The sequence below is a fragment of the Phlebotomus papatasi genome, chromosome 3 (assembly GCF_024763615.1).
Source record: "Phlebotomus papatasi isolate M1 chromosome 3, Ppap_2.1, whole genome shotgun sequence".
NCBI classification, from domain to species: Eukaryota; Metazoa; Arthropoda; class Insecta; order Diptera; family Psychodidae; genus Phlebotomus; species Phlebotomus papatasi.
In genome coordinates, this window is record NC_077224.1 from 59,250,798 (window position 1) to 59,383,005 (window position 132,208).

At 32.7% G+C, this 132,208-nt stretch overlaps 2 protein-coding genes and 1 long non-coding RNA gene across 5 annotated transcripts; 1 reads left to right on the forward strand and 2 right to left on the reverse strand.

Moving 5' to 3' along the window:
• Positions 1 to 949: 949 nt before the first annotated feature.
• Positions 950 to 118,955, reverse strand: LOC129807036 (dorsal-ventral patterning protein Sog). 2 transcript variants are annotated; one of them, XM_055855998.1, is made up of 9 exons: positions 118,724 to 118,955; positions 109,155 to 109,877; positions 45,425 to 45,528; positions 42,436 to 42,568; positions 20,751 to 20,810; positions 16,271 to 18,094; positions 14,215 to 14,468; positions 5,436 to 5,639; positions 950 to 5,368 (listed from the first exon to the last, which is right to left on the reverse strand). In XM_055855998.1, the coding sequence occupies exons 2-9, from the start codon at positions 109,297 to 109,299 to the stop codon at positions 5,162 to 5,164; spliced, it is 2,931 nt and encodes a 976-aa protein (XP_055711973.1). In that variant the 5' UTR covers positions 109,300 to 109,877; positions 118,724 to 118,955; the 3' UTR covers positions 950 to 5,161. The 2 variants fall into 2 exon arrangements, with proteins under 2 accessions (XP_055711973.1, XP_055711974.1); XM_055855999.1 differs by lacking the exon at positions 118,724 to 118,955 and adding an exon at positions 118,205 to 118,221.
• On the forward strand, positions 10,315 to 12,050 carry LOC129807067 (jerky protein homolog-like). The gene has a single exon (XM_055856074.1). It carries the CDS (start codon positions 10,669 to 10,671, stop codon positions 11,992 to 11,994), a length of 1,326 nt encoding a protein of 441 aa, XP_055712049.1. The 5' UTR covers positions 10,315 to 10,668; the 3' UTR covers positions 11,995 to 12,050.
• Positions 100,648 to 102,694, reverse strand: LOC129807109 (uncharacterized). 2 transcript variants are annotated; one of them, XR_008752237.1, is made up of 2 exons: positions 102,328 to 102,694; positions 100,648 to 101,212 (listed from the first exon to the last, which is right to left on the reverse strand). It is a non-coding gene; the product is annotated as an uncharacterized LOC129807109 (long non-coding RNA). The 2 variants fall into 2 exon arrangements; XR_008752238.1 differs by lacking the exon at positions 102,328 to 102,694 and adding an exon at positions 101,673 to 102,179.
• Positions 118,956 to 132,208: the final 13,253 nt, after the last annotated feature.

A 132,208-nucleotide genomic window follows, 5' to 3' on the forward strand; every position in this document is an offset into this window, starting at 1 on the left:
ATTAAGCTCCAAAGAGCGGCCGGCCGGCCGGCCGGGAACGTAAATTAGCCACATATATATTCGTGATCAGGAAGTGCTGAAACACATTTTGGCCAAATTTGAGGTCGATCGGACGACATGAAATTTTGTTAGGATTATAGTAGGTGAGATTTTGTTAAGAATCTCACCTAATACTACGTGACAGTTTTTTATAGATTAGGGTTTTTAAAAAATCCATCACTAAATGCTAGACCAACGCGTTTTCCACCACCTCCATCCACCTCCATGCATTAAAAGAGAAGTTTTAATACTGCATCATCGAAATTTAGGCACATTAGTCCAAAAATGTCAGTGAAACCTTCGACGGAAGGATTCATATGCCAGCAGAGCTATGGAGGTTAGTTACTGGATGCGGTATTTAATACATAAACCCTATCTTATGTACTTTATTTTTCAATTTATAAAAAAAATTTAATTGAGAAAAAAAGTGTTTTTATTTAATTTAAATCTTTCGTAATTTATGGGACAATCTATAAGAATATATTTAGTAGACAATTCACTATTCTGAATTCGCTTCAGGAAGTGTACTTTTAATAACTTTTTGATGGAGTCGATTTTTTGCAAAATAGCAATAATTGCATTTTATCGATTATTACTGAGACTACAAGTATCCGTTTGCAATTCCTTGTATCCTATTTGGTACATTACATATTCCTATGTAGCATGGTAGATTAGATTGGCGAAGACCATTAATAAGTCACAGAATTAAAGGAAATCTTATGGATAGCAGGGGTGGGGGGGAGTAGGCAAAGTCACCCGCATTTATGGCATCGTCGTGAAAAAAAGATTTAAAGAACAATTATAGAGAAAATAAAAATGAGAAATCACCGTAAAAAGAGTTCATTTGGCGAAAGCTGTGACTGGTGCGCCTGGTACCCGGCGTCTCCATCGAAGATTGAAACAATGCAAAAGTGGTTGGTAAAATAAGTATTTTATTTTAGATTGCTCTTTCACTTGTAAGTTTTCTGTTTTCTCTTCACTTGTTCTCTCCACATTCTGTATAATGTATTATTTATATAACAAGCTCGGTTAATCCATTATTATTATTATTATTTTTATAATACAAGATGTTATTTTGTAAAATATACATAAGTAAGTAGATGTCGTATAATTTGTATTTCTCTCTTTTTTCTCTTGTTTTTTTTTTGTGTTCTTAGATTAGAAAAGAAAAATCTTTGTATACATTATTTGCATTTTAGAATTACAATTACTTCCTTTATACACGTTTTTGTTGTTTTTTTATTCAACTCACCTCACGTTTTTTTCTCTCTCTCGCTCATATTTATTGAATATCAAAATAATTAGTATTAGATATTTGCGTGTTTAGATTTTTTTCTTTGCTCTTATCTCTCGGAAAATTTGCTGAATTTGAGACAGCTTTGGGAGAGAAGGTGAAAACTTTAATGCTATGCTTCATAGAGACTAAAAAAAATTTATTAAGCGATTTGTTCCTATAATAGAGAATATTTCTTGTAAAATCATTTAAATTACTTTTATTAATTTAACGAAAGCATAATTGCTGTTTCTCACTTTCAAATCATTCTCAGGTTTCTTGCATTTTGTTTATTTTTTTTCTTTAAATTAATTACAAAATATTTTAAGATAAATAAAAAGTTTATAGCTCAAAGATTAGTTTGTGTTTCTTGTTCTTTCTTTGTTTTAGAAGAGTCAAACATTACGACCTTTTTTCGCAGAGAAGTATCCTTATCTTGTCGAAAAAAGGGAAGATTAAGTGTTTTACATTTTGCGTAGAAAATATTTATTACTTTTACAACAGAGTAAAGAATATTAAGTGTATGTATAATAATAATTATAATAATAATGCAGGAGGTCATTCGGAACTTTTTCACTTTACTGTCGCTGCCTTAATGGCCTCTACACACTGGAGAAATTTATGTCCATATTGAAGCAAATTACCTACGTCTGTGTAGGAAAAACTGCGAAATATGGACATAAATTTCTCTAGTGCGTAGAGGCCATAAGACTTATTTTTCTCAATGGCGATAGTATTTATGCCCGTGAATATGCTCCGCCCATTAATACTTTTAAGTCAGGCCCTTTTCCGTATCAATGGCCAGAAGAAAGTTTAATATACGGGAATTCTAGGACATTCTCATAACAAAAAATAATGCTAGCTTTTGCAGTCTATGAAGTAGGCTAAGAGATTCGCCCGGAAAAAGTAAGCCACGCCTTCAATTAAAATAAAAAATGTGAACAAAAAAAATCATGCGCGTTTAAATGTTGAAATACAAACCCGAATTTGTATTCAGCATCCTAGAACAGCTGAAACTGATGAATAAAAATAATTTAGTAATACCACGCCCACTAGGGGGCCGATTCTGTTCGAGGGGAAATTTTAAGTAAAGAGAAGTTTTTAAAGAACATTTTTATTAGAGAAAAGTACTGTATATTTTCATGGGAAAATCCCATATTTTCCAGAAAATTAGAAAGGAGTATCCGGAATAAGATATTTATTCAATCATTGCTCAATTTAAGCCACGCCTCTTTTATAAATTATGAGCAATCAAGTTTGAAATCTTTATTTTCATTGCTAGTTTCTCTTAGAGAAATATTGTGATAGGTTGTTAAATATGGCCACCACAATTTCAAAGACAAGAAATTTTTAAAGACTTCAGTTAGGCATTGAAATATACCACGCCCTCATTATATAATGTGTATTAAGGAAGAATAAATCATGGCAATCACACAACACATTTTTCAGAGCGTATAATTTTATCTAGCACACTGAGAGAAATCAGAAAAAGTTAAAATAACATTCCGGAAATGTTTATTTTACCCTGCAGCTCCTGCAGTATTGATCCAAAATCGGTGTAAATATTATACTTTTTAGGTGTATTAGGGGTTAAAATTACCCCTTTTCATTGTTAATTTTACCCTTAAAAAGGTGTAAAATTAAAATTAAAAAATGTTGATATATTTTTACACCTAAAAAGTGTTAAAATTATGAGGAAAAAAAGTTAATCGCACCCCCATTTTTTCTCAGTGCACTTCAAACAATTGGACGGGAAAAGTAACTAATTGTGGCTTTTGAAAGAATGAAATGCACATAAGTAGGCGTGGTGTCCTAGGGGGCGTTATTTTACTAAAATTTATTGGTCAGCATTTTCACAAACTTATTGTTTCCATTAATTTTTGAAGCATCTTTGCCACTAATACTTGACATGGAACAGTACACTGAGAGAAATTTGAAAAAGTTAAAATAACATTCCGGAAATGTTAATTTCACCCTGCATTATTGATCCGAAATCGGTGTAAATATTATGCTTTTTATGGGTTAAAGTTACCCTTTTTCATGTTAATTTTACACTTTAAAGAGTGTAAAATTAACATTAAAAAAAGTTAATCGCACCCCTTTTTTCTCAGTGTAGTTATTAAAAATTCAAAAGTTTCTTCATTTTTGTTTTAAAGGGGAGGGGCCTAAAAATTTCTTGGACGGAACTTTTTAAGAAAGATTAAGATTTATCGAACATAGTACCACAATATTATGGTCCTGAATTTTGAGACATGTTACTGTCTTATTTGCAGAACTCGTAACGCAGGGCCTCTCAACATTTCATTTGTCGATACGTTTTTGCATAGAGGTACTGAAGACTCTTGGCAAGTTTTTTCCTAAAGAGAATTGGCTTATCTGTTCGATATATTTCGAAATCGTGCGTTAAAAGCTATCTAAAAATACATATTTCATTATGCTCGCCGAAATAATACAAGAACTACGAGCAAATTTGTTTAAGGCACGGTGCAATATCTGCAAAAGTTTTACAAGGAAAAGTGAAAAATAGCTTCACTTTTTATTACGCTGGATGGGCCCATGCGTAATGCTATATTCCCTCTTCCTTGATCTGGCTGAGACTGACTATTCCCCTCTCGTACAACTTTCAAAAAAGTAGGCATTAGTATTATTGTTGAAGAACTGACTCTTACAATATTACCCAAGTCACAAATTTTCTCTCAATAAAAGTTTTTAAGGGGGCGTGGCCTATTTTCTTCTTATATGAGTTTTTAAGATTCTATCTAACAATTCAATTGTAGGTATTATGTATTAGGGAAAAGTTACGGTCTCTACTTATTGAATGTTGCAAATCGAATAAAAGCTACTTAAGAGGGCGTGACCTAAATATTTTTATGGGCGGAGCTTACTCAAGTGGTCAAGGACTGCCTCCTTGTAGAAAAAAAATGCTGCAGTAAAGTAAAATCGTGCCGATCATTCTATTCCGCTGCTGACAAACTCTTTACTTTTCCATCATCTACCACTCTTTTCTTTGCATTCAGTTCGACAATGAAGTAGATTATCTTCATTTCTATGACTTGTATTTTTTTTTTTTTTGTAAATATTTGTTTTTCTCTATTTTTTAAAATTTTTATTCGCCTATAAAACAAAACAATCTAATGAGACAATTCAAACGTGTCCTTTTTTCTCTGCTTTTTTTTGCTTATTTTTTTCTGTTTTGCTATTCTCTCGATAAATTTGTAAAATGACAAGGGTTTCAGAAATTTTTTTCCTATGATTAAAAAATTACTCCATCACCCACTTCAGTCTTCTTTGGTACGTGGTAACAACAGAACTTAAAACACTAATTGCTTCACTTTCTAATCCTCAATCGAAGCCAATTTGTTGATTTTAACTCTCGCAATTGAATAAAAAAAACTATCCAATTAATTGTGTGTTTTTTTTAAGTGTTCCGCTTCTCAAATTCTCATTTCATTCCTAATAATAATTAATAGTTTAAAAGTTGTACAATTTTTCTCAGCGTTCTTTTTCCACTAAAAGGAAACGTTATGCTCTTTTTTTTTGTTTTCTCCCACTTCTCTCAAAAAATTTGCATGGAAAAATCTTTTGCGGTTTTTCTTGTACGGAAAAAAAAATAATAAAATGTGAATCTTACAAAATGTTCTCTTGGTTCATCTTTCTAAATAAATAATAAATCACCATTTATTTGGGACAAACAGTGTTTTGTGATTGTGATAATTATGACACGTATTGATGTGAAGGTTTTTCAACTTTTATTTTCTGTGAAAAGAAATTGAATTTTCCAATTTTCTTTCATGATGCTCTTACTGGACTGATGATTTTTTTTTTGTTTTTGGCTGAAGAACAATCCCTTCAACTTTTTGCATGTTGATTATGATGCTCCCGCATTCGTTCTCTCCTCATTCGCCTGGCATTGTGATTGTGACCTCTGATCCGATGACACTGTGTCGAACAGCATTCATCGACAATGTTCTTCTCCTTGTTTTTATTTCTGCCCAGTATCCTATTGTTGCACACCGATCGCGTGCATCTCTTCTTGCTGCATTGAATACTGCCATCCTGAAATTGAAATCCCCAAAATATTGACCATTTTCTGCCTCGGGATTTCCCTCCGGGAAACACTTACCTTGCACCGGCAATCTACACACTTGACTTCGCCATAAGAAGAGACTATAGGATGCCACTCCTGCCCATTTTCGTACACAGTTGTACTATGAATGCAACCTCCATTGCTCAGGATTTCCTGCGTTGAGGCTGTTTTGTTTGGTGTAAAGCCCTGATCCTTCAACAGGTCAGGATGGGTCTTATCCCTATACGTTTCCACTCGGATCTGTAGACGTACAATATGTTCAGATTATTTTGGATTAAAGATACTGTAGAGTTATTTTAGAATTTGAGGTTACGTTTGACCTAACCTCAAAAAAGAAGATCATCTAACCTAACAGAATAAAATTTCAAAGTTCAATTTACAAATTATTTTCTTCAAGATTGCAAATAATCCTATTTCCCAAATATTCTAGAAACACTTTAAAAATAGCCAGAATTAGAGTTTGTTATATCTTTATTACTCCGACGGTCACCAGAAGGACATTTTGCCATAAAGAAATAAGGTTATATTTTTTAGGTTAGAAATAGGTGTAAGATTTTTATAGTCCTTTTTAATACATTTGAAATATATAGAACTTATGAAATAAATTTTTGATTTTTTGAGATTAGGATTTACATAACCTAACACTTTTAAATGAAACCTGTTGATTAAATTGATCGTTCTATTCTATAATATTCTATGTCGACTTGGAACACGTTAGAGATAATCTGTAACTGTCTAAAAATAATTAAATACAGCCCATCTTTATCTGAATAAAAATGGACTAATTTAATAGGAATATGGATATATGATACGCCTCTTTTGTTCTGAGCATTTTAATTAAGGTTATGTAACACCTAACCTTAAAAAAGTCATTACTTATTAAAGTAACATAAAAAAAGCTCTTAATGCATTTTTTAAACTTTCAAATCTTTTTTTGAGGTTATTTGTAGGAGAATTCTGTTATGATATGACAATATGACATTGTTATAATGTTATCGATATTGTTGATAAATTCGGAAGCAGTATAGTATTAAATGCCAGCGAGCATCAGATCGTTATTGCAAAGAGTTCTGTAAAACCAAGTGTAAAGCTCACAGTAATTAAAATGAATCGTATTTGCGAAGAGTTTTCTCGAATTTATCTAATGAAAAATCTAAATTTGTCATATGACGCCATTCGATTACAAAATTCCTTTACTGGATGAACTTTAGTGTCTGAAATGAGCTTATTCTCTAAATCAGCCGATAAATTACTTAAAACAAACACGTTAATTGGTGACTAAAAATTGAAATGATATGTGTTGTATTTTAATAAAATTTGTATATTCATTTTTTGAAAAAAAAAAAATACTATCATTTATTTATTCATATAGTCAAGTGTTCTAAACGGGCGCTTCGGATTTAGAAGAAATTGAAAAGAATTTCAGCAGTGCGAAAACAGGCGTTTAAGTAGCACTCTTTGGAACACGATCCAGTTACCCCACCTTGCTATTAACTGAAATTTGATCAACGATTATTTAAAAAAAAATAATGAAATTAATTCTTTCTCCAAATTTAAAGATTGAATTAAATTCTTCTTTATATAATGAAAACATTTCCGAAACAATCGAGCTAACATTCGGATAAGAAAGGTTAGATTGGTTAGCCCAGTAACGAAAGAGTTTTGGGTTCGAAAAATTTTGACGGTGGCGACCCCCCAATTTCTTCAGAGCGTGGTGGTCACCATCAAAAACTAATTTAATTCTGTGCGGTGGCCACCAATGCGGCGGCGCTGCGGTATTTTCCCCACATTCACCACCAAAAGTTCGGTGTTTGTACAGTAGTACGACGTGTAGGACTCTGTATAGTACTTGTCTTATGGAAAATTTGTACAGCGTGACACAAGACGTTCCTGGAACTTTGTTCCGGATTCGCCTGTCAGATGGCTGATTCCTCAGAGTTTTGTGAATTTTCTTATTAGTGAAAAATGTTAAATTAGTGTTTTTTCAAGCAATTGACCAGCAGGATTCCAGAGAACAGTACAGGTACGTGATAATTTGATTGCAGTTCTGTAGAGTTTTTCATTTTTTAGGTCTTAAAAACACCGAAATATAAAAGTGACGCTTAGTGAGCGTCCTTTGGTTTTTGGGGCTCCCAAGGCAAATTTTTTTTATAAAATATTCTTGAAGAGTCCCAAATTCAAGTTAGTAGTGCTGTTTAATAAGAAAAAAAATATCTGGGCAGTAGATGAAAAAAAGGTTGCATTAGGAAGCTCTAACCTCATTCTAATTCATTTTCCATCCGGAAGCCTTTTTTGGGCCCCACATTCAATTTATAATAAGGTGTGAGAATTTCCTCAATCTCCATGGAGAAGTGTATTGGGTTTAAAAAAGGATTTCTTTGATAGGATTTTTTCTTTAATTTTTTTTAGGGTAATTTAGGGCAACATGTTTTCATTTCTCAAACACTTTCTGTCCGGAAGTATCTTTTCTAGGGTTTCAGATCGTAATTAAGGATGAAATAATCGTATTTCCTCAATCCTTGTGGATCTGCGTGTTAGGTTTAACCCTTTAAGGACGAAATACTTTTTATTGGCCGAAAATGAACAATGAAAATGAAACCGATAATCAAAATCAGTGACACGTTTTACATCTAACCTTGTAAATTCAACAGTCTGATTCGGTGCATTTTTTACCTCTACATGATAGGGACAAAAATAACCTAAAAAATCAAGAAATTTTTCTGACGATACCAATGAATGATAATTGTCACTCTAATGAAAAATATAATGTATATGAGCGTAGTAACTTTCTATTCACAAAAGGGTTTTGCTTAAAAAATTGGAATATAAAAAAAAGTAATTTAAAAATTGCTCAATTTTGAGCTTAAATATAGCAAATAGCTGGACATTTGTAAAAAATATCCTAAATTCCTACAACTTTAAAAAATATGATACTCTCATGAATACAGAACTACGGTGCACTTCCATTATTGAAACCATCACAAAAAGACAGCACTATTGTTAGAAGATGTGGTCTAACAAATAAAGAAAAAGAAAAGTAACGTTTTTGCTTATAACAGCAAATTATTTGAGGATCTGAAAAGCTGTTGTCGCAAAGATTAAAAAATAAAAAATATAAATATATGAATTTTTCGTTTATATCTTTTCAATTATGTAAAAGTAAATAAATATTTAAAATAAAAGTCTTCACCATTTTTAATTATTACTGACATATTTCATTTAGGTCTCAAATAATTAAGACTAAAAAATAAAGGCCGCCAAAATATGAATATTTCAAAATTTAAAACTGTGAGCCTAGGTAAATGCTTGACGTACTGAAACATAGATACGTTCTGAAAAGGTCTTGACATCAGCTACAACATAGTAAAATTTCAGCCCAATCGGATGAGTTACAGGTGATCTTATAGATCTCATGCATCTTACCCTTAGATTGAAGATCTTCAATGTCGTTTATTATTAAAAATTGTTGATTTTTTAATATTTATCAGAAAGTACAGTCACCTGGACCTTATCTCAAATTTAAGCTTTTTTCTTAATTTTTTACATAGTAAAATTTTATAAAATAAATTCTAATGAAACAAAATCCATTCACTAACAACTGAATACAAATAATTTTACCCGTGACATTAGCTCTGAAAAATACGACCGATTTTAGTGTAAATTTTTCCCTGATTTCGTACACATTTCACGAGATATCTCCAAAACTACGTAGGTTGCCAATTTGGGGTTTTCGGTTGCCTATTCAATATTAAGTTGGCTTTTATTTTGGATTTATATTTTTTGCTAATTCATTCTACATTGACAGAAAACAGCTAATAAACCCAAAATTTTTTTCGGCGCGCTAGAAACATATGGGAAACATAGGAAATGTCATGCCTCTGATTTTACCCATTCACTCCCCTCCTTTCATTTTAACTTTTGAAGAGTAAAGTTAAGAAATAGCGAAAAAAAGGGCACAAACATTAAAAAGAAATAACTTTAGGTAGTCAGAAAAAAATATTTTATCTACGGGTCACACGGGTGACCCAATCGTCTTTAAAATGTTAAAAATAATTTATTTGGTAGTTTTTTCGTTATTTACTTTTAATAAGAAAATATTTTTATATGGGATTTTTAAAACTATTTTGTATCATCGTTACAGAAAAACTGGAGTGCACCGAGTTAACACCTATTGAGAGCCAGCAAGACTATAAACTTACGTCAAATGACGAGAAGGACGGACATAAGCGGTTAGGAAAACATCGGCAGAAAACATAATTTCTAATTAATTTTAATAAATTTTTCAAATTTTCTCGATTTTGTATGGTATTCGCACTTTCACGATTTAAGTAGCACATTTTGCATTTGGGTATATTGAGATGGCAACCCTAAAACATTATACTTCTTTCGTATTTTAATAATCAATATTTCAAGTGGAACTTTTTACAAGTGATCTATGATGTTGGAGTTAGATTGGACTGCTCATATTTAACACATAAGGGAAGAGTACCCCGGATCGGAATGTTAAGAGACATGCTCCATATTTAGTTGAAAATATAATCCACAAAACATTATTTGATATTTTTATGTTTGCTAATTGATACATTAGTGATCCCTTTAACTATATCTGTGCTTTTGAATTTTTAATTTTTACATTAAATTAATAAAAAAATATGTGTAATTGCAAACTTGCGCTCTGTACCTCGGATCGTCAGAAATTTAATCAAGTGTCTCAGGGAAAATTGGTTTTATAAATTAAATTTAAGTTAATGCACTGTATTCTTGTGAGAGTTAAATGGTAAAAAGTAGCTACAGTTCTGTCTCTCTATATGCACACTCTCTATATGCACAGCTTTTGTGACGGTTGCATTCAAAATCAATTTGTTTACATTTTGAAGTGAAGTGTTAATGTCGTTGGAGGATGGTTTTAATGATTTTGGTTGTGATTTCATATTATTTAATCAAGAAAATATTTAAAAATGAGTGATTCAAAGAAAAGAATGAGAACCACCACCGATATAAAAGATAAAGTGAAGGCAGTTGAGCTCGTCCGCAGTGGAGAATCTATTGCTTCGGTAGCAGCAAACTATCGTGTGAACAGAACAACTGTTGTGAGGTGGACACAAAATTACGCTGACTTGAAAGCCAGTCTTCAAAATTTTTCCGGAAAGAAGAGCCGAAGACCTGAAGATCATCCCAAGACCTCTGAAGCTTTATCCCTGTGGTATTTTTACATGAGAGACAAGGGTAAGTCGGAAGCAATCATTTGCTGCCGGGCTTGTTTTCTGACATGCCTTTCCTCTCAGGAGTTCCTATGCAGGGATATCTTCTTCAGGAAAAAGCTAGACAGTATCATCAAATCTTCAAGGATGGCCGAGAGAATTTCTGTGCAAGTGCCGGATGGCTGGATCGGTGGAAAAAGAGACTTGGAATTCGCCAGCTTGCTGTGTGTGGAGAATCTCTCTCCTCAAGAGAAGATCAGCTTCCGGAATTCATGGAACGATTCCAAAATATAGTCCAGGAAGAAGGATTGTCGTATGAGCAGCTGTACAATGCTGATGAGACCGGGCTTTACTGGCGGAAGCTGCCGAACAAAACACTTGTAGAGAAAGACAGAAAGTCCGCACCAGGGTTTAAAGTCAGTAAGGAAAGGGTGACAGTACTGGCTTGTGCTAACGCATCAGGAAGTCACAAGCTTCCATTGTACGTGATCGGCAAATCAGCAAGACCCCGCTGTTTCAGAAACCTGCAAAATGTGGAAGAAGAACTTGGTGTGAAGTACGGGGGACAGAATGCCTGCTGGATGACGAAAGTTTCTTTCTGGGACTGGTTTTTCAACGATGCTGTTCCCCAAATAGAAGAACATCTTGATAAATGCGGACTTCCACGAAAGGCAATTTTGCTTTTAGATAATGCCCCAGTTCACCCAGCAGCAGAAGAGCTCGTTTCTGGAGGAATCAAAGTACTGTATCTGCCACCCAACTGCACTGCGACGGTTCAACCCATGGACCAAAACGTGTTGGAGGCTTTAAAAAAAAAATACAGACGTTCCTTCATCAGATTTCTTCTTCGAGAGCTGGAGGACGGAGATGATCTCATGTCAGCAATCAAGAAAGTTAATCTTCTTCGAGCGATCCATTGGCTCAGAGATGCATGGGATGAAGTCGAAAGAAAAACGATTGTGAGAAGCTGGAAGAATTTGCTGGCAGAAACGTTCGCACAAGTTGATCAGGAAAGTACACTTCAAGGAAATGAAGCCAGACTCTCCGATGAATTCATTGACTTCTGCCAATTGATGGAATCTTTTCCTGTCTCTAAACAGCTGTCACAAAAAGACATTCAGGAATGGTTTATTGATCATATGGTTTTGACTAATAAAGAAATCATCGAGATCGTTAGAGAGACATTCGGAGATCCTCCAGAAAGTCCATTCGAAGTTCAGAGAACTGAACAGGTCACAAATGAAAATGAGCAGAACATTTCTTTGGAGAAAGGAGTGAAAATCCTCGAGAAAGCTCTAATGTTTGCAAAGCAGGAAAGGCAGTGTGATCCCCGAATTTCCATGCTTCAGGAAATGAAAAATGAAACAGTTATTAAAATGATGAATGTCCAGTAAATAGTCATGCAGTCAAAGATTTTATTGTTAAATTAATTTTTTTTTGTTTTGAATAATATCTAGTCATTGAAGGCAATATTGAATTTATAATAATGAATTTAATGAGAGAATTAATAAAATTAAGACTGAAATATAATTGAAAAATTTATTTCCTAAGAAATTATTTTCTTTACCTATTTTTTTTCGTTTTTAATTTTATTAACTTTATTTTTCTGTCTGATATTATAGTTAAAATAACACGGGAAATTGTAAAAAATAAAAATAATTATAATTGATTAAAGAAAAAACCGTTGGGAATTTCAAAAAAAGTTGTGCATATTCAGAGAGAGAACTGTCAAAAAAAGTACCCAAACTGTGCATATAGCGAGACAGTACTGTAATAATTTTTAAAAAATCATTTAATTTGGAGCAAGAATGTGGTATTAACCTGACGATCCGAGGAACACTGCCGATCGCTGGTACACTTCCCTTAACTTTCGTTCTAAAATATTTATTTTTTTGTTTTTATTTCTATAAGTAACTTAATTGCCGTCACTTATTGAGATATAGAAATGTCATTTCCTGGACACATTTTCTGTCTTTCCCTACGTTGTTTTTGCGTTTAAATGTAAATAATTTTATATTATACAACTTTCTAAAACATAACAAAAAACAGTTTCTATATTTGAGAAAAAAATGAATCTTTGATGCAAAACATGTTATTTTAGCGCGATACGCCACTCTTATTCTTAGAAAATACCAGTATTACACATAATATTTCTGGAGATTTGACTCAGATTTTTCACAAATGTGACACTTTGCATGGATTAATACAAGAACACTTTTTTTTAAATAAAATATTAATCAATAGTTAATTATTATTGAAAGAAATAGTTTTTTGTGCCTAATTATCATTTAATTTTTATCACTAGAATCAATGAAACGCCATTCTTTAATAACCTTTTAAAGAAAATCAGCAAAAAATATTTATGAAAATTTAAAATTAAGGAAAATGTTCAGTATAAACCTTTTTAAGATAAAACCGGATTTAAAATGTACACAATTTTCTATCTAATTATGTAATGAAAAATTAAGAAATCCCAAAAATGCTTAAAAATGCCACTAAAATCGTGAAAGTACGATATAAATAACATAAAAATTGAACAAAGTTCCAGGAACGTCTTGTGTCACGCTGTACAAATTTTCCATAAGACAAGTACTATACAGAGTCCTACACGTCGTACTACTGTACAAACACCGAACTTTTGGTGGTGAATGTGGGGAAAATACCGTAGCGCCGCCGCATTGGTGGCCACCGCACAGAATTAAATTAGTTTTTGATGGTGACCACCACGCTCTGAAGAAATTGGGGGGTCGCCACCGTCAAAATTTTTCGAACCCAAAACTCTTTCGTTACTGGGTAAATTCGAACGTCGTTGGGTATTTTTGACATTTCTCACCTCCGAAATTCGGACGATTTTCTTTCAAAACTAACGAAATTTATGTGAAAATAAATTGTATTTTGAATCAAATTCCCGTAGTTTCTCACAAGTCTTAGTGGTAATATATACTTCCTTCTCATTTTATATGTTTATAATGTATGAAAACATTCCTGAAGAAGTACAGAAATATGATTTGCATTCATCCAAAATACGAACTTTTTAACATAACCTCATATAATTGACATTTTGAATCCAAACGACGCTCGAATTTGAGAGATTCAGATTTGAGAGACTCTACTGTAATACGAAAATGATAAGATCCTTTCAATGTTGCATCTATGACCTGGTAATTGATGCAATACAATTGGTTTTTCTTTTTGAGAAGTCTTTAGAAGACAGACCGTTAAAAGTATTTTGTGTGTTTTAAAGCCAAAATAAATATCAAAGTAAAATGTAGATTTTGGATCGATTCCATATCTATTATGATACCTACGTATGCAATTTTCCAAATAATAAATTGGCCAAGATTGCACTTTAAATTAAATTAGTATTCAAAATTTTCAATGCTCTTAATTCAGAATTTTAATTAGGCTTGAAATTGATAATTTAATTACATTAGATGTGTCTATTTAAATGAATAACTGTGCAACTAATTGACTTAACCACCGAGAAAATTGCTCAATAATTGACCCGAAGCCAAAAATATTTGCAACTCATCTAAATTTGGTGAAATTATTCACAGCTAAAATCATTTAACTAAGATTTTGAGGATTTTATTAATTAATTCAACGAATCTTACCTCTGGACATTTCTTGCAGCAGGATTTTTTATCTGGTCGATAGGCATCCTTTTCGCTGCACTGAAGCTGCGGACATTGAACTTTAGGGCATGTGATCTTGAGACTCACAGGATCACACGTGCATATGGCACAGGTATCGAAGCCACTCGGCGGCAAGTACGGATGCCACGAGTAGCCCGCTTGGTAGAATTGACTCCCCAGTTGACAACCCCTCTCGACCTTTGACAGACTGACCTCCTCGAACGTTTTGGCATCTGAAAGGCATTTCATTTGTTTTTAATTGATTGTGAAAAAAATCAGCTTACACAGGAAAAAAATATTTTGTAAAAATGTTCGTAAATGTTTGTGAATTCCTATGGGGGAGTCACGAAATGCTCGTAAATCGTATAACCCACAAACAAGTTCGTAAAAGTTTGTACTTTTTTCACAAACATTGTTCGTAACATGGCAACTTGTTGGGTGTTTTTGTTCTTTTACAAATTTTTATTTGTAAATGTTCGTAAACACAGTAAAAATGTTCGTAAAATTTTGTCATTTGTTTGTAAATTTTGTTTATCTGACGAATATTTTACGAACATTTACGAACAAGTGACAAAATTTTACGAACATTTTTTGTGTGTTTACGAACATTTACGAACAAATGTTTGTAAAACAAAAAATGCTCGTCAAGTGATCATGTTACAAACAATGTTTGTGAAAAAAGTACAATTTTTTACGAACTTGTTTGTGGGTTATACGATTCACGAGCATTTCGTAACTCCCCCATAGGAATTCACAAACATTTACGAACATTTTTACAAAATATTTTTTCTGTGTAGAATTCAACCCATCAGAATATGAAATCTTTATCTTAAAAACATTTGACAGCTTGAAATTTTGATTTTGATCTCAATTTAGACCACATTGCCTATTAAATTTTTACTGTCACCACTATCAAAACATCATATTTCTCTTTTTTTTATTCTTTTGTATATTCAATTGTATTTCTTTTGCAACAGATTCCAAAATATGTAATAAATAAAATTAATATTATAAAATTTTTCTGACAATTGATCGGTAAAAAGATGCATTCATTTAATTTATTGCCTTTTGGCTCTGGCACATCTTTTAGATCAGGAAAATTTCATAAAATCCAAATTCACATCCCTTTCTTTCTTAAAACTTTAGCATATATCTATGCTGCTCTTTTACACTCTTCTTCTTCTTTTGAACATCACATAAAATTAAATTTAGTTCAGTCCAATTAGGAGTCGAAAGAGTAGGACAGACTTATGCAAACCTTTTGATAAAGAAAGGGACGCAAATTTTGATTTCATGAAATTTTACCGATCTAAAAGGTATGTCGCAGGCATTAGGTTTCTTTTTTGTCTTTAATCTAAATTTTATAATTAGTTTTCTACTTATTTAATCCTGTTAGTACTGCTTTGAAGTGGTTATAACGATGGTTTAATTGCAAAATTCCCAAAACAATGTTGTTATTGAAACTGAACATTTTGCTATCAAAAATACATGATACCTTGCTTAAAAGTGATTTCGTGGGAAAAGTCAATGCGATAAAAAACATCAAAGGTTGAGAGATGATTTTATAATATTTATTGCAAATTGTGCTGTGATTTCTTAGAAGAGAATCACAAGTTTTCTTTTGGTAGAAATCGATTTTTATAGTCATGCTAATTAAAATTTTTTAAAATATATTAACAATTAAAAGTGGCAGCATTGTTTTTTCCTATTAAAACCTCTTAAAACTTTGACAGAACAACAACTATCAAAAGAAACCAATTTTATTTGAGATTGAAGACGCCAGTAGTTGTCTTTTATGTGTTTTCGTTTTCATGTGATAATTTACTCCTGTGATTTTGTATATATATTTTTTTCTTCTCCCAAACAACTCTACGTCAATAAAAGCTATTTTGACGTGGGTCGAGAATTTAGAAAAGTGTTCTAAGGTCGCACGCATTGAGAAGGCAAAGTGCGGAAATACGCAATGACGTGGATTTAGAAAGAGGAGACAGGTATTGAGAGAATTACGTAAGATGCGTGTGAAAAGATAACTCACCCAAGCAAATCGGGCAGCACTCGCCCTTGCGATGTCGTACGTCTTCTTGTTTGCACCTCAGCGGCGGACATTTGATACTCTCGCACTTGACACGGCGGTTGACGCAGGAACACATGGTGCACTCCAGCAGCTTGTCCGCCCACTGTTCGCCTTCTTCATAGAACTGCCCAGAGGAATAGCATTTGGTATCGAGGGCGTGATACGACGGATGTCCTACGTCGTTCATTGTCGAGGCAATGATGGGCAGTTCATTGTCACTGTCATTGGGGAAGCACCGACTGGGCACTTTGACATTTTTCAATTTGGCACGCAGAAGCGGTCGCAAGAATTCCTTCGAGTACACTTCCAAATAGCAGACACTTGTCTCCAACTTGGCCAGTTGCCATTCGGGAATCTCGAGACTAAATCCCTCCAGATAGTTCCCATTAAACTCTTCAAGGAAGGTTCGAGTTATCGTCGCTCCCGGTACTTCAAAGGCCTTTTCCTCGAGAATCAGTTCTAGATGCCGATACGAATGCAAACCAGTAAGCATTAAGTCGTAGTGAAGTTCGCATGCACTATCAACAGCTACCCATGCCATTCCGGCAACATTTGGCGGACTAAACTCATCGACCTTCTTAAACAAAATCGGAGCTGGAGAGTCCCTAGCATCGGCAACAGCTTTGACAACCAACCTCCCGCGAGCAATTGTTGTATCAGGCTTCGCCAGGATGTTTACCGACAAATCCCCATTATACAGAGGCTCTAGCACCTTCGGGCCCAACCTATCAATAGTTCCTGAAGCCTCATTGGTTACCCTATTGAGAGTTGGTGTTAGATCCTCCAATTCCAGACGACGCTTTCCGTTGTCATCAACCAACGCTACAAGAGGATTGACTTCGTAATTCAAATCATTGACTTCCAAATTGTAAACCAATCCACCATCTCGATTGAGGTAGATCCATGCCAGTCCATTCGTTCGCTGTTGAGAATCTGGGTTGTGAGACGAAATAACTGTCTGGAAAATTTCGCAAGATACCCTGGATACCACTTGTCCCTGCAGTCTTAGGCTTTCAGGGTTTCTCCTGGATTCAACAGTAACAAAAAGTTTCCCTCGAGCCAGAAGTCGAAGATCACTCGTAGACACTGGAGATGAGATCTCAATAACATTAACAGCATGAGCTGGTTTCTTCACCTTCTGGATGTCCTCCAGAATGATCTGTTTCTTATCGTGAGCTTCGAGCCGGATATTCAATGGCACATCCAAAATCTCATCTGGGTTGAATACTCCATTGACAACAAGAGTTATGTGAACAGATGATGCAGTACCTCCCACAGCTGAAACAATGGCCGTTCCTCCAGCTCCAGCCATTTGTTCAGGACTAGTTCCTGGAGCTGGTTCTAGTAGTGAACTAAGAATCTCAGACTGAAGTGCTGGGTACTTTTCAATCCTTCCAGCTAGTGCTAATTCGGCTTGATACTTGTCTCCCCAGAGAATAGCTACAATTATTTGATCTTCCTTTAGAAGCTTTCTGTAGTCTCTGGGAACACGACGCCATACTCCACAGAGTTTTCCGGTGGTGTTCTGATAGATACTGAAAGGTCCATTTGTGGGAATAGTCAGGTTGTGTTCTTCTAGGATGTTTCCAGTTGCATCCATGAATTGAATGGCACGTGGGCGTGTCGCCTTCTCCGACACGTAGAACGAATAATAGAGATTCTTCTTGTGCAACGAAAATCGACCTGTTGCCACGATATTTTGGGGATTGTTGATGGAGTACATGGACTTCATTTCTTCCCGCTTCAGGATTTGGGATGTTCGTGCCGTGAGAAGAGTACCAAATTCTGAAGAAGAAAATAAAAAATCAATGTAGCATTAAAAGTGGACAAAGTCAATTACAGATACTTTAGTAACGCGATCATCAAATAACTAAGAAGTGGTTTACGGTGGATCAAGAAATGAACTACTTAACCAACAGGAATTTCCCCAGGATACGAAGCGGTACTTATTAAATTTCTACATACTATCGCGATTCAACATGAACCAAAGTAACATACACTACTCTTTTCTATGATAACCCTATAAGGCCTTGTATAACAGGCTAAGGAACGGTCTTAAGATAAGATTTTGCCAGGGCTCAGTTCTCCATTTCGGATATTCCGATGCATCCAGGCCACCAATTGGGCCCCTTATGCTTCCCCACTCCTATTCTATCTTATCCCCCGATACGGGTAGCCGCTCTATATTACAGCTCTGTGGGCTATCAGTGCCGCTACTATATCACAGCATCCCTTCTCGGTGTGTGTTTAGGATCAGTGACAGCGAATATTTGTATTGACTGAAGTACCACTTTCACATCGAAACTCGTTCTCGTACCAGCCTCTATTGTTTTAGGCGGTTCACTTTTTTGCCAATATGCATCATTGACATTACTATTCATTCATTCACTGGACGAATTCAAAGTCGATATGGCATGAGAAATCTTTTTCTGTTGCTGCTCAGCTTTGAACCCCAGACCTCGCAGTCATAGAGCTACTACTCTATCCACTGACCCACTCGAGGTCCTAAGGAACGATCTTAGCAAGAAACTAATTGGGACGAAGCTAGTGCTAACAATAATGAAGACGACTGATTTCCGATATCCAACAAGATTCAGTAGGCTGCTCATTTCATTCGCACTGATGACCAGACTGATGAAGGGCCCAACTGAAATCCTAAGGTCCCGTAAATTAACAAGAAAGACTCTGTAACCATCCAAGTCGGAAGGTTTTCAGGTGGCTGTTGGACTGCGTCAGGGATGTGTTCTATCACCATTGTTGTTCATATTATATATGGACAAGATTATGGAACGCAGTCGGGGGCGGAATGCGATTCGTATTGAGGATTTCAGGGTGAGCCATCTCCTCTTCGCAGATGATTTGGTTCTTTTTGGATCTTCCGAAGAAGAGCTTCAGCGCACACTTGACCGATTTGTAAATGTTTGTGCCGAAACAGGTATGACGGTGAACGTGGGTAAGTCGAGAGATCATAACTTCGATGGTATGGACATGTTCAACGCATGAATGAAGAAAGATTCCCCAGAAAAGCTATGCAAGCCATTGTGAGGAGACCTCGACCTCAGGGCAGACCTAGGGCAGATCCTTCCTGAAGTGGCGGAGAATCGACAAGCGTGGGCTGCTAATTTGGATGTCATGGGCCCGTGACCCAAATAGGGATAAGCGGTTGAAAATGAATGAATGAATGAATGACTTTGTCGTACTACAAGTTACGAAAATTACGGAAATGTAATTGTCGTAAAGCAAACACACCTAAATAAGGTCAGGTGGGTTAGTCATTTGGTGAAAAGATGATCTAAAAGTAAGGTCAAAATGGCTTCTTAAATAACGTGTCCTAAAGATTGTTGAAGGATTCAATGGCAGATATAGTTGGTTAATGTTCGAGAAACGCTTCGTTGAGCAGTTCCCTAACTTTAGCTTTATGGATTTTAGGGAGTTGTGTACTCTCTGGCTTCTATGGAGTACGTCTAATCTCTTCCATCATCTAATGAAAACTGTCCCAAAGCTTATTCGATAATCGAAATAGAGCAAGAGCCGGTAAACATTCATGTAAGATCATGAAAGAAAATCCATAAATGGATTGGTTTTCCGTTTATGGTAGCGGAGAAACTACCGCAAATAAAAGATTTCTAACAACAAGGACAACGCAAGCTAATTGGTTTTTATAAGCAAACTTCATATCTGAAGAAGAGGAGTCTCTCGTAGTTTTCGTTGGATCGGTGGTTTAATTCTAGATTCGGAGTACGTGAAACTACGGTTCAATAAAGAGTACCAGAGAGTTCTAAAGAGTTCTTAGTATGAAGTCTCAGTTTTAGTTTTGATTTGAACTTAGACAACAAGCATAAAGACCATAAGCAATTGTATGCAAAATCCGGTCATAAAGTATGACGCAACCCTATTTAAACATGTCATTTAATTGTTTTCTATAAAATTTATGTCATTTTACTTGGAAAAACTAGTTAAAAGCTGCTGCGAAATGATGAATAATTCTTATCACTACTGAGTTGCTTCCTCAACAAATAAAGCAATTTAAAATGTCACTATATGCCGATCACATATTTGATCATAACGATCACGAATGATTTATCGTTTTCTGACGATTCCCAAGCCGATCCCCACAGTGACTACCTTTTAATTATCTCTCGGCAACTTGGAGGCATTTCATAACCGATTCTTATGCATTGATCGTGCCAATGAAAAACCCCCAAGATGGTGAAACATTGTAAAAGAGTGTTTGGGCCAAATCGAAGAAGGTGAGAAAACCAGGGTGAACTCCTGTTCTTATCCCATCTTTAACCATTTCTTCAGCCAATTCTCCATCTCATTCTCACACCCATCTGCATTTCACGAACTACTTATGGGTATTGTTCGCATTCCGAACACGTTTCATTGATTTTTATCGAAAATTCCAGCTAAAAAGGCAGTTGAAACATTGGATGCTTACCTTTTATGTTGCGCTCATCTTCGTTAGCAATTGTTGGCGGTGGAACATCTTGGATGATACCTGGAAATTAAGGAAGAAAAAGAAGAATAAAATAAAAATGCCGCATTACATTTTAAGAAAAAAAAGGCGCACTAATCTCAGACGAGTGACAACCACAAGGGAAGAAAAATTAATATTCGTAATTTTGGTCTCGTGGAAGATTGGTTTGTGTTTGAAGATGCTACGGAGCAGCGAAGAAAAAAAGAAGATTGGGATCGTCTAAATTAGTTTTTTTTTACTTCAGTCTTCTAAGATTGTATTGAGGAGAAACATTTTTCGAGATCAAGTATTGGAGTGTCTGTGTGCAGTTATGATATCACAATCGAAAATAATCATTCTCAAAAGAGTCCACTGTTTATTGAAGTCGCTCAATGTGACGAGAATATGAAATTTACATAATATCTCATTGACTTCGGCACGTTGTCTTGTTCTTCTCTTTTTCTTTAAACCTATATCGCGTTTTTATAATTTTTTTTCCTTCGTCTTCACTGTTTTTACATCATCAGTCTTATATATGGTTGAAATCAATAAAATGAATTAGCTACTATTTTTTTTACGCCAAACTCTTCTGCACAAGCTGAGCAAAAGCATCAATTTTTATTGCGAGCAATTTACAGGATGATTCTATCCACTTTAAAATATGTCTTTCATGTGGGACTCGTTGCTTTAACCATGTCATCGTCTTCTTTGAGTCCCAAGAGGTAAGTCATTCGGATGAACTAACGTCTTTCACTTTAAGGATATTTCTTACAAATACTTAGAAATGTAGGGGAAAGTGCTCTTCTTTCGAGCGTTCATGCCTTCGAATAATGTGAATTTCTTTTCTTTTGAATAATTTAAATTTCTTAGGAATACGAATTATTTAAAAAATAACAATTTTTCCAATTTTTGGTTTTCCAAAAATGTATATAGTATTTTCAAAATAATTTAATTCTGTATTAAATGTATTCTCTTAATTAACATCATAAAAATCGATTAAGGTTTATGCCCAATGCACAATAACTTTGATTTGTAAACATGTTTTTGACAGTTCAATGAGAGTGCGTGAGATCTAGATCTAGTCAACTCGCTCATTCTCATGGGAAATTTTGAAAACATGTTTACAAACAAAAGTTATTGTGCTTAGGGCATTATAGTCATAAAACTTTCTTGCTAAAAATTAAATCTGATGTGTACTAAATTTTAGTACAAGATATTCAGTTAATTAAACATTCTTTATTTTTAATTATTAAATATGTTTCAGCAACCAAATCTTTTAGAAGCTCTTAATTAATAAGATTGACAAGTATTTATCTCTTATTATCATTTTAGGTGTTGAATTCTGCGTGTACTAAAATAAAAAAAAGATAATGAACCCTTTTAAAAGCCGCATAATGAAAAAGTATTTTTAAAACAATGTAAGTTCAAAATTTTCTTTCGACGAAAGACACCGTACAAGGATTGCCAATCGCACGTAGTAGAAAAATGGAAAGGTGTGTGTATGTTACATGTACTAAATTTATTTTATGAAAAATACTAAACCAACCTTAGTACAACGTTAAAAAAGCGATCTTCGCGATCCTAAACAAGATCAGTCTGGAGATTTTGTGAAATAGAAATCTAAATTGTTTATTCGATTTACACTAGTTAAAATTTAATTTTTAAGTGTACTAAATTTAGCAAAATTATTCAAAGTTAAATCTTAACAACTATTCATAGAACACAAAGTACAGTTGTCTGAACAACATCAGTGATATTATTTATTAGTAACAATTTGCAATTTATAATGCCTGATAAAGTAAAAAAAGACGATGTCTAATGATTTTAGTACAAAATCAAAAATATAATTTTTTAAAAAATAAATAAGTGGACATATTTCCGAAAATAAATCAATTAAGTATACTTTTTGTGAAAAAACAATGCTTAAATTTTCGCAGTTTCGTTTTTGGTCAAGTCCGAAATTATACGTATAAGATTTTTAGAACAAAAATAAAAAAAATGGAAATTAATTTTTATAAAACAATAATGCTAACCTTTTATTACTTGATTAAAATTTAATTTTTTAATGTATAGAACGACTCTAATAGTGTGAATGTTTTCAGCTGTTGTATTGCCTAGATTTTACAAGTCTGTATTTGTTAGAACTTAGAAGTACTAATTTACTTTTTAAATTTTAACTTCAGTTTCCCTGTTAAAAAAAATAGAACAAAGTTTAGCATTTATACGCCTTAAATTGATTTCTTATTTGAAAGATTTAGAGTTGCATTATGTTTGTCAATCTTTAAAAAAGAATATAATATGTACTAAATTTAGTACAAAGAATAAAACTGCGAATCTTGAAAAAAAAGACTGCAAAGTAATGTTTTACTTAATAAGTCAGTGTTTAATTTTTTTTGATTAAACTTTAAAAAATGTTTCTTAGAACACATTCAAGTCATTCTGATCTTTCTTATGGTTCACCCCTTTGAGCGTTCCTCCAAAAACCCATTGAGAGAATCGTGTGGCGTGGTCTAAACCACCCAGAGATACTCCGTGGATTGTGCCGCGTGCTCCCAAGAATTCACAATTTGTCAAAACGACATAAAATTTATTATACGGAAATATTAATGCAAAAAATGTGTTGCTTGTGTAATTGGCTTTTAATATGCATACCGTGTAGACAGTCATTTTACATAAATAAAATGTGTATCTCCGTCTTGTCCTGTGGTTTTTTGAGCACAAAAGGCAAAAGTTTGAGACAAGCTTGAGAACACGAAGAGGGTTGATCATTTGCAAAAATTCTTCAGTTGAAACTCTTGGTGCGGAATTCTCTGCTCAAGAAGATTCTTAGTTTGTTCCCACGAAACCCACATATGGAGGATTTTGCATTTATTGGCATCTATTGAAGAGTCACAAATCAGTGAAGAGGAGCTAATTCACCACCATAAATTATAAATGGAATATTGCTATGTCATCGAGGAATAACTTAGTGATTATCTGGCTTGTCATTCCCATAACAGGAAAATTTCCTTATGGCATGTTTCACCCACAAAGTATTTTTGTCTCTCATTTTATTTCGCAAACGTGTGTCTTAAATCGTATTTTTTTCTATTTTTTTTTATGTACCAAAATCAGAAAAATTTCACAAAAGGAAGATCATGATTAATTGACCATGGAGCCTAAATCTGCTGGACTTTCCACGGATAGCGTCAAAACAAGAGACAGACAAGGGTCATTGATGCAAAATATCTGGTTGAGACTAATGTGGGCTTTCTTGGTGAGATACGTTTAGCGTATTTTCCGGTTGTATAACAAGACATTGAGATTATGATGTTGAGACAACTTTTCGATTTCGCGTGGTTAAGCTTTTTTAGGTGTTATTGTTTTGAGGCCAGTAACAGCAAGTTTTGCTTTTTCTTATTTACATCCCAAGAATATTTCTCGCAAAACAGTTGGACGATTTTATATAATAATCAAGTTTATGGAATTTGATTGCGAATAAGCTGATGTATACGTTAGGGGCTCGTCTGATTAACTTCCTGATGAAAGAGAAAGTGGAAAGAGTGTAAATTCTTTCATTCACTAGCAATCATTCGAAGTCAGAAATCCATTCAATCGAAACTTTATATGTAAGATCTATCGCAATGAAAAATGTAAAATATTTCTTAAATAAGTTTGAACCTTTTAAATCTAGATCTCTGGTTCGGTATATTCGTAACATATTTTTTCGGTTTGAGTTTTTGTTCTGGATATTTTAATTGGGTTTTCTGGTAAGAGTCTGACTCCTCATCTGATGACAACTAAATCTTTGAAAATCAGAAGTCTGATCAAAGTTTTTAATTAATTTAAATTTGGAAAGAATCTAAGCTAAATTGATTATTCTTCGCAAAATATTCTGTAATATCCTCGGAACAAATTTAATTATACATCGTTCGAAACTAGAAAGCAACTGATAAGACTAAAACAAATAAACTAGGAAATATTAAATATTTTTAATTTTTTAAATAATAATTAACAGAAATAAAGTTTTCTTCACTTAGTAGCTATGCATTATCAAATATCAGACGAGAATATTACAACTAGCCTCCAACGGTTATAATGCTTTAAGAATTTGATACCTCTATGACTCTTCGAAAAAAAAGATCGAATGAAATTCGAAAGAAACAGGGGAAAGTACTCTCTCTTCGAACGTTTATGCCGTTTATGCCTTCGAATAATGTGAATTTTCTTTTATTTTTCCTAAGAGATATTTACATTTTTATTAAATATTAGTTAGCTTATCATCAATTATTGATAATTATGTGATGTGTATAAGTCTTTAGAAAAAATAAAAGAAAATTCACATTATTCGAAGGCATGAACGTTCGAAGGGAGATTACTTTCCCCTATCACTTATCATTTTAAGGCAATGAGACTTTTTATAGAAGCCTAATCTTTAAATCCTTTAATGTTCGATAAAAACTACTTTAAAATTAAATGAAAGAAAAATAAAAACCAAAATAATAAAAACTTTCTTTTTCGAAAAAAAAACACTATAAAAACAAAAATTATGAGAGTTCATGAAAATTCATTACGATGCCGGAATATAGAATAATCTATCACCAGTAGGAGAATTCTGTAATTTTTCTGGAATTGTGACATGTGAGTTCGAAACTTCACATTACCAATCGAGCTTTTTCTCATATCACATGAGTTCGAAAATGTAATTTATTGATTTTTTTTTATGAAATCTTTTTACTTAATGATATTGTGCAAATACAGTCCGTGTTGGTTGATTTGTTTAGTAAAATTCATTGTCATTTGATGTCAGAAAATTCAAATAAGATCACTTCTGACATTGACACGTGAGTTCGAATGGCAATGTCATGGCTACAGAATCATATTTTCGAAAAAGATCTCTCCTAAGATTCAAACGCAATTTGTCATATATGGAATTGAAAGAGGGTTACAGAATTCTCCTACTACATTTTTTTACATATCGTCAAATATAACGAATTTTCAAAAAATGAGTAGGGAATTTGAACCAAATGATATATCTGTATCAAATAGTGAATAGATATCTTACAATTTAACAAAATTTACTAAACAAAAATGTTTAAATTTAAAAAAATGGTAAATATAGGGAAGTGGAGTACCTTCGAATTGTGATACTTTAAAAATGTATTTATTCCTATTTTTAAATAGCACTGGATCTTATCATGATATAATTTAGTTCCACAATCTGAAGCTAAATTACATTATTAAAAGGTTCTATTAGACTTAAAAGTAAGATAAAATGCCTTTTTTCAAAGGGTTCCTCATTTTAAAGATATCCCACTTCCCCCTGGATCTCTTGTAAGCCCGTGGCTGGATCTTAAGAATTTAGAATAAAAAAAATTAGGATCATTGCTGATAGGTTCTTCTACAATTTGTAGATTATTTTTTGGTGGTTGAAATATTCTAAATCACTTCAAATTAGAATTTATTTTCCCATAAATATTCCAACTAGTCCTATTATGATACCACTTCTGATCTCTACTAAAATGTTGGATCACTTTTGGTTAAATTTAAATATTTTTATTTTTTTACTACATTTAAATATTAAATATTATTATTTAAATATTTAATATATTAAATTTAATATTAAATACTATTATTTAAATATTTTTATTTTTTTATTGTTCATTCGTAATGCCCTTTGAAGACTGGCGGCAGATTCTGTAACTAATGAGAATTGTCATATGCGTGAATTTAGTTTTTAAAGATTTTGAAAGTTTTTAAATAGGAACCATTTAGTTATTGCTTTATATTTACTGATTTTTTCCATTTTTAACATATGTTATGACTATTCTCACTGTCCGCGTGACAATTCTCACTTGTGTATAGAATGCTCCCTTTTGTGTTATGTGCCATCCCATCAAGCACAGTTAGGGTAAAGTGGTACAAGTTGGACAGTGGTATAAGTTGGACAATGGTACAATTTGGACAGGGCTTTTCGTCTTGATAAATTTAGTACTTCATTTTTATTTGTATATTTTTAATGCTTTAGTTTTATAATTTGGTTTCTTGTGCTTAGAAACAAATTTTATACATATTTATCAAGAAAAAAGCCATGTCCAACTTGTACCGGCGAATTGTCCAACTTGTAACACTAATTCCAAATTATACACTTTACCCTAACTAAAAAAAGTCAGCGTTTTCAGCATATTTTTGCTGAAAATACTGCCAGTGTCCGCTGGGATATAAGTGGAAACGTTATTAAAGTTCAAATTTAAACATTATCCTTTTGTAATCGTTTTATCAACCACCTTCTGAAAAGTAAAATTCCCACTGTCTGTGAATAAATTAAGTTGAGGAGCAAGAATTGAATGCTTGTCTCTGTGATCTGAGAGACTCATCTCTTGCATCTCAAAGGAGGAAGAGAAGCACGTTGGGCTTTAACAGAAAATAGTGTGTGAGCGACTGTCAATCAATTTGATGGTTGTGTTGTGTTGGGTTTCGAGATCAATTGAGATTCCTTGGTGATTCCACTCAATTCCCATATATCGATGTGAAATGGTGGTCACATTGTGAGAAAACACAAATATTTCCTCCACTTGGGAATTGAGACACTGCGCCGTGATTTTCTCGGTCTCTTGTCCCATCGAATAGGAATTCACCATCAATAATCCCTCCGTGGTTAGTTGCCTTATCCAATCCACTGCAGAAGACCAACCCGCGCGAGACGAGAAGAGACACCGTGGTTAGACAGAATAGAGAGATATATCTAAGAGGCAACAAATCATGATATTAGTCGTTCTGTGTTCTCTGCCATTCTATTCTTAGGACTTTTGTGACGCGTTCTCGTGTCTATTCGCAGCGCCCTTGAATGCCACAGACACAGACGACGTGTTAAATTGTTACTGCTCCGATGCTCTTTCTCATACGCCGTTCAACACCCAATATGCAAGTGTACTCTTGCCACCCAGAGATAATCTCTTATGGGTAAGAAATCATATCAAATGCCATCCGCGAGGAGGTGGGATCGAATGGAAGCAGAAGCAGAGGAATAAGCTAAGAGAAATATCTTTAACAAGTTTATGATATCTACGGATTCTTTCCAGTCACCTTCAGGCATTGTTAAATCTATATTTCTCAGGAAAAGAGGATTTTCTCTGAATTTGTAAAAAGGTTTAATAATTCAGATTTAAGATGATCAATTCACAATCTCACCTTAAAAGTTGGTAAAGCATTATAATTTTTATGCTGTGTGAGATTCTAAGAAAATGTACCATTGCTAAATCCTAGGGGGAAGTAAGGTACCTTTTATTTGGGGTAGCTTTAAAAAGGGCTCCTTTCTCCCATTTTTAAATAGAACTGAAACTTATCGTGATATTATTTAGCTTTACAATCCCATTTTGAAACTACATTACATTATGATAGGCTTTAATTCCTTTTAAAAATAGGAGAAAAAGTCCATTTTCAAAGGTACCCCAATTCAAAGGTGCTGCACTTTTCCCTATATTAAACAATAAAAGTGATCGCTATACTCATTATTTTAGTACAAATTTTACTACTAATAAAATCGAATTACAAGTTCGTTCCTATGTTTTCGTGTTAGAAAAATTGCCTAACCTATACAGACGGCCTAGGAGCGTGAACGTTGTAAGGGTGCTTCTTCTATTACTACTCTCCTTTCTATATATTTCTTGTGGACAGTCACTTCTATGAAAGTACGAAAATCTATCGAATTAACAATATTTGGCATAATGATCGCTATTACGTGATCGAAGCTCAAAATAGACTCGGACTGATGCTCAAGGATATTTGCCTATAAAATTTGATGCTAAAAGATCAGTTTAAACTTTCATAAATTGCAAGTTTAGCCTTTAGCATTATTTTTGCATAAATTTCCTTCACTGACAAACTTTATAGGCTAAATATTCTCAGGATCAGCTTAAGTCCTTGAGTCAATTTAGAGCTTTAAACATCAACTGAATGCAGGTTTAATGCGAGAATCAAGTCCAGGATCGCTGCCGTCATAGAGCCGGAGCTTTTTTGAGTACTAAGAACCATTTTACTCTTTAGTCGATTTATAAAGGAAAAGACGAACTCGGAGCACAAAAATTAATTAAAATGGACTTGTGGGCCAAAACCGGTTTTTTCTGTTTTTAGTACATTGTGGTTAAATTTTTGAAAGTAAGGTAAAGGACCCTATGTCGACCACTTAAGGAGGTGTTTTGTGAAAAACTTATGAAAAAACAGTTATAATTTGTCTTTTTAGATAGGGTTTTTATCTAAAACTATAGAATAGATCCTTATCTATCTTATGGTGAACTTCATTTAGACATAATATAATTTTAAATTACAAAAAAATTAAACTGTTTTATAAATGCGATGTGTTCCTCTACTCGACCACTCTGATATCAGAGTGCCTTTACTCGACCGCCTGGGGTTCCTCTACTCGACCACCCATTTTTTCTAAGAAATTAAATAAAACACAAAACTATAAAGTCATGCATTTAACTTTGGCTTTCTAACACTTCATGAATAACGCTTAAAATTAAGTCAATAATTAATATAAAATAGGAAAACTCAGTTTTATGAATTTATTCAGAAGTAGTAAAACATTTAACTGAAAAAGCTCCACTTCCTATGATTCGTCGACAGGTCGAATTGAGGAACATTTGAAATGCACTTTCAATTTTAAGACCTTAAATTTAATGTTTAACTTAATCGTAGAACTAAAATTTTTGCATAGAATAAAGATAAAGTCCTCAACTTGCGATTATACTCAAAATTTGAATTCTCAAGTAATCTATAAGAATAATAATTGAAATAATTCCTTAAGAAAACAAATAAGAATATCAATAAGAATGCTATAAATTGATGAAAAATTGCAAATTTTTATTTAAGAAATACTTTTAACACTTCGTAAAAGTGTTTTTTCAGTGTTCTATGGTCAATTTCTGTGATATTTTCACTGATTTGTATTAATTATGAAATAACTGATCCTATGATGTTAAACTATTTGCCAAATATTATTGCAAATGTAAATAATTTGAACAAATATTTCGTCTGGTCGACCTGAGGAACCTAGAGTGGTCGAATAGAGGATACTTTACCTTATTTAGAGAAATTTTTAATTTTTGAAAATATATTACTATTACCCTGGCACAGTTTTTAGATCAGGAAAATTTTATAAAGTCAAAATTCACATCCCTTTCTTGCTTGAAAGTTTTGCATATGTCGATCCTACCTTTTAGCACTCTTCTTCTTCTTTTGAACATCACATCAAATTAAATTTAGCTCAGTCTAATTTTGGGCCCGAAAGAGTGGGATGGACTTATGAAAATCTTTTGAGAAAAAAAGGACACGGATTTTGATTTCATGAAGTTTTCTTGATCTAAAAAGATCGCCTCTCAAGGAGAGAGGCGGTAGGGTAAGACTTTCAGGCTTCGCAAACAGTCTGGCTTCAAACACTTCATATTTCCCCATCTTTTTTTAATTAATCTGATCAGTATAGGGGGAGGTGGGGCTACTTTGAGCTGTGGGGCTAGATTGTTATACGACATTTTAGATTATTTCTAAATGAAGCTGTTTCTTACAATTATTTTATTTAGATCCACAATTATTTTGTCTATCCAATCCAAATTACATCATGTTAAAACCTAATTTCCATTAGAAATATGTGAAAAATCATATAACAATGTCGCCCCAAAGCTCAAAGTAGCCCCACTTCTCCCTATGGCTCTATTATGGTTTGTTTGAAGGTTAAAGTTAAGCCACTAATTTAATCCCTTTTTAACTATTAACTTAATCTCTCTCAAATATTTTAGTTAACAAAACGAAGTAAATTTTTAGCAAACTTTCTATTTAACTATTTTTTAAAAGGTTGCAAGAACAACACAGTGCTGTTAACTTACAAAAGACTTCAATTTTCTTTCTAATCTCATGCTTAATTTCTATAGCAGTTTAAGATATTTTTAGAACATGCTCAGTAATTGACAGATGTCACAAATTTAGTACTAAATGACAGTTATTATCTGAAAAAATGTAATTTTGACATTGAAGCTTGCAAATATAGCATGAAGAATTTGTGGAATATATAAACAATTGCAAAGTATTCTGCTGGTTCACTCTTCTTTTCGTCACATTCCACAATCATCAAAATCAAATAGCGTCAATTTATTTAAGCCCCAGACTCTCTCCCAAAGTCTGCCTCGCGCTGATGCCAGAAAGTATTTTGCCGAGATGAGAATTTAATTTGCCATAATACATTTAATAGAGACAAATGAAATTTGCGAATAAATTACAGAGACTGAGTCAATTGATTTCTATGCAACATTTAGCTCTCATCGGTCGCGTGCATTAAAATGCTGATTATTGCAAATTACCAATCAATCAGTCCACTTTGCACTCACTCAGCGTTTGAGTTATTAAAGAGTGATGCTTTTGAGGAGGAGTTTTCGAGTGATGAAGAGTGGAGTTATGAGGAAAAAAAATTACCACGGCCATGGCTATTTCACGAGGAAGGCGTGAAAAAAATGTTGATGAAATGAAAATTTTCATATTTTGAGGGGCGTTTTCAATCTCATGGGCCAGTGCAGAGATCGTGCTGCGGTAAAAAAAATATATATAAGGCGTCCAAGAACAAATACTTGAGTGTGCGAAAAGAATTTATATTCAATTTCAAAAATTCAGCATGTTTGATAAATAAATATAAATTCTCTTCTCATTCAACCCCGTAGATTTTGCGTCTCATCGGCGCGAGAACAGATGGAACGCGACTGTCTATATGAAGAATATTTTTAAATGACACCGAAAAATTCAAAAGACTCACGCTATTCGCTGTGGTTTCGCATTATCTCTCCCTCCTTCTCTTTTGCCATAGAATAAGTGAGAAATAAATGGAGAATGAGCCACAAGGAAGAAATTCTAACATTGGAGAGGATCATTAATTAAAATGAATTTCTTTTCAAATTGCCACTTGACGCTTCTGATATTTTTACATTTTCTCATCTGCAATCCTCAAGAAATTTCTCTCAATAGCTCTGTGATTTTTTTTTAATACTAATGGGGATTTTCGTGGAATTAGAAGATATGGCACAGTGATTATAATGATTTAAAACCACAATAAATTTTCAATTAGAAAATACATACACTAGTCCGATGTTGGAGATGAAAAGGCGAAATTTCAGCAGAAAAAAAGCTGATAATTGGCATATGATTTATGATATGGGAAGTAAATTTTAGAACATGTGCTAAAATTTCACAATTTAATTTCTTTGACACTGAATTTTGACACTGACAGTTCGTCTCTGTCATGTCAAATTTCAATTGAAAATTTATTTAACGTGGTTTTGCCAAGACACCACAGTTGGTCGAGTTTAATATCAATACAGTAGACTCTCTCAAATTCGGGCATATGGGACCGAAATGTCAGCCGAATTAGACAGAAATTCGGGCGACAAACTTTTTGAAATGCAACGATTTTTTATTCATGTGCATGTAGATATTGAGTTTACATACTCATATATAACGTAAATTGCATGAAAATCCCTCAATAATGCAAAATCACATCAAAACTAAGACAAACCATGTCAAATCTGAGCACATTTGATTCATTTAATAATCATAATCAAACTTGAAAAATGACAACACACTTTTTTCAAATGTAACCGCTGCCCGAATTAAAAAGTAGGCCGATCTTAAAAGAGCCGAATTTGCGAGAGTCTACTGTAATAAAAATTCGATTATAACAGACAAAAGATGAACCTGGAATTCTCGATAGCGAGAATTTTAAACAATTTATATTAATAATTAAAATGAGATTGGATCATCAGACCCGAGCATTACCTTAGTGATAATTTACTGGATGCAATTAGAACATTTTTATTGACAGAAAAATGTCCGAGTTTACAGAGAACGCTCTACTATTTAGCACAGTGTGTTCGCTTTAGTACTCGTTAAATTTACTCTCATAAATGAAGTGTGAAAAGTTTAAGCTTCAAGAAGTTCTAAGAATATAATTCAAGTAAAAATAGTTAAACTGTCAGACCGCTACAGCTACTGTCAATGCTTTACCAAAACCGTTTTTTTTTTAAGTTTGAGACAAAAATAATAGTTTTTAGTAAAAGAATACAAATAAACAAATTTTATTCATAATAAATAGAATTAAATATTTGAATTGGTTCTTGAAATAGAACTAAAACAGAAATGTTTAAAATAAACCGGGATATATTATAGAATACGATTCGTAAATGAGCTTACTAGATGAAGGCTTTCAGGCTTCGCACATTCCTCTCGTTCAGTAATAACCTTCTCGATTTGAGAGCTTTTTCCGGTTGAGGTTTTTCCTTCACCGATTCGAAAGTATATCAGAGGGAACTTACCTAAAACCCAGTTGGAAGTTCGAACGTTTAAACCGACGAGTTACATAAAAGTGAGCAAGTTCATAAAAAGGACATTTATATTAATAAAATTGCAATTCAAACATTCTGCTATCCTGAAATTTTACAGAAATACACAAAAATTCACTTTTTGCAGCAAACGTTCGTACATTTTTGTTGACATTGTTGACGATTGAAGTGTCAAGAATACCGAAATTCGAAATATCAGAACAATCAGCGCTAAAGCGGGCGGTATATGAACTTACACTTTAGGCTTCTGGTTAGAGATGGTTAAATTTCAGAAATTTTACAGCAGTCGTCACCTACTTTAGGCGGAAATTCATGAAATTTCTTGAATTTTACCAACCCTACTTCAGGTAGATTTTCGAATAGGTTTGACTTGGCTTTGGAGTGACTTTGTCTCTACGAAAGGTTATATATTACTGAAAAATATTTTTATTATTATTAAAAACTATTATTAAAAATATTTTTTAATTGTATTTTTTGATAAATAGGGTAACTGTGCCAAACTTCGGACATCTTGCAATTTCGGCCACTTCTTTTAATTCTAAAATTTCCATGAATTTTTAATTTTTGCATAGTCCTAAGATTATACAATCGAAAAAAAAAACAAAAAAAGTCGCTTTGACGAATGAGAGAATGTGATAAAGACATTGCAAGAATACCAGAAAGGCAAGGAATTATGAGAATCAAGGTGGCCGAAATATTACCCAAAGCTATGTCTATATTTTTATTCTTTCCAAAATGTTTTAAGAATAATTTTAGAGAAAACAAACACGATAAGCTATCTAGAATGCTCCAATAAACACTTTTAAAAGAAGTAATGAAAAATTCAATTTGTATTAAAAATATTACATTTCAATCTTAAAACTTTGGCGCTTACATGCAACTGCGGCAAAATTTGGTACAATAACCCTAAATTTTTTTAATTTTATAATTTTGAATTTTATTTTTCTTCCTTTTTTGTATATTAGTACTTAAAAGCTTTTCCATATTGGGAGCAAGTTTCGCCAAAAATTGCTTTTTTAAGGAAATTTCTTGGACTGCTGCAGGAAAAAGCAGGAGGAAACGTCAAAATTCTATATCAAAATTTTTATTTTTCTCAAAAATACGTAAAATAAATATTGTAAAAAGCATAATTTAAATTGAAAAAAAAAAAACGAAATTTCTGTTACGTGTACGTAACATATTTTAGGACTATACTTCTTATGGTATAATGTATTTAATTGTTATGGTTTTCCTTTCAAAATTCAATTATTTCTTTTAGTTTGATTGGTTATGAGTGTGTATGGTTTGTTTGTAGCCTAAAGAAGTGCCCCCACTTTATTCTATATTTCGAATAAAAAAATGTATTCAGAAGAGTCAGTTAAAATGCAAGTATCAGCATAAAGTAGCGGAAAAGCCACTCTCAAGTAAGCATTCTAAATGTGTCGATAAGATTTTTCGCATGAAACAGCAATAAAAATCTCGAATGTTCAATGAAATGATACAAACGAAATGGAAATAAGGAATGACGCTCAAAAGTGCGAAGGAGTGGCACAAACTTTATATATACAGTAAATACCAAAACATTCTCAAACAAACAATTTAGGCTATCAGTCCATTGACTTGCCTATCCCCAATAACTGGGCTATCGCAATTACATCATTTCCTCCTTTATTCATCTATGATAATCAGAATAATTTCTGCGATATGTCTTTCATTGAAAATCTTTAGTGTTTTGCGACTTTGAGATGGGACACTTCACATTTTTATCTGAGCCAAGTATTTTCCGTGATGACTTAACTTTGGGACATTTTTTTTCTATTAGTTGATCTTTTTTTTCGTTTACTCTTTTTTTCAGAATTTTATGAAATAATTTTGTCATTTGGTGTTTCTATCTCGAAAGAATAATTTCCGCTCTGCCATTCATTTTCAGTCGTTCGTCTCTTTTTTTTCGCTTTCTTTCACCCAAAAGAGCAAGTGGTGATTAGTCAGTGAGCAAAAGCTTCTTTTCCTCACCCATTTGGATTGATATTTCCTCCTCAATACCGTCAACGTTTCTTACTAAAAATATTTCAGCATTGTCTTTCTCATCCAGGATGTAACACTTGAGAGCGAATTCACTCTAACAAAATGAACTTGCGGTTAATATAAAATTTAATTATTGATTTTTAAAATACACTCTTGAAATTTCAAAGTCAAGAGTCAGATCTATTTCATCATAAATTGCTGTATCTAACTCCGATAAAGCATATTGACCACTATAAAAAGAAAATTTTAACCCGAGACACATACCAGTCAATGCTTAAAAACCAGCGTTAATGAACAATGGGTGACTGCTTACCAATTCATATATCACATTTCTTGCATTAATTCAGTTACTTTTTAAGCTGCAATAACTTTAAAATAGATCTTAAAAATCCAGACATATCTGAATTTTAAAATGTGTCTTCGCTAATCAGAAAGTCTTCGAGAACTGTTTTCGATTGTTCTCTGATTTTGGGCTTTGCAATATTTCTTTTATAAGTTTTTCGTACAGTTCCTATCTGTTTTATTAGTGAAGCATTCAAAGTCTTTTAGAATACTCGAAGTCACGAGATTAAACTTTCCGTGAACTATAATCTTTCCGTACAGAAGTAGATCTTGAAAAATTCGAAAATATATTTGAAGATCCAAAAAAGAGACTTTCTTACTTCTTAATACTTTCGCAAGGTTGCGGAAGTTACATCCTATTCGAATTTCGAAGTGCTCAAGTGTCAAAATGTGACGGTCTTCACTATTGTGAAGAAAAAATCAGAACAACGACCTTTACAGTTCTTGACCCAGTATTTAATCACTCCACAATCACCGAGTAACTCTTTTGCGAGCTTTTTAGTGTGATATTTGATAAATTTTCCCCAACTTGTTCGAAAATTTAGTATGAAAATTCGAAATTGAATTTGAATTCTTCGAACTTCAACTACTTTTTGTGGAAATAGAGTTCCATTTACCTTTTATCCAAGATACTATTGGAGAATCAAAATTTACTTCTGTTTTGGATCAATATGGTTTTTGGGTATATATACCGGTTAACTATAAATTAAATTTATTTATAATGGCTCCAGCACATCTTTTAAGTCAGGGAAATTGCATGAAATCGAAATTCACATTTTTTTCATTAAGAGTGAATGAGAAATTAACATGCTTTATAAGTACTTCACTGTTCTCAAGTGCTTCTGTATTATCGACTTTTCTTTGTGTTAGTTCCTGTCTCGACTGTTTTCTTCAGTCTTCGCCGTATTCTAAAACCACCTAACAGTCGATAATGCAGAATCACTTGAAAACAGTAAAGTGCTAAAAACATGTTCGTGTTCATTTTTCATTGAAATAAGCACCACAACACTTCTTGACGTTTAAAACACTTTGAAACTTGAACCATAAATACTTCAGTTACCACGCAAATGATATGAGAAGTAAAAAACCCATTTCTCTGGTTTTCGAAACCGATCTTCGAATGTTTTTTTTCTCTTAGGAAAATCTGTCTGTGAACGCTCGACTTCATTTCCGTTTTTTTTTTATAATGTATATATTTTTTAAACCTAGTGAGATTTTATTTTTTGAATTCAAATTACTAAAAGTATATTGAAAACGTTGAAAACATTACCTTAATTTGATGTGCATTCTAACTAAAATTATAGCAGTGGAAAGTGCCTACCATAGGGGAAAGCGCGCTATCTTTGGACGACTCAAGCTTCGGACCATTGAATTTTTTCTCTATGTTCCTTAAGGATTTCACCTATAGCTTTTCTCTGAAAAATTGAGGTATTGGACCAGCTATTAAAATATAATATTATAATGGGCCTAATTCATTTTTAACACATTGAAAAAAAAAAGATTTGTGCGAAGCATAAATCGTCCGAAGGTAGCGCGCTTTCCCATAGATAAATCAAATTCATTAAAGGAATATGGGAAAAATTTGAAGTGTTCAAAGCCAAAGAGTGTGCGAAGCTTAGGGCCTTCCCCTATATCTATTTGGTAAGTATATAAGTTTTATGATCCTGGAAATCTGTCTAAATTGTAAACCTATTTGTGACTGTGCAATTTCATTTAAAATTGAAGTGAAAAGTAAAAGTTTCTTAAAAAGATTCCTCGCGTCTTAGGAACATCGCCAAAGGGTAAGAATGTGCACTAAATTAGTCATTTACTGTAAATAGAGTACAAAGTGCTAGAAATTGCCTTTAAATTAGTAATTGAATTTGTGAGTGAAATAGTATAAGCCTTCATGTTTGCCGTCGAACTTCCATCAAGAAATCACAAGTTTGGGGATGAGCCAAGAAGTCGGGCCTACAGTCACATGCCAGGTGGACGCGGGGTGAGGGTGATCTCCACCTGTAGACGTGTGACTTGTCATCTCTGGCGGATTTCTCTGTGCAATTAGCGAGCCAGCAATTTTGAGGATGTGATGATTGATAGGTATATAGTGTGATGGGAAAGCTCCCGGAATCTCTAGATGCGCTTCCGTAAATGGCAGAGAGTTGTCCCCTGCTGATCGCCAGCGGGCTTTTTTTTCTCATGGGTGGTTTATTGGTGTTTTTCACTCTAAATGATTTCATTGAACTTTGGTGAGTTTGGGTGCGTGGTGACTTCTAAAATCCACACACCCAAAACATCAAGAGAGTCTCTCACTCTCGGGTGTTGGGCTAAAATAAATAAGATGAAGATGAGTCAAAAAAAAAAAAACGAACGATTCGGCGGAGAGAAAGACGCCAAGAAAAAATCGGGTGGCGACTGTGAAAAGTGTTCCGCATATTGCCTGAAGATTTTGCCTCATGATGATGCCTTTTTTCTCCTTTTCACCAAACCCATTTCTATTTCATTACTATAATTTCCTGAGATTCGCGCGTCCACCAGAGTGGCGTGCGCAAGAGGAGCACACTATTTGGATCAGGAGTGGAGATCTCTATGGGAGAGCCGCCTTGAGTCTCAGCAACTTGGCCAGAAGCCAGAGATTGCGGACTCTTTTTTTTTCGCTGCTGCTGGGGTTTCGTCTCTCCCGCCTTTATTGCTATATGCTCATTTTGAGATAACCGCAAACTCTTGAGCTGCGACACGAGCGTCTGGCATTTCAAATAACATGTAATATATGTACTAGGGAGACAGTTCCTCACTAAATTTTATTCAGATTATTGGTCAATGTGCTCATCGGCAAATAAATTATTAATCACGGGACGGGCTTGTGCCTCCTTGTCTCGTGGTTAGTCGTACTGCGCCAAATAGGACAACATTGACTTATAAGTTATATGTGGTTATATGCTTAAGTAAAGAGTTAGGTTAGACTAAAGGGTTACAGACTATTTCCTTTAAAAACGAAATTTTTGACAAAAATTGTTTTTAAATTCATCATCATCATAATTTTCAACCGGTTATCTCTATTGGGGTCACGGGCCCGTGACATCCAAATTAGAAGCACCCGCTTATGGATCCTTCGCCACCTCAGGAAGATGTTCGGGTTCGATCTCAAGGCTCTCCAAGGCAACATTCTGAATTTGATTCAGCCACCTTGTTATAGGTCTTCCTCGAGGTCGACGCCTTCTCACAATGGCTTGCATAGCTTTTCTGGCGAATCATATGTTAAGTCCTTAATGGTAAATAAATGGGCAACCCAGACCACGGAGCAGACTAATATACCCATTTAGAACAATATTGAAATAGAGAAACTCTTTCAGGCTTTGCACATACTCTGGCTTTGACCACTTCAAATTTTTCCAATATTCCTTTAATTAATCTAACCTATTTTTTCTAGAAATGTGTGACTTAAGATTAGCTATTAAAATCTATAGCTTTAGGTAGGATCTATACCTCGACAACTGAAAATAATAGCCAAATTCGTAAAGAGAAACGGAATTAATGTCTAAATTTAAATTGATAGGTAATCAGATTTATTCACTCAAAGAAGTGTTTATGCGTACGAAGTATGTTTTATTCACTTATTTATTATAAAGCGATTGCTTATTTATTTATTTATTTAGTTATTCATTTTTATTGCGCAAGCGGTCAAAATAGGCTTGTTGCCTAAGACCTTAACCAGGATTAAAGGGGGGAAACAAAAAAAGGTAGGATCTATAGCTTTAGGAATTTGGGAAAAATATGAGGTTTCGAAGCCAGAGTACAGTAGAGTCTCGTTATAGTCCATATTTGGTTTCAGATTTGACACTTGGGTCGCACTATAGCCCATGTAATTTTTTAAAATTATCAACGACTTTTAGTATTGAAATTGCTCGACGGCTTCCACTTTCTTTGCAATTGTGGTACTTGTCCTCGCTCTCTTCATTATGGATCACAATTATCATAACTACTCAATAAAGTTTGCCAAAAATATTAAAATAATTATGCTTGTTGCGTACAAAAAACATAATCTAACTTAAAATCAATGTTTTGAAATCAACGGTCGATAAATTGTGGACTATAGAGCGATGGCCTATAGCGAGACTCTACTGTATATGCGAAGTCTCAAAGCCTTACCATACAATATCGGCCAAAAGTTTCTTGACAAAGCTATGTTCGAGATATCAGGTAGAAAAAATGATAGAGCGATTAGAGTTTACCTAGGCGGATTTTTCGTCCAAATACAAAAATACAGTTGAATCTTTCTTAACAACGTTTTTCAAAATTTAAAGGTTAGAAGGGCTCTAGAGAACGTATTTCTCAATCGAACGTTATCATTTTTGGGCTCGTTGGAAAGGTCTTGGAATTTCTGTCAATCCTGAATCGGTTTGAACTGGTTCAGAACCGATAAGAATTTTAATTTTCGAAAGTCAATTCTATTCCTTTTAAAATATTTTGGGTGATATTTTGAGTGATTTATGAATCGGTTCATATCGGTTGAGAACTGGTAAATAATGTGAAAATATTTTTGAGGTATAGCATCTAAGTTACGAGTTCGATTATTTCGTAAAGGCTGGGACGATTTGTTACCCCTTTTAATAAAACAATTATGGTCATCTTTGGTCATGAATAATGTTCAAGATTGTATCAAATTAAGCCGATGTCATACAGCTTCAGAATCTTTAGGGGGAAGTGGGTTACCTTTGTATTTGAAAACCTTTGAAATAGGGCTTTTTTCTTCTATTTTTAAAAGGAATTTAAACGGAGCCTTATCGTGATTTTAGTTTATCTCTACCAATCCATTATGAAACTAAATTGCATTATGATAAGGTTGAATATCATTTACAAATAGGAAAAGAAACCCTAATTCAAAAGTTCTCTAATTTAAAAGTACCACATTTCCCCCTATAAGCGAATTTCTCAGGCAGTTTTGCTATATCTGACTGTGATATTTTAGTCATTTACAAATACATTTAGATTTTGTATACCATTATTATTTTAAATTAAAATTACGAAAAATTATATAGGGGGAAGTTGGGCACCTTTGATAGTGGGGCACCTTCGAAATTGGGATTTTTCTAATATGTTTCTCATATGTTCTCAATCTGTTTGTGCAGCTAAATTACATTATGATAAGGCTCGATTTTATTTAAAAATAGATGAAAAATTCCAATTTCAAAGCTGTCCTGCATTCAAAGGTCTCCTACTGCCCCCTAATTATTTCTGATATTATGCAACGCATAAAAATATAATGATACTCAAATTTTTGCCCTATTTCTTACATTTTTTCAGAAGATTGATGGATTTCAGATATTGCAGATACTGTTAAGACAGCGATGGACACAAGAGTAAGGGGATACTTCACTGATGGTAATTAAATTTAAAGAGTTGCATAAAATTTATTGGGAATAGAACAAGACTTGCAAAACTTGCAATGCTATCGCGTAGGTGCGTCTGTCGTTAAAAACGGTTGCAATGAGTGGGAAAACTTCTAAAAAAATCTACACCAATGGCCTTACTTCGTGTAAAATCGATAATAAAACTGAATTAGAAACTTTTTTCAAGGGCGATGCAAAATATCTTTGTGAGATCATATAAAATAGATTTTTTTAAGCTTGTGGATATGAACAACAATAAAAAATTTCGTAAAAGTTCAGGAATTTTTATTCTGATCAATGTATTCCGGTTTATTTCCGGAAATGCCACTCTATGAAAACGTAGTCAGGATATCTAAATTAAGGATCATGATAAATCAAGAAAGTAAGAAGAATCTGGAAGGCTTCTAAATATCAAAACCAAAGCCTTTGAACAAAGAAATCGCGCTACTTGCAAAACTACTCAATGTTTCTTCAAAGGCAACATGTTGAATATCCCAATAATCTCCATTGACATAACTATTAAACAGACACGAAAATTTTTGCGGTGCCGGAAAGGCATTGATGAAGAATTTCCGCGAAAAGTTAGGGGCAATAGCGAAAAATGTTCTTTTCACTGGCTTTTATTGCCCAACATACTTCAGTGGATCTAACAAGATCTCATAAACACATTTTTCATAGCTTCTAGCGAAGATTTCCAACTGAATGAGCGTTTATTAAAAGAAAATAATTAAATGAGCGAAAAATCTCAATGCTTGGCGCATTGGATGTCGTGACCCCAGTAAGGTCATCGCATAGTGCAAAATATTGTATTTCTTGTCCTTGTCCACTTGAGCTCCCCGCACAATCATCGTGTATATAGCATTTTATCTCGCAAAAAAAAACCGCCACTTCCATAGAAGAATTAATTTAGTGATCCAACACATAAATTGTCTTCGTTCTATCTCTCCAAGTCAATTCATTTATATTTTTTTTTGAAAATTGGTTGGTGTTAAAATTATTTGTGTGAATTTTTCTATCCCCAGAGGAGCATTTTTGTGCGAAATCTTGGAAGATTGTTTTTTGGCAGCAGAAATCACCCAGAAAAACATACAAATGACGGGAAAAATTTATTAGGTAGAAAACTCGATTTTTGAAAAATTATTAATTAAATTAAATACAAAAAAAGCAGAAGCAGAAAGTGAGAGGGAGATAGATGAATCTATTATTGGCGCCAAAGCTTGTTAACCAGTTTGATAGGCAGGAAGTTAATCCAGCCAAGAGTGTTGAGAATTTTTGCAAAAATTCAGCCAGAGATAAGTTTTTCTCATAACATGAGCCATAGACTAAAAAAAAAACTGTCTAATCCATCTATCACTTCCGCTTCACTGTCTCGTCAACATAAATTGTCCGAGAATATGGAGACAGTGATAGTGCTTCCAAGAGAGTAATGTACACGTTTTATTTGCACAGAGCAACTTCAAATGAACGCAGACTCCCTTGTAAGTGACTCAAATTGCCAACAACTTAATTGCTATATAAAATAATTAGCTCAAGAACTGATTCAATAGACTATAAAAGTAACATTATTATATAGGAAAGAATTGTTCAACTCACTCGCATTGTCTCCGGGACATGTCTTGCAGCATTTTCCAGGGAGTATAACTGGGTCATCGCATGTGACTTTTGGACAGTCATACTTCATGCTGCGACATTCCACTTTGGCAACGATTCGGCGCTTCTTCTGAACCTAAAATGGTGGAAAAAATAAGAAAAAAAAGTATTAAAAATGAGATGCATAATTTGCTGAAGTCTGATGCAACATAATTATGTTCATTCTAGACCTAAAATTCAGGGATTCATCCCATTGAACCACAATGGACCTCTTAACTTTCGCTCAGGAAGTTACTATGGAAGGCAGAAACACTCTTACACTGAGAGAAATCCGAAAAGTTAAAATAACATTCCGGAAATGTTTATTTTACCCTGCAGTATTGATCCGAAATCAGTGTAAATATTATGCTTTTAAGGTGTATTAGGGGTTAAAGTTACCCTTTTCCATGTTAATTTTACCCTTAAAAAGGTGTAAAATTAACATTAAAAAATTGTGATATGTACACCTATGTGATATATATATATACACCTAAAAATGCTAAAGTTATGAGGGAAAAAATTTAATTGCACTCTCGTTTTTTTCTCAATGTGGAAATGCATAATTTACATAGTTTTTAGGATAATGACTAGCGCACAATAACTTTTGCTTGTAAACATGTTTTCAAAATTTTGTATAAGAGTGAGCGAGATGACTAGATCTAAATCTCGCTCATTCTCATTGAAATGTCAATAACATGTTTCCAAAACAAAAGTTATTGTGCGTTGCCCATAACGAAATTATTTCCTTGTTTATTTTTATTTATTTATTCATTTATGTATTTTCTTTATTTATTTTAACACTGACTTTTGAGATAAGTCTCTTGAAAGCAGAGTGCGATAGCATAATGCCCTAGACACACTTACGACTTAAGCCAAAAGACGACTTAGTGGAAAATGATGGAAATGTAGTTTGACCATTATTTCAAGTATAATTACGCTAAGCCGTCTCTCGGCTAATCCTCAGGTCTGGCAAGGCCCTAAGGATGTGAAGAGAAACTAACGGTGTCCACTGCTGTCTTAGCGTTAGTGACCAACCTCCAGAACCAAATCGGCGGAAAAATACTTTCGCAGACTGTATATTGTCGCTATGATCAACAAGTATCGTAACTTCCTCATTATTATTCAATCAGTGCAGTGATTCTTGTAAGACTATGTAAATATACATAGTCTTACTCTTACATATACATAAATATATATAGATTTTGGTGAATTTTAAACGGAAAGCTTCCTAAAATCTTCCTAAAAAGGAAAACTAAAGCTGGATAATAAAAGCTTTAGAAAAAATATTTGAAGACCGTTTATGAGCTATATCTAAACCACTTAGAATTTTTGGTTAAGAATATCGTTTTCAGACATTATTCTCAAAAACTTAAAATGCAATTTTCTCCAAAAGAAAGCTATTTAGATCCATGGGAACGTTTTTGTACACCTTTGTATTCCGGCTTATTTACGGAAATTTACTTTGTCTAAATCCGTCAAAATCGACGTAGAAATAGAATTAAAAAAAAAGAATATCTTCGAATAAAATAAAAATTAAATAAGGTCAAATTCGTAAAAAATTAGACTTATTTTTGCAAGTTTTCGAGAAAGCTCTCTATTATGTTCGAAAAAAGATTTCTTTTGAAGATAATCCTCTAATTAGGTAATTACTCTAATTACTAAAATCTTAGCTATACCTTCGACACTAAAATATAGTCTTTTATCAGTCTTGATTGAATGATGGGAACCCCAATTTATATAACATAATTTTGTTCTTAGTATCTCGCCCCCCCCCTCCCCCTTTAACCAATTGCTAAATATGCCTTTCACCCTACATACGCCACTGCAAGTGATAATATGCCAGGAGCAACAAATGATTAAGAACTCATTATTATATTAGAAATCTATTTCTTCACAAGAGGCCACTGTTTTCTCCTGCGAGTGGCGCTAGTAACGGCTATCAATAGTCGTAGTTTTAACTTATTTACTAACATTTTTCTTATAACTTTTATTTCTTTTTCTCAAAAATTTACAAAACAAAAATGTCTCTTATCTGGACGTTCCATCTTACTACTGTTAAAATGGTTAAAACTTTTTTAAGACAAAAATTTTATAATCGATGCTATATTTATTTTATTTTATAAAAAAAAATAAACATAAATTCTCCATAAATCTTGAATAGAATAACAGATTTCCATGATTAGAATTGGTAACATGCGTGTTTTAGAATATTAATAAATATGTTATCTTAAGCTACAATAAAATCTTAAAGAAGTCTTTAGGATCGTTAGTACATGTCTGTACTAAAATAAAATTAGAAAAAATATTTAAAATTGTTTTTAATGCATACTTATTAATTTTAAGTACGCAATAAAATATATTAACCTTAAACCTACCGACCGTTTTTGGTGGTTTTCCGGTCAAATGACAAACCGCTGTAGGGTAGGATACTCAACAAATTTGTCTTGGAAAAAGGCAAAAAATTAAAATTTAAACACTGAAATTATATTGCATGCATATTTTAAGAAATTCATGAAGTTTGATAGTGACATTGTACCGTTTAAATACGTGTTAATTTTAAATCGGTCAATTTAACCGGGTCTTGGTAGGGTTAGTGTTAAAGGCATTTAATTTTGAATATTTAAAAAAGAAAACCACGCAATTTTACCATATCTGTTGGATAAATTTTTCGCAAATGTTAAATTTTCCGTTTGGTTACTAGTGTTTAAACTTAAAGCTTGAGCCTCACTTTAGAGATATCTAAAATGGTCCAGATTCCAGATTGCTTCAATTATCTACAAATGACGAATGTTTTTCATCCTAAATCATCTTTTGCAATTATTCCAATGACTAATATTGCATTTCTCGATAATAAATCCAAATGTGAAATTTTCCAATGGCCTTTTGCAATATCATTTCCATGGTGAATTACTTCCCATCTAGGTTAAAAATTTTCCACTGAAAATTAACTTACCGCCACACATTCGCATCGGAAGCAGTACATGACCCCAAATGGTGGACCCAAATCCGGAAACCACGACGATCCTAGCTCTTTCAGTTGCTTCCCAAATTGGCATTCTGAAAAAAATAAACAGAGAAGAGAGAAAATTTGAGTCTTTTTATGGTAAGCAAAAAGAAATCAGCGAAAGAGACAAGTCGCGTGAAGTTCTCTCCTTTAAAAAACTCACAATCGTGAGATCATTGATGGGAAGGTCTCATTGTGAGTAAAAGGGTATTGTGAAAAAAAGTGCGTTATCAATTTCTCTTGTGCTTTTTTTCTGTTAAGCCATCACATCGAAACAAATTAATTATAAAATGAGATAAGGAAATCGTAACGAAATTGTACGCGCGTAGAGTGATATAACAGAATGAGAATGGAGGAAATTACAAATTAAAAAAACATTATACAACACACAAAATGAACTATACCGTGATACCTTATCAATTTTACACGTTTTTCCCTTAGATTTTTGCTTCTACCCCCGAAAAAATTTAACTTGGAAAGGAAAATTTACCCAAAGTATCAAATATGTCTCAGGGCGCAGTAGATTAGGCAATATTTTGGTAAAAGTGATCAGTAAAAAGTAAAGAAATATTCTTGTCAAAAGAAAACATCATGATGATATTCTTATCTTGATTAACAAAACATTGATCACCTTTTTGTTTTTACTGACCAAAATTATTTTTTTACTGGGCGTTATAAAGAATTTATTAAACAAATTAATTTTTTATTAACTACCCGAATAACACAAGGTGTGCTCTTACTATAGGAATTCTCTGATAAAGGATATTTTACATGGTCTTAAGTAAGGATGCTATTCAATCGCATTAAACAAGTCCTTTATAAGTACTTAATAAATACTTAATCAAGAATATTTTTGTACGACAAGGAGATCAGTCTATGAAAGTGTTGTTTCTTTAGTTTAACAACTTAAAAAGTAATTAATCAAAAGTCCTTAGTTAAGGACTTAGTAAAATTACTTTGATGTCTTTAATATAAACATCAAACGTTCAAACAAAGTCTTTATATAAATACGTAGTAGGGGAAAGTGACCATGCTTGATACGATCCAAGCTTGATAATAACTATTTTTTTCCTATGTTAATCAATAGTTATGACTCATCGCAATATATTTCAATAGCTGGTGCTGAGCCTCACATTTCCTAAAAAAATTAGGATCCTAGCTCTTTTTTCCTAGTTTCAGGAAGCAAAAATCAAAAATAGGCCCAAAACTGTAATTTCGATACATGATATTTCATAAATATTTCTTAATTAATGTCTCTGTTCACGAAAACTACTATCATAGGCACATAGAGGGGTCATCAGTACTAATGTTTATGTAAAAATATTTTTACTTGGTGGACACTGTTTTTGTGGGTGGTAACAAATTCATAAATTCTACTTGTGTCCATCCTATATTTTAAGAAGGGTCCATGAATGATAATTCTAATGTGGCAACTATATCATTAGATGTGATTATTGCATAATTACACATATTGCAATCCGCCAATTTTACCGACAATTGACCTAATCTTCAACCCTGTTGCCTGAATTTTAAGTTTGCAGAATGACATTTTCATGGACTCAAAGTGAAAAAATGGTTTTCGCTAGCGCCCTAATGTCATAAAAACATGGCTTAGAAAAATTACATAAAAGTGATTTTAAAACTAATAACCAGTCATATAAACGATTTAGGCAGATAGATTAGAGTTCCGTCTAAATATTGATGTGCAATTTTTTGTATCCAGTGAAATTTTTATAGTCAAAATGGGCCTCCGAATTGTCGAATCAATTTTTATACAGGAAGGCCCCGGACCCAACTTGTATAAATATCGCCACTGAATTTCCATTTTCTTCTTGAGGAAAATCTAAGGATTTCCAGGAACTATTTGAGGTTGGATTATGAACCTAATAAGTGAGACATTTTTTTGTCATAGTGCAAGAATCGCTTCGGTTTGTGTGTTAATCAGAAAATAATCACAAACCTTGGACATCATTTTACAGTATCAAGCATGGTCACTTTAACCTAGTAGCGCAGTTTTTAACTATTTATTAAGTAGTTGTATATTGTACAACTTCCTAAAATTAAGTAATTGAGTGAATAACCTATAAAATATTTAATAATTTAATAGGTTGTACTAATTAATAGCTGAGATATATTGACATTTCTCCTGAAATAATGAGGCCAAAATCATTAAAGGAATATGGGAAAAATATGAAGTGTTTGAAGCTGGAGTGTGTTCAAAGCCTAAAAGCCTTCCCCTATTTTTACCATAATCCTTGTTTAGGCAATTATTTTATTTTATGGCGAAAAGTTTTGAATTTTTGGAAAATAAAAGTTTCAGATCATTCGATTATTTTCTATGGTCCTTAATGAATCTTCCTCGTGGTAATTTATATTTTAAAATACCTAGTCTTATAGGGGAAAGTGTCCATGATTTGCACGGTCCCAAGCTTCATAATGACTAAATTCTTCCCATCTTTCTGAATGAATGTGACTCCGCAATATAGTTTAAAATCAGGACACTGTCCCCTAGTTTTTTAAAATATGGCTGCGATGAGTCACATTTATTGAAAAACATAGAAAAAATTAGTCATTATGAAGCTTGGGACCGTGCAAAGTATGGACACTTTACTTTCTCTTACCTTATATTTCCCAAAAAGAGCCTAAGATTAAATTTCTTCAGCAATAAAGGAAAAATTAAGTGACAGGAAACTATCGTCGTTCGAAGCTTCAATGTCTTCCCTTGTGCCTTGGGAATACGATGAATGATCTTTAAATATTGATAGGGGATGGTAGAGTATAGTTTCAGCAATGTACGACTTTTGAACGTATGAAAAATTAGTAGGTATAATAAATTAATATAATGGAAATGTGTTGCATTATTTCCAAATACCCAATATCTCAAATACCCAATAGGATTAGCCATATTTAGTTAGCTTCAAGATCATAAACGTTAAACAAACAAATCTTTACAAGATCTCTAAGTGTGTTTAACTACTTTAGTCCTTTCTATAAGAAATACTATTGCTTCTTAATTAGGATAAAGCAAAAATATTGTATCAGTCTCATAGTAAACTCATACTTCATAATTTAATTTTATAAAACCTTTAGTTTAGCTTGAGGATTGATAAGGCTAGCTTCAGACTGAAGGTTTAGCCCAGTTCCCGAAGGTATCAAAAATCTTAATAACAAGCAATTTTATTGATTTTTCAAAATCTAATGAATCATTTGCCCTTAATATTCAATCCTAAACAATAATTTCCTAAAAAATCATGCTTGATGAGGAATTAGAGGAGGTAAGCCAGATAGTTAAGCCTTAGGTCTGAAGCCCGTATAAGGATCCACTGTAATACAGCTTTGAGGAATTTTTATTTGAAACTGTTATTGTTTATTGCGTAAGATGCATGAATTTTAAGTCAATCAGTAATAAGATTAGAAGCTTGATTAGAATGCTAATTTTAAACTTCATGACGCTATCTGTGACTGTTTGATAAAAAAAACCAAGTGAAAAGTTCAACTGAGAACTTCACGCACAATATCGATGGTGAAAAATCCCGCGATAGAGTTGTTACACTAAAATTCAGTGGAAAAATAAATACAACTCATAATTTATGCAATAAAGTTTTCCATAGTATTCTCACCAGATAAATAACTTCTGAGAATATCTTAAAAATCTCATAAATCATGGAATGCACGGTATTTGTGATTTTTTTTTTGCAAATACGCAGCTCTCTTCCTCAACCCATCCACTTGGGCACTCGCCATCAGATCTCCCAATCCCAAAACATGAGAAAAAAAGCATTATAATTCTTAAGCAATGACTAAGGATGTTGGAACTGCGATCGCCCCCAAAAAAGAAAACCACCGCTTGGTGGGAAAATGTCTAATTTGAGCTTCGACCACAGATTTTTCTGGTGTCCTCTCCCAAATGGAAAGATCACGATCACTCATCGCTACAGATGAAAAATCTCATGATTATCGTGGAAATAGCAATTAATTGTGCCCCCGGGATTTTCATCCTCTCTAAACCAATTGCCAGATGAATCATTTGGCAGATCACAAAAATTCCTGATCGCTAAATTGATCTTGTTTTTACTCAGAAGATCAATCTTTTTTTTTTGCTCGTAAAATATTCCTTGTCGCTGTTCAAGGTAGCGCCAACAGACGACAAAACAAACAAGTTTAATGAACGTTTAAGGTAGTTGGCAACAAATAATTTTTCTATTCAATTTCACCCAAGCTATCGAAAAGTTCATTAAATCTTAAATGAACATGTATGGCATTTAAAAAAATACTGCAATAAATTATACGCATTAAATTAATTATTCCCGAGATAAATTGTTTCCCAAACAAATTTAACAAACTGGGTTCAATCCAGATTATTTTTGCTCAGATAAAAAAAACAACACTTCACCCGATTAAAAAACGCGATCTTATAGCACAATTTTCATTGAAAAAAAAAACTCATATGGGGAAAAAAATGTCCATGAAACAGTAAATAAATTTCACAGAGAAGCACAATCCCTAATTTGTCACTTTGTTGCTGTTTGTTGGCGACGAATTGATCAAGATTGGCGCCTTCTTTATCAATAACATTTTCATAATATGGTCATTTATTTAAAATAAAAAAAATTATATAGTCAACAATTTATTTTCACAATTTATAATTGATTTTGCTGCTGTTTTCATTCTACGGACGACATTTGCAAATTGTCACACTATGTTGATTAAATAAATTTAATTTTCTCAGCCAATGTTTATCTACGATTAACCCATTAGTGCCCTGGTGACGCAATTTGATGGTATTTAATTTTGCGTCATGAGAAAAATATATAGCTACATATATTCTTTTAGGAGACTGAATATATAGTAAATAAGAAGGAGAATTTAAGAACGTTACCCGTAAAACTTTTTTTTATATGCAAAGGAAAAGAATGATATATTGGGTTAAAGATACGATAACTTACGAGGAACTAATGATATTGGCGTTTGTTTGTCTTGTATTTCCTCAATTTAACTCAAGTACGTCATGTGAATGAGTTTTCCTTAAATAGTATATGATTTGGAATTTAAAAAGTATGATTTATGAAAAAATAAATAAAGCAAGCAATACAGCTAAATAATTAGTACTACAGCTTTATGCAATTTAGAAATTTAATAGAAAGTGTACTTAACTTTCAATTTAAGTCAGGACTCGTTTCAAGGAAATTATTGCAGATGGCAAGAAGATTTTATTTCAGGAACGTACCATTTCAAAATAATAATAATAGGTAATGAAACTGATGTGATGAGTTGATTATAAAAATTCCGGTGATCACCAGTGAGCTTTCTTCACCTCAAGACTAAAACAGCTTTTTAATCTTGCCCAGAGCTTTCGGTCCGGATATGGACCTTCTTCAGTGGCTATAAAGGCCACAATAATCATGGCTATAAAGACCACTGAAAAAGGTCCATATCCGGACAGAAAGCTCTGGGCAAGATTAAAAAGGTGTTTTAGTTTTGAGGTGAAGAAAACTCTCCACTAGTGATCACCGAAATTTTTATAATCATTTCGAAACAATCCTATTTTATCGAGCCCTAGGATCCAAAAAACTTCGAAGGACCTGTATGGTTCTTCCATTCTAATTCAGTTATTATGATCCTTGTCACGAGGTTTTTATATTTTAGCTTCAGTGCTTAAATAAATTTGACAATTCGGAATTAAAAATATTTAACTGAGAATAAGTCTGAGTTTTAAAAAGTTTATCAAGTTTGTGTTATAATTTGTTTTCAATTTATGCAAGGACAATGGGCAAAATGGTCCAATCTTTCGCCACGAATCAGACTTATATCAACGAAAAGTATTAACAAAGGTAACAACTTTTGTTCCAGGACAAACCCCAAAAGTATGTAGGAAAAGCATTAGAACATAGAACATATGTTTAAGAAATGTGGCGATTTTTTTACAAAACTACTTTTAAAGAAAGATCTTCCTAGAATAAACCATCTTTATCTCTTAATTTTTCCTGCCATTTTCTGGATCTTCCTAATAAATCTTTAACATTTTTCAAATTCATAAGAAAAGGATTGTATGCAAGGAAATGTCTACTGTGCAAAAATATTTTCCTTGAAAAAAAAAAGAATAAAGGCCCCTAAGGATCGCAGGGTCCTAAAAATACTGTTATTCAAATACTTTAAAAAGTAAGTAAAGAATAAAAATATTTTAATTAAGGCACTATACTTTGAACTTTTGGTTACAATTCTTTTGATAAAGGTACCTTTTCAACCCTATTATTTTCAGTAATCCTAACTCCTTTTTGAAAGAGAGTATTTCTGTAAAGGATGCAAAAGAACGCAGCACTTTCAATATAATTAAAGTATATTCGAGGATATTTGAGGAAAATTTGAATAATAAAAGGAAAATTCTTCTAGGAAAATTTTCCTTTAGAAATCGTTCTTTGGCACCAGCAACTTAAGATTACGATATACCGTTATTGAGAAAAAGCAAGTTTCACAAAATAATTCTCTCCATTACTAAAGAACTTTTACTTTAAGATATCTCAAAAACTCGACGTGGTTGACCGTAATTTTCTTCGGAAGATATATTAAAGACACACCAAGGACTCCGAAAATACTTATGGTTTCCCATTACACGAAAAAATCTTGTTGGCATGTAATGCTCGATGTCTTTAAGACATGATTAGTTTGTAAGGGAGCTACCAGATGGACGAGTCAGAGGGAAAATATAAAAATATTTCTTTAAAACTGAAGTCATGTTGACTTTGAGCCGATTTTCATTATGATCGATCAAGCCGTTTTCCTGTAATAAATTGTCAAAATTGTGAATTTTCAAGAACTGACAGTCTTTTTGACTTCAGTCTCGGTAAATTTTAAGTTAGACACCAAAACCTACTAAATGAGCCTAGTCCCATCTCTAGCGAAAGGTTGGACCAGCTCTCATACATTTTTGCCCATTGTCCTTCGAGCAGTTAAAGTATTTTTTCTGAAATTTTCATTTAAAAATTTCAAAACTGACCCATTGAGACAATTTTGGAGATTTTTTTTTAATATGCTTTTCGGTGGACTAGATTTCTCAAAGTAAGTTCATCTAAAATCCAAAAAACAAATATTTCTTGTTAAATGACGAATTAAACTGGTCCTTGAACAAAGGATATTTCAAAGCATTGAAATTTGAATTTTCAAGAGAATTTTATACAAAAAGAAAACATTTTTGGCGGAAAAAGGACTAGTTTAATTCATCAGCTAAGAGCTAGTTCAATGAACTAGATTCAACCAGAAGTATTTCCAGTCTGAATATCAAAACGCGAATGCAGTTAGTCAAATATTATTATATAATATCGATATAAACTCGGTCAGAGTTCTTACTTAATTCACTGATAGTCCTAGGTATAGAAGCTGAAGTATGAAATAATCATAGAGATAAAATTTCTACAATTGTGAAATTAAAGAGTATATAAACTATGTTTCTGGACGAGATGTGAAGATGCCATAAATCGGATACTTTAGTACATCGGCGGTTGGATCAGTAAGTGTACTATCTGCATTTTCTATTGGATCTGCATTTGTTGCAAACGACTATGCAGCAATAGATCGATTGGAAGAAATACAGACACAAAGCTAATGCAAATAGCACAGTTGCTGATCCAACCGATGCACGAATGCACATGCACCAATTAGTTCTATGGACCGCAACTTGAAAATTAAAGATAACTTGAGATGTAATTAGGATAACGCAATTTAAGTCATAAAGATTAAGTCTATACTTGATATTGAGAGTATTCCAGATTTAATATCGTGCAAGATCACATTGATCTCCTCCACCGCCGTTTATGGTTCTTCGGCACTCAACATTATAACATAAACTGTCTCGGTAATTCTGGGTGCGAGCACAGTGTTCAAATGGAAGCGTTTTATTGCACGAATTGAGGTCAACGATCTCCAATAAGGCGATCAAATATGAATGTTTTATCATTCGAATTTCAAAATATCGCAATAAAAATAATTATTATTGTTACTGTTTGTGCACTAAGAATATGGGAACTATATATAGTGCATATGACTGAAGTATAGGAGTGAAATTATCCGCGGGCATAAGAATGAGACAGATAGAGAGGTGACAAAATGAGGAAGAGGAAGAAAAAAGAAGTCACTGCGGTGAATCAATCTTCACGTATAGCGGTGACAAGAGTTGTGAGACCTCCCAGTTGATGACACCCTTAGGATATTAAATTAAATATTGATGATGAGATTTCATGTGTCAGGAGAAATAAATCATGCCTGGTTGTTTGTGAAAGGTAAGAGAGAAATCCCATGTGGACTTGTTAGTGCAACAATTGATTAAAGTCGGAATGGTCCTTTAAGATCAAACGATGGCGCTATGTCTTCAAAATATTAAGATTCCCCAAAAAATTAAAACTCTAGTATGACGCCAATCATATGTCACATCGGGATCACCATCACCAGTTGATGAATCTAATCACAAGTTACATATTTACCAATTGGTATTTTCACACCATCTTTTTTTACCGCAGCTCCAGTCCCGATTGTTATCAATCAAAATAGAAAACTTATGTGCAAACAATTATTCAAGACCCTCTTCATGTACATGCGCCAGACTTTATTTAACATTTCTTCCCAATGTTTTTCTGTATGCAACAGATAAGATACAACCATAAATTTTATTGCGTCCAACTAGGCAGGAAGGTATACATTTTTTGAATACAGGTTATACCATACTTGCATAACAAAAGCACACAACAGACCATCATTATTGTCACTCGATCAAACCCAAAGTCGCACCTCATCCATTCATGAGGCCCCAACCACCAAAAGAATGAAATCGATATCTTTATTTCCAGATCAATTATCACCAAAATATTCACGATACCTTATACCGTTTGAGCCCCGCCACCCACACAAACTACGTCACGTTAAAATTATCACGCTATGACGTTCTCAACGCTATTGACGCTATCAATAAAATATTTTTGACCTCTGGCTCTGTGCACCAAGAGCAACTATTAAAATTTGAACAATTACCTGGATATTCTTCAACATTTAAAGACTAGGCCATGCATGTCTTCCAGACTCAAGGCTTAGGACCCAAATAAGATTAGACAGAATTAAAGAAAATTTATGCGAAGAACCACTAATAGATAATCCTAAGCAGTCAGTGTATGACAGTTTGGCATAAATTTTTATTTTTAAGGCTGAATATATTCGAGGGTCAGCCTGAGTCTATTAGAACCCTTAAGGAAACTTCCTGAGGGTTTGAATTTCCAAACAATAAACGATTATAGTGATTTTTCAAAATTCGATGGATCATTGTACATTAATATAAAAAATTAAAGTAGGTAATCTATATACAGTGGTGGCCAAAATAGTAGAATCAGCTCCGCAAAGACCATTATTTTATCTTTAGCATTTTTGTTAATTCCAATTCCTTGAAATAATTTTGATACAAAAATGTTCAAATTATTACCTTACACCAAATAAGTATTGTTTTGGCCGCTAGAGTTCTCTATTTTTCACAGAATACATCAATGGTGAAAATTGGTTTGAACAACACGATAAGACCACTTTCGTTTAAATTAAAGAATGTGGTCTATAAATCGAATAAGTTTAAATAAAGCCATATTTAGAAACCATAATGACAGTTTTACAATTTTTTTGGCCGAACTGAATTTTACTATTGACGTATTCTGTGTAAAATAGAGACCTCTAGCGGCCAAAACAACCCTTATTCTACGATCCTAATAATTTGAAGATTTTTACTTCAGAATTATATCAATAAATTGGGAAAAAAAAACAGAATTAAAAAAAACATAAGCTTTGAAAAGTGATTCTATTATTTTGGCCGCCACTGTATATATATGTATATAAGTCTTAGGTCTGAAGACAGTATTATATTCTTTATTATTGTCTAACATCCGTAGTTAGACATCATCTAATATCATTTAAACAGGATTCAAAAGACTTGAAATAATCCTCTAGCACTGTGGAAGGGTGCGATAAAAAATTTAATTCAGTAAGGAAAACAATCAAAGATCAGTATTTAATTTAGAACTTCAAAAAAATGAAATATAAAAATATATATTATTAAAATGAATATAATGTGCTATCCCAATGGAAAATGGACATGTTTTTTAGCACTTTACTGTTCTCAAGTACTTCTGCATAATCGACTTTTCTTTGTGTTGGTTCCTGTCACGACTGTTTTGTGGTTTTAGAATACGACGAGGACAGGGAAAAACAGTCCGGACAGAAACCATTACAAAAGATCAGTAAATTATGTAGAAGGACTTGAGAACAGAAGAAAAACATGTTCATTTTTCATTGGAATAGTACCATTATTCATTTTATATGTAACCATCTTTAAGGATTTAGTTCAAATTTATTGTTTTCCTTCTCTAAAATAATTCCTTTTCTTGAAAGAAGAAACTGGGCACTACCTCTTAGTTTTTAAAATAAGGATGCGGTGAGTCATATTTATTGACAAACATAGAAAACTTTAGTCGTTACGAAGCTTAGAAACGTACGAAGCATGAGCACTTCCTCCTACTCAATTTTTTATTCTGAATACTTTTCATTATTACTAGTCGATGACTTTGTGCAAAATTCTGGAAACATTCTTGGTATTGTTTTCGGAAGAGAAAATCCGTAAAGATAAAAAATCAAATTTCTGAGATACATACATTTGACACTTGAAAACTTCTATTCTTATTCTGAAAATATGTCACAGAAATAATTATAGAATCATTTTAAATTAATATAAAATATAAGAGAATTAGTACTCTTATTAGAGATTCTGAAATTAATGAAAAACAAAATCTTGTTTCCGTAGAGGAAAGTTCCTATGCTTTGCACGGTCCCAAGCTTTATAATGATTAAATTTTTCCTATGTTCTTCAATAAATATGACTCATTGCACCTACAATTTTAATACTAGGGGAAAGTGTCCTATGTTTAAAATATATTTCGGAGTCATTTTTATTCAGTAACATAGTGAAAATTTAGTCAATTTGAAGCTTTGGACCATTCAAAACATGGACACTTTCCCGTACCTGAAGAAATTAGGTTAGATTTATTAAAAAGTATGGGGCAAATATGAAGTGTCATGGTGTTTACGAATCCTGAAAGCCTACCTCTAATTAATTTCAAAAAGAACTTTTTTTAATGTCATTTTTTATAGAAATTTTTGATAATGTGTAGGCAGCTTTAGGCACAGATCAATCTTCTCCTTTTCTAGCTGGACAAAAATCACCGTGCGGCTTTTAAGGATTTAAGAATAAAGAAGTATTCGCGTTGATTATAAAAACATCACAGCTAATAAGTCTAGGTATAAGGGGGAGTGGGACAGCTTTGAAATTAGGATTTTTCACATATTTTTAAATTAAATAGTGTCTAAATTAAGCTCGCATAACTTTGATTGATTTTTTTACTATCCGGCCATTAGAATTTTGTATGGAGGATGGAAAATTTTACCATCCTAGTTTTTCTCGGTGTATAGGAAAACTCATTCAAAGCCTTAGCCAATCAGAAAATTGGATTGGATAAAATATTTAATTAAGTGTGGATAATACATAGTTTGATGTCTAAATTGAATAAAGTGTTTCCCATATTGACGAGTTAGAATATAAAACGAATAATTCGAGAATGTCCAACTTTACAGAAGAACGATTTCAAGTTGAAATTTTGCATGTTGGGTAGGGTGAAAGGAAGACCTATTGGCACTTTAAGAATTTATCATGCCATACTTATTGACACTTTCATTACCGATTTAGGATATAAAATTTCAACATCACTTTTTGAAAGAAAAGGTAGATTACAGAAAAATATCACATTACTTGCATTTTACCAGATACATTAAATAAATTTCGTCATTTTGACAAAACTGTCAATAGGGGTTTCCTTTCGAAGAGGTGTTCCTTCAACCCTATAGGATTTTCCAGATTTGAAAATCTGGAAAATCGGTATAGTATTCACAGGGGAGGTAGAGGGTATCAAGGAATGTTCGAAAAGCGAGAAAAAAACGAATTTTCCATAAAATCGATTTATTCGACTTATTCTAACAAGTCGATATAGTCGAAGCTTTTTTATATAATAAATAATTAAATTTTCTTTCCTTGTTTCAAAGTCTTTTTAAGACTTTCTTATTCAAACTTCTCGGCGAATGTAACATTTGTGACTTATCGAGATGTTTTTTTTTAACATATCTAAATAGAATATGTTTTAAGTATATGCAAAAAAAAAAAAACAGGAAAAGAAAGTACTAAATTTCTTTTAGGAAGTCTGTAAATATAACTATTTCAAACTTTGTAATCTCAAACTATCAATTTTAAAACGATTTTATAGCTAGAGGACATATAGAATTTTTTATGCAAATTTGATATTTTCTACTATCCTGTTTTTCTCTGCGTAGTTATTCTAAAATATTCAGAAATTTTATGACAGATCATTTAAGATATATTTTCCCATTCTGAAACCTCTCATATATCTATCAAAAGTAGGGATATAAACTGACTGGAAGTATAACAAATCGATTGGAATATTTTAAGTCAGCTTGGTGCAATGAATCCAACAATAAAATTTACGAAATGACTTCATAATCCCCTTACGATCATTTAGGGTGATCAGTTTGTGTAAATCTTTTAATTAACATTTCTACAATTGGGTGGAATGAGCGACATACCGGCAGGCGCCACTCAAATTTTATGGGAGTATTTTACACATTTATGCAAACATTAACAACAATAATCTCCCTGGGGTTTTGTATCTCTCCATATTTTTTTTTTATTCACGCTTGTACACAATTTTCTCACAATGCCTTGTGAGCAATAATTCACACACTCTCGCGCCCCCTTGTAATCTCACATGGTCTCCGAGGCGAGCAAAAAATTAATGTTATTAGCAAGTGGAGCTTGTTGGACTACAAGGCATATATATGCAGATAGTTGTGGCTCTCTCTGGGGCGTGTTGTCCGGGACATACTAAACAACAATAAATAAACACCCAGTGTGAAGCGTCAGTCGGGAGCCATGGGAGCTTTTGATATGGTGGCGACGTCGCCAAATATACATATCGTGGAGAATTGCGTGCTTTTCCACCTCCTTTTGGATTACAACACCCACACAGGTTTGATCATTGAACTTGCAATATAACCTTAAGATACATTTTCAAACTTAATATTGGCGGTTGTAATAACAATTAGTTTTAAATTTTTGAAAATTTAGTACTAGCCAATACTAAATTTCAATATTTAAACCTTTTACCTTTTGGTGTACTAAAAACTACAATATTCTTCTTTATTTTTAATTTATGGAACAGGTCGAACAGGTAAAAAACTCTATGAGTCTCTCAGAGCAAGAGTAGGATATATTTTAATAGAAAAATAATAGTAATCAATCTTTCATAAAAATTGTTTAAAGATTAGAAAAATTTTATTAAATCACTATTGATAAATTACATTTTGTACTAAATTTTTGTGATAATCGCTTAATAGATTGTTTTTAAAATTTAATATTAATTGAAAGACTTACTATTTTCAAGGTTTTGTTTTAATATTGAAGTAATGTGAACAAATAATGATGGTACTAAAATTAAATATCTTTTTATCATTCAAGCGGTTTTGGAATATTTTCAAAAGCACATGATTTTTTTTTTTTAAATTGCCTATAACCGATAAGTAATTGGAAACAGCTATGGTGTATCAATGACTTATCTATTAAATTGAAAATAATTCAAGTTCAAGTTGGAGATAAAGATTTAGCACATGCTTGTGCTAAAAGGCTTTGTAATAAAAGAAATCATGCATTATGAATTAGATTTTATAACTTTACGTTTTTCAAGATAAAACAGTATCAGTTTTGATAAAGTACGTGGTCTATTTGTACTAAAATTCAAGCATATTCTTTGAAATCTCAGTTCGATTTTTAGTACAAATAAAAAATCATACTATAACTCGTGAATGAAATTGATTTTGTAATTTTTCAAAAATCTTTTGATCATATTTTTGTTGTTAAACATATATTATTGAAATATCTACATGCATTTCTAGCTGAGTTGTTAATTTAAAAAAACGACTTTTATTAAATTTTGCGGGTTACTCCCTCAATTGTGAATTCTTTAAATTTAACAATTATACTTAACTAACTTTGTTATATTTAGAATTAATATAACTTTTATATATGTTGACATTCTTCAAAATTGGATTAATTCTGTTTTGTCCTGGCTTGCATATCTTACGATTAACCCTCTATTTTCTCTGCATGTGATTTCTTCACCACGATTTATTCATTCTCTCACTTCTGGCCTCAAGAACTTATTATAGGATCGAGGCGGGGGTGAGCCTCACGATCGCAAAATCATTCTCAATGGAATTCTCAGAATTTGATCACATTCAACCCAAGTATCTGCGAGGCACATGAAAAAGCCCATGGCGAGGTAACGAGAATCGTGTCGCCACGAGAGTACCGTGGAGAGGTGTTGATAAGAAATTATATACCTTCTTTGAACCCCAAAGAGAGAGAAAGAGAGAGCAGTGATATCTCAAAATAAAAAACAACTAAAATTTATGTACACGCACAATTTTTCTTTCGCAAAAAAAATGAGATTTCCAGAGAAACTAGGAAAACACTTTTTTACACTGTCAATTGTGATAAAGTGATTAGGAGATTGGCACGAATATTGCCTATGTGTTCTAATACGAAGACACCCGCTGAGACGGTGTTTGCCCTGAAGTGCTAAAGTATGAGTTTGGCGCCACGTTGAAAGCTCGAAGTGATTTCCGAGGCAAAAGTTTCCAAAGTTACACGCTTAATCATGAATACAGGAAATATTTCATTGAAGTTATTTCAAAATATAAAGAGGAATAGCAATTAGTACATACTTGTACTAAAACATGTCATTAAATAAAAGGAAGACAGAAAAAGAGACTATAACAAAAACAATAAAATAAATTTGTCTACAGTTTTTGAGAGTCTATGGACATGAAAATTGCTACGTTTTTTTTTACATTTGTACTAAATATGAAAGGTGTCGGTTTTCCTCTAAGTGCATGTAAAATATAAAAAAATATATACGCGAATGATAAAGAATGAAAGCTATGAAAAGCTTGGCAGGCAGCTAAAAATCGTGTGTACTAATACAAAAATCACCTGCATTTTTTTCAATAAGATCTGTACTAAATCTAATAGTTCTGTATAATTTGGTTTTGTTTAATCTTACTAAATCACTTTTCGGGTTTTAGTATAGAATCCACCAAAATTAAGAAAAAGCAATAAATATAGGGGGAGCCAATCTTGAGGTATGGGGCTACATTGATATACGATTTTTTCGCATATTACTAAAGGTAAATTGTTCTTACATTAAATGAATTTAGATCCACAATTGTTTTGTTTATCTGAATTACATTACGTTAAAGCCCAGATTCCTTTTGAAATCTACAAAAAAATCGTATTTCAATACCCACACCTAAAAGTAGCCCCACCTTCCCCTAGAAGATAATCTACTACATAAATTAACTCAGCCACAAATATTATTTAAAAAAAAATTAAGATAGCGATAATTTTTCAGAAATACTATGCTAGTTATTAGTCAAAAATATTCTTCTTAGTAGAGAAAAATCTTCTTTATTTTTAATTAAATTCAAAGTTTTACCCATTTACCACCCATAAAATAAAATGAATAACTAAATAAGGGATATTGGAGTAGAATTAAGTAGAAAAAATGGTTTTTAAAGCGTACAATTTGTGAAAAATGTTTGAATCAGACTGATAAATCTTTTGATAGGGTGAAAGGAACACCTATTGACACTTTAAGAAGTCGTGTCAGAGGACTTATTGACACCTTACTCTGTACCATTTGGAATACGAAATTCTAATACTTATCGAAAAACGCAGATTAATGAAAAACGTTATATTACTTAGGTTTTATTGAACGCATTAACTCTTTCCGGACCGCAGCATATGCTGCAAGCCAATTTCACAATTTTTAATCAAAAATATCTAAGCTCAAGAATTAATTGAGGTCTTACAAAAAATATCTTACATTTGGACATCCTTATAGTTTGTAATCATCCACAAGAATCGGATTTTTATCAGTTCTGAATAATTAAAAAACATTGTTTTTCATAGAAAATGCATATGCTTCTTTGGGTACTACAGTCCCAAAAGAGACGAAAGAGTTAAACAAATTGCAACATTTTGACAAAAGTGTCAGTAGGGGTTCTCTGTCGAAGAGGTGTTCTTTCGACCCTAAATAGAAATGGAGATGTTTATTCTAAATAAGTAGTAATTTGCTCAATATTCCGTCTACACGGAAAAAATATTTTGTAAAAAGGTTCATATAAGTATGTTTGTAAATTCCTACTGGAGAGTTACAGATAAATATAAATATAAATAACGTTTTATAAATTAGTACAAAAAATTGAAAACATTGAAAATAAATATTATAGAATTCCCGTGAAGAAAACATTAAAAAATAGATTTATAAACTGGATAAAATTAATTAACTAGACCAAAATAATTGCAAATTGTGTACTGTACTCATAATACTAAATATTATTTAGTACAAGGCTTGTTCTAAAATAGTCTAAATCAGAGGTGTGCAAGAACCGTTGAAAGCGAATAAACGTCAAAATAAGTTTGTTCAGGTAGCGTTTTGACCATTGACGTCCAAGTTTCATTTGACGTTTGTTCGGTTTCAAACGATTCTTGCACTATGGTTTAAATAGTGAATTTAATCAAAATTTCAGTCATTTTCAGGTGAATAAATCATAAATAACATGCAATCAAATATTTAATCCCATAAAATATTTCATTGAGACGGTGTTTTTTGATTGCCTAGAACTTCGAGTGCGGTCAAGTTCTAACCAATCAGAAAACACGCTTACTGGAAATAAATATTTACTTAAATATGGACAGTGCTTAAAGCAAAAATCGTTTTGCAAGATATTTTCAAAACTAGATATCGTTGAAGTTTTTTCTGGTAAATCTTTTTTCAAATAAAATGCCCTAATCAAAGTTATATTGATTTGTAATTGATATGGCTAATCCTAGTCATCCAGCGTACAATGACCTCAAGTGAAATATGGCGCAAAATATTTTATTTGCAGAAAATCTTTAGATATCGACGCTAAATGTAGATATTGCGATTAGATTGGGCATTAAAAGTCAGATAAAATATGATAAAATATAGTGTGTAGACCAAAGAATTACTGTTTGATGTCACTATTCTGTGGTATTTAAATAAAACTGTCAATAAAACATGACAATGTTGAAGAGAATTTCATCAGAATGTTTTCTTTTTTTTTTAAATCTAAAATCAAGACGACTTAAAAATGTCTTTCATCATTCACGGAAAATTACGATTTACAAGATACTTCCTCTGCCACAATAAATTTAACATTTTTTTTTTGTGAAATATGTGATAGTACAACAAACATTTCTCGTTCACCGCAAAAACGGAGTCTTTGATCTTGAGAAAGCACAACACAGGATTGGGCGCCAAGAAAGTTTCTCTTTGATAAGGCAGATGAGCTTCAAAAGTTTCTCCTGCACAATGAAATTTTAATCTACCATTGTGTGGCAATGTGTCTCTTCCTGTGTTATTTACACCACTGAAGATCTGAAGAACCCATTAATTTGGCAAATTTGCTCTCTGGTCCGATAATTCGGTCGCTAATAATGCGATTATAATTGTTTCCAAATTATGTCCTCAGAAACGGTATTTGCACATTAAAAACCGCCCCGAATCGAATGATTTTTTGTTTATCTTTTGGTTCGCCTTGGTGCATTTTTGTGTTGTTTACACAGATTATTTCGCTCGCGCCAAAAATAAATCCCCATGGAATATTTGGGTGAATATTGACAAATTTGCCAATCAAATATTATAATTAAATACACACATACAGTGGTGCAAAAAAAAAAGAAGTGGTGTTTAGTCGACAAATAGTGGTGGTAGAAATCTCACTATTTAGAGAATGAGTAAAAGAAATATTTGTGTAATCAGCGAGGAGAGTTACTTGTCTAAATACTACATAAATTATTAATATATGTGTGAAGTTAAAATGAGAAGAAAAAAGTGTTAAAGTGATTTTTCACGCTAAATACCTCCAAGTTGTGACACTTTATGGGGTTGTCACAGATATTGCTATTGAGATGAGATCCAGAACAGAAAATTTCTCATAATAAAATTGGCTCTTCAATATCGTAAGGATGTTCTAATTATCCGATTTTGATTGTCTGAATCTTAAGTGTAAGTTCTTGAACTTTTCAACAATTTTTCGGATTAACGAGAGTGCGTTAACATCGTTAGAAGTTCCTCGTCCTTCAGGGCAAAGGGAAATTTTCTGTGTTTTGGGAAATTTTCAGTTTCGTCCTTTGGGACAAATTGAAATTTTCTGTGTTTTAGGAAGTTATCAGTATATCGTCTGTCGGGGCAAAGGGAAATTTTCTGTGTTTTGGAAAATTTTTAGTTTCGTCCTTTGGGACAAAGGGAAATTTTCTGTGTTTTGGGAAATTTTTAGTTTCGTCCTTTGGGACAAATTGAAATTTTCTGTGTTTTGGGAAGTTATCAGTATCGTCTGTCGGGGCAAAGGGAAATTTTCTGTGTTTTGGGAAATTTTTAGTTTCATCCTTTGGGACAAAGGGAAATTTTGTGTTTTTGGGAGGTTTTTAGTTTCGTCCTTTAGGGCAAAGGGAAATTCTCTGTGTTTTGGGAAGTTATCAGTATCGCCTATCGGGACAAAGGGAAATTTTCTGTTTTTGGGAGGTTTTTAGTATCGTCCTTTGGGACAAATTGAAATTTTCTGTTTTTGGGAGGTTTTTAGTATCGTCCTTTGGGGCAAAGGAAAATTCTATATGTTTTGGGAAGTTTTTAGTTTCGTTCTTTGGGGCAAATGGAAATTTTCTGAGAAAAAGGAAATTTTTGGAAAGTTATAAAATATACTTGTGCAAAATGTGTTAGAGACAAAATTTACGAAAATTGTACAAAATGTACGAAAGACAAGATTTCCAAAGACAAAGTTTCCAAAAAACAAAAATTACCGAAGTCAAAGATTTTAAAGACAAACTGGGAAAAGCAAAAGTGTTAAAAACAAAATGGAAAAAACGAAAATTCCCGATCTCGTTTAGTATCTTATTGAACTAGAATTAATACAATCAGTATTATGGAATTAATATCTTATAAAACTTAAATATTTTATAGAGACCTTTTATACTGAGAATTTTTGATTTGAAATCTTTTAGAAATCCTCGAAAAGATTCTGCCGTGTTATTCAGGAATGTCTTCCACGATTATACAGAGCGAAGTTAAGGTTTTGTAAATTAGCTTTTATTGGCTCGTGATGGAAATATTGAAACTCTATTTAAACTCACTCAAAAATGATTTTAGGTCACGCTTTGATCAGGAATAAAATCCTTTATGCCTCCAACACACCTTTTCGATGAGGAAAATTTCATAAAGTTGAAATTCGAATCCATTTTATTCTCACATGCTTTGTGTATGTATATCTCATTCTTACGCACACTTCTTCATTTTCTTTTAAACATCACTTCAAATTCAATTTAGCTTAATCGAATTTAGAGACCAAAAGAATAAGATAGTGATAAAGAAAGAGATTAAAATTTCGACTTAATGAAATTTTCCTGATCTGAAAAGTGTGTCGGAACCATTAAGAAAATAAAGTTTTCTACTCGATAAGACAACCCCAATATTTACTTCAAAATATTTCAAAACTATCAAGTTTTTCTTCAATTTCAAAGATTGAAACCGATGTATCGAAATGATCCAATCTTCTGTTTCTATGATTAAAAACAAATTGTAAGAAAGGAAGAATATTTACTTAAATATACGGTTCTCAGACCTTAGGTTTATCCACTTGGCTTAACTATTCTAATTTTTAAATTAAAAAAAATCTGTAGCTTGTATTCGCAAAAGCCATTAATCTAACATTTTGAAAAATTACTAGAATTTTTTGTTGTCTAAATGTGAGACCTTCATAAATTGGGCTGAACTTCAAGGTCTGAAAACCGCCTCATTGAAAACTTAAAGTCAATAACTCATTCCGTCTAACCAATGATTCCGGAGCAAACAGACAATAAATACAAAAATATGGATCCAGCAACGAAATGCATGTTAATTTCTAATACAACCTAGTTTAGTACAGGTATGTGTTAAGAACAGATAATCTTCAATTATTTTTCAATATTTTAGGTTGTCTAAACCACTCTACATCTGTTTACATTAAAAATCACAGCATTTGAAAATTCAATTGTGTTCACCATAGTTTTTTTTCACGCCACTCAATTATCACAGAGGTAAATTTTAAGCACGATGGCAATAATTGTAACGAAAATAATCTGTTTAGACAAAATATTGAGATCTTCCCACATTCTTGATTTATCAAAATCACTGTAGTGTCTAAGCTATTATTTTGCGCGTGTGAAAGAATTTTTGCAATTCCAACACGATCGTTGTTTGACAAATAGAAATGTTTGAGAATATTTATCACAACGATCAGGAATGCTCAAATACTAATAGTATAAATTTCATACATTTTATTTAGAACGGAAAGAGATTATGCCTCTCTTACGGATTCTCACAACTATAAGCATATGTTTCTATATTGCATTTTATTTTTATCCGAATTGCATTGGCATGAAATTTATTATTGTTACCGGAAGTTTAAGGTGCTATATACATAATTTTCTACCGAAAACCTCCCTACATCAGTCCTTGCCATACCAAAGTGTCTGTATTTTGATCTCGAAGCATGGTGTTCTTTTTTTTTTGGATGTCTTTTCCGTTTGCTCTCAATGCAATTTAATTTGAGAATTTATGAGAAGCTTAAACGCGGCACGTTAAACGTCGAGATGAAAAATATTGTACACATGTAATAATGAAAATTTATTGAAATCCATTAACGTTCCCAATTTCTTCACGAGGATAATTTTCTGCCTCAACACTATAAATTTGCCCAATGCGACCGATGGGAGGATCAGATTTGCCAAATTGATGGGATTTGCAATGGGAATCAACAAGGAACATCCTTTTCTAATAACCATATTTTTCGCACTCGCTAGATTTTACACATGATGCAATACATTGTATCTTCACCTTAAGTTAGCGAGATCTTTGGCGCAAAAATATTGCACACAACACTGATATATTAAGGAAATTTGTTGTCGAAAATATAGCTAAATAATGAACATTGTAAGATTAAGATTTCAAAATTCACCAAATCTTTGTGTGCACAAAGTTCTACGAAAATGTTCAATTTATTATCTAAAAGTTTCTCCGCAATTAATTTTATTTCACAATTGCTTGCTTATATCATTACGCAAAAGATTAGACTTAGAATTGTGAAAATATAAATCGTTACATTAAAATTGTACTAAATATGTACTAAAAACAAAAATTCGTCTAGTTCTTCTAAACTCTTATGAATAATAATCATGCAAACATCTTAAAAATTGTGATATTTTTGCATTATTAAAAATAAGAAAATTATAAAGAAATATATGCTTCTATTAACAATTTTTATCATGTGTTTAGTACATCCAAATCGTCCAAAATGCTTGAAAAATAAAAATAAGAAAAACTAGGTGTGCAACTTGATTTATTTTTTAGACTTCTCTTTAGTTTTTTTTTAATTGTCCTAAGATAATTTGTGAGACATATGTTTTGCACATTTTAGTACATTTAGTACATGATGGGGAGATTATTTTTTTAAGAGATTAATATGCCATCTTTCAATGTACTCAATGCTTTCAAATTTCAAATCCAATTTTTTTTTTCTATTTCAGTATAGAAAACTGCAAACGTTTGTTGTTTAAACGATTAAGTTTTAGTACATCCATGTGCTAGATACCTTTTTTGGAGAGCAAATATATTTTGAATTAAAGATAAAATTAGTTCAATGAAGGTAAGGAAGAACTAGTATGATATTTCTGAAACCGAAAGAATTATTCAATTGTGCGAATTTTATACAAAAAGCATGTGATGTTATTTCTGTACTAAATTTCTTGTAATTTTTATAAAAGATAAATAGAATATTCGGCCAATGGGTTGCATTAGGCTCCATTTCAAATGCTGTATGTTAAATGTTACATTGTATAATACACACCAAATCTACAAAAAAATATCGACCAGTTTATCTGAGACCCTTCTTTTAGTACACATCAAGATCAAGTGAGCAATATACATCTTCATATCCTTACTGAAACCACTGGAACATCTTTACATTTCTTTTTTAATTACCGTAAGATTTCCGGTAATTCTAGATCACGATGACTGAGTGTATCCTAAAAATTACACTTACAGTCAAGACACACACTGCAAATGTTGCATTGGGTGTCTCTGCTAATTGTAAATGTTTGTGTTCTAAAACCATATAGAACATTTCTTTCATAGAACATTTAAGCGTTATTTCAATTGAGAATTTACATAATTACAAGAGCATAATTTACCAAGCATAATACGGATTTCAAACCAAAGGTTTAGCCCAGATACTAAAGGTTTTGAAACTCTAACTAACAAGCAATTGCAGTGATTTCTCAAGATCTAATGAAGCATTAACTTTAACGTCGAATTTTGAATGAAAATTTCCTAAAAAATTATGTATGATAATAAATTATAGAAGCTTGTAAAATATATAGAAAATAAAGTCCGAAGTATGTGTCCCAACTCACAGCTTTTTTATTGTACTAGCAATTGTTTTTATTAAGCCTTACGTGCTGGACTTAGGGCTTAAGTCGAGAGACGGTTTAACGTAATTATGATCAAAATAATGATTAGACTAGATTCCCTCTGTTTCCCACTAATGCCGGCTTCAGATTGGAGTTTTGGCCCAGTTCCCGAAGGTCTCAAAAATCTTAATAACAAGCAATTTTATTGATTTTTCAAAATCTAATGAATCATTTGCCCTTAATATTCAATCCTAAACAACAATTTCCTAAAAAATCATGCTTGATGATGAATTAGAGGAGTTGAGCCAGATAGCTAAGCCTTAGGTCTGAAGCCCGTATAAGTCGTTTCTCGAGTTAAGCCGCAAGTCTGTCTAGGGCATAAGACCATGTTTATTTTGTGCAATTTTCTCATAAAATGTTTTGCATAATCATCAATAGAAGTGCATTTAGTTACATGAGCATAATTTCTAACAGTGCATAAGACGCACATGGATCGCGTGAATTTTGGTGTATGCCTCTCGGATCGTTGGTGAATTCAACGACGCGAAGAGACGGTCAGAGGCTGAGGAAGCAAATGCCCAAGATCTCCATCTAGTTGGAAGCTGGTAAATGTTGCGAGAGATTAAAAAGTGCCCGATTGAGAATTTGGCGGCTGCGTGAGGCAGTCGAGGAAAAAAAAGCATAAGAACGCGTTCTAGGAGGAAACAACACACATGAGATGCGCGAAATACTCAAAAGACGCGCTTGCGAGATGTGCGACTCTATTTATTATTAAAAGACTTGGCAGCCGTTCATTCTCGTATCTCATCTATTTTTAAGTTGAATGAATGTACACTTCAAGTTTTAAAATATGAATAAAAGTGTCTTAATATTGAGATTACATTTATCGCGAGAATTCTCGCACTGTGCACGAGGATTTTCTGTCTTGATTCGCCGCTTTGGGGATTTAGTCATCGTCTCTTACCCTACTTTTTCGCCGTGTCTGCCTCAGTCTTTTTTACTTCTTCTTCATACCAAGAAAAAAAAGAAGAATTTTGTCTTTTTTTTCTCACTTTTATTTAAACATTTTGCCGTATGTCTCACCAGAAAAACTTTCCCTCTTGCACCGCGCACAAGAACAGGCCATAAAGTAAAAAAAAAAAAATAAAAAGACACAAAACGCGCGCCTTTTGCGGGCCACGAGATCGATAACCCGCCTTGTGATCGATGCAGTCGCATACCTATGGGTTCTTTTTGTCAGCAAATTGTCCAACTGAGAAATGCAAGAGTGTGCGCCCAGTTATTAAATTCCTCTAGTACACAAATTATTTACACATGATTTCAATTGCAGCGAAGGTGTGGTCAATATGTGAGCTGTTTTTCCCGTCAAGAGTTCACATTTCACAGCGTCTTTTGATCTTTCCTCCCCCCCCCCCCCCCCTTCCTTATATTTACCCGCCAGAAGGAACCAATAAATTCCTTAGTAGTTACTCAATTAATCCTCACCCCAGAGCCCTCGATCTTGTGCATCCGGGAAGGCCTCAGTTTTAAATTACAACGTGCAATGTCTCGGTGGTTTTAATGTTTTTGACAAGCATAGGATTGATTGGCAAAGAAATTGCACGTGTTTCTTGAGATTCAAGTTTAATTTTAGTACTATTATTTAGTACTTAAAATTTAAGTTGTAAGTGCTGAATATACAAAAGGAAATTACACGGATTTTGTCGCTTGAATCAGGAATTGTTGTAACTATCTCATCATGTAATTTCAGAGGCTTTATACGAGAATTGTTGATTTAGATGACAAATAAGTTTCAACAATTGCTGATCCCAACATCAATTTATTTATTCCACAACAACAACATTAACGACAATTTATTGACTATCGTACATTAGTAACCAAAACTAAAGGTAAAGGGGAAAGCACGTTATGCCGGCTTCTGACCTGAGGTTTAGCCCAGTTCCCGAAATACGGGCTTCAGATCTAAGGATTAGCCATATGGCTTAAATGATGTAATTTCTTATCTGTCAAGATATTTTGGAAAATTTAACTTAGGATTGGATTATTAAGGACATATGACCTAATAGATTCTGAAAAAGCAATAAAGTTGGTTACCATTTAGGATTCTCAGACCTTGAATTAAGAGAAGTTAAGCCATATAACTAAGCCTTAGGTCTGAAGCCCGTATTATCTTCAGACTACTCAACCATTGAACGATTCATTTTTTCAATATGTTTTTGATGAATTTATCTCATTACAATAATATATTTTAATAGTTAGTCAAATGCCTTACATTTTCTGAAAAGAATCAAGGATTAAATCTATTAAAAACATAGAAAAAAAATTGAGCTGTCCGAAACTTGAGTCGTCCGAAGGTAGCGCGCTTTTCCCTAATGCTGAAAAACAATTTTACTTTACTAAAATCAATTCAATTTCAATATAATTCAATTTATTTTCTGATTATGCTTAATTGCAGTTGCGACCGATTTTACTACCGATCTCATCAGGTAAACGGCATAAACCACTGAATCTTTCAAATCTTTTTGAAATCCTTAAGATTTTTTTTAGCTTGATTCAAAATCGATCATTTCTGTTGGATTTTGAACCATAAATTTCATTAAAATCACTTCAGGTATTCTTGAGTAACTCAATTCCAAATTATCATTTTTTCAAAAGTATAAGTCCAGGCAACTTTTCAAACTTATCAAATAAAGTGCATCAACACTCCCAAATAAATAAAATTAATTGGCTTCACCCGATGTATTTTTTTTTTTCTAAAATCTACTGGGTGGCCATAAGTGGTTCCATCAGTGGCTATAAGTAGGAATCAGAAAACATCCATTGCAATGAAGATTTTTTTTTCAATATTCCACGTAAATTATCCAGAATAAATTTCTAAATTACAGCATCTTATCTCAAATATTCACTGTAATGTCGCCATAAATTTAGACACAAGACTAAGTGAATAATAATAAAATCACTTTATAGAGTAATTAATATAATACATTTGACTTATAATAAAGTCTTCAAATGTGTTGGCTTCACTTTGAATTTCTCTTTGAATATTATCTCTATTATTTGCAATTCACACTACAGGTAGCACTTAATAGAGATATTAAAACAAAGCTGACGTTTGAATCTATCATCTTTCGCATATCAATAAATTATTGCAAAGAATGCTCCTTGGGGATTGCCTTGATTCTCAGAAGGCACGATCCAAGTTGTTCTAATGCCTAGTAAACAAGTAATATGAAAAATAGCATCTGAAAGCCTTCTGTAGTGGCGAGGTGTTACAAGAAATTCAAATCTCAACGGTGTGAGGAGATGAAAACTTGAATTAAATTATGAATATAAATAGTTTAAGTAGCTGAGCCGCACCTTCGCATCAAATGATGACATTCAGGTTTTTCACTAAGGTGGTTGCTGTTCACATTGAGAAGTAGGTAAAGAGCGATTCACTTTGTCATGTGCATGGATTCATTATTATTGTTTTTCTTTTTTTTCGATATGGGTGACAATTTTAGATTAGAACAGCAGTGGCATATTTTGGATTACAAAAATTCCTGGGTATTTTCCAGTGAATCTTTTATCTGGAAGACGACTGTTCTCTTGAATGGATAATCATTTTGGACGATCTGAATGGTCAGTAAAAAAAACTAGAAAGAATTGTAAAAGGTGGAGTCTGGCTGGAGACAGAATCGCGATATATTTAACCGTAAAAGCCCTCAATCAACACGCGAGACATCACCGAAAAACAAACAACCGTCTATCGATCTTGTGCGTTGTGAGATATGGTGATTGGGCATTAATCTTGAGAAATATTGCGATAAACGTCCTCTTGAGCAATATTCTCCAAGATGTTGGAATTACCTTATTCCAATCTCAAACATAAGACACTAGTTCTTTTTTTTTCTGCGCTTTCCTTCAGCACCAAACACTCATAATTGAAGATGTGGCAAAATATTAAATTTAGAGATCAACTATGTAGAAGATGCGACAAGGAAAAAATTACATAAATACAATTTTATTTATAGCATAAAAAAACGCCACTACAAAATCGAGGAGATGGGATGAGGATCACATATGATGAGCCATGTGGATGATCTCATACTTATTGAGTTTTCTTGATCGCCAACAGATTGCTTACTAAAGGAAATCACTAAGATAGTGCGAAATACAGATAGGACTTTAATCGGCAGGGGTCAATGGAACCTGCCTCTGACGCTGAGGATCACTTTCAAGCTTTTATTTTAGAAGCGTCACATAAAAAAAATTACCCAAAAAAATCTATCAGCTGAGAATCAAAATTGATAGTGACAGTCTGGGGATTAGAGATGATATTTAAATAATTTTGACTATAAATTTCCGCAGAAAATCGCAATGTTTAGCTTTTGAGTGTTGATGATGCTGCCTCCATAACTATTTTTAAAATGGATTTTGAAATTAAACAGAAAATCATGGTGATTTTTGGGTTATAGCAAAAGTTCAGAAATTGGTGTGGTCAAAAACTCCTTGAAAATTGCTTGAAGTGATCTTTTTAGACAGAAACTTAAGCGGTCTTCAGACTAGAGGTTAAGCCCAGTGCCCGCAGGTCTAAAAATAATAAATATCAACCAAATTTATTAATTTTTTAAAATCTAATAGATCATTTACCCTTAATTATCCAATACTCAGTTGAATTTTCCCAAAAATCTTGAGTGATAAGAAATCAGAGCAGTTAAGCCATATAGCTAAGCCTTAAGTCTGAAGCCAGTATTAAGCCCTAGACAGACCTATATAGGCTTCAGACCTAAGGGCCTTGACAGACTTGAGGATTAACCGAGAGACTGCTTAGCATAATTATATTAGAAATAATGGTCAAACTACATTTCCATCATTTTCCACTAAGTCGTCTCTCGGCTTAAGTCGTAAGTGTGTCTAGGACATAAGGTTTAGCCATATGGCTTAACTTTTCTAATATCTTATCAGTCAAGATTTTTTGAAAAATTTTGACTTAGGATTGGAATATTAAGGGCAAATGACCTATTACATTTTGAAAAATCAATAAAATCGGTTGCTGTTTAAACTTTTGAGACTTTCGGGAACTGGGCTAAACCTCTAGTCTGAAGACGATCTTAGGGTTTAAGCCAAAAGACGGTTTAGTGAGAAACTGGTGGGACTGTACATTAACACTTTTACAATTTCCTCACTGAGAGAAATCCGAAAAAGTTAAAATAACTTTCCGGAAATGTTAATTTCACTCTCAAGTATTGATCCAAAATAGGTGTAAATATTACCCTTTTCAGGTGTATTAGGGGTTAAAATTACTCTTTTCATGTTAATTTTACCCCTAAAAAGGTGTAAAATTAACATAAAAAAATGTTAATTATATTTTTACATATAAAAAGTGTTAAAGTTCTGAGAATGTTCTCAGAATCTCAGTGTTATATAAGAATTTGAATATTTTTTTTAACGTTTTTACTATTGAAGCTTATACTGTATGTTTGTTTTATTCATAATTACAATGTTTCAGAAATTCAACTGCACATATCAAGAAAAAGTATAAAATTTTTAAAGCTTTATCTTTATAATTTAACTGTTCTAAATTCTAAATCCTATTTAAGCGATTTTAATGAGAAAGTCTGTACTGGAAGAAAATTAATCTATCCGATTTTCAAAAATCACTTCAATAGGTTAAAAATTTGGAATCTTAATGAACAGAATTAAGCCACAAATGAAATAACACTATGTTCGGGTTTAGCAATATAAAGGTTTTAAGTCATCATTTTGGAAAGTGTATGAAAAAACCTGAGTGAAACAAGGTAAGATGCCTTTCGGATTGTTTTATTTTCTTACATTTGGTAATAAGGTCGTTATTCTAATTACTTAAAATTAAGGCATTGCTAAGTCCTTAATAAGTATTAAAGTTATAAGCCAGAAATCAAAAAATTGTAATTATCTTTTCATGAATCTGCCACATTCTATTCTACTGCAACATTAAAAAAAAACAAGAATCCTTCTAATACGGCAATGCGTTATCAAAATGATCTCAACTGATAGACATAGATCATACTACCGTGATGTTTTAAATCCAGGTGAGGTTATCGAGCATTTCAAGCCAACTACATATAGCTGTGCTGACCAAAAACATTTAAAACCGCAAGTGATGATAATCTGTTGAGTTTAAAATGATATTCATCTCAAATTGATGCATCAACTTTGCTAAATTGTAAGGCTATAGCGCCTATCATCTCCGTAACAAATCAACAACATTGAATGGGTTATTGAAGATTCAGTTGCGGAATATCAGTTACTTGAGTGCCAGAGGATGTGCTCCATCGTCAGGGCAATTATCATAATTTCATCAATATGTGACTTTGACTGCTCAATTGCGATTGTACCGATGGTAGAGTCAGGGAAATTAGAAGGAGCAAGAGATGGGCAAGAAGTTCACACCTCCTCCCATTTTACTATGTGTATAAGAGAATGTTATTTTAGTGAGTGCATTTGACTATTCGCACCAGTCTTTCGATCATTTTCTTTTGAGACGCCACCAAGAATAAAATATAACGCGTGAGTGTGAGAGAGATGTGAGGCCTCTTATAGAGAGCCATAACTTTTTGCACCATCACTTGCTTATATGTATAACGAGTGCATTGACTCCAAATGCAGAATAATATTGCAATATATTCGCTTCTTGTGTGTCTCTTTGCCCAGAGAGACTCTTTTGCAAAAATAAGATGAATAAAAAAAATCACCAACATTTGCGAGGAGATGATGGAGTTTCGCGATCGCACATCGCACAATTCTCAAATGATTACACATTGGCCGTATGCAGTGTATTAAGACCAATCCATATAATGTATGACCAGGCAATCCATTTATTAATGCCTAGACACACAAGATCATGCTTCGTATGGTGAGCAATGGGTGCAAAAGCGTCTCCGCAAGTGTTCGGATGGTGAGACTAAAGGGAATTAAATAGATGAATAATGTGAACTTGAGACTCATACCGTTTTTCTTCCGATCATTTTTCATGGGAATTTCCTTTTTCACTTCTCCGCACTGTCTTATTTGCTATTCACTCACATTCGCGACACATTTCAATAAATTCCCTTCCTCGCCACCACAAACACGATTATCTCAAATTCCATCCTCCAGTGGAGACATTTCACACTGCCTCTTGGGTTCTTCTTCGGCTGCCCAACCCCCCTTTTGTCCTCCCTCCTCTTCTGGATCCACCAGCCAAGTGGTGAGATATTCTTCCCGCCCAAGCATGATGTCATGAGGCATCTGCTGAGATCATGTGAGATCATCGGATTGATCTCTATTGAATGGCAATAGAGGCGAGTTGCGTTGCGAATTTTCTCACAGCCACCAACACAGGGGGTGAACAATTTACAAAGTTAGTGCCTAAGTTTACTGATTTCTTTTTATAATTTTGCGAAATACTGAACTCATTAATAAAATCATCATCATCATTTTCAATCGCTTATCCCTAATGGGGTCGCGGGCCCATGACATCCAAATTAGCAGCACACGCTTGTTGATCCTCCGCCACTTCAAGAAGATGTTCAAGTTCGATCCCAAGGCGTTCCAAGGCAAGATTCTGAATTTGATTCAGCCACCTTGTCCTAGGTCTTCCTCGAGGTCGACGCTTTCTTACAATGGCTTGCACAACTTCTCATGAATAAATAGGGGAAACTGGGGCACCACCAAACACGGGGTAGCACCAAACACCAATTTTTATTTCTAAGCTACTTGGACTATCTCGACCATTTCTTCATTGAACAAGTATCCCTATAATGTCCATAAATTTCTATAAGGCTTGTCCTCTGAAGTTGAATATCTGATTAAGAAATCGCAGTGTTTGGTGCTACCCCATGTTTAATAGTGCCCCAGTTTACCCTACACTGAGAAAAAAAGAGGGTGCGATTAACTTTTTTTCCTCATAACTTTAACACTTTTTAGGTGTAAAAATATCTCTACATTTTTGAATGTAAATTTTACACCTTTTTAAGGGTAAAATTAACATGAAAAAGGGTAAGTTTAACCCCTAATACATCTAAAAAGGGTAATATTTACACCGATTTCGGATCAATAATGTAATGTAAAATAAACATTTCCGGAATGTTATTTTAACTTTTTCGGATTTCTCTCAGTGTACCTAACAATAATAATAATGGTAGCACAATGTTCCATAGAGGAACTTAGGCCTTCTTGCCTACAAGGTGAGTTCGGAACATGCATTATTATTTTTTCTTATACAGGGATGGGGTTGTCAGTCCCATGCCCCATGGAATCAAGTGCAGTGAACCTGACTGGATGCAATTCAATTCAAACACCTCTAACGTCAGAAAAAATCCTGATGACCTAAACGAAATGAACCCGGGACGGGACACTAACATCATAGAGCGAGTGCTCTATCATTAGATCCATTGAGTGCCTTATAACCTAAGTAGATCCTCAAATTAAAAAAATATTCCCCAAAATTTGCTTCCTTTAACCCTTTAAGAACGAGTGGGTGAAAACTTGGTAGAAAACACAACTTTAGATGGTCGAAGGAAAAAATCTCTTTTGGGTCACTGATGGTAACCCAATCGTCCTTAAATGGTTAAACCGGTTAAACATTTCTACAAAATAAGTAAGAAATTTTCGCAACAATTTCCAAAATAAACCAAAAATATGATTGCAGAAAAAGATAAAAAAAATTCTCTATTGAATGTATTTTTATAAAAGTGGTTGTCGCCGAAAACCGAAAGACAATATCTTGTACCGTCCGTTTGTCTTCAAAGCCGGCAACAGACAGACGGAAAAACAAACAAACAGTGTGATGTCATTTTTCTTGAATCTGCACTATTCCGAACCAAACTTATCAGAAAATATGATTTCTGCAGAGGAGAGAAGCCGAATATTTCTTTTTCGAATTTACAAGGGAATGTCTTTAGACACAGGTAGAAGAGAATAGAGCAGTTTACTCAATACACATTTGATAAATAATATTAACCATATTCAAACCATATCCAATAGTGTATAGGATATCTGAAAAAATATTACTATATATATACTATATATATACTTAGGAAACATTGTATCCTTTAGGCATGAAATAAACTTCATTGAATTGAATATTGCATAGTTCCTATTTGTTATCGCAAAAAAGCAAATTTTCAAAGTACAGTAGAGTTCTTCAAATTTGAACAATATTTTCAAAAACGTAACGGAATTCATATGAAATTCATTTTTCCTAAATTAAGATAAATAACTTTAGGGAATATATCAATGTCATTTATTGTGAAATAAATGGAATTTGTTGCGGAAGTTACTGTAAAACGATAATATTGAGGAAATACAAAAGAAAAACAGATCTAATTCATAGTCCACGCAAAACTTTCTTCACATAACCTCAAATTTTACATTTTGAACTCAACCGTCGGTCGTTAAAATTTGAGGAACTCGACTGTAAAGCCAAACTACCCTATCTTCCCTTATCTATGCTTTTGATGCAAAGGCTTGTTTTAAACTAATTTATTTATTTTTTACTTTTTGTGTCTTTTTACTTCATAGAGCAGAAAGAGAGCGATATTTAATACTGTTGACCATAAAATTACAATATTTATATTTAAAACTTTTTATCTCAATGAGATTTGGTCTGTGTTGAAGTAGTCCTAAACATGCTTAAAATTTACTTCTAATTCTAAGAATTGTCTTAAGCATAAATTATTTAAAAATAAAACACGAACAAATGCATTATCTTCTCTTTCGATTGCTCAATAATGCTTCACGTTTTTAATGATTTTTTTTTGATATTACAAAATATATTTAATTTATGGTAAAAATTTAATATTCTAAAATTTAAATCAATAGCCGTACTCACTATGGCGTTGTTATCTCGTAATCTCCGTAATCTGTTATCTTGTTATAATTTTTCATTTATAAAATACATTACGAGAACATAACGAGATAACGAGATAACGATATTACAAGATAACAGCGCCATAGTGAGTACGGCTAATATAAAAGTTCACACTATATGATAATCCTATAATAATTTACTAATTTTCAACTCCAATTGTTTTTAGAAATTACTTAAATGATATTTTTTTCAAGTTAAGAGAGTTATTCGAAGTCTTAATTAGTTTGACCAAAATTCCAAATTTTACCCTGAAAAAATTAAGTAAAAACTCAATTCTGAAATTTGTATAAGGGCCTGTATAGTCCTGATTAATAGCTGCAATGAGAGAAATCCGAAAAAGTTAAAATAACATTCCGGAAATGTTAATTTTACCCTGCAGAATTGACCCAAAATCGGTATAAATATTACCCTTTTTAGGTGTATTAGGGATTAAAGTTACCCTTTTTTATGTTAATTTTACCCTTAAAAAGGTGTAAAATTAACATTAAAAAATGTTGATATATTTTTACACTTAAAAGGTGTTAAAGTTATGAGGAAAAAAGGTTAATCGCACCCTCTTTTCTTCTCAGTGAAGGATTAAGCCGTAAGTCTTCCTAAAGTCTTATGTGCTAGACACACCTCTACGACTTAAACTGAGAGACGGCTTAACGTAAGAATATTCTTTTATTTCTTATTTGATCGTAAATTAGCAAGTGTTGCCTAAATTGTCAAGAATTGATAACCCCTTTGGCCTGAAATAGTGAATGCAATTAAAATAAATTGTTGCAAAAATGATGTCTCCTGATATTGGATGCACAATTTTTGCCAAAGCATTTCACATACGGTGAAAATATTTTAGCTGTCTAGCCATTGTCTGTGACTGGTTGCAAGTTGGGTTATGCCTGGGGCCCCCATAAGTAGGAGAAGAGATAGGCTGGGATGGTGGAATTCCTTTTGAGCCCATACAGAGAAAATCTCATCGTCAATGTGCACCGGAGTCCATGGGCAGAAAAGGAAACTTCAACTTCAACTTTGACAACGATTTTCAATAAAAACAAGTCCCAAGTGCGTTTTATCCACGGCAAATACTTTAGCACTGGGTAGCATTGAGATTCAACGGCAGAATTCCCACTGCATTGGCTTTTAAAAATCAACAAAATGTGCAATACAAAAATCCATAATAATGAGGAGGGGGACAATTGATGAAAATTGTGTGCATTTGCCAATTAAAGACATCCCTCTCTCTATATCCAATCGCACCGTGTGTGGGTTAAAGGCACGCCATATCCACAATTCCCCGCGGCATTGGGCTCTTTTTCTCAAGACATGCCACTTTTCTTTTTCCATATATAAACAAAAATGATGCGGATGGACGGAGAAAAAGCGCCGGAAGACCGAGAGTGAAGACCAGAGAGATGTAGGCCGTGGGTGGCAGCGGCGACGACCATCGTCAAAAAAAATGCATTCCCACCAGAATCCATTGGCTGCCAAACATACGGCGGCATTCGCAGAAAAGGATTAAATTGCTAACTTTAGCTCATTTTCAGCACAACTGATTTTGTAATTAAGTTGGTAAAAGTATCCGAGTCTGGGGGAATTTACTAGCTGCCGCAATGCATGGCAGATGCTTGAAAATGGCTTGAGCCTCTCTTGCAAGTTGCCTTTGCAGACCATTCATATGAGGTTTTTCCGGTAATTGTAAACTAGGAATTTGAACGGGAAGGTTTTCTGAGGAATTTGCAAGGCAGACAAATAATGCGGAATCAAAATTACATCAACTTTTTCATAGTTACTTAGAATAGAATAATTTTAGTACTCGTCTTTAGTACATACACTGAGAAAAAAACAGGGGTTCGATTAACACTTTTTCCTTAGAAATTTAACACTTTTTAGGTGTAAAAATATATCAACATTTTTTAATGTTAATTTTACACCTTTTTAAGGGTAATATTAACATGAAAAAGGGTGACTTTAACCCCTAATACACCTAAAAAAGCATAATATTTACACCGATTTCGGGTCAATACTGCAGGGTAAAATAAATATTTCCGGAATGTAATTTTAACTTTTTCGGATTTCTCTCAGTGTAGAGATCACTTAGTTTTAAGAGGATTACAAAAGTATAACGTTATAGAAGAAGGTGATATACCTTTTATATAAATATTGCTTTAATAAAAAAAAAAACTTTGTACTAATTAAATGTTAGGACAGAATTTTGTTTATTTTTTTAATAATTCACCTGAATTTAAGATGAGATATAGGATGAACTGAGGTGTATTTTGTCTTCATTCAATTAATCGTCATAATCAATTATAAATGATTGTAACACTGTTCTTCCTTAAAACACCTTTTTTATAAAAAGAACACTAAAGCTTTCAATTAGGTAACTTAAGACGAAAAAAATCACTAAAGACAATCCGCTAATTCAAAATTATAATAATATTCAGTAATAGGTAAGATTAATATTAATTTATATTTAAATTTAAACTTAAATTATATTTAAATTTAAGTTCTAAGGTAAATGTGCCAAATTTCGGCATAGTTGCATGCAAGCGCCAAAGTCTCAAGTTTGAAATGTAATATTGTAAATACAAATTGATTTTTTTTATTCTTTCTTTTGAAAGAGTTTTGCTTGGAAACTTGTAAAGAGTTTACCGTCTTTATTTACTCTAAACTCATTCTTAATACATTTTAAAATGAATAAAAATATAGACATAGCTTTGGTGTCCTATTTCGGCCACCTTCATTCTCATAGTTCTTTGCCCTTCGGGAATTCTTTCAATATCTTTTTCACGTCATCTCGTTTGTCGAAGCTACATTTTTTGTTATTCTTTTGCATATGTATAATCTAAAAGTTTATGGAAATTCGAGGAACAAAAAAGGTGGCCGAAATTGCAAGCTGGCCGGAATTTGGCACACTTACCCTATTCCAGATTAAATGAGCCCACCACAGTAAAAGTGGTATCTCGTATATTAATTTTCCTTTTAAAATAGTCCTTTCTTGCTCTGAGCAACACAAATAATACTGACAAAATGACCTATCATCATTTATTAGCTCTCTTTGAAGCTTTTTCTTAGTTGAGGGTAAAGATCTTCGGACAAAGATGTAATATTAAGAGGTATTTTATTAAATTTGTACTCTTTCGATGAATAGGGAAGCTGTACCAAATTTCGGCCAGCTTGCAATTTCGACCACTTATTTGGTTCCTCAAGATTCCATGAATTTTCTGTTTTTGCATACTCTAGATATTATTTAATGCAAAAAAACTGTCGTTACAGCAAAAAAGATGATGATAAAACATCTTAATAAAGCAGTACTTAAGATAACTTTACCAAATTTTGGGCTGCTTGCAATTTCGGACACTTCTTTTGCTCCTCAAATTTCAACGAATTTTTTAATTTTACATACTTTTGAGATTATACAATGCAAAAACAAACAAAATAATGTCGATCCGACGAAGGAAATCATGTGAAACATACTTCGGAAGAATTTTGGAAGCGCAATGAATTATGATAATCGAGGTGGCCGAAATAATATCCAAAGCTATGTCTATATTTTTGTAGATTTTAAAACGTATTAAAAAACAATAATTTTAAAGAGAAAAACAAAGACGATAAACTATCTACATCTACAAAGTTCCAAACAACAGTCCTTAAAAAGAAATAACAAAAAGATCAATTTGTACTAAAAATATTAAATTTAAGACTTAAGACTTTGGCACTTGCATGAAATTATTCCGAAATTTAGTAGTTTAAGACATAAAACAATTATAACCATAATTTCGAAAATAAACCAACATTTGAAAATTTCAAAAGGTTTTTTTTTTTAATTTCATTCGATAAAATGTTCTAAAATTGATTACGTATGCCTCAAGCACACCTTTTAGATCAGGAAAATCTCATAAAGTCAAAATTCACATCCCCCTCTTTCCTAAAAGATTTGCATAAGTCTATCTCATTCTTTCAGACTCAAAATTGGACTGAACAAAATTTAATTTGATGTGCTGTTCAAAAGAAAAAGAAGAAGAGTGCGAAAGAGTAGGATAGACATATGCAAATCTTTTAAGAAAGAGAGGGATGTTAATTTTGATTTTATGAAATTTTTCTGATCTAAAAGGTGTGCCGGATCCATTAACATCCAAAATTGAATTATCGTTCCAAATTTGAGCAAAATCGAACAAAGGGAAGTGTGTGAAAATTTATTTAAGGTTGTTTCCGAGTTGCGAAGAGTATTTTTAGAAAATGGCATATTTATTGAACAAAAAAAAACTGTCTTGAAAACAGAATTATGAAGTTCTAGAAGAAAAATTTTAGAAAGATCTATTGAGTGGATGTAGTGAGTGATGCTTTAAATGTGCTAAATAAATTTACGAATATAAAAATGAAATGTTATTGGACATTTTTCGTAGCTTAAAAAGAAATTCATTGGCGCCAAAAATATCAATATTTCATGGTAAAAGCGATATTAGTGAAGCACGGATGAAAATTGGAAGCAATTTCTTTAACGAATTTATGATAAAATAAATGAAATGACCTTCGACACGGCGAAAGCCGGCCAAACAACCCGTCGACGCCAAACTCCCGCCAAGTGATTTTCGTGCCTAGTTGACTCCAATTAATCCCATGAGAAGTCAAACTCACACCACAGACTCAGTCTTAATCAATTTTTGTCACATTAATCAATTTATTGCAATCATATTATTGATTTTTAATTTGTGACTCAACCCCCGTCCGCTCGCCACACGGCATCCGATTAAAGTGGACATTTCAATAAATATTAAATAATTCTTTAAACACACTTCGCCGTCACGTTTTGATAGTTAATGGTGAACACTTATTAGCGTTTGGCGCCAGTCAATGAACACGCAGATCTCCAGTATAGATACATATTGGACGTTTAACCACAAGAGTGGCCAATGTGAATAAGATTTTAAAGAAGTTGGAGATGGGAGACCACGGAGGAGACGTGGGTAAAAAATAAAGGTAAAAGAAAATATAATGTGAAAGAGAGGCACGTAGATTGGAGAAAAAAAGCTCACGAGCTAAACTTTTAAGGTGACCGGCGCTGCAAGAAGGCGAAAAATGGATGGTGCTGGGAGCAACAAAAAAAAGCAATTTTCTCGCAGTGTTGGGGTATCTTGGCGGCTCCTCCACTTTAATTTGTACCATTATGGCGAACGATCGTGTGAGAAATTGTCACCATATTTGCAAGTTGATGACCATAACAAGAAGAGGTGAAAGAGACACGGCAGCCACCAATAAAAAAAAGGTCAATTTTCTTGGCGCCCGCAACAGACGGGACCCAGTTTTGCTTATTTTCGTCATTTTAGCACTCATATGCAAAAATTTTAAATCACCTCCACTGATCCCCATATAATTGAGTGTGGCAGGAAAATCTGTGCAATCGTGCGGCGCGCTTTCTTTTTCTCAACATCCAACTGCGCAACTGACTACCAACGTAACTCAGAGATCACACACATTTTTTTGGATGCGAAATTCTCCTTCGTCTGGTTCTATGAATATTTCTTTTTTTTTTTCTTATATACAAAAACCTATATGCCTTCTTCTCTAGACAACTTTAACTGAATTAAAATTATGTAATAAAAACATGAGATCGGAATCGTAAAGTTTAGAACATAGAATCTTATACTTATTTTACAAGAAATTAGTACAGAAATATCTAAATTATGTCAATAAATCACTTAATGCATTTCTTAAATCTTTAAGAATTCTCAGGATCTTAATAATTCATTTGCATTAGAATTTTGTACTAAAAAATAAGCAAACTTAGAATTTAAGCCAATTTACATCCATTTCTCAATGCATAATTTGATGTATTTTACCTCATTTGATTGAATTAAAGCTACTAAAAAACATAAGCTCAAACTCATAAGGTTTACAACATGGAACTTAAGAGAAATTAGTACACAAATTAAATATTTAATTTCGGAATAAATCATCCTACACTGAGAGAAATCCGAAAAAGTTAAAATAACATTCCGGAAATGTTAATTTTACCCTGCAGTATTGATCCAAAAACTGTGTAAATTTTACCCTTTTCAGGTGTATTAAGGGTTAAAATTACCCTTTTTCATCTTAATTTTACTCTTAAAAAGGTGTAAAATTAACATTAAAAAATGTTGATATATTTTTACACATAAAAAGTGTTAAAGTTCTGAGGAAAAGAAAGTTAATCGCACCCTCTTTTTTCTCAGTGTATGGGCTTCTTAAATCTTTCAGAATCCTAATGATTTGTTAACCTCAGACTTTTGTACTAAAAAAAAATAAACAGACTGGGATTTTCCAGTTTAGGTGAAGGTGGGGTACCTTTCAATTGGGGTACCTTTGAAATTGGGCATTTTTACCCTATTTTTAAAAAGAATTGAGACTTATCATTGAGAAATTTAACTTCACAGTTGGTTTATAAAGCAAAATTATATCATAATACAATCCGGTTTCATTTAAAAATAGAAAAAAAATCTATTGCAGCTACCCTAATTCAAAGATGCCCTACCTCCCCTTACACAAATATTTTGGAAAGAAATCTTTAAGCATTCCCCCAAGCATATTTTTTATATTCTATCTAGAAAACTTTATTTAGAAATTTTAAATAAATTGTTGTACTAAAATAAACACAGGATTGCTTTTTTTAGGTTTGGAGTTCTCTTTTGCTCACACTTTTATGAAATTTGTTCGGATAAGATGTTAATTATCTAAGTGAATTACATTACGTATTCCCGAAATCCTTTGCAAAAATAAGTTGTTTGTTAAATTTTGTACTAAATGACTATAAAACATTTCTTTTAAATAGAATTTTCAAATCTTCTTTATTTTTTTTATTTCAGGACGAGAATTATTAAGCATATTTGTATTCTTTTTTAATTAATCGTTTTTATATTGCTCTCACTCTCATCGAAACTTGCTGATTATGTGTACTAAAAACTCTTAAAGATCATGGTTAATTTATGGATATAAAATTACCTTTTCACTGATTTATTATTTTTGTTATTCAGAATTGTAATGTATTTTAATTTATTAATTAATTAATGTGTACCTATTAATTTGTTTGTACTAAAATTCTGGATTTAAATAAAGGAAAAATCAGTCTCGGTATTTTAATGTGAAATATTTTTAAGTTTTAAGCTTTTGTAGTTCAAAGAATGTTTAAAGTATTTTACATTCTCTTCTTATTTGACACTTTTAAGTATTATTTTTTGTCGAAACTTAATGTTGGTTTGTAAGGAAATTCAGTTCTAAAAAATTAGAAATAGCAGACTCATTATTTCACATTTCCAAAGAATAAAACTGAGGCTTTATTACGTTACTACTCATAATATTGTTTAATCAATAATTAATTTGAAAAAAAAACTTGGTAGGCTAGTTACTTATGTGTACTAAAATATTGTACTAAATATTTTTTTCCTATTACGACAATACAGAATACACGATATGTTTATACTAAAATAAGAGAACATACAAAATAGTGAAACTGCCTAAAAGTTGATATCTTAGAGTTTCTTATTAATAAACGCTGGATTTATTTGACATAGGGGGAAGTGGGGCGCCTTTGAAAGTGGGGCACCTTTGAAATTGTGATTTTTCACCTATTTTTAAATAAAATTGAGACTTATCATGATATAATTTAGTTGCACGAACAGATTGAGAAACTAAATTACAATATGATATAGCTCAGTTTCACTTAACATAGGAGAAAAATCCCAATTTCAAAGGTGCCCCACTTCCCCCTACTGCGTCATTGATTTGAAGTTCTAAAGCTTTCTAATCTGTGAAATCAGTACCAAATTGTTCATTTTGCGAAACACAGTATGTAAAAATTAAAATAAGTTAGAATCAGACTTGTGATTACAGTAGTTGCCAAAATCAGTGAATTAGATATAAGATGATAAAAACGAATACTGAAACCTAAAGTCGGAAGTCATCTTCATGGTCACGTATCTTACGTATATCTTCAAATGTCAAAATTTAAATTTGATCTGACACACTGCCATAGAGATAACCATATATTTCTCCCATCTACCATCTGTATTAATTAGTCTCTGCAATATTGTTGCCTGAGGGCAAGTGCTTTTTGAGTACTCAAGAAATAATTTGTTACACTCGCGCTTTCTGCCCAATTCATCAACATCGTCCACGTTGTGGTCTTAATTATTTGCCAGGCCAAAATGAAAATTTAGTCAACAAGTAAAATTTGCCATAGTGATAAGATCAAAGATTTCAACAGCTGAAGGTCATTTTCGTGTTTACACAATTATCAGGGTGTCTGTCAACTGATTTGTATCATCGTGAACACTTTTGTCCGCCTGAGACGCGTGGTTACATAAGGCTTTGCTATCTCGATGCTCCTCAAACCATCTTGGAGCATATTTTCCTGATCATTTGCTTATTCAATTCTATGATGAAATCAGAGAAGAAGCACAAAAAAAAGAACCAACATTCTATCGATGGCAAATGTTTAATGAATTGAGCTTGAGAAGAATATATGGGAGTGTGTGTGATAAAAAAGCCGATCATTCATAAATGGATTTAGGAAATCGTTCTCTTAGGCGTTTGCTCGTTTTCTTTTTGTTCGCTCGTATTGTGTATGTCTTAAATTGTAGCTCCTTGAGTAATTATGAGTAAATCAATTTGTACATGCAAAATCCGCTTAACAAGAGAATTTGATATGTTCCAAAAAACGACATCTTAAGTGCCACTGTGGCCCCATTTTTTCCGCTTCAAGTCCCCATCCTCCGTCGTCATCGTCTACTCTTGGATCTTTGACGCCACGCGATGTAAACACATCTTTTGGGGACTCTGAAGTGCCGAATAAGCAATGAAAATTTAGGAAAATTGAGATTTTTAAGTTAACTAAGTTTTGTGTAGGTTTTTAATCTTCTAATAATCTTCTTGCAATAGCCTTATACCAGGGGGTGACAAGAGCACTGAAAAACTCAAATACGTTTAGTGGAAATACTAAATTTAGCAGAGTATTAATTCGTAGGCTGTTCGTTCTTAACTTGGTATTTTATCTAATATCTATTTTTTTTCTTACGAAATTCAAGATTTTATTACAAAAAGAAAAACACATGAAAAATAAAGCATTTGTCAGATCCTAGGCTCATAAGGGTTTCAGATCTGTTCTTTATCCATATAGGGGAGACTGGGGCACATGTAACCATTTTCGATAGATGCGAATTTGAGGTGATTTTCCAAGGACACCGTGATTTTTTGAAAAATATTTCTTAGCTCATGTTTTAGCCTTGGGTATAGGCAATTCGTCGAGGGTAATGCGGATTCTGGAAAACAATTGAGTTTTCCATAAAAATAAAATTTGTGTCACTGTGCATTTTTCTCTTTTCACAAAATACCTGGGGTAGAAGTAACCACTTTCTGGGGAGGATGTAAACACCTTTTTTCCCACCCTTGAAATTAACTTTGCACCACTCTCGATTATTTTAATTACTTAAGAGATATATAAAGACTGTATATTTTTCAAAAAATCATGACACTTTTTACAAAGAATAATTAAAATAGCAAAAAAACTAAAAGCATGCATATCAAAGACATTTTTCAATGGATTTTCCCCATATTTTGACATCATGTGACTTTTTATTGAACACAGTGCCACCAATTTTTTTCGTAATCTATGAATTATAGATATTTCGCATGAAGGTCAATTTCCCGCTCTTTTACCTACTCATTTTGTGTAATTGAAATTGCCTGATTACATCTACCCCAAATGCTGTTTTCTGACCAATTATTAATTCTTTTGAAAAAATGAGAATCTCAATTTGTCTAGTAAATCCATAAATATAATCCTAAAAGATGTAGGAAAGAACTGGTATTGCTACATTTCGATTATTTTACACAGTTTTCAATTTCCAGGTGGAAATCCAAATGACCAAAATAATCGAAATATCAACATTTTCGGGAAAAATGATTTTTATTTTTAAAGTATTAGGATTTTATTGACCAATTCTTCTGTGGACATACATCCCCATGGTATCTATGAATGCTTATGGGTTTTATCCTCTGGAGTCTTAAAATTAATGAAAAAAATTACAGTGTTTACATCTACCCCAGTTTACTACTGCCCCAGTTCCCCCTACTTTGTTTTCTTTAATTTTTTAATTTGTAATTTTTTAGAAAATGTCGCCCTGAATTACTTGTTATTTTTAAGATTCGGAGGTTTTCAGAAACTGAGCTAAGTCTCTAGTCTGAAGACCGGTTTAAGGACAAAGACTGAGGAGTAGTCGAAAAACAGATTCATAAAATTTATAACCTAAAAAATCATTAAGAGAAACTGGGGCAGTAGTAAACACAGGGTAATTGTAAACACTGATTTTTATGTCTACACTACTTGGATTTTTGTCAACTATTTGTTCAAGGAATAAGGATCCTTATACCATCTATGAATTCATATAGGTCTTGTCCTCTCAAGTCTGATGTATAATTAATATATCGTAAAGTCTACAACTGCCTCGTGTTTACTACTGCGCCAGTTTCCCTTATTAACTAAAAGTCATTTTCCGGATTAAGTCTTTGGTCTTTTCAAGAAACTTGAGGGGAATCTAGAGGGAAGTCAGGGGAACTCATACATTTTCAGGAGACTCACGGGAAACCCACCGGGAACTTAGGGTACCCATATATTTTTCAGGAGAACCCATATATTTTTCAAAGAACTCAGGGAACCCATATACGGGCTTCAGACCTAATGCCCTAGACACACTTACGACTCAAGCCGAGAGACGACTTAGTGGAAAATGATGGAAATGTAGTTTAACCATTATATCTAATATAATTACGCTAAGCCGTCTCTCGGCTAATCCTCAGGTCTGTCAAGGCCCTAAGGCTTAGCCATATGGCTTAACTTCTCTAATTTCTTCTTAATCATTTTTCAAAATCTTCAAATCAAATTCTCGATTACCGTATTACCTTATCTCATACTCAGTGGCACTAGGTGAAAATAATATAAGAAAATTGAAGAAATAAAATGAAAATGCGATAAACGGTGAGCAAAAAAACACTGTACGATTAATTTATCTTACAGTTTTTTTTGCTCACCGTTTATCGAATTTTCGTTTTATTTCTTCAATTTTCTTATATTATTTTCACCTAATGCCACCGAGTATGAGTATGAGATAAGATAATAAGTTAATGGAAAACTTGCGTAAGAATTGCAATGAAAATGCGTAAATTAACGAAATACGGTGAGGCTACGGCGAACATTTTATTGTCAATGTGATCCTGCCCTTATTCTATTGAAAATATTGTATATTTTTTAAAGCTTATGTTCAGGATAACCCCAAACATTTAAAAGGAATACTCGTTCCTTAACCTTTCTTTTCAGATGAACCTTTGAGTAGTTTGTCAAAAATGAAACCAAGTTTGAATTCTACTCGAATTAAATAATGTCGGATGATCTACTTTTAAAAGAGTTACTTGAGACAATTTTCCTGGATGTGTCTGGTCTTTTCCTCCTCCGGAGACGTGCAATTTCACACGTCTGGAGATCAGCCGTCAAAAGGCATTTTCGTTGCTAAAATTGCCTCATATAAAATAAATCTAATAATAGTTGCGCGGGTAATTTTAGTGACTTTTTCCTTGGTTTTTGTGTTCGCAGACCTGCAGCCACATGCATATTGAGTGCATGACTCAATTCGTCTTTTCGTCAATTTGCTATTTTGATTTAGTCCAAACAGTTGTTTGGGTGCGAGCCTTTAATTAAAATTTATGTTTTAACATGAAAATTCCAACTGTCCATTAATTGGGTGCTGCACCACTAGCAATTTTTTTTTTTATTGCGAGCAATATAGACTTTCATCGAGGCACCAAATGGGATAAGTTATTGCAATTAATAATCGGAGCAATGAGTGTACGAGACACCACACAAAGTCCTAAAAGACATGACTGAAAAGATAAATTGTAAAGCGGAAATCATACTGTAAATTAAAAGCAAAATTTCTGTGAGGGGGCATAAAAAGAGCAGCCAAGGTTGCAAGACAAAATAAATTTGGCGCGATTATTAATTGATGTTGTTAAAAAAATAAAACAAAGAGACGATTCAGTGGAGCAATCCCATAAACAATAGTATTATATCAATTTTACACGCTTCATTGGCTTATCCTCTGGCGTAAGTTAAATTGTTTTGATTCTTCGATGAGGCATTGTGTCGGCTGCTGTTGCTGCCTTTTCCCAAAAAGTCACCTCCTGCATTCGAAGTTGGAGGTTTGACTTGGGGAATTGAAGTACAATTTAACCCTTCAAGGGTATTTTTGTTAAATTCTTTGGGTTTTTTACTAAGGCCTTTGACGGAAGGGTTTTTGACAAAAATTGCTCCCAGTGTGTAGACGCCTTTATTTTATTTTTTTAATATTTTCAATATTTAATTAATTTTTCTCTGACTATGATTTCATACACTGAGAAAAAAGAGGGTGTGATTAACATTTTTTCCTCAGAACTATAACACTTTTTAGGTGTAAAAATATATCAACATTTTTTAATGTTAATTTTACACCTTATTAAGGGTAAAATTAACATGAAAAAGGGTATCTTTAACCCCTAATACACCTAAAAAGGGTAATATTTACACCGATTTTGGATCAATACTGCAGGGTAAAATTAACATTTCCGGAATGTTATTTTAACTTTTTCGGATTTCTCTCAGTGTATCTCTTCAGTTGGTTTACACTTCAACTAACAATCCAAAAAGAATTTTAAATATTTATGTGTTTAGTGAAGGGTTAAGAGAGACAGGTCCATTGGCAGTTCTGTGGGAGGCTCCATGGTGCCCAGAGAGTCATTATATACTTTTTTTTTTCAATTTTACAAAATCTTTTATTAATCAAGGCTAAGAAAAAATTTACATTTCTTACATTATATATCGAAATCCCATATGACATGTAATCTAAGACTGTCAGCCAAGTGTGCAGTCTAAGCTAATGGTATTTTGAATGAAAACACCCTCCTTCCCATTGAGTTTTTTTTTCAGTCTTTGCCTATATGGAAATTTATGCGAAATGATAAGATCGTGAAAAAAAAATTCGACTCGAACTTAAAATCATTGCCATGGAAGATTCTCGCTCTCTCTGTGACCAATATTGCCACCAGGAATTATTTATAAAACACCTATTCGCTTAATAAGCTCATTAAAATGCCAACGAAAAAAAAATTTCGTCAGTCCACCAATTGTTCTCATACACCATGCGAATTAATTAAGATTGTGGTGCGGGAAGAATAGAACGAAGGTGGTTTTTGGCTATGCAGACATAATGTTATATTTTGCAGCTTTCGCAAAATAAAGAATCAAGAATCAAAAATCACAATTTATTTGGTATCGAATTTCTTTGAGAATATTTTTGTTTGAATGCTTTAAAACAAAGATCAACTATGAAGAAAAAAACTTGGGATATTTTTAAATTTGTCTGATATCTAAACAATATTTTCTGAGGTTATGGCTTTAGTTTATTTTTGACGACAAAATTTTGAACATTTTAATGTCATAAAAGATATCAAAATGCTTAGTGACTGAGCAACTGCAAGTTTTCTAAAGGATAAATACTTGTTTGTCGCTAAATTGGAAGATTAGTAAATTTGCCAAGATACTGCTAGGTCAAATTTGGAAAAGCGGACATTTAAAAAACAACTGAACTTAAAAATGTAATTTTTTTCTACTTAAACGAAATTTTCATATCTTTTTTCCATTGAAAAGTGATAAGGGAAAATCTTTCTCCTGAACATTTTTTTAGTACATGACTGTTCTCATGTATTTCTAAGTTATCGACTTTGGTTCCCGTCACTGCAGTTTTGTCTAGTCCTCGTCTTATTTTAGAGAACTACCCAACAGTCGTGGCAGGAACCAATACAAAAAAAAGTCGATCATGCAGAACCACATAGAACACTCATGTACTAAAAACGAATGTTCAGGATAAGACTTTATTTCCCTTTTAATTTTTTCATTGGGATATCATCACCATAATGGATCTATTGTACTGAAAAGTGTTTAGTGAGCTTTATTCATTAATTTTTATTTATTTTTAATTTCATGTCTCAGTAAAATTTGTATAATAGGGTAAACGTACCAAATTTCGCCCAGCTTGCAATTCCGGCCATTGTTTTGTTAATCAAATTTCCATGAATTTTTAGTTTTAGCATAGGGGAGACTGGGGAAAACTTGTCAAAACGCATATTTAATTCTTTCACAAGCTCTGGAGAAAACTCAAACGTTTTATAATGAACATATTCTTATAAGAAATTTACTGCTCTACAACATTGCAGAAGACTATTTTCCTCTATCTCGAAAGAAATGCGATTTTCGAATCATTTTCTAAAAGTCGATTTTGTGGAGATTCTCAAAATTGCTGGGGCAAATTTAGTCAGTCTTCGGATAATTTGTGACGTTTCACACTCGGAAACGTTAAAAATATCAAATAGATATATTTTTATAGGAAATTTATTCCTCTACAACTTTGTCGAAGTTAATTTTTCTCTATCTTAACGAGAAATGTGCTTAAATTGAACTAATCAGTATTGATAATATCTGTAAGCCAAATATTCCAAAAATAGGGCTCAAAATTTCATTATTTTTTATTTTACATAATTCTTCCTCGAATCCCTTGAAACTTTGTAAGTTTAAGAAGGTTCATGAAGACTATCTATAATAAAAATTTCAAGCCTCAGTCTCTTTTATTTTAGAAAATAATGAATATTGAAATTTCCGTTTTGACAAATTTTGCCCCAGTCTTCCCTACTCTGCAGATTACATTATGAAAAAATCACAAAAAATGTCACTTTGGCAAACGCGCTGATGTAAAAAACAATGGAAAAATTCGGGAAGGGCAAGGAAAATTAAAAAGTGTAGTATATTTATTAAAAATACTACACTTCAAACTTGAGACTTTGGTGCTTACATGCAACTATACTAAGAGCAATCCGAAAAAGTTAAAATAACATTCCGGAAATGTTAATTTTACCCTGCATTATTGATCCGAAATCTGTGTAAATTTTATGCTTTTTAGGTGTATTAGGGGTTAAATTTACCCTTTAAAAGGTGTAAAATTAACATTAAAAAATGTTGATATATTTTTACACCTAAAAAATGTTAAAGTTATGAGGAAAAAAAGTTAATCACACGCCTGTTTTTTTCTCAGTGTGTGCCGAAATTTGGCAAACTTACCCTAAGTACAAAAATCAAATATTTCAAATTCACTCATATAAATCCATGAAAAAATTTCTATAATAAAAAAATCAGAGTCAGTTATTTTAATCAGAGTCAGAGTTATCCTATATACAAAAATAAAATATTTTAAATTCAATTATTTAAATTCATGAAAAAAATTCTATAATAAAAAATTAGAGTCAGTTATTTCGGTTATTTCATTCCCTTCCTGTCGATCACTTTTCATGCATTTCATGTACTAAGACATGTACTAAATAACATGTCTGACATTTCATAACATGATTAAAATTTAGCACTAATTGAACACTTTTCATTTGAATGACACGACTATAAATTTTAACTGTATTATGATAATTCCTCTTATTACCATGATACACGGTGAATATTTAGTAATTATGAGATTTTTTCACAATTTCTTTTAGTACACAATAATAAATGAGAAAATTAAAAAAAAGTTTCATTAGTAATATTTTTTAAATTTAAATATAAAATAATAAATCATTTCATTTGTTAAAAATGATTACGATGTTCAATAAGGATTAATTTTTATTTAAAATATTTCTCAATGTGATAGCTCCATAAGTTTTTGGTTGAGAGATATAAAAGATATAATATGCCATTAAAATTAATATTTCATAAAATTTATTTTCACCGTCTTGAAATTTATACCTTGCTGAAAGCAATTCAAGATCATGTCAAGAGAAATTTTACATAAAGTATGAATATCTCCTCCATTGACGTATCATTTTTCGGTGGGCACTGTAATTCTATCTTTCTTCTGAGAATTTCACTATTTTATTCGAATGTCAATCACATTTTGGTGTGAAAAATGAAGGGAGACTCAGTCAATTTCGCTTTTTCTCTTTGATCACAAATCAAACTAATTTCTCATGAAAATGCCTCAGATAAGAATTCCAATGGGATTTTGTGTTTTTCTTTCATTTAACTTGCTAAAATCATTATCTCAGTGTGCAAAAATCCCAAGAATTCACACTCCAGATGGTGTGGTATTTTTTTCCAGTTGATTTGCAGAAGGGATCAATGGTCGGATTTCACTATGGGAGATCCTTGGGCAATCCCAAACGCCATCCTTAAGACATGTTGCCGTGTCAGACATTCGTCTTTAGTGTTTATTTTAGTTACCAGGATATGATGAATGGTATTTCTGTCCATTTTGTCTTGTGTTTGAAATGCCATTGGAGGAAATTTACAAAAATAACATGTGTGGTTCAAAGAAGGCGAAAGGTGAGAATTTTACAGCCTCAATAGAGGATTTTGTACTTCTTAGAAAGCCGATAGGATCCTCAGTGTCTGAGGCTTGGTGATCAAATTCTCAATGAAACAGGCACGTATTTATTTTGGAGTTTAGAGAAATACGTTTCCATACACTCTATCGAAAAGCTTACAATTTACCTAGCCTGAAGTGAAGGGATAAAAAGAGAAACGGAAATATTTAACCAAATAGAGAAACTTTTTAGCAGAAAATAATCTAAAATTTCGAATTGATTTTATCAATTAGCACATATCTGTACTAAGTCAGTTTGTGGCATGAACTAGCAATTACTCTGAAAATAACAGAATAGAAGCTATTTATTGAAATTATTCTTTTTGAAAATTTATATTATATGTACAAGATGGTATTTATCATTTAGAACAAGGCTGTACTAAACAAGTCGTAATGCAAACTTACTATTCAAAAAGCTAGCAAAAATATTTAATGAACTTCTTCCATAATACAATACAAAAAAACACAATTGTGTTTATCATTTAGTACATGGTTGTACTAAAACGATTTGTCGTATAAATTCAGAGTTTATCATTAAACTGACAAATCCATGATATGTACAATTATATATTGCTTGCAAATATGTGCTTTGAATTTGATAATACAAAAGGAATTACAGGGGGAGGTGGGGCTACTTTAAGTTGTGAGGCTATGTTAATATACAATTTCTCGTATAATTCTAAAGGAAACTGGATTTTAACACAATGTAATTGACATGACGAAGAAATTGTGGATCTAAATTGAATTATGGTAAGACCCAGCTTCCTTTAAAAATATGCGAAAAATCGTATATTAATGTAGCTCTATAGCTCAGAGTAGCCCCACTTATTTCTATAGCCCATGCTTTAGGAAATGGCTGTACTAAAGGAAATTGTTATAAAACTCACAATTTTTACACGAACCAATGAAAAGGCAAACATTATTGCATTGTAAAATACAGAAATTTTATATCGTCATAATTTAGAACACGCATGTACTAAATCAATTCGTTGTAATAATATTTTTCATAGAATAGTGTAACATAGTGTTCATTAGGGTAACAATATATACTGTCATGTAAATACAATTTCTGTATTTTCTAATGCAAAAAACATGTTTATAATTTAGCTAATCATTTAGTACATGCAAGTACTAAAGAAGTTCGTTATAGAAATATACAATATTACAATTTGCATTGTATAGTTTGAACGAAGTATTATTTCATATGAACTTTTTACATTCAAAAATGTAACAAACTTTATTTATCGTTTAGCACGTGTCTGTGCTAAAGAGAATTTTAATATGAAAAGTAAGGAGAAAATAAAAGATAAAATTGATTTATGTGATGCACCTTTCTCTGTTGTTACCTACTGTGACACAGTGTAAAAGGATAAGAAAATCGTAAATTCCTTGTGCTAAAAATTTGTACTAAATATCGGAGAGGCTTGAAAACTAACAGAATAATTGTTTTTTTTCTATGAATCAATCAAAATTTAATATGAAAAATATGGCACTATTACTTGGTATTTTTCAGCAATACAATAGCCATATCATTTTAGTGCTCTATGCGAGGAGTGCAAGGTGAACGCAATTAATGGAATTGTACACCATTTGACGCGTCGGAAAGCTAATATGCGAATCCGGCGTGTTAATTTTCATAAGATAAGTTGTGCAGTAAAGAGAATCGTGATAACTCGAGGAGGATGGAAAGAGGATTCTTAAGAAAATCAACACCTTCCCGATATGAGATTTATCGTTGATTCCCGGCTCAAAAACAGAAGTCACATTCATACAGAAGGCAGTGTGGGAATCGAGAGCGGGAAATTATATAACGCGCAGTGTCTCTAATTAAAAAGACACACAGCTAAAAATATGCAAAATCTCACAAGGCACAACAGCCAAGAAGATTGGGGAAGGAAAGAAGAAAGAAGTTTAGAATGGGAAGAAGGCAAATTGATGGAGGAAAAGTGCGGAAAAAGGAGAAGCGAGTTCCGAAAAAAAGAGAGATTTGTTTTAAAAATGACGTATAGTAAAATGTTGGGTGTTGGAACTAATGTGATGCTAATGTGGTTAAAGTTAATAATAATAATTAAAATGATAAGAGCGACATGGGTGATAAGAATTGGCGCCTTTTTATGGGATTTCATTCAGTAACACCTTTCAAATGGAATGAGATCAGACAAATACACAAATACGCGCCAAGGGAGATACATTCTATGCGGGAAAGTTGTCAACAACCATACTCGTGATGCCCACCTCCAACACAATCAAAAGAAAAAATAAGAACTAAGAAGGTTTAAAAAAAAGTCAGAAAAGAGTGTATAAAAACGTCAAAATAGACTTGCTGGAAAATGATTAACAAATACACATTAAACAGGGTGTTTATCATTTATCACTCAACAGTGTTCAGTTCATATAATAAAAGATGAAAATAAACTTTCCTGGGCTGATTTGAAACGTTTATTTATCAGACAAATATTATTTTAAGATGTTTACGTGAGAATAGTTGAATGTGGTCTTCGGAACTCTGCCATTTCAATGAGACCACCATTCGATTGATGCGAAAATTTTTCATCACATGCATTTTAACACATTGCCGGTTGTGTGAAAAGTCTGTGATTGACAGGGAACAATTTCACGCCTTGGTCAGTGCTTTCCACATGGAGTTCACACACAGATTCACATTGGTTTTTGAGCGATGGGTCACTGCTAAAGTTCTCATTTTTTCAGCTTATGAGGAAGCATCTTAGTTTTTCGATTAACTGTTCCGGTCAAACTCTTTTTTCGGGACTGTTTAAGATCGAGATTTAATATTACTTATACTACAACACATGGGATTATTAGGAAAATCTGCAAAATTGAGCTCAAAATAGCAATTTCAAATCGTAAATGCAGGAATTTCGAAATATATTCGAAATTCGGTTTAATGTCTAGTATAAAAACCTCATTGAACCTTTTTGCATCCGCAGTTTATTTAAATTAAAAATAGGTTTAAATTAATTTAGAGCATTATTGCTTTAAATATTTACACGATTTTCACAATTAGGGAGAGGTGGGGATAAATAGGCTATATTGAGCTGGGGCTATATTAAAAACGCTATTTTTCGCATACTTATAATGGAACATGGGCTTTAAATTAATGTAATTTAGATAGACAAAACAATACCCGATCTAAATTAAATTATGGTTCCTACAGAAATATGCGAAAAAATAGTGTTTTCAATTGAAACCTATTTTTCCAGGTTAAGGTTTCCGTTTTCTCAATAAATAGAAGAAATTTTAAATATTAAGGATATTAAGTGATATTAGATGCTCGGTCAGTAGATTAATTTGAATTGAATGAAAAGAAACACGGATTTTGACCTAGATCCTTCTCCTCCTTTATTACTAGGACTATTACTAGGTCCTAGTAATAAAGGAGGAGAAGGATCTAGGTCAAAATCCGTGTTTCTTTTCATTCGATATTAAGTGATTCAATGACACAACGTTCGTTGGACACTCATTAGAGAAAATTAATGTCTCATCTGCACTATATATTTAGAAAAAGGGAAGATATCTCTGATTTGCCTCTGGATCTAGTTAAAATGTTTTCGAAAGAAAAATTTGGAAGAGTACACTCGGAGAAATCCGAAAAAGTTAAAATAATATTCCGGAAATGTTAATTTTACCCTGCAGTATTGATCCAAAATCGGTGTAAATATTACCCTTTTTAGGTGTATTAGGGGTTAAAAGTACCCTTTTTCATGGTAATTTTACCCTTAATAAGGTGTAAAACTAACATGAAAAAATGTTGATATATTTTTACACCAGAAAAGTGTTAAAGTTCTGAGGAAAAAATGTTAATCGCACCCTCTTGTTTTCTCATTGTAGAATCTTCGGAATTAGGGGGAAGTGGGGTACCTTTCTATTGGACAGCTTAGAAATTAAGCTTTTTTCTTCTATTTTTAAAATGAAACTGAAACATATCATGAAATAATTTACAAACCAATTGCAAAGCTAAATTACATTATAATAATGGTCAATTCCACTTAAAATTACGAAAAAAATAGTTCGAATTCAAAGGAGTTCCAATTCAAAGGTGTCTCATTGCAAAGGTGCTTGCCTTACTTCCACCTACGAGAATTTTATATTATTCGCGATATCAAGTAATCTTATTATGGCAATTCTACCAGATTTTCGAAACAAAATGACGAATAAAGTGGTTCTTTGAAAAAATATTTTTCGAAAAGTAGCGTGAAAACTGATTCAACTTAAATTTGAATAACCGAAATTAGAATAACTAATTTCTTATCAAAAATATTTTTCGAAAAAACATACACTCAAAAAAATCCACGGTTAAATGGGTATGTAAAACAGGGTTTGACTATCAAACTGATGCCAAACCCTGTTTCAACCTAAACGTGGCAAGGTTTGACGTACAAGTATTTTTTAAACCCTGTTTCAACCAAACCCTGAAAAGGTAGAAAAACAAATCCTGTTATGGATATTGATTAACCTTGCCGTCAGTAAACCTTGGCAGGAATGAAGACCAATCCTCGTCACGATTATATTTTAAACCCTGTTTTCGTCAAACCCTGGCAAGAGTAAACCATAATCCTTGTCAGGGGTATATTTTAAAACCTTTTTCTCAGTAAACCCTGGCAAGAATGAAAACCAATCCTCGGCATGTTTATACCTTAAACCCTGTTTCGTCAAACCCTGGAAGGAGTATGGCTTAACCCGTAACACGGGTTACACTCAACCCTTGTTTCCATCAACCCCTGGCAAGCGGAAAAACAACCCTTGTCATGAGTTTATTCAAATCTCGCCTCTTTCAACCCCTGGATGACTATTTTCAACCCTTGTTAAGATTAAAATCAAATTTACTTGGAAAATAATTAAATAAAACTAGAAATTCTTATTATAATATTTTGCATCACTAAGGAAATAAAAAGTAACGGCTAGAATTAAAAGTTTATACTTTAGTCGTTATTTTCTTATTTTCTCAGTGAAGAAAAATATTATAAAAGGAATTTCTAAGCCTTATTTAATTGTATTACATGTAAATTTGACTTAAATTCTAACAAAGATTGAAAAATGATCTCCAAGAAGTTTACTTAAGTGAGATTTGAATTTCTCATATACATACATCAGTGTAGAAGTATAAAAAATTATAATTAGGTTAAGTAAACATTTAGAATTTATTACAATAAAATGGTACTTATTTCTCTAACAATATATCATTATAATTCCTTATTTTACTATTAAATAATTACAATTTAACACAAATATAAGAATTTATAACTCCTAGTTATTTCATTACTTTAAACTACATGTTACTTTCTGTATTCTGGGCATGAACCAATAAACTTATTATTATTATTAAAACTTAACTTTATTATATTATTATTTTTTAAGGTCTCGTAAAAATATCTGTTATTTAAAGCTTTTTAAAACAATAGTGGCAAAAACTAGGGAGTAAATTTTACAACAGCATGAGAAAAGGTTTTTTCAAAATAATTAAGTAAAAACTTAGGAAAATTCATCAAGAAAAATTGACAGTATTTGTTTACCTATATTCTATTTCAATATTTATGACCAGCGCACAATAACTTTTGTTTGTAAATATGTTTTCAAAATTTTCTATGAGACTGAGCGAGATGACTAGATTTAGTTTTCATTCACTCTCACTTAAATGTCAAAAACATGTTTACAAAACAAAAGTGATTGTGTCTTGGGCATTAATCTTATCTCAATGAAAAATAAATAAATATATCTAGATTACCTGAACAACAATGGCGTCTACACACTAGTAGAATTTTTTTTTAAAAATGCCTTTTTAAAAAAATTCTGACGTTTCTACCTACAAGGATATGGGAAATTTGATTTAAAAAGGCATTTAAAAAAAAATTCTACTAGTGTGTAGACGCCATTAATATATACATATTAAATATATACATATTCTTTGATAACATAGTACAACATGTGAAGAATATTTTCTCATCTTAAAGCTTCAAGCCAGTAGTGAGAAACTTTAGGATAGAGCCTTTACAAATTTATTTAAAGCCAATTGAGAAGCATCAACTTTAAAAGCTCTTTTTAAAATCTAAATTTGTGAGATTTATATGCAAAATTTTTCGAAAACTAATGCATTAATCTCATCGAAAATTTGCATACTTCTAGAGTTGATTGTTTAAAACCTACACAAGGATTTGTTTTTTTTTTTCCTTGATCATACCTTATTTTGCACAACGAAATGTAGTGTAAAATACGCCTTTTTTTCTTGTAAAAAATGCTATTGAAAACATATTTCATGTTTTTAATCTTTTGTTGAAATATAAGTTTTGCTCAACTGCTAACAGCAAATATTTAGTTTTCTGATTTCAGAGAAAAATTATGTCAGTTATGTCTCCGAAAATCATTTTAAAAGATCAGCCTCTTAAAATTTGTAAATGAAAATTTTAGAAAATATTGTTCTAATGTTGTACTTTTATGTTTCAGAGTTGGATTTGAAGAAATATTCTTTATTATATTTAAAAAAAAAAATTAAAGAGGGCATATTTTTTGGTTTCTAAAAAACCTACGTAATTCCTTAAAATAAACAATCCTGCTTCAGCCTGCACCACTTCAAAAGATGTGTAAGGTTAGGACGGTGGCAATTATTTTGTTTTGCACTTTCCACTGCTCCCTGGCGTGCTTCTGCTCTCTCCTCTTGAAATTTTAGGTAGAATTTCCATGTTTCAGTATATGATCCTCTCGTTCCAACTTCTGCAAATCTGGAGTTCGGATTCCGACATCTAAGAAAAAATGGTAACATAAACTAAAATTACAAAATTTATCTTAACAGTTTAGACATGTAAATAGATAGATAGATAGATAGATAGATAGATAGATAGATAGATAGATAGATAGATAGATAGATAGATGTTTATTCATTAGCAATAAATGAGGCTAAATCCCGTGGAAAATAGAAAACGTATAAAACGGTTAACTCGAGATTAAAAAAAAGAAGTTAAAACGTAAACTTGACACAGTTTAAAATTCAAAAGTCTTTAGAATATTTTGTGGTGAACAGCATTTCACAGTTTTTACACTAAAATCACGAGAAATTTTATCGATTTTTTTTAGAAAATACATTGCTCACCATATATTTACGCATTGAAGATAGAATTGGATTAAAAGTTTGTGAAAATCACGTTAAAATACAGAAAACGCCGCACTTTAACTTTGGATGCGCACACTTTGCCCAATACTAACCGTGGCAAGGATGAAAATCAATCCTTGAGAGATTAAAACAGGTTAACTCAAGGTTAAAACAGGGGTAAACTCCTAATCTTGACACGGTTTAAAATGTAGGCGTGCGGATAATCCTCAGAGAACAGCATTTTCACGATTTTTCCACTAACACCTTCAAGAATTTCACCGATATTTTTTATGAAAATTAATTTCTCACTGTTTATTTAGGCATTGATGGTGGAAAATTGGGATAAATTCTGTGAAAACTTCGTGAAAACTTGAGGAAACGCCGCACAATGGCTTTAGACGCGCACACATTGCACCAATCCACCAATACTAACCGTGGCAAGGATGAAAATCAACCCTTGAGAGATTAAAACACGGTTAACTCAAGGTTAAAACAGGGGTAAATTCCTAATCTTGACACGGTTTAAAATTTAGGCGTGCGAATAATCCTAAGTGAACAGCATTTTCACGCTTTTTCCACTAAAACCTTCAAGAATTTCACCTAGATTTTTTTAGAAAATATATTGCTCACCATTTATTTACACATTTACGGTAAAATTGACCCTAAATTCAGTGAAAATCTCATGAAAAAAGAGAGAAAATTCCGCACTTTGATTCTTGACGCGCACGTTTGGCTACAAACTTGAAAAGAAAATTAAGCACCACTTACCACAGAATTTTTCACAATTTACTCTTCTATGTCACTGATATGTCCCTGGGTGGTCACTGGGGGCTCATATTGAGCCCCAATCCTCGAAATGTCAACGCGAATGCCTCCATTCTTTGAGGCACACTGAACACTAAACACCATTTTTCTCTTTCTGATTCCACTTGACAAGTTTACACGAGAAACCCTTAAATGCATTAAGAATCTCGCCATGATAGAAATTTAAAACCATTCAAACCTTGCGCAAGATTTAAACCGATGTGTTAAGGTTAATACTGAAATCCTTCACTAAAAAAAGGATTTAAAATTGCTAAAACAGGGTTAACTCATGTTTACAGTTTAAAACCTTTTTAAAATTAAACCGTGGCTAACCCTGTTTATAGTCGATTTTAAACCTTGCCTCAAATAAGCTCTTTTCTGAGTGTAAAGCGTTTTACTGGATTGAGTTTTTCAAAACTAATTTCTCGTTTAATCTTTATAATTTCGGTTAGAAACAGTTTAATCAAGAGCATTTGAAATCGAAATTGCTCATTGTTTTTTTGGGGATTAGCAACAAATTATTATTACTACTATTATTCAACAGTAGACTCTGGTTAACTCGGCTCTTTTAAGATCAAGCTACTTTTTAATTCGAGGGCCAGATAAATTTAAAAAAAAATGGGTGGCAAAGCGTCCCAGGCTTTGCGAAATGCTCGAACTCGTGACTTAGATGCTATACCTCAAAAGTACTTTCGCATCATTTACCGTTTACCGGTACTCAACTGATTTGAATCGATTCATAAATCACTCAAAATATTTCCCAAAATACACCTCAGGAGTAATTTCATTGAATTTCGTATAAAAATTATTTATCGGTTATAAACCAGTTCCATTACCGATTCAAAACCGATTGGAACCAGTTTAGTTTTGTCGGAAATTCCAAGACCTTTCCAACGAGCCCAATCCTGACAACATTCGCTTGATAAATGCACTCTCTAGTGTCTTTTCAATCTTTGACCTTGAAAAACCGTTATTAGGAATGATTTAACGGTATTTTCGTCTAAAGACGAAATGTCCGTCTGGGTAATCTCTAAAACATATTCAAAAATGAGAAAAAATCGAACGACGCGTTTTCGAGCAATCCGCAAAAAAACATGGTTTTGGTTTTTGACGAAAATAGCTTCTAGTGTGTAGACCGTATAGACAGACACCATTATAAGGTAAAGTGCTCTCGAGTCGACCGGTTCCTCGACTCGACCAGTTGTCAATATTTGAATGTTTTAATGGTGAATTTCTATAAAATTGTCACTGATTCGTATTTATTTATGGAATAATTGACCTATTAATGTTAGATCATACGCCAAATATTAGTGTAAATATAAATAAATTGAATAAATAACTTTACCGGTCGAATTGAGGAACCGGTCCGACTTGAGGGAACTTTACCTTACAGGGATGGGGTTGTCAGTCCCATGCCCCGTGAAATCAAGTGCAGTGATGCTGACTGGATACAATTCAAACACCTTAAACGTCAGAAAAATTCCTGATGATCTAAAGGGGAGTCCGGGACACTTCCATCATAGAGCGAGTGCTCAACCACTTGACCCATTGAGTGCCCAAAACAGAGGCGTGCAAGAACTGTTGAAACCGAAAAAACGTCAAATAATGCATGTACGTCAATGGTCAAAACGCTACCAAAACAAACTTATTTTGACGTTTATTCGGTTTCAAACGGTTCTTGCACACCTCTGGTCCAAAAGCTAGGCAGTCAGTAAAAAAAGTAGTTTTCATTTTTTTAACTTGTAACGATTTTAATTTGAATTCTAATTTCTTAAGAACTTTAGAAATTTGAGAAAATTTTAAGAATATGCATTGCAATTTGTATCAAGGTTAAGTGGTACATCATTCCAAGAAAAGTATCTCCCTTGAAAAACACTCAAAGAAATAAATGTAAAAAAGTCACATTTCTCTTGATTTCTAACTGAGAAACAAAGAATTCTTCAAACATTAGAGAGAAAAGTGTTGACTTAGAAATTAAGAAACTCTCTTATCAAATGTAACTGCTGTATTATTTGAACATTCACCCTGGCAGGATAGAACAAGCTAAAACTTACACATTTTAATGTATAATGAAAATTTATTGTGTATTTTCTTCCAAATGCCACGAGTAGCCATAATTTTTATTAATATTTTTTTATTTGCCAAGAAGAAAATGCCACTGGTGGTGAAAAAAGCACCAACACCGTGTCGATGGAATATTTTTCTGTTGAAAGATCTTTCACAGCATCTCAGCTGAAGATTGATGTTTTGATTGGTCTGTTTATACCCGAGAGGAAAATTCACATTTCACTTTGGCGGTGTTTATCTCAGGATATTGTGGTGCTTTTTCTGTTGGGCTTAAGTCATGCGAAGGATCAATCAATATCATTCCTCAATCGAGAGTGTTTGGGGCTGTGGGAAAATTGCATTTTTTTTCTTTACAAATTTTATTGCAATTTTGCGCAGTTGTTGGCTGATTCTTTAATTTCAGAACTGACCTCCTCAGGAGACTTTTCACTCATATTTCTTCCTTTCTCTGTCATTTTGTGCCGATTTTAGCCTCCCACCGCCCATTTGGCCATGGTTCTTGGTTCTTTTTTTTTTTTTGGCGCGGACGCGGATTTTTCGGGGAGCTTTAATTAATCCACACACGCTATATACACTCTCATCTGGCCATTGAACTTTTGTACCAAATTCTGGAGTGGGATTTTTCCTTCATTTTCACATCTCATTTGGAAAGCCAACATGAAAATTTACAGTGGAAAATGTGACGTGAAACTGATGAAAAAGTAGCAGTGAGTTCATGTTTCAACAGCTTTATCAATTAATTCTCTCTCCCGCGCGTTTTATGGCAATAAAATAAAAACATGCCTCAATTCTGAGACACTCGATGTAGCTACCGCCTGGGTCAGGTTTGGGTGGCACGAGGAGTTGCGGGGGCATATTGTAAGACAATTAAATGAAGCCCCATGATGAAAAAGTGGAGCAAATAGAGCTCAACTTATTCACCTTGGGCTCACAGACATGATGTTGCATTTTATAATCCATTTGAGTCATATACATATGTCGAATCTCCACCCCCAAACAACATTTATTTTGGGCACATTTTGAAAATCTGAAGTCTTAAATAATGTGACGTTGTATTTTTTGGCCGTTTGACTGTCTGCTATCCAAAGACCAAACGGATAGAGAAATATTGATTTCGGGTTTTTAATGACCCCCCCCCCCCCCATAAACCGAAATTCTTCTCCAAAATATCTCTTTTTTAATTTTTGTAACAATTACATACCGTACCAAGGTATTTTAAGTATAAGATGAACCCATCTCAAATTATCCGTGTTAAGATACCTTTACCCGACTTGCGCAATGGAGCAGAACTTATACTTAAACATTATTAATAAAAAAAATTATTTAGTTTTATAAAGATAAATTGAAATTATTTATGAAATGAAAATGCTAAAATTAAGGGAAAGCGGGGCAGAATTAGTCAGGGAGCCCAAGATTATTGGAAAAGTTATTGAAAGAATTTGATATGAATTACCTAATATTGGGAGCTCATTTATAAAAATAATTTTTGAATTGCCCCTAAATGTATGCAAATTTTTTTCACTCGGTATATTTGAAATGCATTTCCTATAAACCGTTAGTGCTCAAAATAGACCGAAAAATTGGCCTCGAAAATGTTTTACATATACAAATATTATATTATTACAAATATATCTCCTGTAAGTATGCAAATTTTCTGTGTCACTGGAGTGAATTCATAGGCGTTTTTCGGTCCCGAACATTTCTTTTAAAGCGGAACTCTCTGTAGTTTGCTTTAGAAGGAATATTTAGCAAGCCACTATTGGTCCAGAATCTTATCACTTACAAGTAAATCTTAAAAAATTCCAAGATCTATTTGAAAAGCGAAAAAAAGACATTATTACTTCTTGATATTTTTGTAAGGTGACTGAAGGATATCCTGTTCGAATTTCTAAGTGTTCAAATGTCAAAATGTGTTGATCTTCACTTTGTTAGAGGAGAGAACGTTACTTTCACGCATGAAATACTTTCGAAAACACCTATTTTTGAGACAATTCTTGAGTATCTGAGAATTGTGCTTCCTATTCTTATGGTGTCTACACAGTAGAGGCAATTTTCCTCAAAAATCGGCTTTTTTAAAAAAATCTGACGTTTCTGCCTACATGGATAGGGGAAATTTTCTTTAAAAATGCATTTTTCAAAGAAATTTCTACTAGTGTGGAGATGTCATTAGACAGAAACTAACGAGACATACTTTAAATGTGGTTCCTAGGGTAAGATGTGGTATTTCTGGACAAGGTGCTTTTCGGGACATAATATGGGTATTTTTTGATACATCAAACATCCCATAAATATTTGTATTCTTATTATTTTTAAGTTTTGTATGAAATATTAAGCTCTTTACGTAAGTAAAGTGCTAAAAAGTGTCCCGAAATACCACACGTTACCCTATTCATTTGGAAAATAAGCTTTGAAAAAAGTTTAGCTGCGTGAAACTTCCTCACTGTCCTTGAAACATTTGTCTGTCTGATTCAAACATTTTTTTATACACAAAACTAAGTCTAATTTGAAGCTAATTTTGCCCCGGTTCCTTTATGTCTTGCTAATTTGAAGTAGGGGAAGATAAGGTAGCTTATTTCGAATTCGAATACTCATATAAATTCCAAGATAGAGTATTTTGAGATGGTTAACAATAATAACTCTACAAACCATTCAATAATGTATTTTTGAGAAATTTATGAAAAAAACCGATGCTTTTCCGAGGGTAATGTCAAAATATTAATGATCGAAAGATCGTCACGAAGACGAAAAAGAACAGGATATACATAAAGTTTTTAAGCCAAGATCTTGAGGCAAATAATTAATATTTAATTAAACTTGCTATTTAATTATATACTCCGAGAAATCAAGTTTAATCAAGCTCTTTGTATGCCATCAGAATTATTTTAACGTCAGAAAAATTTCTGGTGATCTAAAATGGATTCGAAACTGGAACATTTGGATCATATAGCAATAGATATGATATAGATTTCCGTTTTAGCAATACAGGTACAGTCCTCTTCTAAATCGATGATTGTGTTATACATTTATGAGTATTTTGCTAAGGGTCAAATGTTTTCACAATTTTCACACTAATTAGTAGTGTAATAATACGAAAACTACCAACGTGATGTATGGTCTTCCGGGGTTCGCGCTTGTGACTTCTGGTTTCTTGAATTTTCTGAATAAAATAATAAGAAAAAAGCCAAATAATACTGAATATCGGTTTTATTAAACCAATTAAACTAGTAATTTTTATATTTTCTCAACATTTTATAGAATTATATCTTAATACTTGCAACTCTAGTCACAAGCGTATTTGACTTTGATCGTAAAAACTCACAAAGTACCTTATGTACGTCACCATTAATGCTCATTGGCTGACTTTATTACTTCTGTGTTGAAGCTTGTTTTTAATCATCTAGGTACTGTACATCTCTTGAGAAAATTGATGATAATTTGATCGAGTTTTATGCATTTTTAATGCACTAAAACGAATGTTTACTAGTTTGGTTTTATAGATTACTGTCCTATGCAAGAGTAGGATATTCTATTTTTAATTGACAAAAATTTATTTTATGAGCTAATCAGTTGAATAGTGTTTGGCGCACAATTTGTGTGAAAATTGTCAATTCTTCTCTTGATCTTTCCTTTTCATTATTTTAATTACTCATAGAAGAACTAAAAGAAAAGAATTGAGAAATTAAGGAGCAAAAAAAAAGAGGTAGGGTAAAGTGTATAATTTAGAATCAGTTTTACAAGTTGGACAATTCGCCCGTACAAGTTGGACATGGCTTTTTTCTTGATAAATACAGTACAAAATTTGTTTTAAAACACAAGGAACCAAATTATAAAATTAAAGCATTAAAAATATACAAATAAAAATGAAGTAATAAATTTATCAAGACAAAAACCCCTGTCCAAATTGTACCATTGTCCAACTTGTACCACTGTCCAACTTATCCCACTTTACCCTATATTTTTCGTTTACGTGATACTTTCCATCAGAACGAAAATTCATTATCAATTCTTTGCAAACTATTGGAACTTTACAAGATTTTATTGAATTTTTTCTACAACCTGGCTGGTTTTGACTAAATTCTGGAGAATTAAAAACTGAAAACAGCTGCCAGCGCCACGTGCGGGAGAAAACAGTGCCCTCTTGTGGAAGAAATGCTTGTCATTGTCGGTAAATTGCCGGAAATTTGTATCATTTCTCAGTGAAAATGTTTTTCCTCATCTTTCAAAATGCAAGTTTTGAAGAATAGTGAAATGTAATGAAAGTGATCATTATCCTATCCTTAAATTTAGTAATCTTAATAAAATATTGTTTTTCCTGATTGAATTTATTTGAAAAAAAATGAATTTATTTCACAAACTCTACAAGTTTTAAGTGATTAGAAACGGTTATAATCATGCTATTCCATTGAAGGCAATCTTTCTCCTGAAGTTTTTTATTAGAACAGAACTGTCCTCAAATGTTTCCGTATGATCGACTTTGTACTGGTTCTCGTCACGACTGTTAGCAGGTTTTAGCACACGACGAGAATTGGTAAAAACAGTCGTGACACGAACCAATACAAATAAAAGTCGATAATGCAGAAGCATATGAGGACAATCATGTACTAAAATAAACGTTCAGGAAACGGATTTTCCATTTTTCAATTGAATAGTGTCATAAAGGCATAGGTATTTTAAGCAGATAATAATTTTTCAGAATTTTTGGGAATAATAAATATAGTACTCACCAGCAGGACGATGAGTCCTCCTTGGTCCGTCGTCATCAATGAGATGGGCCCTTCTGGCGTCCACAATGTGCGGAATTTCTCGCCATTGAATTGAAGTTATGGCACAAAATATGAAAAACCACAAAGATTTCAGCGAATTTGCCATCTTGAGGTTTTCTTTTTCGAACAAGAAATTGAAAAAAAATAATAATAAAAAAAAATCTCTAGACAGTCTCTAAAAGTCCTTGAGGAATCCTCTTAAGGGTGTGTCTCTTGGCCAAAGCACTTGATCACTTGGTCCACTTGCCTCTTCGAGGGGGTATTTGTAACCGTGTTTTCTCTCAGTGTTCAATACAGACGCGCTAAATTCCCGCCACTATCAACAACTTTACCTTCAATTGCTGTTTGTCCAACTTTATATGAGGATCATTGAGTATTTTTAATCGCTCTTGATAATGTGACATATTGAACAAGTTTCCCGTCGATTGACACTCTCCAGAGAAAACTCCATCAAAAGAGTCCCAAGAAATCACTAACACTCCCGCACTTTAGCAAAAATAAATTAACTTTTCTTCGATATATTTCTCGACTATTGCGATTTTCTTCGTTATGTAGAAAAAACGACAACTGAATCACTGGGATTTAAGCACTAATGAATTTAAATTCATTAGAGAATTATTTTTATTTATCAGTTAATTAGTCTGTTTACTTTTTAATTCTCTGGCGATGGTGATGATCGTCACTCTAGAAGAGAGAGAATGAAAAATACAGCAAATCAATTTTTCTGCCTAAAACTGCTTACGTTCACAGTATTTTTTTATAGTTCAGTACACTCAACGAAATGGTGTGACAAAAGCCCTAATAAGGATTTCAGCATGGAAGTTTTTCAAATTATTTTAAAAATATTTTCGTAATATGAAACAATGCAGTTTATTTTATTTTTCTATGGCTATCCTTTTCAAGTTTACATAAAATTTACTTAAGCTAGATACGACGATTTCTGTTATTTTATTATATTCAAAGTTTTTCCAATTCCAAAATGGGCAAGAAAAAAGAAAATTAATCAGTAATATAGGTAATGTGACTAAAACGGAAATCACAGATCGTGAATATCCAAAAAGTTGAATATTCTTGGCGGAAAAATGATAAATATTTCGACTTTAAGAGATTTCTGCACGTTTTTATGTTTTTTTACTGACCATAAACGGTTTATCCCGAAAGTTTGGGTCTCATTCCAAATTTTTATAACATTCTTGTGCAACGTTTGAGTTTTTTAAGAAGTCTACTAAACAAGGCGAATAAAATTGACTAAATAATGAGAAAGTAACTATTTAATTAAGGTATCAATAAATTGTATTGGAAGAATAATTCTTCAAAAGAATAAATGTGTAAAGCTTATCCAGATATTCAGGCAAAAAGGTTTTCTAGTAAAATTTTTAGTAATTTACTAGCCCGAAAGTTAAAACGAAAATTAATCGGATTGCTAAAAATATTGCTCTTTTTAGTTTTGAAATCCGAGTTATTTTTATTTCAATTTCGGAGAACTATTTAAAATTGTTGTTTCAACTCTTTCGGAGTAATTTTTAGTCATTAAAATTACTGTTTTTTTAATACTATAAATTGAAAAATGAATAATTTTCACTGTTTTGTATATTTTTCTATTAATATTTTATTTTCTTTTTCAATATTTTAGTTTTTTAATACTTCAATTTGCCATAATTTTTTAAAAGTTTTTTTTTTTAAGGTGGGGTTTATGTTTTACGAGACACTTGCATATGCGTCTTCACTAAACATGCTTAAGCATATTTTCTGTCTAATATTCCATATGATTTTTTGACCTGAAATCGGTGTAAATATTATGCTTTTTAAGAGTATTAGGGGTTAAAGTTACCCTTTTTCATGTTAATTCTACCATTAAAAAGGTGTAAAATTTCCATTAAGAAATGTTGATATATTTTTACACCTGAAAAATGTTAAAGTTATAAGGAAAAAAAACTACTCGCACCCCAGTTTTTTCTCAGTGTTCACTAGAGATAAATAAGACTGAAGTAAACACAAAATTCTGACATATTTCTCCTAAGCAATTGCTCACATTGAAGTTTCAACAAATCAATATTAACTCAAATCATATTCAAAATTTAACGTTTTTAGTGTTAAAGTATTCCAAAAAGAACAAATATTTCGATAGAATTCATTATTCATCAAATATTGGATCACAAATCCATGGTTTTAATCAATTTATTTTTATTGTCCAATTTTACCCTCAGAGTGTCTAAAATTAGAAACTGTCCAAAATTATGAGCACTTCCCCTATATTATCTTGTACATTTCTCTAAGAGCATAATTAGAAAATAAAAATTGTTAAATTCTTTTTATAAAGCTCTTAATTTCGTCTCTGTGACTACTTAAAAGTAAAGCAGCATACTCTTAAGAGTTTCTGCAATGAGAGAAATCCGAAAAAGTTAAAATAACATTCCGGTAATGTTAATTTTACCCTGCATTATTGATCCAAAAACTGTGTAAATATTACCCTTTTTAGGTGTATTGGGAGTAAAAGTTACCCTTTTTCATGTTTATTTTACACTTAAAAAGGTGTAAAATTTACATTAAGAAATATTGATATATTTTTACACCTAAAAATGTTAAAGTTACGAGGAAAAAAAAGTTAATCGCACCCTTTTTTTTCAGTGTGTAAAAATTTAAATACAAAATTCGTATTGTAAGCCTTTTTAAATGTGTATTAAAAAAAGTTGCCACAGACTTGTTTCTATAATACTTCTTGCGTTTTTGCTTATTATTGAACGATAAAATTTGGCTAGAGGACGCTAACTCTAAATCAGAGTTTGTTAGACATCAATTGAATTCAAATACGTAACGGCTAGGAAGGTTAGGAATAATCCATAGAAAAAAATCTCTGTTTTCCGTGTATGGTAAAGTGGTACAAATTGGATCATGGTACAAGTTGGACAGGGCTTTTTTCTTGATAAATTTAGTACTTCATTTTTATTTGTATATTATTAATGCTTTAGTTTTATAATTTGGTTCTTTGTGCTTAAAAAAATTAGTACTGTATTTATCAAGAAAAAACCCCTGTCCAACTTGTACCAGCGAATTGTCCAACTTATAACACTATGTCCAACTTGTATCACTTTACCCTAATTGAACATTTTTGGATTTCTTTTAGAACTTTGGAGGTCTTGATTTGAGCACATGTAACGTTTGCTTAATTTGCACCCCATCTTTGATATACATTCGCAATTTTGTTAATTCAATTAGGGAATTGTATTGGCTTGTCTTTTGCCAAATTGCTTCAGAACATTGCTAATACAAATTTAGATCTTAGCACAATGTTGCACTTTGCGTATTTGTACTAAAACTTGTGAACTACACTTTTCTTCGGAGATTTGTGAAATCGAATACCTTTTCAAAGTACAAAAAATGAAAGTGAAAATTTCGTTTAAAAAAAAAACTTGAGCCAAGTTATGAATCATCGTTGGCGGGCTTGGCGGGTGTCAGTGAGCCCATCTGGGTAAGTTCACGGTGCATTTACCAATCAGTGCCACCGTCACACCCCTCAATTTCGTTGAGTGTTTTTGAGGGGCACAAAATGCGAATTTCCACATTCAACAATTTTCTATCTCTCTCTCCCAAACACTTTAATATTAATTCCCATTTGGCACGGTTCTTTTTCCTCTCTCCTCCATTCACAGAAAATTTCATAGAGAGACACAAAACGTAAAATGAGCAGAAAACAGCCGAAAGAGTCAGCTGAAAAAAAAGAGCCGAGTGATGCCTTTTGTGAATGAACGGGCTTGCAATTAATGGAATCGTGCTGTGTCTTATTAATTTTTCCCATATCCCAAGAGAACTTAACACATTATTAAATTTCAATTTTTGTTGTGCCTTTAAATCGAAAGCGCCAGGTTTTTTTTGCCCCCATGTCCATTGAGGAGTTCTGTGTTGGAAGACAAGACGTTTTTTGCTGCCTTTTGATAAAAAAAAGAAATCATTTTACATTATCGAAAGACTTACGGAGGAGAATGAGTGGGGACAAAAAGCGAAACTGATAAGATTCTGAGTTTGGGAAGAGGTGAGAATTAATTACGTGTGAGGTGTAGGTAGAAATAAAAAAGCGGTCAAGAGGTAGTGCTGATTGGGTTTATGAGTCTTGAAGTTGAAGAAAAAAAAAGGCAGGAGTCTTGAGAGACAGGAAGGAGATGCATTGTGGATCCGGCACGTGCGTGAAATTGGAGGGAAGGCCAAAAGAAAGAACAACACGACAGACTAATTATAGAGCAGAAGGGTCTTTTGGAAAACAGACGGTATGTTTAAGAGACTTCCAACATTTTTAAGCAGTTTTTTTTTTAAATATGCACGCAACGCAGAAGACTTCTGGATCATAAATCCGTCGCAAGTTTAATAACATTCTATAGAAACTTAAGGAATTGGTCACTGGAAAAATTGACAAAATGAATTTTGGTAAATTCTTGCCGTACCTGTCCTATCAACTGTTAAATTATTTTTCGACCTTTACGTTAAAGCAATATTGTCGTTTGAACCAGTAGGGGAAGGCTTTCAGACGTTGCATGTGCTCAAGCTTCGAACACTTGATATTTTTCCTATATTGCTTAAATAAATCTGACCTATGGCAATATATTTTAATAGTTTTTATTAAGTTACCTAGTTCCTGACAAGCTCAGGTTAAATTATTAAAGGAATAATGGAAAAAATGTTACGTGCTCGAAGCCAGAGTGTGTGCGATGGCTGAAAGCCTTCCCCTACATAATACATTTCAAAGATTTTTTAATTAAAAATTACTTCCAAAAATTTAAGATACTTGTCCACTGGAAAAATTAACACTGACTAAATTTTAACAATAAATTTTTGACAGGTTTAGAAAAAGATTAAGAAGAACAGGAGATTTGTACAGAACTTTTCTGTAAGAGTATTTTAAATCCTATTACATATTTTAATCTCATCGCGTATGCTGATTGGCTAGAGAATGAAAACATCCAAAACTTTGGCCAATCAGGGACCATTATGAGACTAAAATATTTAATGGGATTAAATCGATCCCTCAGAATATAATCCGAACAACTCGATTTTTTGCAGAATTCTTTTTTTTGCTTTTCGGGTACTACTTGACACCCTTTACCTTCCCCGTGAATATTATGCCGAAAAGTTAATTATTCCTAAAGTTATACGGGTTTCAAATCTTAAAAATCCTATGATCAGCATGTAAAATCTCAGCTTTAAATCTCTCTACTGAAAAGTTGGCCATTCGCGAGTTGTTCGGTTTATATTCTGAGGGATCGAAATATTGCACTACATGTGAATTATGATTAAAAACTTAAATTTTCTTTCCAATGAAATATTAATTTTTAAAGTTTTCAAGGAGCAAATGAAATAAAACTTTTTGCAAACAATGGAAAAATCATTTTCGCAGTTACTTCCGGAATTTTTTGATATTGTAATTGTAAAGCTTTATTTTCAATTAAGCACTTTAATCTATAAAATACTTATAATTCCATATTATTCTTTGATTTGCAATAGGGCTGCAGCTTAAAAGCATTTGAATCTTTAGTCAATCAGTAAGCGCCGTGGAATTAAGTATTTTACAGAATTTAATATTTGAAAAACGAAAATAATGCTTAAAACATAATTTTCTCAAAAAATGAAATTTAAAATTTCAATCTCTTCTGCAACACTGTGTAACAGAATGAAAACTTTTTCCGCATGATTCCAAAGGATAGGGGAATGTTGGCATGGTTCGCACGCAGTGAAGCTTCAAACGATGCCCATTTTCTCTTTGTTTGCAAAGATCTGCTTCGTCATTTCTCATCCCAGCTCATGAGGTTCATGATTATCTATCTCATGGTTAAGAAAGTGACGAATTAACTCCTTGAAAACCAAGAGAAAATGGGCATTGTTTGAAGCGTGACTATGTGCGAACCATGCCTACATTCCCCTAGATATTTTCGGAATTCCCTAGTGTTTGGTATCTCCTGACCATATCACCCGAAGAAATTTATGGTCAATCACGTTTATTTTCTGAGCTAATTTAAGATGAAAATCTTTAAGAAATAGGTAGAAATATTTTATAAAACTTACTTTATATCAATAACGGCACTGCGTAGGATGACAGGGTCAAAGGGCAGAGCAAGAGTCAAGGAATATTCTCCTAGAACAAACTATATTCCTATCTCTTCATTTTCCCTACAATTTCCTAGATTTTACACTTATTTACAAATAAAAATAAGTACAAATCATTTTGTATGACTGGATAATGCTCAATGTCTAATGGCCTAGACAGACCTGAGGATTAGCTAAGAGACGGCTTAGCGTAATTATATTCGAAATAATGATTAAACTACATTTCCATAATTTTCCACTAAATCGTCTCTCGGCTTAAGTCGTAAGTGTGTCTAGGCCATAAGGCATATTAGAGCTTAAGCAGTGAGACGACTTAGTTAGAAACTGATCTCTCGGTTTAAGCCGTAGGTCTGTCCAGCATATAAGTTTAGAATTTTATTACGGAATTCGTTATAGTTATCTTTACGGAATCAAGGATAGATTTACCAGGTCCTTCTAAATAAATAAATTTTCTATACACTAATTGAAGTAAAGATCTTGGTAAACAGTTACAGGTGTTTCAAACCCTATTTTAGTTTGAAGATCAATTTTTGTATTGACTGGTATATACCTTTAGGATCGAAGATTTAAAGAAAGATTTTTGAGGTTTGTAACGATTTAAAAATCAATTTTGTCCTAAAGTACAACAATTTTTAACAAATTTTAGAATTTTTTTGATCGCTCTGGTTTTAAGTTCGAAAACTTAAATTGCAGGATATCATTATCAACTAAACACATGATGAAAGTATAAGGAGAACCTGAAGTTCTATTTCGAAGCCGAAAATAATTCAAGCTGCTGTAGGGGAATTCTGTAATTTTCGTGACATTGTCACGCGTGAATTTGAAACCTGACAATGCCATTCGAGCTTTTTTGTCATATCATGTGAGTTCGAAAATGCAATTCATTGAATTTTTAATGAAATCCCTTTTCTTGATGATTTTATGAAAATACAGTACGTCTTGGTTGATTTGTTTAACAAAATTCAGTGTCATTTGAATTGCCAGAAATCTCAAATATGTGACTTCTGACAATGCCACATGAGCTGAAATGGCAATATCACGGCTACAGAATCGCATTTTCGAAAAAGCTCTCCAAAGATTCGAACTCAATTTGTCATATGGCATTGCCAGAGCGTTATAGAATTCGTTATAGAAAGTTTTTGTAAAAAAATAAATTTTCATATTGTGGTCGGGATTTTCCACCTGATAGCGAAATAGAGCCTGGCTGGTGGATTTCCTTCTGTTCGTGGGAATTTCATATTTCCCGTGTCTCTCGCTCCAAGCAAGACGCAAGACCTTTTATTGGCGGTATAGTTCTGTTGTCCGTCGCGTGAAAGCATATTTCAGAGGTATAGAGCTTAAAGAATTTCATATTTGAGTAATAGCGGCCACCGCCGTCTTAACGTTGGTGACCAATTTCCAAAGTGAAAACGGTGGAAAATTCTTCCTCAGGTTGTATGAGCCATCTGCATCATCCAAAAAGATTTTACAAAAAAAAGGAATATAAACAAGAGAAAAAAACCTAAGACGCCAATAAAGCTTCGGATAAGCCGCCGTTTCTTCTGTCAAGGAAGCTCGTTCCAGAGAGTTACCCCCTCAATGAAGAGGGAGCAATGTAGAATATGGCTCTGCAATTCCGAATATTAACCCGATTTTATTCTTCTCTATTTTTCGAGCTCCGCGATCCCGAAATTAATATCCGAATGGGAAATTTTCGAATTTCGAAATCTGACAGCGAGTTTGCATTTTTGACAATTTTCGCCTTTGGAATTTAGAAGTTTAGATTATCACCCCAAATTAAAGATGATTGTTTTCGAAAATTATTTACTACTTTTTACCATGTCGAATAATGCTCATAAAATTTTTTAATTTTGGTATGACTATCTAGCTTTCACTGTCGATATAGCCTTTCGCAGAACATGGTAATATTTTTATTAGTCTACTCTATACCAAAAATTAATTACTCGTTTTTTCAATGATAAAATATGCTCCAAATTCCGGGTTCTGTGTACTTGTGAAAGCTCGTGCATGAAAATTATTCTTGAGAATAGTATTCTATTCAAATAAGAGTCTCAACTTTTGAGAGAAAAGTTAACTGAATTACGTTACTTCCAAATATGAGTCATTTTGTATTATGCAAATTTGCTGAAGTCATATTTTAGCTTGGGATTTTTTCACTGATTTTGTTCATATGACAATTCTCACTTGTCTGCTGTATCTACCCCAGGTCAATTCTTTATGATTGCAGTGATAATCTCAGTTAACTTGTAGGAGGTCAAATGCTTAAGACTTTGAGACTAATCACTTTCATCAAATTACCCGAATTGGATAGTTTCGGAATTCGAATTTCGAATTTCTACAACGGAGAAAAGTCATACCGATCCATTACTCACGTCATACATATAATGCATAATTTGACTGATGTCATATCAATTAAATAATTTAAATATTCTCTATTTTAAGATTATTATTCTTATGCTGAGGTCAAAAAGTCAAACTTCAAATCGAAAGAATTAATTTCTTCAAAAACTTCTTCCGAATTGGATAGTTTCGAATTAAGAAATAGAACAATTGACCAGTTTTAAAGTTTGATAAATGTGAAAATAACACTCAGATGGTCTATTTTTCATTATTTTTGGTCCATTTTGCGGCAATTCAATTTAGAAATTACGCCAAATAGAACCACGACATATTTATTTATCACAGGACAGCAGAAAAGACAAGATTTTAAAAATAAAGCACTAACCAATAAATTACAATAACTTAATGATTTTAATCAAATAAGAATACCGCGACTCTGTGTGAATTGGCAATTTTCGCGCGCGCGCGTGTATGCAAGTTTTATAAGAAATAATACAACTTTTGCCTGAGAGTGTCGAGAAAATTTCACAACACCATGTTGAGGAGAGGAAAAAAAATTAATTAATTAATTAGAGAACTAGTTTTATATAGATGAAGCTGCTGCTTTTCTTTCAATATATTGACAACAGGCCACCACACAAGAACTCAATATCCAAGCAGTATTGCTAGCTTTTTTGCACCACACACTCAGCCTCTATCGCGAACAAATTGCGGATTGATTCTTAAGATGTTAGGCATTTTTTTTATTCCACCAACATCACACTTGAGATCATTGAGCAAAATGAGTGGCGTAGATGGAATAAGCAAAAAAAAAAAAGAAAACTTCTTGGCCCGTCCGAGAACAAGAAAAATCGAAAGTAATTCAATTTGCCAAATGTTCCCTCTGGGGTACTTTGGGAAAATTGCACGATGGAAAAGTTTTTAGTACAAAAGTGACTTAATACAGTTCTACGAGAGAGATAGAAAAATGACGTAGATTAGCATTTGTTTCAACATTTTTGCTGTGTGCCCCTCTGAGAAAATTATTCCCCTTTGTAGAGGTCATAATGCACTAAATCCAACCCCCTTCCTAAAAAAAAAACTAGCCCCATAATCACTTGTGCAATATCCGCCAAATAAAAAATCCAATCCACGTTCCCTGGGTTCTTCACAGTCGCGCCCGTTTGCACTCGTCACGGGTCACACCACCAACTTTTAAAAGTAGAACTTGAGTTACAATCTTGATTATTTTGAGAGATGCTCGAGCGTTAGGTGTAATTTCTTCCACAGATCGCGTTCAACTGAGCTCACGAGTCCGCTCTCAATGCGAATTCAATGCGCGCAACGCAGAGCACAGTCACACATCGCGCACATAGTAGGCTACATGGCTACATTTAGCACTGTATTAGTGCCGCTATGTCGTCACATGATCGAGAGAGCGAGAGAGAAACACCAACACTATGCTGCACATCCGATGATCGCCACACATGGCAAACGACATATTGATGTTGGGAGAGAGGAAAAGCTCACGATTTTCCACTATTTCCACCGCAAAAGACAATATTTACAGAGATTTACCACGCCAAGAGACGTACAAAATGATTTACAGTGGAATGTGCAATGAAAGAAAGAGAGAGATAGACTGCAGCGGAATGCACTACAAATTACTAATTAGTATTGAAAAGTTAGGGGAGAAGTGGTACTTAGTAATGTTCATGTGTCCAGCTGGGTTGTTTCTTCTGTGATTAGCAGAAAATCAGCAAAACGGTGCTAAAAATTACACATGAGATTTTCTTTAAATTTTTGAAAAGCTTAGAAACTTAGAAGCTTTAAGGTCAAAGCACAATGTACTTATGATAGTGTCTTTTCACAGACTTCCAGTATCTAGATATGGTGCTAACGACGGGAAATTATAAGCCGATGCCGATTGACGGTAGACTTAGGGAATACTGAAGAATTCATAGATAGGGTAAGATGGGGTAATTTGGAATCATGTCTAATTTGGAACTTTGAGATTTCATAACAGTTTTACTAGAAGACAAAAGAAAAAACAACGAAGAAGTACTCTTGAATGTAAAGTCATACTACTTCGTGGTTTTGTTTTTCTCTTTGACCATCTGAAACAGAGAGAAAATCCCAAAATTCAAAAAAAAAAGATTCAGAATTGCCTCATCTTACTCTACTTTATATGAATTTATATACACTATAAGGTCCTTGTCCACTGAAGAAATAGCCGACATAAGTTTAAGCAGTGGAGACATAACAATCAGTGTTTACAACTACCCCATGTTTACCATGCCTTAGTTGATCCTATAGCGAGTTATCGATATTTCGATATGAGAACGTTTCGCATTCAACAAAGATACTGCAAATCCATACTGAATCTTAACAGGATAAAGGTAGCAGCTAATCTTTGAGAGACTGGTTCCACGACGGATCTTCGACTTATTTCATTTATGGAATTAGGGTGGAGTAACCACTTATCGCCAATTTTAAGAAAAACTGAAATTAACTGTATTATAACTTTTGATCCCTTTATAACTCAAATTTGACACAAAGTTACTTAGATATATTGGCTCTAGATTCGTCAAATCAAAAGTCCTACAATTTAGAGTATGTAAAAACCAAAAATTCATGAAAATTCGAGGAACAAAAAATAAGGCCGGAAGCCGGAATTACAAGCTGACCGGAATTAGGCATACTTACCCTATGCTCAAATTTGCCATGGTTTGTCTTACAAGGGGAGGAACCCAACTGTCTCCCGCGGATCGGGACGAAACTTGGCATGTAAGTAGGGTCCATATAGAAAGTTAACCAGCCACTGGCTTTTTACTGTGCGGCCATTAGAAGTAGTCATTGTGACCATTCATAGTCATGAATTTCTTATATATGAAAGATTCTTTTAACATTGGTTGCTATTTTTCTTTGACCTGAAAATGCGTTTTAATGATGTTAAAGTTTGGTTTGTGAGTTACTGATGAACGTCAGAACCCTTTCATGCGATACACCTTCATGGTAATGTCATAGGTCATCCGAGTAAACATTATACTTTTTCAAGGAAAATAATATTTTTAATATCAGCGAATTTTTCTTTCTGATTATTTAAAAATGGCGAATGGGAGAAATTTCTTATTCTTCTGTTCCTTCTTTTCCTCTTTAAATTTTATTCCTGTCGGATTTCTTTTACTTTCTGGTAAGATCCACATTGCATACTTTTTCATCTTCAATTTGTTTTATTACAAAAATATTTGTTTTTTGTTCATATGTCTGCCATTTTTTATTCGATTTTGATGAGTAAGTAGTCGTTAGAAAGGTCCCAATGAGCTCTATAACATACCCAAAAATCATAAAAATCGGAAAATTACAACTGTTTGTGAGATTAAAATAACCGAGATCTTGGAAAGCGGGCAGAGAAGCACAACTGGTGGTGGTGGCCCGACAAGATTACTCTTGTTAAGGGTGTGTTGATGAACTCGTAGCTCAGGATCGACTGACGTTCTGTTGAGAGCGCACCATCTAAGGCACATAAGCTTAAAGATGCACACCCTTCACCTCCCACTCAGAGGGCTAACCCTAAGGGACAAGGCACATTACGTACCCAATGAGTCTTTGGGAATTCAAAATAACGGCAGGGTCTTTAGCCGCGGAACCGATTAGTCTTACATGTTAAATTTTCAAGGTAAAATATACTTCTTCGGCTGAATTAACGTTTGACTACATTAACAGCGAATTACATTAAAATTATGTGGTTAGTTTTGTCTATATGAGTTTTAATTTACTTTTTAAAATTCTACTTTGAAATGTTTGGAAAATATTAAAAAAAAAAAAAACAATAATAGTTAGTCTGAAATTTTCAAAAATACACATTTTCTATAAAATATAAAAATATTGGATTTTTTATCATAAGTAATCATTAGCCGTACTCACTATGGCGTTGTTATCTCGTAATCTCCGTAATCTGTTATCTTGTTATAATTTTCCATTCATAAAAATGAATTTTATGAATGGAAAATTATAACAAGATAACAGATTACGGAGATTACGAGATAACAACGCCATAGTGAGTACGGCTATTATCATCAATATGTAATTTAAAATTTTTGTACAATTTCAGGAAGAACACAATTTATTAAAAAAAAATATAAGAAAATTTTGATACCTATTTTGCGTTACAAATTCCTTCATGCGAGATATCGAGTTTGGAAATTGTGGAGATAGAAGATAGTGGTCTTCGGCAAAATGGAAAAGCAAGAAATTTGTCATCCTGACCTGACCCTATGATATCATTAGGGATCTGCGAAAGATCTTCCAAGTTTGCAAAAAATTTAATATGAACTATTGTATTCTCCTACTCTATCTTTTATTTATTCGAACAATGCAAATATATATAGATATTAGACTTCCTTGAATATTAATGGAAATTACGCAAGATTATTGCAGTTATATTTTTATTCAATTAACGGGATACTACTTTATTAGAAAGAAAAGAATTTTACGATATGCTACTTTAGGTGATTTAGGACAGAAGATATGATCTTCCAGTTGCATTTGGTTTTCTGTCTATAACTGCAAAACTACTTGACCAAACATAAACAATAATATTTATATGAAAATGAAACGTCTCGATCCGCTCTATAATTTTGTAGAATATTTAAACATCGTCAAACCTCCTCTAGTAGCGCTAAAATCGCTTTCAAAGTTTTGACCTTGAAATTTTGACAGTTGTAATTTTCCGATTTTTATGATTTTTGGGTATGTTATAAAGCTCATTGGGACCTTCCTAACGACTACTTACTCATCAAAATCGAATAAAAAATGGCAGACATATGAATATAAAACAAACATTTTTGTAATAAAAAAAAAATGAAGACGAAAACAAAAAGAAAGTAAAAGAAATCCGGCAGCAGTAAAATTTAAAGAGGAAAAGAAGGAACAGAAGAATAAGAAATTTCTCCCATTCGCTATTTTTAAATAATCAGAAAGAAAAATTTGCTGATATTAAAAATATTATTTTCCTTGAAAAAGTATAATGTTTACTCGGATGACCTATGACATTACCATGAAGGTGTATCGCATGAAAGGGTTCTGACGTTCATCAGTAACTCACAAACCAAACTTTAACATCATTAAAACGCATTTTCAGGTCAAAGAAAAATAGCAACAAATGTTAAAAGAATCTTTCATATATAAGAAATTCATGACTATGAATGGTCACAATGACTACTTCTAATGGCCGCACAGTAAAAAGCCAGTGGCTGGTTAACTTTCTATATGGACCCTACACTTACATGCCAAGTTTCGTCCCGATCCGCGGGAGACAGTTGGGTTCCTCCCCTTGTTAGTCATGATGTGATTTTACATTATTAAGGAATTTTTACTAAATTTACCATAAATATGAAAATGTAAACTTAGTATGAATTTGCAGATGGACAAAAAATCGTTACATTTCAAACAATTTTGCACCCGAATTTCTCTCTAATTTGGGTGACATTTCGGTACCAACTGCCCGAATTTGAGAAATTCCCACTGTACCATATTGGTTTTTTAAAACAGTCTTCGCTAGGATAGATTTTTTCCTATTGCATTCGGCTTTTCCTGATCTTTGAATGCCCTCATCAACCCGAATCAACCGGTAGTTGCAGACTTGTTTACCCTTAGATGGAAACGCTGAAGAACGTTAGGATTATTATTAATCGTGTGAAGAGATACAATCTTTGTTCGTATTCCAGACCATATAAGAAAATTTCCAGGAGACTCACTTTTTATTGGGGATGCTTTTTCCGCGTACCATTTACAAAGTTTCTCGTTATGACCGATAGCATTACTTATTCATCTATATAGCCTAACCTCTCTATTTTCTTAAAAGACAAATTTTTAGAAAATTTTTAATTAGGATTGTTTTTTAAGAGCAAATGATCGTTCAGACTGCAATTGCTTTTGACTTTACAATTTAAAAACTTTTAGGTGCTAAGCTGAGCTTCTAGTCTAAAGACTGTACGTACAACACTTTATCGATAAATCTACTAAGGCCCACAATGCCCTTTTGATCACTTTCCGAAGATTTCAAAATCCAGAATAACAAGCAATTTTAATAGTTTTTATGAATCCAGTGGATTATTCCTCCCTAATATCGGTCAGATTCAGTATTCAGTCAAATTTTTCTGAAAAAATCTTATTTGATAAGGAATTAGAGAAAGTTAATCCTTATGGCTAAAACCTAGGTCTCAAGCTCGTATAAGACTTATCATGTGCTCCATAAGGCTTAACTGGCATAATTTCTCAATAAACAAGATTTTTGCGAAAATTTTAACTTCGAACTGTAAGAGAGAACTGGCAAGTTTGAGACACTTTTCTATATTTTGACTTTAACTTTAAACTTTAAACAATATTTTCACAACTCAGAAAATTATCTTGGAATTTTGTATAGCGCTTAGTATACTCACTAGTATAGACTTTATTAAAATAACTCGACTAGTGTTTTTGTTACATTTATTTAAATAATCAAAGAATAATTTACCGCATCTCAAACATGTGCTCCCCTATATTAACCCTTTAAGGACGATTGGGTCACCGGTGACCCAAAAATAAAATTTTTCCTACGGCCTTCTCAAGCCATGTTTTGGTCTAAAAAGTCAGAAAAGTGATTTTTTCAGACACACATTTTTTGACCTTCTCGTCCTTAAAGGGTTAAGTTCAATTGATGTTATACAAATTATGAAAAATCACTGCAATTGCTTGTATTTTAGAAATCCCGGAAATTCGTCTACCCTGAGTAATATCAAGCGAAGTGACGACAGTTTAAGTCTTCGTAATATCAGTCTTAAAATTTCAAGCCCCTCTTCTTAAGTGATCAAGCTTCAAAAAATTCAGAAAATGTCGATATCCTAAAGCTATTTCTTGTGTTTTTTCAAAAAACGTAACTTGCGAAAAACAAGTTTTTTTTAAACATTGTACGATTGATTTTCAAAAAATATTGAAATAAAATTATTTTAATTATGATTATTTAACATTTTTTTTGATTTTTCGAAATCTGTTTAATGTATTAACTTAAGATTTTTGCGTTGTCCATAAGTGTGTATAACATCCATAAGTGTAGACTCCACTCTACATGCTTCACTTGCCCTATTTCTATTTCTCGATATTTAAAAGCTTACAAAAGTAATCGTTTTTAAATTAAGTTTTAATATTTTGCTTTCTGAATGTTTTAACCCTTTAAGGACATGAAGGTAAAAAAAATGTGAGTCTGAAAAAGCACTTTTTCGGACTTTTTAGACCAAAAAATAGCTTGAGAAGGCCTAAGGAAAAATTCCATTTTTGGGGCACCGGTGACCCAATCGTCCTTAAAGGGTCAATTTTGTTTAGGAATTTTTAATTAGGGAAAGAAAAACCTTAATCCTTGAACTATTTTCAAAATGTTCACTTTTTACTTTTCATTTTTATGAAAAACATTTTCACTGGGAAAAGAAAAAAAAGGAAAATGCAGAAAATTCACTGGGATTAGAGATCATCCGCCACGAGAGGGCACTGTTTTCTCCCGTGTGTGGCGCTGGTAGCTGTTCTCAATTTTTAATTCCCATGCTTTTAGACGACAAGATAAACCTAAGAATTTTCGCAAATCTCCTAAATTCTCATTTTTTTGTTATGTTTGAGATACTTTTTACGCGAATGGTCCATAAAAATTGCATAAATTGTAGATTTTCTTTTATAAAGTTTAATAAATTGATTTTTGGATTTAGTGTTGTGTTGATAAAATAGTCAGTTTGTGTTAAAAGCTTTTGGTGATTCCAAGACATAATTAATAAAAAGAACACAAAGCTTGAGGAAAAGATTGAGTTTCGAGTAAGTAGAACTATTTAGAAAAAGTCAATATTAATATGTTCTAAAGACCAGTAAAATTGTTTACAGTCAGAAGAGAGAATGAACAAGAATTGCAGAAAGGTGTCAAAGTTGAAAACGAATATTCCAATAAATAGTGTGAAATATATCTGCAGTGCTTGATGTCTTTTATGCCTTTTTCTCTCCCTCACCTCTTTGAATTCGTGATTCCTCTGGTGGCATTTTTATTCTCGTGTGGCTGCATATTCTTCAATTCTTCTCAAATGCTGTTGGGGACTATCCATGTACCATCCGGAGTGAATGAAGCGCGCATAATGCGTTTCCAACAAACGGAAACATGGTGTTGTAGAACACAAAGTGCCTCACGTTGGGCTCTTGGGCTTCCACAATATACAGATTGAGGAAGGTATCAAAAGACAACCACGACTACATAAGTATTGAGACGATAATCTCCAAAGGTATGCTGCTTGTCTGTTACTTATGGGGCTTTTTTTCTCCCTTCTTTTGCGCCATATAACAACACTTTAGATGCTGCCGAAAACCACAAAACCTGGTGTGAACATGAATCATGGCTCATGGAAGATGAGGAAAAAGGTATTAAAGAAATAAAATGAACCGCCATCGGATCATCGAGGAGAAGATGAAATACAAAAGAACTTTGTGGTTTCATTCGCGGAAGGGCTTTCTTCAGAAACATTTGCACAGAGCTTTTTCTGAGAGCTTGTCGTAATTCTAATATTTCATCACGATACAGAAATCTTATATTGTATGACTGTGCTAATAAATAATTTTTCTACTAAATTTAATAATTTTTTAGACACATAGTTGTAGGGGAAAGTGCGCTCCCTTCGGACGACTGAAGCTTCGCATATTTCATTTTTTTCCAATGTGTTTTAAATAAATTTAGTCCATTGTATTTTAGTACAAAAGAAAAGAACTGTGTGTGAAATCCATTAGAAACATAGGAAAAAAAAAGCTTGGGCCAATTTTGAGAAAAACTGAAAAAAACTATTTTTAAGGAATATTAATTATTGGGGATGTAAAATTATTTAAAAATCGATACTTAACCGGTTCATTACCGATGAAGACCGATACAGACGGGTACGAAATTTCAATACCTTTCCAAAAAATCCAAATTTAACCAAATCGGTTGAAAAATGGGCCCTCCAAATTGATGTTGACCTTTGGCCTTCAATAATTTAAAATGGTTATAGGTATTCCGGTATACCTATTCCGGTTATAGGTATGTTTGGGCGAGATTTTCACCTGGACTAGCTATAAAACATATCCGAAAATCATTGAAAAAGCTTGGGCCAATTTTAAGGAAAACTGAAAAAACATGGTTTTGGAGGGGTGGGGATGGGATTAGGGGAAAAAGGGGAAAAACGTCTAGAGACATTGTTTTTTTATTGGGGGTCATCGAAGACCGGAAGTCGATATCTCTTACCATTTGACCTCTAGATCGAGAACAAATTTAAGGTGAACTATAAAAATTTTCCGAAAAAAATTATTCTAAATCGGTACTTAACCGGTTCATTACAGATGAAAACCGATACATCCGGGTTCAGAATTTCAATACCAAATCACGTGAAAAATGGGCCCTCCAAAATAGTAGACCTTTGACCTTCAATAATTCAAAATGGCGAATTTTCCGGTTATAGGTATGTTTGAGCGAAATGTTTGCCTGGACTACCTCTAAAACATATCCAAAAATCATTGGAAAAGCTTGGGCCAATTTTGAAAAAAACCAAAAAAACATGGAAGACTGGAATCGAAGACTGGAATCGAAGACTGGAAGTCGATATCTCTTATCGTTTAAGCTCCAGAACGGTGACAAGTTGAAAAAAAGACGATTATATAACTGCTCTCTCTTTGAGTTCGAGCCATTCGAGCAGTAAAAATTGAGTTGTCCGAAGCTTGAGTCGTCCGAAGGTAGCGTGTTTTCCCCTATATTGTATATATCAAATAGAGACCTAAGGTGTAACGGGCTTGGAAGACACATCCCTCATTATAATCTAATCTATATGTGTACAGCTGGTGCTTAGAGCTTTGAAGCTATCGACGAGAGTCGAAAAATGAACAATAAATCGGTTTTGACGACCCTCTATTATGATTGTCAAAATTAATAATGTCGGTAACTCAAGTTTTTCAAACCATCTCTGTTATGGGCTCTACACACTAGAAAAATTTATGTCCATATTAATGTGAATTCCCTACGTTTGTGTAGGAAAAACTCTTCAATATGGACATAACTTTCTCTAGTGTGTAGAGGCTATCACGGGTGTCTATTTAAAAATCTATTTTCAAATAGACACAAATAATTACCTCGAGCTGAACGCATTTCGAGGTCGTCTGTAAAGAATCTCAGCTACCATAAGCTCATCTGGGCTTATCACTGGTAATTTTTTATTTAAAGTAGTTTGAGTACAGATGACTAACAAAAGAAAAAAAATCATTGGAAACGGTTAACAATTGAAAATTTTTTCCTACACAAACATAGGGAATTTGGTTCAATATGGACATAAATTTCTCTAGTGTGGAGATGCCATAATAGAGATAAAAGATTTTACAAAAGTAAGCATAATGAAACTATCATGAAATTAGCATTAAATTTATTTAACAAACCACACCGACAGGTGTAATAACGAATCAATCTTTTGGTATTTAAATATTTAAATCAATATTTAAAATATTATTGGAGCGATTTACATGCACATGTCCAAGTATTTTAGAAACCACAATGTACAGGCGTTTCACTTAATTGTCAATATTATTATTGCATCAGATTTGACCAATGTATACACAACTTCTTATAATTTATGAGCATTAATACAAGTCATTAACCGATTCTACAGTTAAAAAACTATAAAACAGCAATTATCGCTAAAATTAATTAAATTTGAGTACTTAATTGAAAATGCTCATTTCCGTGCAATTCAGAGCTTTATAAAGAAAAGTTAGACAACACTTCTTAAATACTAAATATTGAATTCGGATTGAATGGAAGCATTTAAAAGCAAGTTTTTCATTATTAATATGAAGGAGGTGTTGATGGTATTTTTAACTGTATCCCTGATAGTCTTAACTGCAGGTAAGAATAATTATCAGTCAAAATTAATAAAAAGGCGAAAAAATATGTCTAAGCATAAGAAAATATTTTACATGAACATGAACTTTGGCTTGTTTTCAAATTGAAATTAGAAGAAACTTTGAGGACATATCCGTGTGATAATTTTCCTTATTTTTTTTTTGTTTTCGTGGGAAATTATCTAATATTTTGCTAAATATGCCAAAAGTATTATCTGTCGATGACATTCGCACATGGGATCAGCCGTGTTGAAAATATTCGTGTTCTATTGGTTATTTATGATATTTACTTTAACTTTTATCATTTTAGCTATGGATCCAGAACCACAAATCAGATATGATGGTATGTGGGGAAATACTATTGGAAAGTAGACACAGAAGAAATGGATTAATAAAGGATGTGAAATACAAGATTCTAAAATTCTCAGATTCTACAGTTTAATAAATCATCTTAGATCAAATTACTTCCAATTAAAAAATAATCAAGGTACAACAAATATTACACATTCACAAATTAAAACACAAATTAATTCACACACAATCTAATTTACTAGAACTTGCACAAGATAGTAGAAGACAGGGAGATATAATAAATATTCGACCTAGGACTACAAAATATGGTACTAAATCTATTTCATTCAACTCAATAGCTAATTACAATAACCTTCCTATACCATTAAAAAGAAATTCTGAAGAATACACACTAAAGAAATTTAAAAAAACTGTAATTGAACTTATGTAAAAGAAATATCACACAAATCTATACAAAATTAAAACTTATGGTGAGTTTTGTATAGCCTTAAATAGGAACAGCATTGTATCTTTAGGCATGAAATAAACTTCAAATTGAATTGAATTGAATTGAATTGAAATTTGGATTTTCAAAGATGGGATTTTGAATATGTCCTTCAATATTTAGAATATGTCCAGTCTGTAAATTTAAACCAGAACTACTAAGGGAGAATATACCTATATTAAATACTTTTTTAATATTTTTCTTTTTGAAAATTGGTGACTTGCAATATGCAGAACTTTAATGCATTAAAAATTATCTAATTTCATAATAAAAGTATTTGTTTGCCAAGCGTTGATCATTTTACATGCGTCAAGAAGTTTGTTGTCTTATATGGAAATGTAACTCAAACTGGTCAAGTACGTGGCTATATTACGATTTTTGGGGTCCCGGTCAAAATCCCGAAAGCCAAAATCCCGAAAGCCAAAATTCCGAACGCCAAAATCCCGAAAGCCAAAATCCCGAATGGGCCAAAATCCCGAAAGCCAAAATCCTGAATTCTTAAAAGTGTCATAGCTACTCCCGCGATTGCACCCCCGCTTGATGGAGGCAAAGGGAAATCTTCTGTGTCTTGGAAAATTATTCTAAACATTTTCCTCCATATAATTTCACCCTTTCAGGATTTTAAAAATTCGGGATTTTGGCTTTCGGGATTTTGGCTTTCGGGATTTTGGCCTTTTCGGGATTTTGGCCTTTTCGGGATTTTGGCTTTCGGAATTATGGCTGCCACCGCGATTTTTGATATTACGATTTTACAAAAGTAACAATAATCTCCAAAAATTCCACCGTTTGGCTCCGGAATAGGTTGGGCACCAACGCTAAGACGGCGGTGGACGCATAAGCCTATGTTATTATGCCTCTTAAGAGACGCACGGTTTCAAAGACAGTTTGGTTTTTAAATAAATAAAATAAACAAATAAATAAATAATGTGATTCTATTTTACCGAAAATTTATCACAATGTATAGAGGACACAATTTATAGATATTAGTTCAAAGAATTAACCCTTTAACGACGAGACACTTTTTACGGACTGAAAATCAACAATAAAAATTAAACTAAGAAACATAATTAATGACAAGTCTTACATCTAACCTTGGAAAGTCCAACAGAATCTGATTCGATGTATTTTGTGCTTCTATGAACGATAGGGACAAAAATAGCCCAAAAATTTAAGTAATTTTTCTGATAATACCAATGAATAATATTTTTCGCTTTAGTGAAAAATATTACGTATGAGTATTGTAGTTTTTATTGCCAAAAGGGTTTTGCTTAAAAATAAATTGGAAGTATAAAAAATAAATAAAATCAATTATGAATTTGAGAATTTAAAAATTCGCAATTTTTGAGCTTAAATATTTACTACATAGCAAATAGCTAGAGACTTGCAAAAAATATTCTAGATTCCTTCAACCTTCTACTTTACAATTATGTACAGACATAAGAAAAAAATAACTTTAGGTTGTCAGGAAAAATTATTTTCTTTATGGGACACCGGTGTTCCAATCGTCCTTAAAGGGTTAATGTCACTTTTTTTCAATATTTATTGCTAAGCCACACAAATGACCAATCTGTAGACAACTTAATATACTTTGTCAATTATTTACAGCTCATTAATTGTTTCAATTAATTAATGAACAATAAAATAGCAATGAACGAGAAAATTAATTGAATTTGATTTATTGATAATATCCATTTCCTTACAATTTAGAGCTATATAAAGAAAAGCTGGATGGCATTTTTCAAATAAGACTGATTTCAGATTCAGTTTAATTCGTTAAATTAAACGTTAAGTTAGTCATAGTGAATATGAAGAAGATTTTGACGGTATTTTTAACTATTATTCTGATAGTCTTAACTTTAGGTAAGTATTATGAGACAAGTTAATGAAAAAGCTAGAAAGAATTCCCTGAATATAAGAAGAATGTTCACATAAATATGAACACTTGTAAAAATAAAAGGACCAAATTTGATCGGATCAATTTAATCCTTTTATTTTTATCAGTGAACTATGGCGTGTTCTCCTTTAAATGAAGTTTTATGGCCTCCAAACACTAAAGAAATTTATGTCCATATTGAAGAGTATTTCCTACACAAGCATAGGGAATTTTCTTCAATATGGACATAAATTTACCTAGTGTGTAGAAGCCATTAAGAACACTTCATATTTCTCCCATATTCCTTATTCCTTCAATGAATCTAACCTTATGGCAATATATTTTAATAACAAGTCTTAAGTCACACATTTCTTGAAAAAATTAAGTCATGTTCGAAGCCCGAAAACTTATCCAATTTTTCACGAAAAAATGTCTTCCAATTGAAATTGCAAATGTCTTTGAACTGTCTATTAAATTAAACAATAATTTTTATCATTTTAGCTATGGAACCGAATCTAGAAGAGGACCACAGGCTTGATGGTATGTGGTATGGCTAATATACACAGAGAAAATTAATGAAATAAATAAATGCAGAATGTGAAATAAAAGATTATAAAATTTGTTTGACCTACAAAAATTGAATTAAGACTACATAATTTTTGGAAACTCTGATTTTGGAGCTCAACAACACAAAGTTTGTTGTATTCTTCTGTATTGTAACATTTCTTCCAAATATGATCAGCCTGTAAAACGAAGTCAGACTTAGGGTGGAGTGTACACTTATGGACAACGCAAAAGCTTAATTTATTACACTCAACAGATTTCGAAAAATCAAAAAATGTTAATTACATCATAAACTAATAATTTTATAACTTACGGAAGTCTGTTTTACGTAAGAACTTAAGATTTTTGGACATTGTTCATAAGTGTATAACATCCATAAGTAGAAGCACTACCTTACCTTGTAAGTGTACCAAATTTCGGCAAGCGCCAAAATCTTAAGTTTTAACT

Coding starts and splice junctions, on each gene's coding strand:
- LOC129807067 (XM_055856074.1), top strand. CDS start 10,669: ATGCCTTTCCTCTCAGGAGTTCCTATGCAGGGATATCTTCTTCAGGAA.
- LOC129807036 (XM_055855998.1), bottom strand. CDS start 109,299: ATGGCAAATTCGCTGAAATCTTTGTGGTTTTTCATATTTTGTGCCATA. Junction 45,529..109,154: donor GAGGACTCATCGTCCTGCTG/GTGAGTACTATA, acceptor TATTTTTTTCAG/AATGCCAATTTGGGAAGCAA. Junction 18,095..20,750: donor AGATGAGCGCAACATAAAAG/GTAAGCATCCAA, acceptor TTTCTTCTTCAG/AATTTGGTACTCTTCTCACG.